We start from the raw sequence: 135,542 nt of genomic DNA, 5'->3' as shown, positions 1-135,542 counted from the left end.
TTGTTTTCTTCCTCGTTTTGCTTAGACAGCAAATGTTTTTGGTTGTGGTTCTGGTGATTATGGACCACAGGACCTGTTTAGGAATTATGCCCGAAGTGACATGGCATTAGTACTGTTCTTTGCAAGTAGATGGAGAGTTCAGGCTCATCTTTTCCCCCTGTTAATAGAAGAGGAACCATTCTGTGTTAAGGAGGGAGCTCCCAGCTGTCAGGATGGCCTGAAGAAGTAAGACTTCAGGACAACATTCTCTCCAACAAGAACGGTTTTGTTTTTATAAGAAGTATTTCATGTGTGAATGTGTGCATGCTATCTCCCTACAAAAATGTTGCTTTTTTTCCAGCTTTGTAGAAATTAATGAGCCTCTGCTTGCATGTAACACTGTTAATATAAGTCAAACCATGATACTTATTAATATTGACAATTTTTGGAAAAAAAAAAAAAATCCAAGCTATTTCCTGTGCATCATTGCTCTTTGAACAAAGAAGCAGATAAAACTTTGCATAGGTCATGGAATCACAGAATCTGCTGATTTGGAAGGGACCCATTAGGACCATCAAGTCCAACTCCTGATGCTGTGCAGGACACCCCAGGAGTCACACCATGGTCAAGGTAAACACACACCTCTATATAAAATACAAATAAATATTTTCTCTTTTTAATTCACTATATATTTATTTAATGTTAAAGTGGGTTTGTTTAGTGTTTGGGTTTTTTTCATTCCAGCTGATTCCAACTCTTATTTTGGTATGACTGCTTTCCACTGAAAAATGTGTATCATAAAAAGCTTTGATTTAAACACCCTTTCACTTATAAATCAGGATGACTAACATTTCAAATATTTATTTAAGTGTGAATTAAACCCCTGCTCTAAGGCTCTGATTTTTGTGAATACTGGTGAATGGCATCGGAATTTCTGCTCTCTGTCACTTGATTATTTCTGATCAGTTCTGAGAGAAGCTACCCAGGAAAAGCTGACAGAGGACAAAATAAAAGGAAAAACACCACAGTCTTGGATGGTTAAAAATAAAGCTGGGATCTGAAACTCTTAAAATACGTATTTTCCTACCTGCACTTCGAAGGTAGCCTTCCAGCTCCCTAGAAACCTGGGCCATCAGCAATATACAACATTGAGTAAAATCTGAAATGGTTGCTGTATTGTCCCTGTAATTTGGAACTTTGCTGTTTCTGAAAGTGCAAGTCACCATCTTGGGCACAAAATTCAGGTTGCACTAGAAACTTGTATGTTGAATAAATTTGAGTGTGACACTAAAAACAACTAATCAGGAAATAGTACAGGCTGAGATCTTCTTTTAAAGTCCAACTATAAGGAAGTCCTAGCTCTGTTAAAGAATAGGGAAAAATATTTTTCATAGTGGTGACATGTCTAATTGCTAATGCTCTTGTCATCCATGGTACAGCCTTTGTTAGAAAGAACATTAATAATTCAACAGTGCTGGCAGTTGGACAAGACACATTTCTTCATTGCAAGTCCCTCATAATCCCTTTCTCCCCGTGTCTTCCCAAACATCTCAGTATAAATTTACTAGGAAGGGTGAATCAAAGTTGCTGAACTCCATAAAACAGTTTCCAAGCCCAGGAGCATTTGTCCTCTGCTATCTTGGAGAGGTAGGAGCTCACATAGGGGAGAACAAAGCCTCTCTGACTGTGGCATCTGAAGTAAAGCCTGCAGACATGACTACAAGGTTGATAGCCTAAAAGGAAAATGCTTTTCCATTTTCACAAGTTTATCAGGCAATTCTACCACTTTCCATGCTGACTCTCATTGTAGACTAATGTGTCCATTTACCCCAGTCTCGAAAAAGTCACAAATCCTCTTGTTGAAGGTGGAAGGTCTGTGCTTGAATCTAGGTGAGTTTAATGGGGAGTCAGAGGTCTTAGCAAGCCAGTACACACACCTTTTCTTTCTTTGTAATACAAAGTAGCTGGCTGCATTTAAGTGTTAGGAGTTCAAGCCCCCAGATTTTGACACGTGGACCAAAACAAGAAATACTGCGTTTCTTATGGCTACTCTGCATATTGAGACCACTACATCAAGCAAGAACATACCTGCAAGCCTACATTAAAATCACATTAACAATGCACTGAAAAAGAAAGCTGGGGAGTTCAGAGACAAGGCAGTCGCTAATCCCCTCTCCATCTGTAGGATTCTCAGCTGTCACAAATCAGGAATCCAGGCACAGCAGTGCTGCCCAAACGCCACTGTTAGAGGCTGACAGCAGAGCATCTGTAAGCACAGGCAGTGTGGAGCAATTTACTTTTTAAAAAACCATTTGAACATTTTGCACTTGCTCAGATAGTGCTGAACTTCAGTTCATCTATGAAAATAAAAATCCTGAACTATTTTACACGAGCAACTGATATTTTTATACTGATAAATGCTGCAGTCCTGTAACTCAGTGCAGATAACCTCCACCCTGAAAGAGCTTACAGCCTAAACAGACAAAATGAATAAAAGGTAAGAAATGCATTGTTATTCTTCCCATTTTAGAGAAGGGGAAACCAAAGCACTGAAAGGTTAAGTGGCTTGTCTCTGGTCACACAGGGAGCCCATGGCAGGGCTGTGAATTAAATGCCTCCTCTTGTAAGAACGGCACTGTCTCCTTAGGAAATATGAATAGTAGAAAGGAGAGAAGCTGCCTAGCACAAATTTACTGGATGGTACTTGAATAACGTGGCAGGTAGGACTGGAGCTGAAATAATGAACTGATGGCTGTGAGTGGACAAAAATGTATTATAACAGTGAAGAATGTAAGAAACTTGGTAATTCCTTCTCCCTCTCTAAAAGCCTTTTCCTTATGGCAACAAAATGCATCCACCCTTCCACTTGTATTCTTCACACAAAGGGCAGCATAACTGTGGATACCTCATTCCCACCCCAATTACCAAAACTTGCCTCCTCAGCAGGGTCAGGACTGCGGTCCACTGGTGAAGAAGAAGAATCTAAGATCATTTTAATCTCTTCCTTATGGGGTTCATTATGATTTTTTTTTTCCAATTTGTTATAGTATTTTATTTTCCCTTCCCCTATTGTCATAGGCAGTTCAAATTGTGATCCTGATGGTCTTCCCATCACTCAAGTATAAATTCACAGCTTAACATTGAGGGTCATACTTGGTAGGTTTTGGTTTTGTTATTTCAGAGTTTTTAAGCAAGGGTAGAAGGCGTAATTTCAACAATTGTCAAAGCTACTTGAGCTGCACAAAAAAGGTGTCTGACTAATAATTAGCTAAACCTTGATAATAGGTAGTCTGATTAGCTAGTGCAAAATAACCATAACCAGCCAAGAATCTTCCAAAGCATCTAATTGATCTTAAGGCCATTTAAACTTTAGCAGCTATTCTAACTCCATGTAAAAACCTTCACCTACAGCATTTCATTTTAACAATGCATAATATAAGAAACAAATAGTATAAGAAACTGTACCTTTGAAGTTTGTAGACTAGCCTTATTCTTATGCAAACCAAGCATTTTCCAATGAATGTTTCAAAGATGCAGCCTTGAACTTTTTCATTATTTATAAGGCATTTTTTCCTTTCCCTTTATTTCTGTAGGTCATATGTTTTAGAATGTGTGTATACTTCTAATATAATGTTTTTTTCAAGAAATTTTCACAAAGTACATTCTATTTAATGCAGACAGGTCTGTGTCTCTCCAGATTACTCAACTAAAATGCCTAGAAGGATATCAGCTTTCTAACAACTATTTCATTGTTGAGATCCCTTTCCCTTTCCCTTTCCCTTTCCCTTTCCCTTTCCCTTTCCCTTTCCCTTTCCCTTTCCCTTTCCCCTTCCTCTTCCCCTTCCCCTTCCCTTCCTTTCCTTCTCTTCTCTTTTCCTTTCCTTCTCTTTTCCTTTCCTTCTCTTTTCCTTTCCTTCTCTTTTCTTCCCTAGAAATGACAAAGGGCAGGAACTTCAACTCTTGCTAGTGATTTATGGACATATTTTAAAGATATAATTTTGAGGAGTCCTGTGTTTGTGTAGAAAAAAAAAACCAAAAACAGAGCACATATCTTTATTAGGAAAGAAATTTGAAAGTTTGGGTATGTAGTCTTTTATTAATCATCTCTTTTGGACACATGTAAACAGCAGTTCTCAATCACTTCCTAGAGAGAAATGTGCAATTTCCTTCTATATTTATAGTTGTGAAAATGTTTGTTTGCCTGCACATTTTTTGGCAGGCTCTTGTTCATGCTAAGAGAAAGAAACAAGAGGAAGAAAAGAGCCCAACAGAAGCTAGTATTTATTCAGAAAAGTGGATGAACCAGGATAGCTTGAAAAACAAGCTTTTCCTTATGAATATAATGCTAAGAAATGAGGAGCTGGGTAATTCATTGATTTATCTTTTTGCCTGCTCTAACTAAACTAAGAAAATGATTCAATAGAAAATCAGATATGAAATAGCTCTTCCACTTCTAGTGGTGTGAAAAGAAGGGAAAAATGGATATAGCAGGTCTCTTTCAAGAAGCAATCTACATGTCAAAAGAAGCGTTATTCAAATTGTTTGATGAACAAACATCAACTTAAACTCCTGGATCTCTCTGAAGAAAAGCTTGGTGACCCAAGCTTTTCCTCATCTCCTGGGAGGGAACTTGAACTCAGGATGCATTTCTCTGCTCTGCCATGTACTGGCTGCCTGTTCTTTATTGTACCACTTGTCATGCAGAGAAGCACGATCACTCTGAGATGGGGAAATGTTATTGTGCTTCTTGGTAAAAGATCAGCCCAAACATTTCTCTAGCTTCTCTGTAAACTACTCTTTGCTCCTTAAATGTTCTGGATTCCATTGCTTGTTTTCAACTCCCTGCAGGAAATTGTTTTTCAAGACTGTGTGGGATTGTCCCACTGAAGGACAATGGGATTGCACTGGTGCTCTTGGTGTTATAATTGGAAATAGCTATTTCTCATTGCACTTCATCTACCACTTCTTTCAGCGAAACAAAAATCCTCCTAATATTTACTTATTGATATCTTCCATTTTTTAAATTGTGTGTGAATCACACAAAACCTGCCTCTCTGTACAAACAACTTTTCAGTACCATTTCTCCGTGTTTTTTTGAATGCTCACCGTGATTTATTTTGTTTGTTTGATCCTGGGCCACAAGGTGTGTTTTGAAAACTGGCCCGTGGGAAATGCTTCCTGTGTTTGATATAATTGACTGTGGCTGGCACAGTCTGTGTCTTTAAATTGGATGACCTCTTCAAGTCCATGTCTGAGCAAAAGAATCAGCCCTGTTTTTATCTGTGTGCCTAACAAGAGCACACTGCTTTTTGCTCCAGTTTTGTTTCTGGCTGTCCACTTCTGAAAAACATTTGAAGAGTTTAAAGAATGCCACACTGTTGCACGCTGCAGATGAGGTTTATTGGCATGTCCTTTGTGGTGACCTGTGATCACAAGGCTGAACTCGCTGTTGTTTCAAATGCTTATGAGCATCTCTACCTGAGTGAGGAAGGTTGGTTTTATGAGGTGTTTGTGTGATATGCTTGGTAGAGAGAGGCTGCAAGAGAGATTCTTTTTCCCCCTTCCTCTTCTTTTTTCCCCTACTCTCTACACATTTCCTGCTGGTCGGAATTTGCATTTGAGATGTGCATGTTCAGATTTCTGCTCTGAACTGGGTGGGGAAAAACGGTTTAGATCTTGGATCTAAACTCTGCAGTGAGCCCTGGTCACAGGTCATCTTGGACATGACATGTTCCTTTACAAATTACTTCAATGTTTTTCACTAGAAGCTGTTTTGTTAGAAACTAGCAGCTCAAAGCAAAGGTAAGAAACTCTTCTTCCACATCCCATGCAGCTCTGCTCTGTAACGGTTCTTGGAAATGGTAATGAAAAGAATGACCTGACAGCTCATGATGTACAAGGCAGGAAGCAAAATAATGCAAGGGCTCTAAGATGACTGTCCCATTTAAGATTTGTATGTTTTGCTCTTCAGTAGTGGTTCCTGACACTGAAACAATCATAGCATTTTTGTTAATATTCAAGGAAATTATTTTCCTGTCTTAATTAATCTTATGCTTTTAACTATCTCCATCAGATAGGTAGTTTATCCAAGTGAAACAAAATTAAATAGAGCATTTGTGTTGTTTGTTTTTTTTCCCTTGATTTTGCTGCTTGGAATCTAGCCTAAAGAGAGGAAATAATTTAACCTTCTTCCAGTAATGTACAGGGCCTTATGTAAAATAATGCATGTGACTTTATTTTAGCTACTTTCTACTTCTTGCTTTACACAGCTGACAGAATAAATCTCGGGCTCCATGTACAGATGTAGCTCTAGCTGGCTCTGACAATGCAAGCAGATCTACTCAGAATGCTCTTTCCAGTTGTTGGGGATGTCACTGACCTTCTGGCCCTGACAATCTGGTTAAGATTGTCCCATTCTTTTCCCATCCAAAACATTTGCAACTCAGGATGTAAAATTTGAATCATCATTCTAATATATTTAAAATATGGATGCATATTTTAAATTTGGGGGGTTGTTGTTATATTTTACCAATTAGGACCTTTTTTCCAGTCAAATTGGTGAATTTAACATAACTTTGATTGTTTAATAATTGCTCTCATGACTTAAACCTCACCCAAGAGGTTTTGTTTTACTCCCAAGTGTAATGCTGCTGAGATCCTGTGCAGTAGTCCGTTTTTCCATCTTTGAGACTGATCAGAAAACACAGGACTCTTTACAGTCTGGGTCTCTAGAAAATGGGTTTTTATAGCACTGGGAAACTTTATGCACGTCAGTCTTACCTGTTTGGATAACCCTTTTTTCATTCAAGTGGGATTGTACTATGTGGAACTTAATTTCTGATGTAATGATTATCAGCACACTGACTCAGGTATTTGTCTCGCCTCAGGACACTCTCATCATTATTTGAAGGGATAATATGTAGGGTTCTCCCAGTTATGTAATTTTTCTATTAGATTTAGGCTTGCCTTTTTAATCTCTTTTCCACAGCAACCTCATCTTTTTATAAACAAACAATATTGTCAGAGACTCAGGAAATAATACCTTAATGCCTTTGTGAAATACTCTTGGATGATGGCAGAAATGATACAAGGAAGACATCAAATTGCCAGTATTTGATAAGAAGGAACTAAGTATATGAAAATAAGTCCTAGTCCTATGTCCTTATTATCCAACAGTACCTGGCACTCTGCCTGCTTCCTGAGGGACACAAGAGGCAGCAACAGCTAAAGGAGATAGATCAGGGTTTGGGGATTTCCTTCTTAAGGATATTGTATAAATTTGAGATGAGAGATAAATACAGTGCTTCTACCTTCAAGCTGACTTTAACTGTGATTTTAATGCAGGTAAAAATGGATAGAAATTATGAAATTCAGCTGCAACTGGATTTGGGAAATTGTAGATTTGCTGTATCTCTATGCAGAAAAGTGGAAGGTCATTTTCAGTTCAGATTCCCTTCTACAACTTGCCATCTTGTTCTGTAAGTATTTGTGATTTATGGGTTAAATTCTCTATTTTCAGAGAAATTGTCACTTAAATATTCAAATAATTAAGTACTGTATGGTTCTATGCAAGGTGACCCTCCTCTTCAAATGCCAAATTTTTTTCTCACTTTTTTTTTTTTTTAAACATGTCTAATTTGATGGTCAGATGATGGTCGAAAGGTAAGATCTCAAAACTTTTCTCTCATTTCACCTATCTGAGCAAAGTTTCCTGCAAATTTATTCCATGCAAAAAGTGACAAAAATAACTTTCCCAATTTATCTTTCCTTCCCTCGCAGGATTCTCTCTTCAGTGCCGTGGATACTGATGTTTCTGGTTTGTTCTGTGCTCTTTTTTGGTCATTTGGCTTGGACATTTTGAACCCATTCTTGATGCCTTCATCAATATTTCATCCTCACTTTTCTTTTGTTTATCCCTTCCCACTCTAAACAACTGCTGGTGTCCCATTTGCCTCAGCCTTGGGCATGTCAACTGTGTTTCCATTCCAGATTTTCTAAAATTTTCCTTCAATACCTGGTAATCTACTTTTCCAAATTATTTCCAAGCCTTTAAATCTTATTTCCAGACAAAGCTCCGTTCCCAGACCTGTTAATTGCCTCTGATGCTGTCATCCATACTTGTCCTTAGGTTTGTACTTTCCCTGGCTTTCTTGCCTCTGTCCTCAATAGATTGTCCTCTGACTCTTTCAATGTATAAACAGAATTATTCTCTGCATCTTTCCTCCTGACACTATAATATTTTACAGAAATTATAAGGAAGAACTTCTAGACCCAAAAACTTATGCAAGAATAAACTTAGTATGTTCACAGGATGCAGAGGTGTAAGTGGATTCGTTTTCTGTAAGGCCTGTAAGTATTTGTAATACATTATTTAAAAATAGTAATGTGTGGAAAACTGAAGAACTACAGTAAAAGACTTTCCCTGATTGTAATAAAGGGTACAACTGCCTAGGGAACGTTAGAGGCATATACATGGTAAATTACATCCACATTGATTTAAATTGCTTTTAGAATTAGTCTGTAACCACAGAGTACTCCCACTGTGCCACGTGTTGTAAAGCTAAACCGAAGAGGAATACTTTAGAATGACTAAGCAGAACATTAGAAGAAAATAAAATAGTTCATTAAAAAGAAGAAAAGGCAGTAGTTTTCTTTTCAGAGAAGATTCCCAGATTGTCAACAACCTGCAGATGGTTTTACTTGTGCCAAATGAGTATGGGTGACTGGCTGCTGGCTGGCGGTGTTGTGTTTCTCGCCTGCTCTCTCAGCCTCACCTAAGGCTAGCAGAAGAAGGCCTTGGTGCTCCCCACCTCGAGGTGACCATTCCATTGCAGTCCTTTGTAGCAGCTGAGGGATGAGCCACGGGAATGAAGGAACTGAAATGGTGGGTCTCTGAGCAGTAAGGGAAAAAACTAACAAGAGGTCTAATCCTGCTACCCCCTTCCTGCTTTCATCAGCTGCTTCTCAAAGCTTGTTTTCCTTCTCTCCCCCCTGCTGTTTGATCCTAGGTGATATTTTCTGCAAACATTTAGTTCCTTTTTCTCTCATCTAATTAGTAGCATGTTTCTCTCAAGCTCACTTTTATTTCCACCTTTGGCACCTGCACTCAGGAAAGCTCAGTAGGAATGGAAAAGCCCCTGCCTGCTGTCCTCAACCTCGCCTGGCAGTCAGGCTCCCAGTCTGCTCACTTTGACTAGAGAGGCTTCTGGACAACATCTCAGTCTCACAGTTTCTCCTCCTTTAGCTCTTCTGAAAAAAAATTCCATACAAGATTTTATATCCAGCTCATTCAGGCTCTCATCTCTCTCAGCTACAGCAACATCCCTCATTCTGGCCTTAACAAATAGTGTTCTGTTCCACTTGTAGCTGTGGTGGATAGTACTGAAAAGATCAGTTTCTTTCATTATCCTTTTCTGGCATCTTTCCTTTTCCTGTGCTGCATCAAAAATAACTGCTTTTGCCTTCCAGGTCCTTTACAGTCCAACCCCATCATAGCTGTTACCACTCATTCACTGTCAGGATGCTGCCTCTTGCCTTTGATCAACCTATTACAGCAGCCTCCATTGCCTGCTTGTTAAATTTTTAAACAGCCACTTGTGTATGTACTCCTGAGCTGCCTGTCATGCTTGGAGGAGCTTCTCCATCCAGAAACTTAAACTAAACAGACACTTTCCCTCCTACAGTTTCTAAACTGTAAGTTCAAAGCCCTAAATGTTGTTGTCCCTTGCCTACTCTCCGCAGCATAAATAGCCAGAGCCCTGAAATGCCTGAACTCCCAGTGGTGGGCATTTAACACACAAACCCTGGAGGGATGGCACAGTGCCCCTGGGGCACATGGGGTTGGGGCCATTCCCTTTTGCATTCCCTGATGCAGCAAGAATGGTGCTGTGGGAAATTTAGAAAACGACAGGAAGAAGTTGATTGTCTTCTGATGCAACAACCATTTTAAAGCAGGTGTTCAGGCTTAATGAGTAAAGGAATCGCTTCAACAGACCTTTGTGGAGTAATGAAAGCCATGCTTTCCTGTCTTTCACCAAAAAACTAGAGATGTGTTGCCTGCCTCTTTTCCCTTCTGTAATATCACTGCTAATTGACTTTTGCATTTGAGGCACTGAAAAGAAAACCTGAATGTGGCCTAATGTCATAACATCTGATAGACAGGGCAGAGGCAGCTCCTCACTGTACCTTTAAAACAAATACAACAGAAAAAGGAGAGAGCGGCTTGCCAAAGGTATTTTTTCCTTAAAATTTTTCTATTTAAAATTTAAAAATTTCCATAGATAAACACTTCTGGCAAAAAAAGTGTTCAGACCTGCACTCAGTCTCAGTTTGAAGTATTTATCCATTATGAAGTAAAATAAACTGAAATGCTTATTAATGTAATATCAAATTCTAAATGAATATTTATGTTTTGTTCTGTTTGTTAAGTACAAAGAGACATTGTCTTCAGCCAGTAAGACAAGTTTTTCACAAACTTGTGAAAAAAACTGAAAAACTGTAGCTAAGCTTGAACCTTTTCCTTTTGAGAGTTGTGAAGGAAAATTACATTTTCAAAATGGTTTAAGAAAGCTTCATCAGTTGAAAGGCAAGAGGAAGAGATGCTTTCAGTGCAGCAGAAACATGGAAGACTGAGAGTGGTGCACAGCTGATCCAAGTCAAGGAGGTAAAGCTGTCAACCACTGTCCACAAAAGGTAAAAAAACCCAGTAAATATTTCTGTTGTGGTTTGGAAAGAACCAGTGTGATATTGTCACATCTGACAGTGGTAAGGTCTACTTTCTCCTCAATCAATAAACAGGGAGATCATTAATGACAACTGTCAGAGCTAATGGGTTTTTCCAATTTACAGGGCCAGAAACATGCACCTGAGTATTTAAAGGGGGGCTTCCTGGGAATCTCTCTGAACCATGATGCTGGTCATAAAGAAACCAGAAAATAATAAAGTTGTTCCAGAGTGCTAAAGCAAATTCAGTGCACAGATAATTTATGGGAGTGAATGCATGGCCTTGGACTTGAAACTCAACCAGTAAAGATAAGTATGATAAATATATATTCCCTCTTGTGCCATGTTACAGACTGTTCAGCTGGGGGAGAATGTCAATATAAAGAAGAGACCATCATCATTTGCCTGTTCATTCTGTTTGAGCTTTCTCTTTGCCACTGCTATTCATTATTTCTGGTAATAGGGCAACAAGCACCCCATGGCAGCTCTTTCCATGTCCCGGCCATGGGATGTAGGATTGGTGTCCCCAGCTGTGTGCTCAGAAAGCAGCCAGAGCTGAGCTGGCTGAGTGCCTTGTTGTGTGGGTTTCCGTGGGATGTGCAAGACTTGAGAAATCACTGAAAACTCACAGTTTACTAAGTTTGGTAAACTCAGCCAGAGTATAAAAATAATCACAAATGCAGCCATTTCACATGATCGGAAAAGAAATCTCACTCTCAAACACACTTCCCACTAATGTGCTCTTCTGAGCTAAAACTGCTTTCAAAACAATCACTGACTTCGCCCTGAAGGGGTGAAATGAAGCTTAGGTCACTTGGATGCAGATCCTGGGTCAAGATTACTGCTGCCCTCAGGAGCTACAGTCCTAATATGCTTCAGAGCTGCTTGTGCTTGACCTCGAAGCACTCAAATAATGTGTGGGCTTCTGTAATCATACATGTTTTTCACAACTGATAAACAGCAGGCTGAGTGTGCGCAGGAAAGACACAGATATACTGCTGACAAAAGACCTTGTCCCAGTCCAGGGTTTGGATATTGAGTCCTTTCACTAATGCCCTGGAGTGTCTTCTGACACTCTGCTTCAGTTTTCTTGAGCATAGCACCCAATTAGGCCATTGGGATAATTAGGTGCTAATGTTTTGTAAAATGCCTTTACTACAAATTAGATTTTTATGATATGACTACTCAGTACTCTGCATTTGATTCGTGATATGTTACTAATAGTAATAGGAATTTAAACCTTTATTCTCAGAGCTGAGGTCTGGGCACCACAGCCTAAGCACATGAACTGATGTTTAACCCCAGGAAAGAAAGAAAGAGAAAAGCAAGTCTTGCAATCTATGTATAAAGCCAATAAAGAGGCTTTTTTTTAATGTCTTGACATTGTCAGTGCATCATCTATAAAGAAAATAGGACTATTTTTATATCAGTAAAGCCTACAGCATGTGTCAGTAATGGATCAAATATGAAAAGTAATTTTTAATAAGTGTGAATCAAAGAGGGATTAGAAAAGCTCAGGGGATTTGGAGATGAGACTTGAGTTCAGGGAATTCCACAGCTCAGGGGCATAACAGGTGAATGCTCTGCTACTCATGGATGAGAGACCTGGCAAGGGGGCTGATGAATTTGAGATTTATTATTAGAAAGTAAGGACTGAGGGTATGTATCAATGGAGACCAATTTTGATAGCTGTGAAAGGGATGATTCAGACGGGTAATGAAAAACTCTGAACAAAATTTTAAAGTCAATTCATTGACTGATAGGAAGCAGGTATAAATCTGCCATAGCTGAAGTAATGCAATTGGATTTATTGCCATAAGCAAACATATGGGATGCAGCATACTGAACAACGGGGTCATTTGTGAATATTGTTCCGTACAGTGTGTGCCTATTACTGTAATCTAAAAGCCATAAAAATGGGGTTTAAAACAGGGCAAGAGAGAGCAGCAGTAATACCTGCCTTACACCTGCAGAGTGGAAACCTGTCACCCAAGTGACTGCTTCTGAGAAAAGCTTTTAAGAAGTTAACAGTAAATGAACTGAGGAGCCAAAGAAAGATACTAAGTCGAAAGTTTTGGAGGATTCATTAGATGTACACAACTGCCACCAGATGGGAAAACAGAATATGACAAACAGTACTCAACGAAAGACAGGAAGGGGGAGGGTGAATTTGGGGATTTGATTTCAGAAAGCAGTGTCTTATGTACCCATCACAGGAAATACCTTCTACCTCCTTTGTGTGTGGAAATGAGCATGCCTTTTTTCCTCTTCCCTCTATTCCCCTCCCTCCCTTACTTTTCCTTTCAGTGATTGACAGCCCACAGTTTGAAGAGAAGCTTAGAGAAAAATTCATACCTTTTTTTTTTTTCATAAATTATAAGCTGAGTAATCTTGAGAAAGAGAATTTTCTCAGAGTTGAGACCTACAAAGAATTTGGATATGGATCCTCCACAAAAGATTATTTTACACTGTAGTAGGTAAGAATCACATCACCGGGGTCAACACTGAAACTGTGTATTGTTTAGAAATATTGCTGAGAGCTATTGCTCTGTGAGCAATCACTCAGATAACGTTTATTTAAAGCTCTAATTTACAATGTTGTAAGTTCTTGTGAATTTTCTTACCATTATTGTTGGCTTCATTTTTTATGTATTCCATGACTTAGAGAAATAGACATTAAATGATAATTTTTCTGTCTCCGGAGGGAATCCAACACTGGAGAGTTACAGCTACCTGCTATTATTGCTGCCTCTTTTTTGAAATCCTTTCTGTGAGAGATTTGTGATCAAGGTGTTCAGCATTTCAAAGTAATGCAATATTTATTTCTGTGACTAACTCATCTATGTTGTAGAGAGAATCTAATATGCTTTATCCGTGAAGCCTCACGCATCAGAATATTCCAATATTTTATTATCAACTCTTCAAGGATTTTTAGTATTACAGTTTGGTGAACCTGGTATTTCATGAAATCATAATCTAGTGTTGCAATGCAGTCTGTGCTTGTTCTGGAGCAGCATTTGAATGGAGTTGGACTGGTGCAAACTCACCCTACCAAGCTCTGTGTGACTGCAATTCTACTGCTTTGGCATCCTAGAGATATGGTTTGGAATCTCTTGATATACATGGCCTAAACTAGAGCTAGCAAGGAAGGAAGGTCCTGAACTGATGATCTGTCTGGTTACGGAAAGTATAATTCCTGGGGTGAGTTTCTTAGTTTGTATAAATTAGCATGCTGTGGTTAATAACTTGAGTAAAGGCAGCATGTGCTTTTCTAACTCCTACTCAAGGTAAGTAATGATGCCACCATAAATGTTCTGGCTGACATTTAATTTCCATTACCATGCCATTTTGCTGCCCTGTTATGACCCACTCAAGATGGAAAAAAACATTGATATCTTTGCCAGTCATTTTAGATTTCTTGATGGCTTTGTAACTGTTAAGCAGAAGCTTTTTACATTGCAAAGGTAAAATGAGCTATTGCATAAGATCAGAGTATCTTTCTGTTTATAGGAGAAAGTATGTTTCTGTTTATAGGAGAAAGAGAAAGCATTGCTAAGAAGCAGGTGAGGCAGCCTCTAAGATCTCTGAATAGTACTTGAGAGGTTTTTTTTTTTAATATATAAAATACCCATTAATAAGCAGATCTATAAACACATTTAGATGCTTAAATCTTACTGATAACATAAAAAGCTGGAAGTCTACACATCTTTGAGAAACACATTTAACTACCTGCTTACTACTTCCACAACATCAGGCAAACCAAGCAGTCTATAGCAATATTTTGATTTCTTCAGTCATTTTTGTTGACATGCACATGACAGGAAAAACCAATTAATTATCTCTTAATAATTGTCAAGATGTTGATTTTGATTAATTTCCATTCTGGTTTTTCAAGTTTCCTAATTTTTCCAAATAGATATGGTTATTTAGATTGCTTAGATAATTTATCTCTCCAAAGACACTATTGTACTGCTCAACCACTGTTTTATGGAGGTATATTTTCCTGAAAATTGGGCAACTTGCACTCAGTCTACTTCTTGTCACTGTATGTGTGTGACTTATCTTGGCTAAAGCTTAGGATCCTTTCAGGAAAGCTTTGAGGAGCTGTGACCCACTTTGGGGAGATATGGAGCTCATTAGGCTGTTGCTATTAAAGTTCATATTTTGACTCCTGATTATTTGTGGAACTCCAACAGGTGGTGTGAATGAGCAACTTTTCTTCTTTCTTGGAAACATAAAGTGAAAGAGCCAATGAACATGGAAAAAACCTGCAGACTGGTGAATGTCTGGGAGAAGGTGAGTAAAAATTGATTTCTTGACATCTTGTTTGGTTTGACAACGTGGGAACTTAGAATTAAGTCAATAGATATGTGGTTCCAAACAAAGAGAGCAAGACCACAGTTATAACCCAATCTCCAAACAGAGAATCATAAAATGACCTGAGTTGGAAAGCACTTAATGACCAACTCATTCCAACTCCCATGCCATGGGTAGGGAAAATTTTCACTAGGCCAGGTGGCTCAGAGCCTCATCTAACTGTCCTTGAACACTTCCAGGGATGGAGCATTCATGACTTCTCAGAGCAACCTGTGCCAGTGCCTTGCAGTAAAGAATTTCATTCTAATATCTAATTTATGCCTACTTTCTCTTAGTTTGACTCCATTCCCCCTTGTCCTGTCACTACAGGCCCTTGTAGAAAGTCCCTGTCTATCTTTCTTGTAGCCTCACTTCAGGTACTGTAGGGCCCCAATTAAGTCACCCTTCAGCCCCCTGTTTTCCTGGCTGAATAATCCCAATTCCATGCCCACATTTTGGGTAGGTATTACTGGGCAATTGCTTTGGTTTTGTATTCTATGGATACCTTCCCTTGGCCTATCTGCGACAGAATGTTCAAGTTCAAGGGCTTAGATTAGGTTTGACTAAGTATGAATGAAATATGATGCTTTACTTGTAATTGGTAGATGACTCTCCCAACCTGTTTCCCCAGACATGTTACACCTGTAACCTGTGCCAACATTTCTACTCCTTCAATCACAAGGCAGCACATGCCTCACCCGATGGCTGTTACATCTCATCAGAGCAGATCAGCATCCAGACACAGGAAACATCACTCCAGAACTCTAGTGTGCTGCAGAGAAAAGAACCCAGCATCCCAGGCCATGGTGGGAACGCCTTGAGCACAAGTTGCTTGCATGTAGGTTGCATATTTTCCTAAAACACAGGGTTTTACATGAAAGGGGAGGGTGCAGATGGGCAGCCTGTTGAGGAAAGGGGATGAACTGCCTGCCCTGCCTTAGGGATCAGGGTGTGCCTGCCGTGGGTCAGCAATGGAAGGGGTAGCTGCAAGAGCCAGTGCTGCCCACATCTCACAGGGCCACGCTCCCACCCCAGCCTCCCATGAGAGCAGCTCTGCAGGGCTATTTATAACTCTCTCCAATCACTTTTTTTCTTTTCTTTCTCCTTTCTTTCTCTTCTCTCTCCCCGCCAAGAGAGAGCAAGCAGTGCCACCCTGTGAGGAGCTGTGTGAGCACCCCTCCACACACACCTGAGTGTGTGACATTATTTTGGCACCGTGCAGGTGCCTGATGATGCAATATTTCTTGCAGCACAGGCTGCCCCGATTGCTGGGGCTGTAGCACACTGAGCTGGCACCACCAGGAACTGCACACACAGCTCCAGCCTTGGTGTTTGCAGCCACCTGGGTCTTGCTGTTGCAAACACGGCACGATCAATCATTAATTAGTTATGCTATGAATTCATAGTTCGTGTGGCTTAGCAGTGAAGGTCAAATGCAAAAATTTGTTAAAGTGGCCCCAGTGAAAGGGCGCGATCAATTGTTGTCACATTTTAATTAGCATTCTTGTAGATGGTTCTTTCCCTTTTTTTCTCAGCCTCCCGCCCCAGCATTCATGTTAGACTAGAACATCTGCTTAACAGTGTTAGTTATGACCTTCAAAAAGAAGTGAGAGCATATATTTATGGTTTTTTTTCCTTTCTTTTTAAGATATACTATTACAAAAATTATTGTAATAAACATTTGAACTTTTCAGGAGGTCCTTTTAATAGCATGAACCTTACAGCTATTAGGGTAATAATAGGCAGCAGTTTTCTGAAAAAAAATAAAAGTCAACCAAAAAGTTACTTTTTGGATAATCATTTAAAAAAACCTAAGTTAAGAAAAACATTGATTTAGATTCTTTTCTTTTAACATGATAATTATGTTAAGAAGTAGACTCTGTAAGCATATACAGAACAAGAGTTGAAGGAAGTTATCAGCTACATTTCTGGGTTGTAGTTCCTAGTTTGAGACAATAAGATGCTTTACCCAGATCTTACCACCAAGATTTCAAATTTTTATCTGACCTCATGGCTATGTTTAAACAACAGAGTTTCAGAAACATTGAATGAACCTTTGCATTCCGTATATATATATAATGTTAGCTCACTAGTAAAGATACCTGTCCCACTTGACAGATTCATTATTCTATCTATTCTTCCAAGGCCTCTTTTGTTTATCTAAGGAGACCATCATGATTCTTGGAATGGTCATTTCTTCAAATAAACGAAATATCAGGGGAGCACCTACAAGCAGAAATGTAGCTGTGCATTGCACCTATTTCTTTTGCTGTGTTACTTGAGTGATATTTAGAGTGGGCTACATCTTTCCAATTAGCATAGAGTAGGAAGGATTTTCTCAAACAAGACATTGCTTGTGTGGTGACAAAAAGCTGGCCAACTATCTAAGTAAGGCACTGTTATAATTAAAGTGGAAAAGTAAATCAATTTTATGAAACATCGAAGGTTTGAAGCCTATTTCATTTTGCAATAAAATGAATGTGAGACTAGGTTTTCACAGAGGAAGAAAGACTTCAAAGAGTCTGGTACTGAGTATTTAAAGCATGGAGTGAGGATGGCTGAACTAGATTCTATGCTTTGTCTCATTTGGAGCAGAGAGGTTTTATTAATTTTTGCCCATTTTGATTCAAGCAATTGTTATTTTGGATCTGAGAGATCCTTTCCACAACCCATCTTTTCCTAGCTGTCTATCCAAGACTTCTGTGTGTGAGAATTCACCCTAGCAAATATTTAATTGACATTTATTCATTTTCACAAAACATTTAGCTTCAGCCAAATTGCATTTTTCCTACCAGGAAAGAAAAAAAAGGGTTGTAATTATTCTGTACATAGTCATAGGGAAGAGTATGCAAGATCACAATGGTAAATCAGAGAGTCTGAGTTACAATTCTTCTTATTTTCTTGCATAGAATAATAGAAAACCTCATTTCTTTTAGGAAGACGTGGCACTTGTCCAGACACCAGAAGTGGTCTATGTCTCTGCATATAGCGGTCACAAAAAATGATCAATATTGAATGTTCAATGGAAGCAGATTGCATGCACAGCATAATTAGGTTGCTTAGGTGACCAGCCCTTGGAAAAACCAGTTTCCAATATGCAGCGAATTGATTTGCTCATTCTCACCTTCTCCACATTATACATGTCACTTATATATTGCACCAACATTCTTGCGCATTTTCTTCTGCCAGGGTAAGTTTTGTCCATGAAATATCCCAAGGTGAGATTCCATTGAGGAAAAAATTTAGGGCAGTGCAGAGCCCTTTAAAAAATAACTGACACTGGAATTTTGACATTCTAGTTGGTTGGCACAATTGACAATTTGTTCAAGAGATTTGTGATTCTTGGTTCATTTGGTGATTTTAAATTTTTGTTTCCATCTCCTAACCCCTCACTCCTTTCTGGGCAGGACACTCTTTATCTCCACTCTAAATGTGGATCTCACTATAGTTATTCCAGCTGTACATGGGATATTACCAGGATGTCTTTTGTCAGAACTGAAAAGAGGGGTCATTAATGAGCGAATTAGGTTAACTAAACCGTAAGGGAACATTTGCAAGCTGGGATTGCTCAGCTGGCTCAGTGGTGGAAAACAAACCTGCTAGAGCAGCAGGTTTTCTGCCAGATGACTGTGCTGACCTGCATCCCTGGAGAAAACCCACACACGAGGCAAGGCACAGGAGCAGTGAGGAGCAGGAGGAGGAGGGAGGCAGTGTGGGACTGCCTGACCTTCAGAGGATGCTGCTGGGCACACGGGAGATGTGTCTCAAGGCAGCAAGCAGGAGAGAAAGGCGAGCTGGGACTGCAGCTCTGAACCTCGTGTCAAGGCATCACAGGCAGCCTGCGAGCTCACCCTGCCCTGCAGCATCCAAGGTACCTCAGGGGGTTTAGCTCTCTCCTGGTTGTTGCTTGCAGCATCTCCTCTCCTGTCTTCTCTGTGTCAGACCTTAAATTCTCAATGTTCATTTCTTTTTCTGTCTCCTTTTCTGGAAGAAACTGAGAGTGGTTTCTCTTTTCTGTGCAGAAGTCAGGAGCAAAGTGAAAAGATTTACACTTTCCTGCCATTTAAACTTTAGCTGTTCTGAATAACATATGCATACTTGCTTGTTTCTGCAAAAATTACCTCAGGTGGCCAACTATCAATAATGCTTTCTCCATGAAAAGTGGTGTCACCCAGGGCTCCACACTGGGACCAGTGTTATTTAAAATCTTCATTAATGACCTAGATGGAGGGATCAAGAGCAACCTCATTAATTTGTTGTTGACACACCTGAAGGACAGGATGCCATGCAGAGGGACCTGGACAAGCTCAGCAAGTGGCCCTTGGGAATCTCATGAGGTTTAACAGACCAAGCCCAAGGGGCTGCACCTGGGTTGGGGCAACCCCCAGGACTAACCCAGGCTGGGGATGAACAGATCCAGAGCAGCCCTGGCAGAAGGACTTGGGGCTGCTGGTGGGTGAGAGCCTGGACATGAGCTGTCAGTGTGCTCTTGCAGCCCAGAAAGCCAAACCTGTCCAAAGCCCTGTGGGCAGCAGGGCAGGGAGGAGATTCTGCCCCTCTGCCCTGCTCTGCTGAGACCCCACCTGCAGTGCTGCATCAGCTCTGGGCTCCCAGCACAGCAAGGACAGGGAGCTGCTGGAGCCAGGCCAGAGGAGGAACCTAGGTGATCAGAGGGATGGAGCAGCTCTGCTGGGAGGAAAGGCTGGAAGAATTAGAATTGTTCAGCCTGCAAAAAAGAAAGCTTTGGGGTGACCTAATGGTGCCTGAAGGGAGCCCACAAGAAAGGTGGAGAGAGATAATTTGCAGGAATGGGTAGCAACAGGACAAGGGGAATGGCTTCAAAGAGAAAGAGAGTAGGTTTAGGTTAGATATTAGGAAGAAATTCTTTACTGTGAGGCTGGTGAGGCACTGGCACAGGTTTCCCAGAGAAGCTGTGGGTGTCCCATCCCTGGAAGTGCTCAAGGCCAGGCTGGATGGGACTCTGAGCAACTTGGGATAGTGGAAGGTGTCCCTGACCATAGCAGGAACTAGACCTTAAGGTCCCTTCTAATCCAGACCATTCTATGGTTCTGTGATTTTCCCTACATAAGCTTTTATAGGCTTGTGAAATATATGTAATTAATCTTGAGTTTTAAGATGCACTTAAAACCGCGTGAATTAACACAAGTTTTACTTCCATAATTAAGTTGTAGCCCATGGTCTGTTCTCATCCCAGCCAAGGTGTAAGCTCCAACAGGGATGTTATGCAAGATCTTGTTTTTTATCTAAACCATTTATTTAAGGAACTACAGTTATCATATTAACTTAAGTATCAGAGTAAACTCTAAGTCACAAAGATTTTTCATATATAAGGATGTAAGTACAACCTCTGAATGTTGATTTCTCTTGAGCAGTTCCCATAGAGTAATTTTGGTTTTGTTCACTGTGCATATGATTCATTTTTGTTTCTCTTCAGGTAGTTTCAGTTATTTGACTGCAGACTTCTGCAAAATGTTTTTATTTCAAGTATAATGACTCCATCCAAGCATAGACTACTGCTCCAGGTTTATTTCCTTGTCAAGATTTTGAGTAACCTTTCATTCCATCTTATGTCAACTCATTCCAGTAGCATTTTGCAGATTTCTCTCTTTAGATTTCATCTCTATTTTCCTTTTCCTCTTCTAAAAGCCCTGATGTTTAATAGCCAGGGTTATCATTTTATGTCCAATTGTTTTCATTCTATTTCTTATGAGGCTACTTTCTTTTATTAATTAATTCCTTAATAATTTATCAACATTAATTGAGATATCAAAGCACTCTTTTTCTCAGATCTTGATTTCTAATACCATTACTGTTTGACCTCAGCTTATGTTTTCATAAACTCTCTAATTCAACAGGACCTTGACTGAATTTCAGATTTGTTGAAAAATTCTCACAAGTTTCCTACGCACTTTTCTTCCTCTTCTGGAGTTCTCAGATGAAATTCTTCACTTTCTAAAATAATTCTTTTAGAGAGCTATGTTTTCAATTTTTTATGGACTAAACTGGTAATTGGTTTTCACTTCTTTGATCCATGTATAGACTGATAAACAACTTTTGAGCATCTGAAAGGTTATGTTAGGAGAAAAAAGTTTTCTTTAGTGTATCTCTACCTGATTTCATAAGTAGACAAAGCTCCTACATGAATTTCTCCCAGTTGCCTACTGCACTTCCTAGATTGCCCAGATCCATATTCCCTTCCCTCCTCATCTTTCTCTTTTGTTCTGTTTTTAGATTTGTTCTTCTGGTCCTTTCTTGCACCAGATGTACCCTTCAGGGCCTGTAGGGACAGAGGGTCACCACTGACAGCTGCTGTGTGCCTGGTAATACAGGAAGATAGATAACCATGATGGGGCCCCAAACCAGCAGGCAGACCTGTGTAGACCTCTTTTTTTTTTCTTATTTTTTTTCTTTTTTTTTTCTTTTTTTTCTGTGTGAGCTTCCCAAGGAAGATGAAAAAGATTTTTATGTTAAAGAAAATTCATGGGGTTTTACATGATAAACTGGTTGGTTTGACTTTTTAAAGAGAGAAAACCAGACAATCCAGGCTAGGCAGGAAAGGAGGGTAAAGGCTTTATATCCAACTTTTTCCCCAACCTCAGTGTCCTTGTGGAAAGGTCTGTGTTTCCAGGCTGGATTTTAGCCAATTTTTAATTGTAGCAAACCCTACACAGCTCCCTCTAGGACATCATTTAACAGCAGCGTTTTTGCATCATGTTCTCCCAATATTTTCTAAATTTCAACACCATTCTCCTTGTCCCTGCATTTGCTCCCTTCTTTCAGCCCTTGCAGGAGGCTCAGTGGTTTCTTTCCACCAGGAAGACCACAGGAATCAGCTGTTCTTTTTGTCTCAAAATAGCAGCACACACAAATTTAGAACGGGCAAAACAAAGAGGCAATTATTGCAATACTTAACACACAGATGACCAAAAAGTTGTGAAAGGTGCAGAAGCTTGTCTCTGTCGTGTTGCTAAAATCCATCAGTGAGAGCAGCAGCCTTCTCCAAACAGCCTTCCCAGTCTCCCAAGGCCAATTATCTGTACAGTCGAGTTAACCATGATATACTGGCAGTTTTCATAGGAGTTGAAAATACGGATTTGTTCGGCAACTGTGCGGTTTGATTGCCGAGGTAAAGAAAAACCTTTCCTGTCTATTTCCTTCCTCATTTTCTGCTATTGGAAAAATAGAAGCAGTGCGCTGTAAAAAAAAAAAAAAAAAGGCAAAAAACTTAAATCTAAAAAAAATCTAAACCTATTCTCTTTCAGTTTGAATCGCTTGTTCTATCACTACATGCCCCTGTAAAAAGTATGCTTCCCTAAATTAACTGAGTCCTTACTGCTTCTGTTTTGTGTCTTTTGAAAATGGGATGAGAATTCTGTGACCCTTTGGTATTTTAGGGATCTTTACTCAGGTGTGTTTGTTGTTTATATTACAGCAATTTTCCCCCTATTCTTTCTCATTTTGGATTTGTTTCAGTGGGTTTTATGGGTGATTTTGGTTTTGTTTTTTTTTTCTTGTTTATCTTTTGTTTTAACTAAAATTTTACTGATAGAGAAGATAAGAAGAAAACTCTTCAACTAGGAATTTGTGGCTATTGTTAAATATTAACATTGCTGCTAATTTACAGGGGATTTATTTTATGGACCTCATGTTTTTCTTCAGTGACAAAGAGGATAGAAGTTCCTGAAAGATGAGAAAATAGAAAGCAGTATAAAATGAAGCTGGCATTGGGAGAAAATTTCTCTTGTGCTCTGTGGGTAACTGCTGCATTTTTGTTTTCTCAGGTACAGGTGCTTTTAAACAGCTGTATTCTGATGATGTTTCGATAAATATTTTAAATACATAAATCCAGTGAAGATTTCTGAAAACAAAATGCAAACAAATAACAAAAATTCTTTGGATTTGTTCTGCATAGACTGATTTGTGTCCTTAAATGTGGTGATCAACATCTGTGGTGGAGAATCTGAACCTTACTTCCCACACTGCCCCAGGGGGTTTCTGCTGCAAAACTGATTAAATTTACAGAGATAAGACACTTGTAAATAGTCAATAGAAACTGTTCCTGCCGAGGCAGGAAAGGTCATGGAGAACAGTCTTTTGTATGTAAGATACTTAGGAGGTGTTTTTAATGGAGTTTAAATTAACCAGTTGCAATGAATCCTGCATGTGCCAGAGAGGTCACTTTAAAACAGTGTGCCAGCTGGATTATTGGAGCCAAGCAGAGCAGCAATTCAGGGGGTCTTGCCTGACCTTCCTGAAGGTGTCATTGCAAGGATCTTTGATCCTCTCTTCCCTGCAAGCACTAATTTATGCCAAGATCTCAAAAATAAATTAGTTTTTTTTTAATAAAGGCTCTGCCTTTTCATGTCTGTATCACAGGTTTCAGGTATACTGCCATAATCTGAGAACAAGCCTGGGCAAATTCTCCAAAGAATATGGGGGCAAGCTAGGCATTTAACAATGGATATTTAAATTTCAGGAGGATATGGAATTGGTAACAGAAATTGATTTTCCAAATATGGGAGCCGTGAATCATTTTGCACTTTCCAGAATTCATGCAACCAGGTGAGAGCTGGTCAGCCTGTGAACACCCGGTTCTGACTGCAGGTACTCCCCTCTGCCTCCAGGCTGAATAGCTGCTTACAGTGTGATTCTGCAAACCAGCTCAGGTAAATACAAACCATGTGAAGTAAACTTGTGAGAGAGCTCAATGAAAAGTTAAAATAACTCACTCAGAGGAGTAATGTTTGAAACTGGAGCTGATAATTTACATGCTTTTTGGCATTTATTTGAAATTGTTCTTACAAATTTCTTCTTTTCTTTAAAATAATTGCACTTTCTGGAGCATGCTATAATTTGTCACTTGTTGGCATTATTTTCCATTGGGAAAAATGCCTTCTGCTTCATGTATGGCATAGAAAACACTGTGCTTGCTGCCTGACACTGTAACACACACAGTAAACAATTTAAAAATGTCCCATTGTCTGAATGTTTCTTCTCTTCTCTGAACAGAGGTATTTTTAAAACTAAATATTGGTTTTCTTCTTTTCACTTTAAACCTCCCTGGAAACGACCTCTTCTCTCCTGCCAGGACCTCTGCTCATAAATGGTGGCTCAGTTTCACAGTTAAGTAAAAGTCTCCCATTAATCCCTGAAGGACCTGAGCTGATGAGCTCCTCAGGGACCTGGGGCCAGAGCAGGAAGCACTGCTCTAACGAGCTCCCTTTGAGAGAAATGCTGTCTGAAATAAATGAGAGAACCTGCAAAATGGCCTTAAATTTATATTTCCATCAAAAATTCTAAAAAAACACACTGGTGTTCCAGATTTAGCTTCATTTTGGTCATCCAATAATAAAATTTTTGTCATTCAACAATTCAGTTCAATTCAATCCCAAATCATTTGGGATACTGCTGTAGGAAACCAAAAGAGTAGAAAGCCATAAACACCTCCTAATAAATCCTATGGAATCCTGATTTTAGTCCAAAAAAAATTTCTAATGTTTTCTCCATTGAGAAGATGTCATTGTGGGAAGAGGTCCAGAAGCACCAGGACTCAGCTTGAATGTATTCTCATCCTAAAAAAAAAAATTCATTGTGTGCTTCTTCCCCCTCTACTTCCTGGTGAAGATGTAAGGATATTGTTAAAAAAAACCCACCAGAGATGGAGCTTGTGATGTAGGACTAAGGCATTTTATACTATAGCTGCTGCAGGACCAGCATTAGAAGCCACATATATTTGTATGAATACTTTTTTCCTCACCTCAACAGGTAAATCAGAGCTGCATATCCAAGACTTCATGGGGAAGGACACATGAAGGAGTTCAAATCTTAGGCACGTATATTCCACAAGTGTTGAATTTATTAAGCATGTTTTTTTTGCTGCTTTTCTTTAATATGAAGAAAGAGTGCAAGTATTATTGTCTAAAATGAGACTTTGAAAGGGTAAACGTGCTTTCTTGCAAGGTTGGATGTATATGTGTTTGCTTGTAAATGGGCTGAGAATATCTGCCATTATATCCCCTTTTCCTGAGTTTTGTCAGTCGTGCTGTGAAACATGTCAGTAACAAAAGTGGTTTCTTTGGAAATAAAGAACTATAGATTTTTTTTCCCATTTTCACAACACTAGGTGTATAGTTTCACATAGATTAAAAGTAATTTCCCCAGATGTTTCTTGTAAAATGAAATGATAGAATTATTGCACAAAATATTTCCTTCCAGAAAGGTTGGAAAAAAAGCAAAAAATTTAATTTACAGTAATTCTTGCGTACATCCATCAGCTATATTTATGCTTGACTGAATTAAAAAATCAACCCAAACGTTTCCAAAATAGACTGTTCAGTATGGTAATTGGCTCTTGCCATAACAAGGTGCAATATTTTTTAAAAAACTTTAAGACATTACAGGGATTTGAGTGCATTACCACAGCACAGTAATGCAGATATCATTGTTAAGTTTGTGAGCTCAAAAAAAGGGTAACATCTAAAGATTAACTGAGATCAATAGGGAGTCTTATGGACAAAACCCAGAGATGTGTCACTTGTATTCTTTTTTTATGATTGCCAGGGAATGCTTGAAGTGACTTTAACAAATATAACTCTTTAGAAGCAATTTCTCCTGGAAAATGCAAACTTTTTTTTGTGTGTTGACTGAAGTAATAGCATTTTAGCTCTGGTTATGAGCTGGAATGTATTTAGACTGCAGTAATTTATGTTTCTGAGTGTTCTAACTTTCAGAGCCCTGAGTATATTGCTAAGCTACATTGTTCAGTGCTTTCACCTTTCCTGAGAGTGGAAACCAGCATATCTCAAACCCTGAAGAGCCTGAAAGTCCTATGGCACGAAGATGTGAGATGTCATGGCTCCAAACTCACAGAATTAGAGACTGGTTGAGGTTGGATGTAACCTCTGAAGATCATCTGGTCCAACCCATCCTGCTCAAGCAGTACTACCTAGAACCAGACGCCCAGCACTGAGTCCGGACAGCTTTTCAGTTCCTTGCTCACTGTCTGTGGATAAAGGGTTGGAAAACTGTGAGGAGAGAAATAATTTTGTTCCTACATGTAAAGGCCTCTTAGAAAATTGACAAATAGGACTTTCTGTGACTGCGGTAAGTGACACCAAGAGAGCATGAAGCTGGCAGTCACATGTGCTCTATGTCTGTTAAAAAGCAAACATAATTGCATAAGATGTTAAATAATCAGATTCACGGGTTGTGGTGGGAAAGTGTGTGAGTGCCTAGTGAGAAAACGAGTGGCAAAAATGGATAAGTTTAACAAAAGCATCTTTTAAGTCTAATGAAGTTAACGGCAGTTTTGATGATAACATGTCCTGAGTCTAACAGAAACAGTAGAATGAAGTAGAATCCCCTTCAAAAATCCCTCTTTATTATTTTGGATGACTCTACCAGCAGCACCATCAGGGACATCTCCATATTTAGGCAGAGCCAGGACATTTTCTGGAACAGATTAGGTTCAGAGGTGCCTGGGTAGAGCTGATGCATCTGCGTGTGACTAGTGGAGTTGTTCTGCCAGGGAAAGTCATTGGAAGAAAAGCAGGAAGATTCAGGTTGAGAGGGAAATTCTGGAGATCACCTGTTCAAACCCTTGCTAACTGTCCCCTATGTGATCTGTTTCCTACAGCCACCATGTTTTACCTGTCAGTTGTCCCTTTGCCAGTGAGACTGATTTAAGAAGCTGTCAGGCTGGAACATGGCCACACTGGGGACCCAAAGGTGCCACGGGGAATAAGGTGCAAAACAGTAAAACTCTTGGAAAAATGCATTTGTTTTTGCCTATGTGTAACAGATCTTTTCTGTCCTAAGCAGAATGAAAAGAAAACTCTAAAGCAATGACTGTTGCCAACTACTGAACTGTCTGCAAGGACGTAACATTCTGTAAGTAAAAATCATTTAACTTTTCACATTTTCAATAGCTAAATAGTGATGTGATCCACTTTGTAGGTGTCTGCTTTGCTTGTTTGTTTTTTAAGCAGTGCTTTCTTATTTTTGGCGAAACGCTTTCCTGTATCAAAGTAATTACTTTTATCCTGTCGTTGGTATACAGTAGCTGTGTCTGGTGGGTTCATTGGGTTTTATCAAATCCTGAAATGTATGCTATCTGTGTAAAATGCCTGGATTTAAGAGGTCCGATGCCAGTGGGTAGCACACTTGGGGATAATGGCAAAAGAATGGTCCTGAAGAACTTAGTTTGACCCAGATTAAAAGGTGCCTCACTGAATTGAAGGATGCTGCACACCTAGATGGCAGACAGCTGTGAGATAGATAAAAGTGTGAAGGCAGAACATGGTTCTAAAGAAACATATGTGAGTTCTGGCAGGTCTGCTCTAAAATTTGTCTAGCATCACCTTATTTCTAAATTTAAAATTCATCAGACTTCAGTTCATATTTTTGATATATCTTGAGTGTGTCTAAAAAGTAGATGGTTAAAAAACTATATTGGAAATAATGGGCAAAACAAGTATTAAATAATTTTTTAAAGTAGAATGATAGTTGGAAATTTGTGTTGTAGTTGCAGTGAAGGGCTGAGGGGTGGATTTTGTGTAATTTGTCTTTTTGTCTTGTGTTGGGATATTATCTGTGGATTTGATATAGGGAACTTTTTTTGCTCTTTTCTTTCTGTTTAGCTTAGGTGTTCTATTGGTTTTTTTGTTATTGTAAGTGAAAATTATATGTTGAATGTGGATTTTAATGATTATTCTTATATAGGAATAATATGAAGTAATTTTGCACTACTTTTTGGTAACTCCATGAATGCTCTCTTTTAATGGTCTCCAATTTATGAAGAGGTGCATGAGATATGTGTTTTATTACAATCATCCCTTGAATAATCAGATGATAGTCCTTAGTAGAAGTGAAATACCAGGCTAGATGTACTGTTCTTGTGTTTGCTATGCCAAAATCATATGTTTCCATGGCAACAGAGTTAATCTATACTGTTTCAATTGGATGAACCCTGATAAATTTTGCTACCTAAAGTAATCTCAACTGTAGCCCAGTGACACTAGATTGCATAAAATAAATTGTCTGAGTCTAGTCTTTGTCACTATTTAACCAAGATGCATTAAAGAATTCAAGGTAGCTCAGCAGTCCTTATTCAGTACTGCAATGTGGAGAGCAAAGCTGCCTCCTCTAAATCATATTTTCTTAGCTGCTGAAGGAGCTAAGTCATACCAAACTGACTTTCTACCTTTTGTCTGACTCCCTGCTGTGAACGTGTTTCGAGGTTTTGAAATTCAGCTTCTCTAAACATTAAAATTTTAGTTGAGCCTCTTTGCCACACAGTCTGGAGGAATTTCATCTACAAAGACATCCTCCCAACATTTCTAAGCTTGGCCCCCACACCATGGGTCAATGAGCCCCTTAGGAAAAAGGATCTTGCATCCAACTCCCATAGATACCCAGATCCAGCCCAACCCTCTCTGGTGTGCCAGCAATGCAGATGCACTGCAGTTTCACCTTTGGAAGTACGTGGTTTTGAACCAAATTAAGACACTCATAGATTGTTATGTGTAAAAGAAAAAATAGAGAAAAAGAAGAAGAGCTCCTTCTTAGTGCAAGGAAATGTAGAGCTCATTTAGGGGATGACAGTGTATTACGTCTGCTTTTTCTGTTCTTTGGCCTTAGGCTGTGGCTGCTTAAGGAGTCAGGGATTCATTCCCTGTGGCATTTCCCTGGCAGCGGAAGCCTTTTTTTCCTGTGAAGTTTCCTTCTTCAGATGAACTTGCAATTAGTAAAGACATCTCTGCTCCTGTAGTTTTTTCCAGACCTGCTCTTGGCCTTCTTCCTCCAAACATGACTTAAAAGGGAGCTAACAGATCTTTCAAGTTTCTTTCTCAAGTGACCCTGGAAGACTGTCATCAGTTTATTGCAGTTTCCTTGTAGGTGTTTTTTTTTACTTCACTTTCCCTTTAATTCTTCAGAACTGGAAGTGTAAATCAGAAATCATGGCTGGTTTTGTTCATAGCTTGTGCTGCTTGGTCGAGGTGTCATGAAAATTCAGGGGTAAGCATCAGATTTCTTTTTCATTTCTCCTGGATTCTAGTTCACCATGAAGGAAAAGACCAGGAGACAGGGAAAATAACCTGATTTCCAAAATGAAGTTCCTACTGAACTGTAAATGCTGTCAAAGCCCTAACCAAACTTCAGAGCTGTTATATGAAGAAGAGGCCTTGAAATAGACAATATTCCCAGATACAAGCAATGAAAATACTCCTTAGACCTTATTTTCAACCTGCAGTTCGAGCAGCATACTCCAGATGGCACACAATGATGAGAAAATTATACCTGTGCTGCTTTGAGAGAAGGAGTATGCAAACAGCAGGAGCTTGTTAACACAAAGCCCCTGGAAGCCCTTCAGGACTGACAGTCATCTGTACATTCAGAAAACACGCCAAACTTTCCACTTTTTAATAGATAGTGTCTCAGGGAAAAAAGAAAAAAATCCGGTGCTAATCTCAATTATAATGCAGGATACACAAATGTTTGAAGAATTGTCATCCTTTATATGCTAATAGTTATTGAATGGCAGATGTTTTCCAAGCAGAGAGATGATTAATTTGGCCTTTTGTTGCAAAGAAATAAGATATATGAATTTTTAAGGGAGATTATTACTTGAACATAATTAGAAGGGATATACCAGCAACATCTTATATTAAAGACATGTTGCACTACTTTTTTCTCATTCTGGGCAAAACTTTTCCTTGTGATTAGTCCTAATTATAATGAGTACTGCAAACTGAAAAGGGCAACCATATCTGAAGAGTCATGTGCTTGGATTTCAAGAATAATTCTATGAGACATGAATACATGCCTGTATTTGCACCACAAGAGAGGAGAAAATTCTGACTGCATCTTAGCAACTGATCAGACCCCATATTGCATAAAAATTTTACAGACTAAACTTTCAGAAGCTGATGAGGCTTTTGAATTGTGGGAAAAACCCTGTATTTCCAGTGAAATGATAAACTGTACAGGATGTGGGTGCTGGTTCTGACTTTGTTCTGAATGAGGATTGAGTTTCTGAATATTTACAGAAAGAACACGAAAATGATTTCTGGCGCTCCTGGTGCTAATGCAGTTTCTAACAAAAATCCAGCCATGTTACAGAAACCCTTCAAAGGGCTTGCAAACTGGCCTTCTCATTTTGCTGCCCAAAAGGCTCCCTTGAGACCTCATGAAAACAGCTTTCCTGAAGCCCTGGTCCCATCTTAGGGTAGGCAAAAGGTGAAGCAGTTATCTAAAAGCAACAAAAAATGGCACTAGTAGAGCAGCTTTTCTCTACAACAATCCTCTGAAGCACATTTTAAATAGTTTATTCTGTAGCCTAGGTGGCTTTAGATAAATGCCACAGCAATGCCCTTTGTAAATGCACAAATCTAGGTAAGTACTGTATTGTGTGAGGGGGCAAGGTTTACTTTTTGTAGTTCCACACATTGATTCTGATGAACATTTCATGCAAAAGGAGTTTCTGTAGTAGAACATTTCAGAATTCATGAATAGTAATTGAGCCCTTTAGTTCTGCACTAAACTTAAATCCATTATTCTCCATTTAAAGCAGACACATCATGTTGCTCTACAGAACACTGCTCTGTCAATTCAGTGCTTTTTTCAGTGAGCTGGGCTAGAATATTAAGCACTCTTTGCTCTCAGTATTCTTGCTGTGCTTGGCACATTTGGATTCCATTTGAAATAGGCAAATAGCAATTCTGTTGTTCACAATGAATAGCCTATATGTGTATGTGCACCTTGCCTTTGAAAGGGGGAGCACATATTATTTGCCACATCTTGATTCTCTGGCAACTGAGTTGCTTCATTTCCTCTCTCTCTCGCTCTCTCTGCACATAAGCAGCGACATGTAAAATGTAATAAAAGCCCCTGACACTTTTCTCTCCTCTCTACCAAACAAACCAGTCTCTTTTGGCATTCAGATTGTGCTTTTCTGTTTTCCTGTCATGGACAAAGTAAAGAAATGCATGCAAAAACAAAGAATTAAGTGAGAAAAATTAAAGTTTCTAACAGTCCCCTCCCATGCTGAACATTTTTCAATCATTTTTTAGCATGTAGCTATTACTGTGCCTATGTTGTAGTGTGCTGATGCAGCCATATGCCTGGTCCTACCCTGCTACTCGAGATAGATACAATTCAACCTCTCCCCATATAATTTTTTTAGTTGCTGAAGCTCTATGAATGCACAGCTTAAACTCTGCTAGCATGTCCCAATAAGTTTGTGCACTGGAAGGATTTTATGTTCTTCTTAAGCAATAAATCATGTGGTTTTGCTTAAATGAATTATTGTGTTTGAGAACGGTGTGGTAAGCAGAATTTTATAAAAGCATGCCAAAATTTAAAGTTTGCAGCTCCCCAATTTTTTGCCTATTAGCTTCAGTTCTATTACATTTAGATCTATGTTCATAGGGTTTGCCTGCATAAACGCTGGGGGGGAGGAGGAATTAAATAGAGCATCTGAAGAGAAAGTGTCTGTTCTATTTTGCTTAGCACATCTCCTATTCTGGTTCCTACAACTAGGAGAAATCATACAAGGAATTCTCTCCTTTCTATTCTTAGTTTTAGAGTAACCTTAAACCTAAGAGATTCTAAGGAAAAATTATGATGTTTCTGCAGCAAGATGCACAAAGCATGATGTTTCTCTATTTTTTCCTACCAGCCAAGTCCAAATACCATTACAAGGGATAGTTCTCTCTTTCTGAGCCAGTTTGAATGTGGAGCTGGGGTATAAAACCACTGCTTCTGCCTGCATTGGCTGATGGTGTTTTGATCTGTGCATCAAGGAGATGTTAGGGTAAACGTGAACAGCAAAAGAGCTGAAGCTGCCAACATTGCTATGATGGTTTATAATTAAGGTTGTTTTAAAAGGTTGATTGAAAAGCCCCTGTGAAACAATCCCTAGGGAGAGATCACAGCCAGTCAGGGGCTCTTCAGCACAACACACATGAATTCACCTATCCTGCCACCCATTTGTACCTCTCCTGCCACCCAGTGATGATGGCACTGAATAATCTGCATGTTCTACCTGCTGTGATAACACCTTTGCAAAGTCCTCAGCTTCCAGACAGGGAAAAGCAGCTTGAGAAGACTTACAAATGTATTCCAGTCTTCCTAGCTCAGGAGGTGTCCATGAAGTGCTTTAAGATTACCAATTGCAACTGTCTTGTTTGAACTGAAAGATGTGTGAGGAATGGAGATGCTAGATTCGAAAATTGTTTAAAATGCAAATCATTGTCTTGCCTCACAATCAATTTTTCAAGAAAATAAGAAGGTAACACTTTGGAACTTAAAGACTGTAATTTAAATTTAATATTAATGCTTGGATTGTGAAGCTAATTGACCCAGGGCCTCATGTAGTGGAAAAAAGTAGATGCTCAACAAGAAAAGCCAGGGGTTTTTGTTTGGTTGGTTTGGTTTTTGGGGTTTTTTTGTCAGAAAATGGACACATTCTGCTATGGGCTGAGTTTTGTTCCTTGTAGAGGTCAAACCTGTGTCTGCTTGAAAAATTCATGATCTAGAAAAGGTAATTTTTAATGAATATTTATGAAAGATGTCCTTTCTTATCAGAGCTGTGCAAGTTTTCAGAAGCTTGCCACTAAGTCTGGCTCCTGATTTTTAGCAAATAACTTGCGAGTTCCATCAGAGAAAATATTCAGGTTACATTTTTGTCTAGCTCTTTCTAGTTTTTTCTGGGCTGTATCCTTTTTGCATAGAAAGACATCACTGGGGAGCATATCATATGCAAGTTGGATTTTTTTTCTGTAGAAGACTAGTAGTTAGAGAAAGTTAATGTTTTAAATTAATCCTACTTAAATGTTAATCACTTTTAAAAAATCATCACAAAAATAAACATAAGCTGATGACAGGGAAAAAGGGATTTGGAGCCAGAGATTCTCCCAGGTGCAGGGACCTGCTGAGGCCATGTGGATGGGCTGAAGCTTTGTCATCACCAATTTCCAGACTAAGTTTTGTATTCCATGGGCAACATTGCCTTTAAATAAGTCCATGGTAAATATTTCAAGAAAAAAATATTGCTCCTATGTTTTGATAGAGTCATAAAGGGCAATGAAAGTACTGGATTCTGATTTCCTCTCACAGTTTTACAATTTACAATTATTGTGTGGAATTTTCCCCACTTCCCTCTCTCTTTTCTACACCTTTTGTGTGTTGAAAAGGCTTTACATTTTTATGTTATTTTATTTCACTTACTTGAGAGGTTTAGCCAGTATTCCCTATCCTGCTCACATAAAAACCTTATTTTATTGTGTATCACAATGTCATTCTTTCTATTATTTTAAATCCTGCCTTTTAAAACATACAATCTGATCACAGCAATGCACCTTTTGTATAATGCCACATTGGTGGATGCCTCTGCACCTTGTGACCATCCTGAGACCAATGTCAGAGAGGCAGAATTTTGGGGTACAGTCAGCTAAGAAAGACGGATAATTCCAATGCAGCCTGAATTTCTGCTCTGCCTGCTTAAGGGCTTCCTTTTACTTCTGGCCCTCTGGGCTAGCTCCCTCTGGAATTTCTTTTAGAGTTAATCTCAAGTGGATGGGAATTATTCATAACTTCATTTAATATAGGAGAACAAATCTTAGCTGGTAGAGGTAGTATATTGTCTTGCAGTTCTTTTTAATGCTCTAGCTGGTAAATACAGATTTTGTAGACAATATCAAAAGTAGTATTAACTTTCAGTGGAATCTGGTATGGTTCTGGTGAAGAGCAATCACCTCATGGTAAAGTAATGAATTCCTTCAGTTCTTTTTAAATATTTTAGCTTCAATTATGTGTATAAGATCGTTTTTACCTGAAGAAAAAAAAAGAAAAAAAAAGGAAGCATCTCTTAATAAGAGAAATGCAATATCATGTGACTGTGCAAAATCATACTTGAGCGTATTTGACATTTTATGGGGGATAAGGAAAAAAAAAAAGAAAACAACCCACAACCAACCTCCAAAGGAGTAACAACCACAGGTAAATTTTCATAAATATCTAAAACAAGTAATTTCAATAACCTGCAGGATACTAAAGAATCCACAAGTTCCGATGTGCTACTGAAGTTAAATAATAAAATGTTTTCTAAAACTGGTTTTTGTTATAATAGCTTGACTTATACCTAATAAGTAGAAAAGAAAGTCTTGAAGAACATCTGGTTTTGTAAAATAGGGAAGGCAGGTAGTCATATGATTGTTTTAACTATCTGTCCTTGTTTTAGATAACTATTTCTAATGGATTTATTGAAAAGTGTGATAGAGTCTGATGTAAATCTTATCATTATACCCCAAAAATCACTTTTAATTACCAGAAAATATTAAAGGCTTAAATCTATAGAATTAAGCAACTCTGTTGCACAGAGTTCAACATGTCTGACACTGCCATTTCCCACCCCCTCCTCTGATTATGTATTTTCCCTCTCACATCAATGAATTAGTTGCAAAGAGTAGTTCTGTGACCATCTTAGTGATGGTTTTTCCCTTCACTTTTCATTCATAATTTATCTCTGGGAAGATCAAGTAGGAGTGGTGGTTAACCTGACTGCCAGCTTCCAAAACAGATTGATTTGATGAGGAAGATCATGCAGCACTTATTGTTGGGTTGTGTGGTTCTTTTCCTCAAGAAGTTTACAGTAGGGCTTCTGTTCCTGAATAGTGGGAAATGCTCTCAAAATACAGAATAAAGCATCTTTTAGGAATAACAATAAGCACATAATGAGACATGCAAGTGGCTGCCAGCCTTTTTCTACCTCTTGTTCAGTCCTACATCTCCATACAGTCTGTTTCTGCTTTGTTCGTTCTTGTGCTGTTTGGAGCAATTTTTTTGCATGGAAAATAAATAGTAATATACTGACAACTCATAATGATACCTTATTTTTTCTCATTAGTGGATGCAGTCAAGCCTCATCTTTAATTGATAGCTTAACTGATTAGTCCTGCTTAAAAGTCACTCCTGCCAGGTTGAAATATATGTACTAAGCAGTCTCTTGCTTCAACACCAGCTACTGTCCTCTTTCACTGCCCTGCTGCACTGATTTCTTCACATTTTGGTTGCTAACCTTATTTTGGCTGGACTGTGGATACCATTCAAAAGGCTGACTGAAATTAATCTTCTTAGGTCAAACACTTGTAAGAGGTTGGTAATTTCCAGCTGGAAAGAATTCACAGTAAAGAATTTCTTCCTAATATCTAATCTAAATCTACTCTCTTTTAGTTTAAAGCCATTCCCCCTTGTCCTATCATGACAGACCCTGCTAAAAAGTTTGTCCCCATCTTTCCTGTACGCCTGCTTTAGGTACTGGAATAATCTATAAAGTCTCCCTGGATACTTGTAACTCTTCTTCTGAAACAGAAGCTCCTTTAAAAAATCCTATTAGGAGAAGCTTTTATACTCATTTTGGCCTCATCCTTAAATTTCTATCTGGATTTTAACTTACATATATCAGTGGTCCAGCTCTGCTCCTGGTACAGTCAAATAAATAAGCATTTGCTTAATGGCTTCACTGAAGTAGGGTTTAAGATTTGCTACATTTGTTTTAAAATGAGATCTTACAAAAGAAGAAGTGATTAACCAGCCTCTGGAAATTAGTAGCCACATTTATAAAATCATGGTCTGTATTTCCTTGGACAAAAATGGTAATGAAGGTCTAGCCTGACCTCAAGTGGCACTTAGTGTTTCAGGGGCTTTTTTGTTTTGTTTTGTTTTTCTTTTCCTCCTTTCTGTATTTTTTTGGAAAGGATAAACAGACCAAGTCCAAGTCCCAAACCCCCATTCATGTCATTCATGTCACTGAAATCCTAAACACTGTGAAAGAAAAGCATCCATACACCCACAACAAGAGAGCTACCACAGCTTTTCTGCCTCAAGGGCATTTGCTTCTGGTTCCTGGACAGTGAAATTCCTTTTTCTGCCCCAAAAACTGGCAGCATAGCTTCAAGGCTTGGAGCCTGAGTGGACACTGGAGCCCCTCATCCCTCCCCTGTTGGGAGGGAGCTCTGCAGCTCAGAATCCACCTCAGTGTGAATTTATCCCTCAATTTGGTGTCACAGCTTGGTTTTGATGCACCTTCTCCTCAGGGAGCTGCTGGGCAAGGTATTTATAAACCCCTACTGAGAGTCCCTCCAAATAAACACAGAAAAGTTGCTTCGTCCATATGCAGTAGCTCCTTACTGACTGAAAGTATCACAGTAAAAAGACTGATGATAGAAATTCAGTCTCCCTACCTGAAAATAGAAGAGGAAATTTTTACAAACCCCTTACTGTCAGGAGAAAGCTAACTACTGTACAGTGTAGCAAAATGTAATCAGGTTGTGAATAACCTGTAATTCACATACTTTACAAAGGGTTTTAAAATAGCTTTCTGGGGTTGAAGTAATTTTACCCCTATTATTATACTTACAAATAAAATACCTTTTTAGATTTTTTTTTTTAATTTAAGGAATGGCGTTTCTAAGATCACAGCGGGCTGCAAAAGATGACTCCAATTTATGCAATAATTGAATAATCTCCTTAATATACTCTCAGTTGGGTACTCAGACACATTTGAAAGCCACTGCAAAATTTTATACTCCTCTGTAGCCAAGACTACTCTTTTGTGCTTCACAAGCAACAGGAATTAAGTATTAAAGTAGTCGAGGCAGGGCACAGAACAGAAAGGTAGAAAAGAATCCCCTATCCTGTATGCTGGGCAGATTATAAACTTCTAAAATTATTCCATAGTGCCACCCAATCAGAGTGGGGTTTTATTTTTTTTCTTTTTAACAAGCCAATAACTCATGTAGCACAGCTGGATTGCTTCGGGAGCCCTGCTCCTCTGACAAACTGCAGCTGACACTTTATCTTAGGGCAGAAATCTATGTGTGATGGGACAGAAAGCTTAGTCACACTCTCTCTCAGTCTTCCTTTTCTCAGTCGTTGTGAGGATTCCCTCAGTTGTCAGTTTTGTTTTCAGCCTCCTGCTTTTTTAATTGATTTTGTGCTTTGTGACCTACTGAACTCAAAGTCATATCTTTTAGCATTGTGAGCTTGGGAGGTTTTGTGCAGTTAATTGGTACTCATCAGTACAAGCCAAAATAGCAGTCACTGATGTCTGGGCTCAGAGACACTTGCTGGGAAGGAACTTAGAATTCATACAAGAACTCATGAAATTCAACCTGGAATTTGTATCCTTTCTTCCATCTGAATATTTTCTCCTTTGTTTTGTTTCATTTTTTCCCTGGCTAAAGCGAAAATTCAAAGCAAATTGTTGTGAAACTCCACTGTTTCTGTGGTATAAGATCCCAGAATTAAAATTCTTAGCAGAATGAAGTGGCACATAATAGAATCATGGAATTGCTTAGTTTAGAAAAGTCCAACCTTTAATTGCAGAGAACCCCTTCAAGCTTCTCCCATTGATTAAAAAACGTTATTTTCCATTTAAGTGAAATAATTGGTCATCTTTTCATCTTCAGAGAAGTTACTCAGAAGAATAGAGGGACTAAGTGGTAGATCAACTTCACTACAAAGTTGGTCTGATTTCTGTGACAATTACAAACTAATGAGTTGACCTTGGAACTGCATTGACTCTGTGCTTGCCACTCAGAATAGCACCACTGAATGGTTTGTCTTAGCAGCTGGAAATTGTGGAAAATTTCTCTCTGATACTACTCAGAGAAGCACTGAGATTTGCATAGTTGGAGCTCAACTCCATAAAATTCAAGGATTGTGGAAAGAGACTAAGAGCTGTTGTGAAGTGAGAACAATTTTGGGTAAGCAGTATTGTATTTAGAAGTATTTGCATGGTAGAGGTTAAATTGGTGGGATATAACAACTTTAAATTGCATATGGGATTTAGAAGGGAATTTAACAGTCATGATTAAAATGTGCTTGTTTGGGTTTTCTTTAACACTTAATTTAATTTTCTTCTGTGTATATTCAGGTCTGCTGTGTTTTTTGTCATAATAAAAAACATTTCCAATTGTCTGATAAGCTGCTCTTTTTTAAAACACAACAATCCAGCTTTGAAAGCCATTAAAATTCAGTGGATGCCTTTACCTTAGGCCACACAAAGGGATCAACCAAAAGTCTGCAACTTTTGCCTGCGAGAAATACTTTTGAAAGTTCGCCTCTGCAGCTCCTGTTTTGTGGAGCAACAGTGACAACCAGCGGCCACTCACCTCAAGGTGGCCAAGTTATTCCTTGTAGCTGTCCTGCTGATAACCAGCCTCTCACACTCATTCTTTTCCAGCATGAATGATTTTATCATCCAAAAGTAAAGGGCAGAGCTAATATATTTCCTTTTACTTGTCCTAACTCTGGGAATGAGTTTAAAGGAGTGTTTCTCTCCTCGAGAATAGCTGTGTTCTCACAATTCAGTACAGAGCTGCCACATTCAGACCCAACAGGTCCCTGCTGACCCTTGTTGTCCACATTTCTGTAGTGTACCTACACATGCATGGCCATTAAAGGTTTCCTTGCCTTACTGGTGGTGTATGACACAGATAAAATCAAATTAACTGTGCAAAGCAAATCCTGCTTTAGTTCTCCTGAAGAGAAAGGGAAAAGGTTTGAGGATAAAGGTCACCCTTTGCTACTGATTGGCAGTTAATATACATAATACATGGCACTTGAAAAAAAAGAATTGAAGAATAGCTTGTGTTATCTGCATCTCTGTTTATGATTTCTTCCTTAAAACAAAAAATTTTCCTGGTGGAAATGCTTTAGAAGCTCTGGTAAAAATAATCTTATCCACAGCTTTTAGCAAAGATATTTGTTTCACTTATGCTCTGAACTTTGAGCGATCTGTGCTTTGGGATCAGTGGGAATATTTTTGTGGAGAGGTGCCCTTAAACTTCAGGAAGGGCAAAGGAGTTTGGGTGTCAGTCCAAAGGAGTTTGGTTTACATTGTTTAAAGTTCCATGCCTTACATTTCACTGCTTAACACATGGTAAGTAGTTTGCATGGACTGGGAATAGCCCTCTAAGTGTCCAATGACATTTCTCCTCCTTGGCAAAGATTTTTCCCCCCACTATACTGAAGAGTGGGGAATAAAAAGGTGGCAGAAGGGTGAAGGAAAAATAAAGGGGGAAAAAGGAACCTCCAAACCTTCATTTCCTCTTCTCTGGCACAGTTTCATGAATGCTTATGGCAAATTTGCTTCTGTAATCATAACTTGAACCCATCTGGGGATGAGATTGGCTGCTAGCTTAGTATTTCCACTTAACATATTCATGATTAGCATGCACAGAAGGAGTAGAATTAGGATGAATGTTTTTGGAACAGTACAGATAAATCCTCATAAATGTAGTACAACAGCTCTGGAAATGCACAGTACTGAAATGTAATGAAGCTGAACTCTGTAGAGAGTTTGGTATTCTCAGTACCATGCCTCTCCTAATGAACTCATTTAGATTAGAAAATGGATTTAATATTTTATTGGAATTAACCTGAGCCAGTAAAGAGGATTACAATTTCTTTCCATAAATATGGTGATATTACAGGGTGAGGTAGCATGTTACATGAATATTAAGCATTTTATGAGCATTGTCATGAAGCCAGAAAGAGTATAAGGTAATTAGGTTTTAATATAGTGATACTGTTCTTACAGTAATTAAATTTGAAAAGTGATAAAAGTGTGTTTGAAAATTATTTCAATCCATGTTTTGTTGCATCTTAATACCTTTAAAATATTTAAAATTAAAATTATATTTCCCCCAAATAATCAATTTCAGTAGTTTGATTTTAAACATGGAAAACGAAAAATACCACCTATCTTTAAAACAGGGAAGACACATTCCAGGAAATAAGTGAAAAGTTTATTCCATTTTCTCTAGAACAGTATCTGCTGGTGGGAGAAAATATACAGAAATCAGGAAAAAATCTTGACGTAAATGCAGTATTTTCCTTTGTTTTTCAAAGCCTTGCAAAGTTCTGTTCAGTGTTGTTCCTGTCTCTTAGACCATCTTTTAGAGTCACAAACTTGTTCTTAATTGCAGTCTACGTTCTCCTACGTTTGGAAGGTTATTTACTAAAAGAAAGGACTAAGTCACTGTCATCTTAGTTGTCTTTACAGACATGATATTAAAAAAAAAAAACAACAAAAACCAACAAAATGCAGAAAGGAAGTACTGCAAAAGCTTGGTAAAGTTGTTTGAGCATTATTCTAAATAATTTAGTGTGTTTTAAAAAGAAATTTAGGATCTGAAGTTGCCTTTTAATATAGATTTTCTGTAAAAATATACTCCTGCCTATTTGACCAACTACTAATTTTACCAGCTGAAACTTAGTGCTTGTTGTGCTGGACAACAGGGAAGTTGTCCTGGCCTTAGGGAATTACAGGAAAAATGCAGCTAAGTTGGAGAATCCAGAATGGGTCCAAATGGATGTATGCACTGACATCTTGAGAGAATTTCCCCCCACTATCAAAGCTTTGAAACATCAACAACATAAAACCTATCACAGTCATCAGAATGTTGCTTGTGCTGAAAAAAATGATCTTAAATTTAAAGTGTTGGGGTGGGAACATGGAAAGAGAACAACCTTAACAAGTAGGAGCTTTTTGTGGATGGACAGAGTGAAGCTGGGGTAGCTAAATATGAAAATATACCATGTCATGACTGTGGTAACTTGCATGAAATTAAGTAAAAGTTGAATAGATGTATTTAATGTGACTATTTTTTCTCAGTTAGTCCCAAAATGAAAATTATGTAACAGCACAGAATCTGCTACCAGATTACATATGCTGCTGCAGGCCAGGGTTTTAAATTTAATTCTGAAGGATAGTCCAATAATTGAGAATTTGTTGCATTGTGATCTGAATTGAGCAATGGAATAAAAATTGAGAATTTAATTAAATAAAAAGAAAGCAGAAATTATTAGCTATGAAATGTCATAGGTTTGGAATGATCTATTGAGTCTGAAAAATGCTTCCAAAATATTTACTTCTTTCAGGAAAGACAAATAATGGGAACTGCTTTATTCTTTGTTGCTCTTGGTCTTGTTGTACCTAGAAATTTTTTACTACCCTTACACTTATACATCACATCAGGATGTGATCAGGAGTTATAACATGGTTTATTGAAGAAAATGGGGTTATGATGGGAGGAAAATAGGTTTCAATGTTTTGACGAGTATTTTCAAAAGGCTTTGCATGTTTGTACTGCTCAAAGCCTTAATACACTCAGCATCTTTTCATTTTTCTTAGTGCCACATGTATCAGGGAAATCTGGGAGCAGTTGAATATTGTAAATACTTCCCTCGTGGCCAGCTCTCAACAGATCTTAATTTACAAAATGTTGGACTCTAAAAATTTTACCTGGTGTGTAATTGGGAGGTGATAAATCCTGTCTCAGATTTCCACTAGTTCTGAATAAATATGTTCGTATTCATGGACTGGGGAGTCAATGTTATCAATCCTACAAAAACAAAGCAATACATAAAAAGAAAACAAGAAAACAAACAGGTAAGAAGACCCTAAATCTATTTTTTTAAGTTGTTTTGGTTTTATTCTACATTCTGGTGGTGGTAGTGGTTGTTATTACTGTCATTCTCTTGGTTCCCTGGCTCAGGAATTATTTCTGTGCATCACTTATTTTGGGTATTGCTGCCATATTTATGAAGAGAAGTTACAGAATCACTTATCTACATAATATTAGTCTGCTTGACCAGCAATTAACAGTGGCACCAGCCTTGTGCATTATTCTGAGTGCTTCCAGCCCCAGCACATCTGCAGAGATTCTGCCTTTCTCTCCTGAGTCACCAGCATGACCTCTTTTTCTTCTCCAAGCAGACACTGGGGGTAGTGAAAAAGAAAAGAGAATGGAGCAAGAGGGATGGGAACTACTGAAAAAAACCTGCTAGGTACTTTCCTCTCTTCTCTCCTCAGCCTTCTTTAAATAATTTCATTTCATTTCATTCCTGAGCCAGTTCTGGCAGCAAATTTTCCCTGAAGAGGTGGGAAAGCAGCAGCAACAGCCTGTCTGGTGTGATTTGCCTCAAAGCAGACCTGAAATTCCCTAGAAGGCCCTCAAGGCAGGACTGAAATTCCCTAGAAGGCTAAAATGCTGCATATCATTGGAAGAGTGGCTTCTCCCTGGAAGAAAATCTCAAGAGGTGGCACTTCATTTATTGAATTTTGACCTTGCTGTGCTTACAGTGCAGTCCTGGGTGAAGTTCTGCTTTGGGCTTGAGCAGTAAGCGAGTGGGTTCCAATGACAAATGGTAAAACTCAAATTTTAGTAGCAACGTCTTAATAACACAACATTGAGTTGTAATTGCCTTTTTGTTATAAATACATTTTCTTCCTTGGGCTCTTATCTCTGTTCGCACTCAATTTTTTTCATTTTCATAATTAATTAAAATGGCAATGTACTATAACCAGTGATTGAATTATATGATATTACTTGCCTAAGGCGATCAAAATTAATCAAAATAAGGAGTGAGAGTTTTGCTATTTTTAATACAGCTGATTTGATTCCTGGGGTTTTGATCAAATTAAATGAAGGATCAAATTAACCAGTGATTAAATTGAGTAAAAGGCACTTTGTATGCCTGAAATATATTTTAATTTAATTAATTTCAAGACACAAAATATTAACTGGTGTTTTAAAAATTCATTTGTATTTTACTGTTTAATTTTCTAGAAAGTATTTCCTTTTCAAGGTTAGAATCTTTTGCAGGAGAAAAACCACACTTTTAAAATTATTTCCTTCTTAGTCCTTTCATTTTCCCCTGTACTTTTTATGCTTGTAGAGAATCCTTTGCACACATAAATTACTATAGGGGAGCTTGTGAACTCAACCTACCAAGAACTGACGTGCCAAAGGCCAGTTCAGAAGAAATCTGAGCCTCCTCACAGCAGAACCTGCCAACCTGAGCAGATGACTTTTACCACAAAAGACCTCAAGGAGTTAACATTTAACCCACACATTTGCAGAAGTGTTACCATATTGTCATACAGAATTTCTTTTGCCTTCTGTTAGAACCAAGTTCACATCATTATTTAGTGGGTTGAGGCCACCATTTACTGCATGCTGCTGGTGCAAAACAGTTGAAAAATGAGATTTCTGTTATGGTACAGAAGTTGTCTGCATAAGAACAAAATCACCCACAATTTTTTTTTTTTTTTTCCTGTTTGCATGGTAAAAGAAAAGCTTGAGACTGGACTTGTACAGGGAGTTTGCACAGACTGATGGAAAGTGGCTGACCTGCTTGGGGCACAATTGCAGGATGCTGAGACTGCAGGTAATTTTACTAAAGACAGTTTTTACTTAACATTTAACGTTCATCAGAATCAGAGAATAGCATGGCAAAAGGCAAGATGAAGATCAGGGTCCAATTTTGTGAGTTAGAGCATTAGGCAAGCATTGCCTTGTACCAAAATGCTTCTCTTCCACCCTTCACTATTAACAGAAGTGAAATAAAGCTATGAATGTGTAAACATAACAAAGACTGATTAAAAATACTCAATGTTGTGTATCAAGGCTGAGTGCATTTGTGCATTCGAGGCACTTGGAAATTTCAAGCAGAAGGTATTGGTTGTAAGTGGAGTCTAATCTCATTATTCTTTAAGTCCTGGAAAAGGCATACTTAAAGGATTAGATCTATTAAGTGTGATCAGCATGGTCAGCCTGTGGCAGCTAGTTTTGATTAATGCACTTATTCTCTCAAAAGGAAAAAAATTGTTTTAGTGGGAGGAGAGAGAAATTGAAAAATGGACACTTAGAGTAGTATGAAAGAACTATCATATTCTAAGTAGCATTTAATAGTAACTTGTGGTGTCATTTTGAAATAACCTTTACCAGAAGGCTAACAACTGGCACAAGCTGGATCCTAACTTGAACCTGCAGTTTTCAAACCTTACATACAGGATCCCTTACAGACTCTAAATTAATTTCCTGTCACATGTTTTATGTTTGATAATGAGTGCTTAATTCAGTGCGAAAAAGATTTTGAGTTTCATGTCCTGGACTTGTTATCAATTTGGAATTAGAGTTTGGACCTGCATTTCAATAACTTTTTCTATTCACTTACCTGCAAAAATGAATATAATTCTAGTTATTTACTTTCTATTGTGGTTGTATGACTAATGTATTTTAAGATCCTTGAAAAAATGCTGTCATGGAGCAAAGTGTTTTTATGGACTTTGCACTATGCATTTTAAAACTGCAACTACAATATTGGGGGAATTGTTTTATAAGTGAAATTGTTTTATGAGTGTTATCAGAAATGTTTTGAGAAAAGCTTGGAACTGCAGGTAGAATTTGGTGCAAAAGGTCAGTTATAGAACTGTATTTCTATTGCATCCTTGAGAGATATTTTATTTTTTGTACCAGTTTTAACCTTGAATAACAGTGCTATGGCATCTGTGAGTTCCTGAACATTGTTTATTATTTTCTCAAATCTTGCTGATTTATAGAAGTAGTTCTTCAATCAGTAACGTACTTTTCTTTGAACTTCTTTCTCCCTTCTTCCTACTTCCCACTTCATTTTAAGAACTTTAGTTGTCTGAAAAGATGTAAACAGTACACCAACCCTTCTTAAAATTCCACTACCTACCTGTTATTCTCTCTTTTTTTCTCTGATGGATATAATCAAAATTCTTATTCTTCCTCTTTGGTGTTATGTACTTTACATGACATCTAGAGGCCAAAATTGATGTGAGCTGTAATTAATCTTTCTGTGAGGCTTTATAGACCCGTTGGTAAACCAGAGATGGGAATCACACTGTCTGCATACTAAAGTTGTTGGACATCCCAAAACAAATCTGCATTCAGAAACTGTATTTCATGCTGTCATTTTCCAGCAGATGTAAAAGATCTGTTGAGGGGGAAGAAAAAAATAATAAAAAATAGGTTGTGTGTAAAGCAAAGACTGCATTTGTTTTATATGCAGTCCCCTGTGCAATTAGTTCATATACAAGTTGTACAATAATCTAATTAGAGCCTCTGACATTTGCTGTGACAACCAGAAGCCTTTAGGTAATCAATAATGTTAATATAAAGTGGCTGATTAAATACACCTTAATTTCCATCTGTATTCTCAAGATGATATGCAAATCCACCTTGCCTGTTTAATTTCAAAATCCTATCTTCTGGTTCTTTGCTTTGACTATATCTACTTCATCCATCAAAAGATCAAAAGACCAAATTTTGCTATATAAAATGTACTCTTGTTAACTTCATATGCATTTTGTGAGCTGCTTCAAAACACCTCATTCAATAAGCTTGAGTGTAATTAAGTTATTGTTATGTATTTGCAAGTATATTACTGAAGAGAGCAAGCAGAAAATAGCTTTTCTTTTAATAGGTTGAGTTTGCATAGCTTAAAAATGGATTACAATTTTAATTTTTTTTTCTGCTTTCTTATCAGGGAAAGGTAAAGATTCATTTTGTGATGATGCATGCAGGAAAATATTTCCCCCTATTGAAGAGACGCATCTTTTTCTGCAAATTGTTGTGCTTATTAGACCTGCTTTATCATTTTAGGCTATATATTTTAACTTTTTCACCCTCAGGTTTACCATTATCTATATCCTGGTTAAAAACATGTCTCTCAGAATGCAGCCCATTGATTAGCAATTAGCTAAGCTTGTTTCGAGTCATAAACACTTGAGACCTTGAACTGATGCTTACACTGAACCTTCCCAACTAGTTTATCCTTCCTCCTATAGCCTTGGAATTCATTTTGGATTACCAACACTTGGCTACAGTGTATGAGAGATCATTATCAACAGTAGTAATTAGCTTCTGTGTAACATTTTGGCTAAAAAATAAAATTACATTGCTTTAGAACTCTTTAAAATTAGATCATGGTGATGTCTTCATTTAGCACTTCTACTCAGTCCTCTCTGAATAATTTTAATGTTTTAAAGTGTAGACCTAACACAGCACAATACTAAAACTCATTTAAAAGTACCTGAGGAAATTACATACCTAAATTGTTGTGGGTGTCACAATTTCCCCCCCAAGTGACACAAATGTCTTTGTGAATTGGGTTTGCAAGGCCAGATTTTGGTAGCATGGGAAATAAAGTGGTCAGTCAGGGTCAACCTGCTACACTTTGAAATGGCTAAATTTTGACTTCTATATTTCAAATAGAAATAATTTACTCTGCAAAAAAACCCCAGATCAACAGCTAAAATATATGCATAACAAACACATATTCCCAAACACATATTCCTGACAAGTTCCTCTACAGATTCCTGTCCTGTAAACTAAAACCAAAACCTGCCAAAAAAGCAAAACAAAAAACCCTCTTTTCAATTCCTATTGTGCAAATTAAATCACAGTCTTTTCTTCAGTGTATTCAAATACTTTAAGTAAAGTGTTGGAATAAGAAAAGATAAAGGTGACTTAAGATAACATAAGAAAGGATGTTGAAGGCTTTATTGGAAATGCCAGAATATGTTTATTCATAGATTTCTCAGGAATAGTATATATAAGTCTGTGTATTATGCTCAGAAATATTTGCAAAAACAGTTTTGAATTCCTGAAGTTTTAGCATATGTTAGGATGCAAGATGATTAGCATCTCCCAATTATCATTTTTTTCTTTTAAGTGTTCTAGAATTAATTTGATTTGTTGCCACCTTCCAGTTTCCTCAAAATATTTTTTTCACGGTAGGTCTACGCATGAATGCTAACATTGCTTTGTATGAAGTTTAGATATTTTTTTAGTCTATAACAATTATTCCAGGAGAATTATCACCTCCTTTTGATTGACTCATTACCTCTGATGTCACAATTACCTACCAGTATTTAGCCTTGTTGTTGTTAAGTAAAATTAACTATATAATATATACTAATATTATATAGTATATATTATATATATACTATATAGTATATATTATATACTAACTATATAATATATACTAATAAGATATACTAAACTTTTATTTTTCTTGAACAGAAGATTATATACAGAAATTCCACAGCTATTAAAAATAAACTTCAAGAATGCATAACGTTTTCTTTTTGGAGGTCATTAGCTTGAAAAAGACCGACATATGCTAAATGGACCAACACTTTTCTTACAGGAGTGAAATTTTAATTAACTTTACGTCAGACTAATTAAATACCTTGTAATCTCATAGAAAAATTAATCGTTCTCAGAGTAATTTCAGGGATAATGCACTACATTCATCACTTACAACAAAAGCTTTCACAAGATGGCACTTGGTCAGTACCAGTAGTGCAACAAATGGGATTTCCCCTGAGACTTCTCCAGGCTGAGCTGTCCCACAGCCTGATTTCCTCAGAGGACAGATTCTTCACTCCCTTGCCTTTCTTTGTGGTCCTTCCCTGGGCTCTCCCACTGTGTCCATCTCTCTCTCGAGCTGTTGAGCTCAGCCATGGACACAGCACTCCAGGTGTGACCTGCCCAGTGCTGCACAGAGGGCCAGCATCACCTGGCATGGCTGCAAACAGCACAAGGCTTTGAGAAATTCAGGGTGGTTTATCTTTTTTCAGCAGCATAAAATATCCTGCCTGGCCTCCAGCTCTCAGCTAGAGGACAGCAGGTCCCACTTGGGTTGAAATTCAAATCTGCCAGCCTTGTGTGGCTGTCTGGGATGTCTGCATGGTAATGAATATTATGTTTAAAAAACTGAATCTTATCCTCACTGTTTGGTTTCATGGTGGTTTTCTTCCATTTTATCCTTAGATTTTTAATTTACTACAAAAAAAAATTAAAAAAAATTTATATCATTATTTGCTCCTGACAGGTGCTACTTGTTTACTTGTAATTTTTCACATGTTGTGTATTTAGTTTGGAATTTTTTTCCTGGAATTCATCCTGGAATTTTTTTCTTTCTAAAAGAATGTCTCTATACTTTCCATTTCTTGTCTTTTAGGACCTCATCTGTCATCAAAATATCAGGTATTCTGAATAGCAGCTAACCAGAAAATAATCTGATACTGATACAATAATGTAGTAATCCAAATTATATCAGAAGTGAATAATTTGCTGTAAATAAATTGTTATCTCCTCTTCTTTACTACATTTGCTTCATTTTGCTATAAAATGCTTTACTACATTGAATCCAGCATTGGCACTGTGGCTGTAAGCATGTGGCCCTAACTGCCGGACTTTGGGTACATCTTTCCTTGCAAAGGGCATTATTTTTCTGTAGAATAAAGATCTGTGCTACTATCCACCAGGCACCCTGGGTGATATTAAAATAATTGTAGAATGTAACACAATTTTATATTTATACATACAGTTATCCCAAATCCTGTTAGCAGCATGTTTTTCCTGCATATGCCATTCCACAACTATAGCAAAACACTAATTCATTACTAGGGCAGCAATATTTTTGTGCTGTTTTGAGGTTGCAGACTACAAGCAGTTCGAATCCAAGTAATGACCTACCAGTAGGATCTCTGTCATTTATGCTTTAAATGTATTTTTAGTGAATAGACCTTTAAGAAATCAATGAAAGCTTTGAAATGGTCATTTTTCAAGTGGCTAATCTCTTCTTCAGCTTTTCCATTGTATCAGATATCAGGATCATTTAAGACTGAGGCACAAACTACTTTTCTCTCCCAGAACAAAAATCTTTCATTTCTTTTTTTTTATCTCAAGTTTCAGCTCCAGCTACTAGATTTGGGCAGCCTTTTGAATTTACATACAAAATACTTTCCAGATGACTTTGAATTACAAAGACAAGGAAAAGGAAGTTAGATTTACAGGAAATTAGTTTTAGAGATGATATTTATTAGTGCCTATATCTTGTAGCTTTCAAGTACACAAAACTTCCACCAACTTCAATTATAGCCTTATTTTTTCCATCACATATGTACTGCAATGCATGTGATGTGGCATAAATTAGTGCTATAAATTCACCTATTACTTTATTTTCATAACAGCAGTAATAAAAGGTCTTGCCATAATGATTTTAACAATCCATGAGTTGCCAGATTCCATGTAAGGTATCAGGTATTTAAATTTAAATAATCCTCAGAAAATACAGTTTGAAAAGTGGCAGTTTAAAAAAGTAGAGTGTATCTTCAGTTCACACATTGCAAATATTTCAGCTGTCTTGTTGTCATTAATCAGAGTAAAATGTTTCAAAAACTAATCAATTTATGAAGTCACTCCAGGAGTACATACTTGTACATTTCCTTCTTTTTATTATTTTTAAACAGGGATTTATTAAAAGGAGTGATTGACAAGGGTAATGACATAAAGAAAATATTTTTAGAAGGGTATTTGATTGGATTTTTTAATATTTATACTATCTGTTATCATATTTTCACCAATTTTTGCAAGATTTTCTACTATGCTTTAATCTAGTTTTCAGGAAGTATTTTAAAAATTAGGAGACCACTCATTGGATTTGATGCTTAAATATTTCAAACTGCAAATTTTTCTTTTGAGTTGGTTTATAAACTTGATTTTGGGATCGAAATTAGAATTTATTTTCAATGCATCTATTACCAATTCATCAGTCAAGTTTGGACGACCTTTTGTTTCACAGCAAAAGTCGCTGAAGTGCTGCTTGCAGCTTGCTGTGTATGTTTGTGTATGACTAAAACCAATTTCAAATGTTGGGGTTTTTGTTCCTAAAAAACAAAGCCATACAGGCTTTCCCAAATGAAGGCATCTAATATGTTACTTTTATGTTATAGCAATATCTAGTAATATAGTAATACCTCTCTTTTGGTATAGAAGTAACTGAATTGTAGGGAAATTAATCTTACTAGTAAACTCTTATCAATTTTGCTGATTGCAGCCCTTCTTCACCTCTCAGAAGAGTGAGAGAGGAACAACCAATGCAACTGAAGACTTTTCCTGATCTTTCCAAATTCTGTGCCACTGGAGAGCTATGCATTGCTCAATCAACCAGGGGCACAGCCAGAGGGTGCAGACCACAGGATTCTGCTGGGTGTGAGCAGACTGACAAGCAGAGCTGCTTTAGGCTCCAGAAAAACAGTGCAAAATTCCTGAGGAGTCTCTGGGCACTCTGGAAGATTTGCAGCTCCTGGGGAGACTTTAAGTGCTCCTCAGGCACCAGTGAAGCATCAAGGCAGCTGTATGTCTGACCTCCCAGCTTCTGGAGCCCCCATCAGCACTGTGGGATTCCTGCCTCAGGGCTGTCCAGAAGCAGGGTGCAGCTTCCTCCAGCAGCCACCTCCTGACAATTTGTGAAAGACTGATGAAGGCACAGCACAGCTAAGACAAAGAATTTTCATGTATCTCTTCATCCCCAAAGGTTTGCATTGGTAAGTTAACATTCCCACAGGCCAAAGGTGAGGTAGTCCTGCCACAAACCCAGCAATCAGACTGATTCCCAGAGGGATGTGATAATTTTTTGTCCCAAAGGAAAAGAAAGTCCCAGATGATAGACATCAGTCCATTGCAGGTATCCTTCTGTCATATCTGCAGCAGTCTTGTGTCTGTGACTTTACAGTCCGTGGTGGTCAATAATATCCACAGGTGATGTTGTGAGGAGGGACAGATTGAAGTCAGCACCCGGTGTTTTGCTCTGCAGCAGATTTCATGTCAATGTGGACACAATTCTGGTTGCCAAAACCAGCTTTCTGTGCCAAGGAAAGCAAGTTTATAATACCCTGAATACAATAAATGTAGGCTGGATTCAGGGTGAGTAAATTTGGTAATCTATGGAACCTAAAAATTGATGTAAGTCCATTTACATACGCAAGACATAACTGTCAGCACCCTTTTTAGGGGGAATAACACACTTTGCATTTATTCATATTGGCTTCCTAGTTAGAAATGTACTTTCAGGCAAAGTATCTTTCAAGGTGAAAAATAACTATAACAGCAAACTTATCACATTATTAGATCTTCCATAGATGTTTTGGTCCTGTGCACCGTAAAAAACAAAAGAAGTTGAAACCTCTTTGAAGAACCTCGAAAAGACCAAAGGTATTACAGAAAAAAAAAAAATTCTACAGATAAAAGTGAAGCATTGCAATGCCTTGTTTCCACAGAGCTGGTACGTGCAAATATTGAATCAGAGGCTGAGCCAATTAAAGGCACAAAGTCCTTGCACTGTAGAAGTGAAGAGCTGCAAACTGGGAAGCTGAAATAAGAGATGTCAAACCAATATTTAGATGCGTGAACAAACACATGCAACAGTCTGAATAGGTAAATAATTTACCTGGAAAATTTAGAGATGAGACACATTCATGACAATATCCTTGTCTATTGATACTGCCAAAGTGAAAATGCATATATATTTAGTTTAATGTCTTTCCTTTACACTAAGAAGGGGAAAGGAAGAAGACTGACTTTCATCTGGTAAGTACTGATCCAAAGTGGTCTATAGAGATGCTGCATCTTTAGACTTATTGTCTTAATATTATTATTGATTTAAACAATTGAAGTGCCGTTAATGTGGATAATGAATAATAATGAATAATTAGTAGCAGGTGAGAGCAGCAGGTGATCTGGCAGGTGGCTTTAGAAGTCCCAGATGTCAGGCAGTGACAGTTAATGCTGAGATTCAGCTGCAGGTAAGGAAGGGAATTCCCAGCACAGTACGTGAGCTACAGCATCCAGATGGACACCAGAGTTAGAATTTTGTTTTGTGAGCCAGATGCATGGTTTCATGGAAAAAAGGCTAGAAGTTATTTAAAAGATGAGTAAGAATTGAGAAAGTATCTCAGTTTATTTGAAGATCCACCTTAAGGTAGATTCTTACCTCAGCTAATCCCAGAGTCTTCTGTTTATTTCAAAGCAAGTTATATTTTGTACACTGTGAGGACTCAGAGGTTTGAGAAGAGGCACATGAGCTTGTCTGCTTATCAGAGTTTGCCAAACTGGGAAGAAAGAAATCCTGTGCACCACAAGTAAGGACAAGAGGTTTTTCCAGTTCAGGATTTCTTTCCATGGTCTTTGCTTTCTTGAAAGACTTTCAAGAGGGTTCACATTGTCTGTGAATTTGGTGTGGAAAAAATCAAAGCAGCTCCACTGGTACTGCTCAGTAAAAATCACAAAATGCAACCAGGGCAAAACAAAGTGATTTTGACTAAGTTTTGTGTTGAAAGATGATGTTGGAAGATGTGATGCACTGTTTTTTGTGAAGGACCTTGCAGGGCAGGACTTCAGACATCTGAAAACCTCTGTGTTTGTGCAGTTATAGTCAAAGAAAGATAGACACAAACTTTACATTTTCTTTCATAAGTGGAAAAAAAATCCAAGACTCCTGATATCTGGACACATAGAGCAATTGTGTGGGCAAAAGTGAGCTTTAATTTGAAGTGATTGTTTTAAGGCAGAATTTCAGAATATGATGGAGTTGCTTAAACATTATTTCTCATATATATAGACCATAAATACTATGTTAGGCGGATACCTTCTAAAAAGTACCTCCTTTATGCCTAAGCACACTTTTGTTCAAAAGAAGACTGAAAAAACTGGATGTAAGAAAATATGACTTGATAATTTGGTGTAGTTAATAATATACCTGAAAATAGTAAATGGCAGTTGCACCATCACAAATGAAGTTATCTTGAAAGCTTCACTGCCTGGGTCTACTTAAAGTAATAGAAAATATTTGAATTATGGCAATAGTTGTTAATTTATAGAGTATCTTCTGTTTCATTACATAAAATAAAGGATACTAATATTCTTCTCTTCATGTAGACCGTTTGTAATGCACATTAGATCACAAACTTTTAACTCATCTAAGACTATATCAAAGCACTTTTATTCTATTTTTATTTTTGTTTATTTATAGTTCTGTAGCAAATCATCCACAGTATTTTATTTATTTATTCCTTCCCTCAAATAGTCCTTGCTTCAGTATCTTTCATTTAAAAATTAAGTAAAAATTTACTGGGCCATGTCTGGGAGATGCTTGTGTCTATTAATTTCATTAGCTTTTCCCTGATGAATTTTGTAGACTTCACTTCTTCCACTGAGATGGTCTTACTTGGATCAATTAAGTCCTGCCATTTCCTAGGTGGAAAATCAAATTAAATGCAAGCCAGGAAAATAGAATGGTTCAACTATGGCACTCTGCTGTGAGATTGGAGTGAGCTTGTGAGGAGAGCACTCATCCTTTGAAGTTGTTACTATCCAGTTTTGCTTTCCTCTTTTGTCTGCATAATCTGATGTCCAAAATACTGACAGTTCTTGATGCTTTAACAGTGTTGCTCTGTGAGTAGAGCTGACTTGTTGATTATACTGGGGAAAAGCCTGGTTGTGCTTTCCTCCTCCCAGAAAGGAGTACCTGGACTATTTTTTTGAATGCTGCTGGGAAAGGCAGTCTGTCTCTTGGCAGTGACCCAGGACAGTACTTAGTGCAAAATTAATTCTTGTTTTGTTATCTTGTCCTTGATAGACCCAACCCAACAGTGGAACCCTTGGCTCACTCCACTGGTTTGCACATAGAACCCCGAAAACAATTTCTGTGCATTCTCAAACCAAACTCTCCATTTGTATATTCACAGAGAAATCACCTGAATACAATCCCATCTTATGTATATAAATTAATTTTAATTTTTTTTTTCTGATTTTGAGACTTTCCCCAATTAAATAAGTAGCTGTTAAATATTTAGGACATGTTCTGATATCATGCCACAGTGTATTTGAAAATCCATGTGAATAAATGCCTAACGAAGAGAGAGAAATACGCTTTACAGTATTTCCCTGCCTTTACTAACTACACCAAGTATTGTGCATTGGAAAATATGGCAAATCCCCCATAAAAAGTTTCTGACTCCAACAGAGGATTTCTCTTAGCCTCTTTTTGTGTACATAAATTAAGTTTGGAGCTGTGAGTGTGAGTAAAGCCTTAGGGCTTGTTGGACTCCAGCTGAGATGCCTAAGGCTCTGTGTCAAGGCACAGAGATTCTGAAATATTATCCACTGATTAGAAAGTAATGTTTTAATATGAGGCTTGGAGTTCAGCTGCTCTTTCATTCAGTTTGACATCCTCCTTGTTTGCCTTTCTGCCGTCATGTCAAGGATTTTGCTGAAGCTTTCCTCTCTTAGTAAAAATATATCTAGAAAATAAAAAAACCAAAAGCTTCACATTGTTTATAAATGCAGGGTTGCCATGAAGGGTGATGCAATTGGTGCCATTTGGATAATAGAATTCAGATATCAGTGTATATCACTGGATAAACACCACACACTCACATAAGGAAAATCCAATGCTCTCTCTTGATTTCTTTGCATTACCCATTTTTAGGGCATAAGATGAATAGTGCTTTTCTATGAGGAGAAATCTGTGAGTTCTCATTTATTAAGGCAATTCACCTGCAATGTGGAAATAGAGAACTGTTTGTTTGCTCATCTGTTTTCTACACCTTTTTAATATCCAGGTGTATATGACCTAAATGGGAGATGGAGCTGTTTTAACTTACATCACCAGCTAGAATATTGGACTTTTGGGAGTTTACTCAAAGTTAGGAGTTATTTATAGTTCAAAAACAGCTTCTGGGAAGCTGCTGTTCAAAACAAGAGAGAGGCACAGACACTGAACTAGAGCTTCTTCTGAAGGTACTGTATTGTCTCTGAGACTCTTTAGGGGTCTGTCCTAAATGTGTGAGCTTCAAAATTAGTTTGAAAAAATACCCAAATTAAACTCATGCCGTAGTGCTATTAAACTAATAATTTCATATCCAAATATCCTGTAGGGTTTTCTATTCTACACGCTAGAAGCAGTAATGTTCCGTGCTGCTGAAGAATATTTTCACTTAGCGGTGAATGGTTACTCAAAATTAAGCAGACAAGAAGACTGAATAATGCATAAGATCTGTGACACAAGCAGAAATATAATTCCTTTTTCCAGGACCCTACTCTAATGCTTTATCCATAAGATTATCTTTTGCTGTCAAGATCATTTATCTAAAAATGGAATAGCAGAACTAGAAAAGATAGAAGTGAAAGCAACAGAGTTATGGAATGGTTTCTGTATGCAGAATAATTTTATAGACAAGACACTTCAGAATGAAAGAGAGAGCACTGAAGGGGGAATATGATATAAGATTGTAAAATCAAGACTGAGATGAAGGAAATGAAGAATGTTTCTCATAAAAAAGGTGGGAGTGATTTTTAACTGGAACAAAGTAGATGCTTATTCACATAATGGGTAGATGAAGAGTGAATGACATTGCCACAGGATGTTGTGGCATTAGACTGGTTCTAAAATGATAGCAAACATTGAGGAAATAAAAAGCAAGCAAGAACTATTAAATATACCTATTTTAAGCACAAAGGCATTAATAAAGATTAAATGCTGATATTTAACATCTCATCAGTGTCCGAAAATCCATAAAACAGCAAACTGGAAGCTGAGAGTGAATCCAGGAGAATTTGAGTACCCTGTCCTTGAGTGCTTCTCCAGGCATCCTCTGCTCAAAGGCCATACTCAAAGTATGGGCTACTGGGCCAGGCATAGCTTTGGAACTCACTTTAACTAGGAATGATTATCTAGGGTGCTGCTGACCCATTAAACAAGGTATTCGAGTGAGAAAATTAAATGTTTATATCTAAATGTTTAGAATTAAGTATAGAATGCACATATAGCAGTTGTTATGTTGATAATCTTACTCTGAAAGATGTGACAAGGACATAAATGACAAGGATGTTAAGCTATTAGAGAGTGTCCAAAGGAGGGCCAAGAGGATGGGGAAGGGATCAGGAGGAGAAGCCTTATGAGGAGTGGCTGAGGTCACTTGGCCTGTTCAACCTGGAGGAGACTGAGGGGAGATCTCATGTGGTCTTCACCATCCTCATGAGGGGCAGAAGATGGGCAGCCACTGTTCTCTTCACTCTGGTGACAGTGACAGGCCTGAAGTTGTGTCCAGGGAGGTTTAGGTTGGATATCAGGAAGAGGTTCTTCCCCCAGAGGCTGCTTGGGCACTGAACAGCTCCTGAGGGAAGTTGTCACAGCACCAAACCTGACAGAGCTCAAGAAGCATTTGGACAATGCTCTCAGGCACAGGGTGTGACTCCTGTGGTGTCCTGTGCAGGGCCAGGAATTGCACTCGATGATACTTGAGGGTCCCTTCCAACTTGGGAAACTCTGTGATTCCATGACAACACTTATTTTTCATCTGTGTGACCTATAAAGTACATAACCACTTAGTTACTGCAACTATTATTCCAGGCTCATGCAGTGATACTTCATGGCTATATGAAGACCATTTGTGTGGATTGTTATTCAAATCTCTCTTGTCTAAAAATTATTTAATTTTTACTATTTTAAAGAAAAATAGCCATAGAATTGTAACAGCAGTTCTGACAGGGAGTATTTTTTTATTGTGTCATTCAGATATAGATTACGATGGAAAACTCTAGTGCTTTGTGACATTGATCATGTTTTTTGTTTTAGTTCTGAGAACTTTGTTGGAACTGTGTTTGTATTAATATTCTTTATATGACTCAAAGCTTGCAGTCTGGCAGGTTTTGCCTACCTTTCCTTTCCTGAAGCAGATTTTAAGGGAATAAAACTGCATATAAGCTGAACAAGATGTACCTTATTAGTGGCCCTAAAACAAATGGGATAACAATCTGTAAAATCCTAGCTATATACATGAAATAAAACAGGCCATAAAGAAGAATGTTTTTGAGCTGTAATATTGATATCTGTTGTAGGAATCCAGTTAGTCCTGTATCCTAACTTGGAGGATGGCCAGCATGGGCTGCTGAGGGACCAGAGCAAAACAAAGAGCAGGGACACTGATACATCCCAGAAGGGTCTCCCAGTCTCCACCATTTTGCTGCTCAGGGACTGTCTGACCCAGGGATGGCTGTAAGTAAATGTATAATTAATAATTCATTGTGGTCTTCCACTTTTCGTGAACTTGTTCTGTTTTCCCTTGGCGTTGTGTAGCTTTTTAGCAACCACCACGTTTTTTTTCCCTCTTGTCCCTTTCCTCACCATTCACCCCTTTCAAAAATAGGACTACTGTGCTCAACACGAAGTACAAAACAAAATGTGAAAATACACACTAAATCCTTTAAATATGACTAACTAGTGTTTATGTTGAAGAACACAGAACATTTCAGGACAACAGTGTTAAACTTTACTGTCAAAGTTTGTTTTCCATCGTGACTTTTCACATATATCTTCTGAAATTATTAATCTACTAAGCAGTGCTTACTTTTATATTATTTTTTTTATTGAGAAGGAACTTGTATGAAGGCATAGCATTGAAGAAATTTGTGCTTGGTGGCATTAGATATCTATCTATCTATCTATCTATCTATCTAATCTATCTAATCTATCTATCTATATCATCTTTTAAAATGTTCAAAAGTATAAGAACAAATCAAGAACAAACCAACCAGCCTTCTTGCCCCAAACATGTTTTTCTTCTGCCTCTGGGAAGTTGTGTGGTTGCATGTAAGAGATCCAAAACCAGAACCGGAAATGAAGTGCAATCTGTATCTCCTTCAGATGTAGTTTGTGAGGTTGTCGAGGTCCATCACTAAAATATCATTCAGCCCATCAAAACCTTTCTTTCCCAGAAACAGGACCTTTTGTAAAAAGCTTTTAGAGCTTAAATATTGCCAGCAGCTAAATGTTTTTATCTGAGGCTGAAAAAGAAAAGCAGGAGAAAGCTGAGTGAGAAAGTTTTGGGCAAAGCAGCCTCATTATCTGGTAGATTTAATTAAATGTTTTACTACAAATACTGTTTGCAATATTCTGGGACTATGAAATGCATGTTTGCTCAGAAATTTTGTAATAATTTTGCAATAATACTTCTATGTGCTTTTTGTGTGTAAAGGTTTTTACATATGCCCACACTGGATTTTGCTTGTTGGATTATTACTGGTGCTTCTTATGGTCAAATACAGTGGGCCAAATTCTAGCTTACTTTTTAAGGAAAAAAAAAAAAAATTGGCAAAGGACAGAACTTTAGGTAATATTGAACGCCTATATCTTCTATACACAAGCAATATTATGTCTAAAAATATTAGAATTCTAGGCTTTATATTGCAGAAAAATAGGTCATAATAAATAGTTGCACACTGGCATTTTGAATGGCAACCCATACCTGAGTTGAAAACAAGTTTTAGTTAAAAATATTGTTTTCAAGCCACAGTGACAGTGAGTGTCTTCTTTCTCCTTGTACATTCCAAAAATGAAGCTTAGCAAGTTGATTTGTTAGATAGATGAGAAGGCAGAATATTTCACTTCTACTGACATGATTTGTACCTCAGCATTGCAGATCTCCAAGATTTTATATAAATCTGAGTATGTATATGTATGAGAATAAAAAGTAGAAGAAAATGAAAGCAGGAAAGATAAATGTAGTTTGTCACCCCTGATTAGCATCATTTTTTTCCCTTGAATACAGCATGGAAAAAAACCCCTTTATTTGGGGCTTAGGAAATGAATGATTATCTAACTTTTTATAAAGGAAAGATTTTTAAACTCAAAAGTTTGGAAGCTTTGCTGTATCTCTCCCAAAAGAGTCCTACAGTTCTTCCAGTATTTAATCTCACATTTATAAAATAACTATGTAAAATTAAATTGTAATTTTATTTCCTTCTTACACCGAGTGCAAAAATTTGTGAAGGGACTTCACTTCTAAGACTGCTATCGTGTAAAATCTATTTTTGTCCTTCACTTCAAAATAATTTTCTTTCTTTGAATATTTCTTAATTATTTTTTTAATAGAGTTAACTTTAGAAAACAATGTAAAAGAAACTATAGGAAGTTTCTGAGTTGATTAACAATAGGAAAACCAATTGACTTTCAAATACTTAGATACTCCTCCATTTTTACTGGAGAAAAAGTAATATGGCCAAAGGCATTAGTCAGGATTAGAAGAAACATTCAGAAAGATTTAAAATGAAGCTCATTCAAAGTGGTTACGAGGAAAATGCTCCTTTATTTTAAAACATATCTTCTATAAAATAATCTTAGCAGGAGATACCATCAAATTCCTTGTAGGTAATTTTTTTACTATGGGCTAAAATGGTGAAAAATGTGTAATAGGGAAGAGTTGCTCAGTATCAGGACCCAGACTAAAGGTCTTACAGCCTAGGCACGATTCTACATAAAGTTCTTCAGAAAAATTACTTCCCCTGCTCTTTTTTGTCTAATCCGAAATAGGTGACACCAACACAGCAGCAGGGTGTGCCCTAAACTTTGTGGTTTTGCCACCTACCCAGGCAGGCATATTTTAGTTTCAGTTCCCTTCATTTTACTTCTTAGAGATTTGCTCAGGAGACACTGTTAATGTTGACGAAAAGCCTGGTGTCACTGAGCTCATGCTGATAAAGACAGAAGAGAGAAGGGCTGTTCTGAGGCTTGTTTGAAGATTAAATACATCTCACATCTAGACTGGGAGGTTTTGACTTTCAAACCATGAGAAGGTGCAGTGACTCAACGTGAATCAGAGATGAGGCACTCATAGCTGCCTTCCAGCATTAATGAGCATTAATCTAGGATGCTCTTACACAAACATTTGCCTATTTCCAATGAAAATTAAGTTCCTCAAACAATTGCAGTTATAGAAATAATATTTGGAGCAAGGGGGTATTAGAGTTATTCACCCTGTATGGACATCATGTCATTTTTACCTGTCAAAATCCAACTGGCATCCAAAGTGAAGAATTGATTCAATTTGTTTGAAAAGTTAGAAGTGTAAGAACTAGAGATTGCCATAAAACATCCAGTGAAAATCAGCGCTGGTGCAGTGCTGTTTTGTTTTCATCATCTGCCTTATTAAATTTGTGATATCTTTTGTCTCTATCTATGAATCAAAAACTGGAGATAAAGACTCCCAACTTTTGTTGCTGTGAGCTAGAAACAATATTCTCATTTGTATTGCTGGCTACAGATGATTCAGTGAATACCAAGCTTCAAGGGCAGGGTATCAGATCAAACACCAGCAACAAAACAAAATTCTCCTTTATTGACAACCAACTTTCACACAGAGTGCTAGGTGATACCAGAGTGATAATTCTGCACCCCAGATGCTGAAGGAAGGGGCTGGCACAGCCAGCCATTTCCACTGTGGACTCAGTCTGAAGACCACTCAGTTGATGCTGCCAGATACAGCCAGGTTTTGTGGATTGATATGAAATTCCTTGATATGAAATTCCTTGCTATTTCAAAGAATAAGCAATTTGAGCAGCAGTTCCCGCTGTTCCTAATTATCCTTCAAGTTTTCCCTGACAAGGGATTTTTTCAACACTTTTCTGTGTTGCTCAGCATTCTTCAGAGCGAACTAAGCCTTACACACAGCCTTATTTTTTCACTGTTTTTGTTGTGCCCAACAGAACTCTGTGTGACATTCCTCCATTCTACATGAATTCTGAGGTCACTGCTTGTTTGCTTCACATGAAAATGGTTTCTTAGAGTAACAAGGTATTTATGTATGTAATATTTCTCCTTTAGTTGTGTCTAACTATTTGTGACAACCCTGGAAGAAGTTGTCAAATTTCTTTGTTTACATTTGTTTATGGTGTTCAGATTACAGCCTCACCACCTTCCTTGCTGCTGTGACAAGTTCATTATTGGATCCCACCCAGACATCCCACACCTTCTCTGCAAACAAGGGAAAATCCCCTTGGCCATCCTCAGTGTTTGTGGAACTGACTTACAGAATTACAAACAGGTCCCAAGGTCTGTATAAATACATATATGTATTAAATATCAATTCCTGGAATGATCCAGAAAGGCATTTACATGTTCATTGTAAATCCTTTACAGTTAACACTGCTGAAGTATTGAAGTTTCTTTGTGGTTAGGTTTGTTTTCTCCAAGGATGCATCAGCTGGTAAAAGGACAAAGCTGAACGTGATGTGAAAATGATAAATGACTACTTCCAAATGGAGGGTACTTATTTGGAAGTATTTTATTATAGGATTGTGCTGTGTAATTTCAAATTATTATTGTTTTTAATACCTGAAATTTAAATTGCATTATTTCACAATTTTGTCAACCTAAATAATTATGAATACATTAAATGAAAGGATTAAAAACTTTTTTCTTTTATCTCCTTACTACGTATTATTGGAATATTCTGGTGTTTTAAAGAACTTTTAATCAAGTACCTTAAAGTTTCTGTTTCACACCTTTATTTCAACATTTCATTTTTTTTTCAAAGGTGTTTTTCTATAGGAGGTACAATAAATGTGGGGGGACAAAGCAAATCTTAGGTCCCATATCAAAACACCATTTTTTATGATCTATTCCTGCTCAGCACATCACTTTTCTACAGAGTTCCTGCAGGGTTTTGCAATATTCACCTGTGCAAGAAACAACACACTGTAATTTTTCTTCTTTAATTTCCCTGTAGGTCCCCTCCAACCCTGTAGGTCTCTTTTTTGCAGGGATAATCAGTTTTCAGTGGCCTCTCCTGCGGTGCTTTTAATGAAGATGTTGAGTCCCTTGAATAAGGAGATTGGCACATAAACAAAATGTGTACAGTCCACGTTGTACCTAAACCAACAATGGCACTACAGTCTAACAGGTGACACGATGTAGTGTTTGAAGCATGGTAGATAATAAAAAGAAATATGGAAAAGCTGTCAAAATTAGGAATAACTGCTGAGTTAGTTTGCACCAGTCTGAGGCCGAGAGTTGCTGTATGGAATAACATCCATTTGATAGGGTGTTCTGAGTGGTGGGCTTTGGAAAAGAATGAGAATTTCCATAGGAAAAAAGAGGATCTTCATCTCCAGGGGAAAAAAACCTCTTTGGAATACTTGTCTTGCAAATAGAAAACCCCCATGATATTCATAAATTTGTAAATCCTTATGTGAGAAGTCTTTCCTTCAGAACTGAGGGAGGACTTATAATTTATACTATTCGTGATAAGAATGTCAAAATAAGAAGCCTGACTTGGAGAACATTTATCTTAATTTTACCTGTCTAGAAATTTAACCAAGTGAAAATGAAATAGCTTCTGGTTTTCATAATCTCATTTATTTTATTACATGTTACAGCAGAGAAATATATCCTGTGATTAAAATTTTCAGAGAAAAGCTCATACTTGTAGGTAGGCACCTGCACAAGTTTTGCAAATGTTGAACTCCTGCTTCCATCTACCTTAGAGACATTGGTAAAATTATTTTTATTTTGTCATAAATTCACTCAATTTCTGTACAGAGCAACGAAACATTGAAAAATGAATAGGTGATACATGATGGATAAGAGAACAAAATATAACTGAGACCTGTCTGGAATATAGAATTTAGCCCACAACCATCTGGATTTTGCTTACAGCTGATTTTTAATACTTTTGTTAAATGAAAGATATTTAATGAGTTATCAATATGTAAGCAGGGATTGCAGAAGTGGGCCTTGTGATTAGGTAGAATGAGATTTATTTTGAAGGTTCTTAAAGAGAATATAAATTGCACAAAAACAAGTTTAAAAAAAATACTTCCTTTTACAAATTTTGTGGGTTTATTTGGTTGGTTGGTTGGTTGGTTGGGTTTAGGGTTTTGTTCTTCTGATTTTGTTTTTTTATTAAATCATCAGTGTTCACATCCTGATTTAAGTTTCTTCAGTATAAATCCTCATGAGATGTTGACTTAAACTAACATTCTAGTCTTTGCTATTGCTATTCCAACTCACTAAAATCTGTGGAATCACTCCAGATGGGAGCAGCTGCAATCAAATTCTTGTCCCTTATAATTTAGCTTAAGCAGAGAACAAAGCCTCTGTTTCCATGAGAAAGTCTTTAAAGTGTAACAAATATTGATATTTAGATATTAAGAAAAAAATTGTTTTATTTTTCTTTTTGAATTCTATTCCTTTCTTATTTGATATGGAATTCTACTGTCCAATATGTAGTTCTATGGAAAAAAAAGTCTGGTTTTGTTTTGCTATTTTTATCTCTTATCTAACTTGGACATAATTAATCTATTTAAGAAAAACCTTTTTGACTTACGTCTTGATTTTGATTTTAGCTTGATAGCTGGAGAATTTGGATCTTTAAACAGTCTTTGAAATTATCATACATTTGATAATATTAGTTGCATCTTTTATTTTGTAATATCAGGAATTAGCATATATTAACATTGCTCTTCCTAATTATTAACTTTTAATGTATGAGAAGCAGTTCCTTATTAAAGTACTAAAAAAATTAGGTAAAAACTGTCTCAAACTGTTGAACAAACTTGAATTGAATAATTTATGAGACCCAAAAAACTAATTTTTGGTTTTTGTATTGCATAATGTTTCTCTACTCTTAGGTGTAACACCGCAAGGCAAAATGCCTCCACCGGTCAAAGCAAGAATTAAATAAATTAATAACGCAAACTATTTATGTGAAAGAGAAGATTATTAATAAATGGCTAATTCCTGAAAGGAATTCATCTTTCAGCACTCACTGAGATACATGAGTTTATTAAGGTAAGAAATACTGTGGGTCAGCACCATTAAGAATCAGCTGTTACTGAAGTAAGAAAAGGTAATGAGTCCTGAAGGCAGAAAACTTAATTTGTTTGTAACAAAGAAAGAACAGTTTAGTGGTCAAATTTCCTGGCTGGGGAAGAAGCTTGAACTTGATTTTGGCAGGAGTGAGAGTTTGTAAGGGCTTACAGTGTGTTTGGAGTTTAAGGTTATTAATTCAGTTAATGTGACCAAAGTCAGTGCCTCATGGATATTCTCCACAGCTCTGAGAGCAGAAAGAGGAGAAATGCTTGTGACTGTGTCTGTAGAAATGCCTGCAGCAGTGCCAGCAGTGTGTCCAGAGACACTGCTCTGCCCTTTGCTAAAAAACCTCCTTGTTCAGAGAAGCTGAAGTCTCCAGAGACCTTCTTGAAGTATTTTAACTTTTTCTTCTCTAACTGATTAATGAGAACTAAAATCTTTCAAGATTCAAACCTGGTTAGGTCTGCATATTTGGGGAGAGAGTGGTGGAGCTACCACAAGGTGCATCTCTGAGTTCAGATGGATTATGCTTCTAGGTGTCACTTCAGCTTTCTGGTGAAAGGTTTATACAAGCACATTTGTGAGATGATAGTCTCAAAAATTTAGTCGTAAATGTTTTTTTGAAGACTCCATATCTAGCAGGCAGTCAAACCTATTACATATCAGGTTCCCCTGTTGAGAAATACAGAATTATCTTGAAAGATGTGAAGAAAGCCTCAAGAGATGTTGCTGTGCCAGAACAAATTACATCTTGAAGAAATCTAAAATAAACACTTGAGTTTTTAGTCAACAAACCTGTAAGAAGAGCTTGTGTCAACACAATTTTCTGAAATTAGACTACAACCACAAGATTGTTTTTGTAAGGCGGGTGACAAAAATTCAAGCTTTCCAGTGAGTCCAAAGGTTAATCTACCATGCTGTGACTCTGTAAAGCCAGCCAAAAAAAAAAAAAAAAGTCAAATATTTTTGAGTGCACACCCCCCAAAATTTCTCTTTTTATTTTTCCTTGAAAAATAAAAACTTTTTAAAGCATTTTATGTAAAAAATAACAGAAGAAAGTATTTCATCCCACACAAAAAAGAAACAAACAATTACTTCCTAAAATTATACACTGAGTTTCAAAACTTGCCTATTTCAATCTACCATCTCCAACTTTTCACATCACAGACAATAGTACTGTCAGTGGAAGGTTAATTTGAAATTTGTATTTTTCAAGCTCATTTTAAAGCAACCTTAAGTTATTTTGTTAATCTGTTGTGATTCTTCAAAATTCAAATATCCTAGGCTTGCAGGCTCTCCGTTTTTCATTAATCTCATACTACCAATAGGACATCAGAGTAAATAACATGTTATTTCCATTTCATTAATACATATTCTGTGAATCCATCATTTGCTGCTATTCAGCTCTATAAAATGCTATAGGTATAATTTCATCCACTATCCATTTTCTAGTTCATTTACTTAGACACACACACACTCCATATCTTTTAGAAAGAAACCTAAACATGCTTTTTATCATTTTGGCTAAGCATCACTAGTCCAAATTATTGTTTCCATTGTTTCACAAATACTTACTTGTTGCCATTATTATGTTTCTCTAGTCACCTTCCTTAACTTGCAAACTTCTCCAGTAATAGATATTTCAGGTATTTTTATTACATGCCATCTCTGTTTGAATCATCTGTACAATATGTTCTTCATCTACTTTTTTCATTCAAAATCAGGAATGCAGCTGTAGGCCAGAGTCATCAGAGACTGTACAGACTGCAGAAAATATTATCTTTTTATGGTAGTCAGTTGCCTGTTATTCACAGAAGATTTACTGCAGTAAAAGAGAAAGCTCTTCAGGATAACCTTTAAAGTGCTGTTTCCACAAAGGATGACTTGAATTCTTACTAAGGCAGTCTAAGTGCTCCAGCAGTGGGAAAAACAAGAAGGGAGGTTTTGAATCATGGGCCTTTATGGCCATGACACATTACCTTCCAGATATCACCATTCACACTTCAATCTGTCAAATGGCACCGTGGGGAATACAGGCTAATGCAGTCATCTCCTGCTAAGGACATAATGTCAACGATTTTATCCTGTCATGCACTCAAAAGAGAAATATGGTTAAAGATAACCTCTGGACACCTACCATGGAGGTGGATTATGAAAGGCGAGCAGTGAAACACCGTGTGAGATTTCTATTGAATGTGTTCCTTCCTGCTAAAATCGCTTGAGGCTGGATGGATTTGTTACCTCAATGGAGTTAAATGGGAGTTAAAACAATGTACAGACAAGGTCATCTTGTTTGAACTGCAGGAATGCCTGGACCTGCAAAATGGGTGTGAGGTCTGCAGTTAAATCTTCTTGGTAGTTTTGAGCATCAGCCCCAGGAATCATCAGCCCCTATTGTATGAAAAGCATTTTTGCAATTGAAGTTGTTTCAAGAGTTTTGCTGCTGCTCTTTGCTGCTGCTATTGTTGGGTTAACATCTACTGCATTTTACTCTGGAAAGAGAAACCCAGCTAAACTACTTCAGTAGAAGTTAATGGAGACACTGGGTTGCACTTTCTGTTCTGCTCCAGGTGCTTTTTAATAGTTAAACAAACTGCTAACAGGTCTTTTTTTTGGAGGGTTGCTTGGTTTTCGGGTGGACTTTGGTGTTGAACCATGAAGGAATCCATTCACAGTTGAAGAAAATTTAGTCTCTAAATATTGTTTTTTTCCAGCAGTCAAGAATCCATGTTGTGTTGCTCTGTGGATGACTAATAAAGGGATATAGCAACTCTAAGTTTGTCTTCTAAGAAAATCAGGCCCATGGAGTTTGGCATATCTGTGTTTCCATCCCCTCAGTAACATTTTCATCTTATGTTCAGTTCCAGCAGAGGACACAGGCAAAATATAGATTTATCCAAGGCTTTTGAAAATAAATTGTTGGGCAGCAAAATACACAGTATCAATTTTGAAATGTGAAAAATAATAGCAGATTGTTATTGCAGTATGAGACACACTTCCCTAGGGGAAAAAGCATTTCTCAAATGTACCAAGAGCTTTGTAAGCTCTTCCCATGGGTTTGCCCATCAAGGCTGGAACTCACGAGACCTGAAAACAATGGAAGCAGATTTCCTTAGCTGGGATGTTTGACAACTACTTCTTTGCCTCCAGATTTCCTGTGGGAATCAGGTCAATCGACTGGTGACAAGCTAATTAATGTGAGATACTTGCCTGTTTTATCTTCATGATTTTTCTTTCAATTCCCCAGTGGAGGCATTTACATCATGAGGAACCCAGCCCTGCAGGAGAGCCCATTGCAAGCCAGAGGCTTTCACTGTGAACATCTTCCTTTTTGAAAATGATAGTAAAAAATTTGGAAAAATACTGCACTTCAAACCCTCATCCACTTCTGCTGGTAGATGCATAACTTCTCTGACCTTCTGCAGGTAATAATTTCCCTTGAAAGCTTCTTTCTTCATAGAGAGCTGGCTTCTCTTCTTTCCAAAGGGGAGGGACTGCTTTCATAAGTTTCCAGCAGGATGACAGAGAAATACATGAAAACAGCCTGTAGCCTTGCTCTGTAAATTACAGAACTTCCTTATGCCTTGCTTCTCTTTACAAATACAAGCTTTTGCAAAAATTTTGTTGAGTTTCTATCAGAGTGTCATTTCATTTTATTAAAAACACACAAACATACCCCTCAAAAAACCCCAAATCCCTGTTTAGGGGTTTTGTTTTGTTTCAAGAACTAGATAGATTTCAGATAATGCACTTCAATGGCAGAGTTTTGTGAGTGAATTGTGAGACCCTTTGACTAGAGAGACCCCACTGTGAATACCTGACAAGAAGCTGACTGCAGACAACTGGCTAACCACTTTACCAGGGCAGTATGAAGAAAATTAATTTAGCTTAGTAGCAAACCATATATTTCTGGTGTAAGAGTAATACAACAAAATGGACTTTGTTTCTTTGAAGCTATTTCCTTCAATGTATCTTTAAAGGATATATTATTAGGCTGTCCTAATGCAAAATGATCAGCTGAAACTAATCTCACTAATGAGGTTCATTTGTTCTTTGACAAAGCAATAAATACTCTTCTCAGGAAAAAACTTAACTAATAGTTGAGCCACAGCCTTATAATTAATTTTTTCTCTGGTGGTAGCAAGCATAGAAACAAACAGTAAATTTTTCATTTGTTCATCTCTTCAGAGCAACTGTTTAGCACAGATATGCTTGATTAATGGATTTAATTTGTTCCCTTCTCCTCAAGTCAGTTTTCATATTACACTGGTTATCAGAGGATGGGACAATAATGTGGGTACTCTCATTGTTCTGTATTCCATCAGTGTCAAGGCTGCCTTCTAGCTCCAGGTCTGCATCTTTAACCTCTACAGTCCTACTGAATCTTTCATCAATCTGTGTTACAGTCACCTTGGGAAGGCAAAGCAGAAGCACTCAGTCAGCACTTACAGGTAGTAAAGTGTGTCATTATTTCTTACAAAATGCTGGCAGCAGTGCACCTTTCATTTCCCACAGAAATATGATTTGTGAGATGAGCAACCCTATGGTTAAGGGAGGAAAATGTAAATTAATCATCTGCTTAGTACTCGTATGTTTTATTTATATTTATGTCCGTGTGTAAATGTATAAATTATATGGGTTTTTCAACCTCATGGGGTTTATATATATATATACACACTATATTTTGCTGGTTTTAAATCTGATTCCTATTAGATACTTAAAATTTGTATGCCTGGTTCAAGCAACATCATAAAAAATCAGACAGACTTCAAAAACTTCCATTTCACAATGTTAGTTCCCTCCCAGCAGAACAGATAGAATCAGAGAGACTTGCTAAGGTTATTCCAGGTTTCAGGCTAGAAGAGGGCTGCATAATTACAAGGTGCCATGTTCCTTCAGTTTCCATTATACTCAAATGGAGTTTAACCAAGTTTACTGGGAAATATATTACTTCTGTAAATGGCGTATTACATGCTTATGTAATAAATCAAATTTAAAAGATCATTAAGAGCTACTGAAATAAAAACCTGTTTTAGAGTGCCGCTGTGGGCATGCATCATATACATTCTTCGAGGATGATGGCATGCAAGAGGGAAAAATAATTGTGGGGAATTTGTAACTCACATTCAGATTTAGTGATTCAGCAAACTATATCAATGAGTTATGTATTTTCTAAGATGTCAGACACGTTTCAGTACTGGACAGCAGTGTAGGTACTTACATGTGTTCTGATTTCAGGAGTGTAGAAATGCTGTTTGTGACTGCCTAGGCCAAAGAACTTTTACAATATGAGTAGACAGCAATCACAGGGTGACAAAAAAAGATGAGGATGACTTGCCCAAAGTCCCAGAGCAAGTTGGTGTGACAGCCAGGTGAGAGCCTCAGATCTGCATCCTGCTCAGGTGGCACTCACTGCCCGTGTTGTTTCTACTTAAGGGCCTTCTGTCCATGTTAGTTCTGACATACTCAGTTTCAGAGAACTGAGAGATACCATGATGCTCACTGGACATTTTAACACTTCTCATAGCAGGAGGAAAACTATACGTTTTGCAGAGTTTACCTTAGAAAAACAATATATACTAAAGCCTTAATCTCTCAATGACAATAATGATCTGACAAATTGTGAAATACTGGTGCAGGTTTTTCTCATTCATTAGGATCACACCCTTTGTTTTCTTTATTTCACAATGTGAGCATCAATTTATATATTTACAAATTTCACTTTTCTTTTACCTGACCCCACTAGAAAGTGAAATTGTGAAATGAAAGTTAAAATCTCCATGATTCATGTTAGACACTTTCTTAATTTGGTAATTTCATTATGATCGTGGCATCTATAGGCAAACGTAAATGAAAAAAAAAAATAATAGGTTGTTATTTATTTAAAAATGAGATATTTTAGGAACAATTTTGAAACTAATATTGACCAGGGTGATAGTTTTGAAAACTGTCACTCTAGTTGTGGTTATTTTGTGGTTTTGTTTTTTTAATGTAGTAGATTTCCTTGTGTTTGTTCCATAAGGAATTTTTCCCCCTCACTCAGTTAAAGACAATTTGGTTTCCCAAGGCAAGTTCTGGATGGTGACATAAAAATATTTGGTTCTCCTGATTTTGAAAATATCTAAACCAAATGAGTTTTGGTCATATTTAATCAGGATTTTTTCTTTCCCTCTGAATATGTTTGAAACTCAAAAGGAAACAAGTAGTCATATTTTATCTATGTGATATTATTTTGCTCAGTACAATGTACATTTATAATTTCTATTTAAAGCCTATTTAGAGTCTATTTAAAATTTCTGTACAATTAGTTTTTACTTTAGAAAGAACATAACATACAACTAATCAAGACTAGCATTTTGTCTATGATGTAAATTCCTATTTGTGTAAGTTTTCTGGGAAAAATCAAATCTGGGAAAATATTTTAATAGTTGTATCTTGAAATTATAGAAATATTATAGCTAAAAGCCTTTTAATAGAAAAGGTTTTTAACTGCCTGGGTTAATTGACTTTTACTACCTTTTATCAGTTCTTGCTTTCCAGGTTAGCTTTATAATTAATGTAGTTGACATACGAGAATTGAAACAAAATTGTGAAAATCAACACAAAATAGCTAAAAGCAGATGGCTTTTGTAAAAAGAAATTAATAGACCTGTCAAGAAGACTATGTAGTTTTAAAGATCCCATCCCCTGCCTATTGATAATAGCTGCTTTATGTTACAGACCAGAAAAGAGAAGCAATCAAATACAGAAAGGCAAAAAAACCCCCAGACTTCTAATTATGTGTGGCTGGTGATGCTGCCTCACTAGCACTTTGTAAAGTAAGAGCCCTTTGCTCATTCCTTGAATTTCCTGAGTTGATCTCTGCCTCAGGCTGAAGCCTTCCAAGCTTACCTGAGCCAAAGGAGCTCAGGGCTTTCCAAGAACAAAGCACAGTTACCTTGCACAGAGCCAGACACGGGAACCAAGGTGGGTTAGGGAGACTGAAACAAGGACATGTTTTATATGTTTCTGTTTAACTCACTTGAGTCTTTCTACAAATGCTCCATAACTCTTTGCAGTTTGTAAATATTCAATGAATTGTAGATGTTTCTTTTATTCCAATAGAATTTCAACATTTTGGAGGCCAAGCTACTGCTGTGTTAATGAATTCAGTGGATATTTGAAAGCAAATTTTTACCTGCTTCCTATTTTGATAGGAAAAAACCCACCTGCGTCCTGAAAAGTCTGATGTGGACATAGCAAATCCCTGAACCTTTTCTCAGTATGTGATCTGAAAAATGCGTTGAAAAGGCCAACTAAATCCCAAAAAATTTTGCACAAATAAAGTCAACCCTCATTGTATAGTTTTAAATACAAACACTGCACAAGTAAATTACTATTAAGTACTTGTACTCTTGTCAAATGAGACTAATGTATGGGTTTTGGCTGGGATAGAGTTAGTTTACTCCACTTTCTTTATTCTAATTTCCTTGCGTGTTGAACTGGTCTTGTCTCAGTCCTTGTGTTTTGTCACTTTCACCCTCCCAGTCCTCTTTGCCCATCTCATTGTGGGGGGAGTAAGTGGATGTGTGGTGTTCAGCTGCCTACCAGGCTTAAACTATTAAAAAATACAAAAAAAAAATCATGTTGAGTACTATACAGTAATTGGGGACGTACAATAAAAATACATACTCTTCTGAGTAGATGCCTTTAGGTCTGTAGGTAAAAACAGAGAATAATACAGCAATTAAACGGTAATTCACTTCTATTTCTATCTGTACAATAAATAAGGTTGCCTTGAAACCACAGTTCTGCAAGTTGCAAGCTAAGGAATGCTTTATAAAATTATCTCAGCGATGTTTTTTTCCGGCGTAGCTCTGTGTGTACATGTGCCCCTGAGCACATAACAAAGTATCTATTCCAGCTCTGTCATTAACATGAGAGCTAACAAGCCTGCAGATGACTTAGTGAAAGGTCAGGTGCTTCATTAAACCCACTTGTCAGCCACTGGAGGTTTTCCAGCCGTGGTGAGCTGTGACAAAAACAACCAAATTTACATTATACTCTGCACAATTAACTCCAGGAAATTAGAGGCGATTTAGGAGAATAACTGAGGAACTAGCCAAGATGAATTATACACATCTGTACTAAACCAAAGTGCCTCAATGCCCTGGCAATTAAATTACTGTTGTCTGTATAGAAGGGACCATTATGTCGAGCAGTTGGAGCCTGCAGTCCTTAGTCAAAAAACAGGACATGATTTTTTTCTCAGAAGAGACAATGGGAATCAGAAAACTTCCTGCCACAATCAGTAGCATATTTCAAATCACTTGAGCAATTCTCACTTGGGAGGACTGAATGGTGCATTTTGATGCAATCTATGCCTACTGTGTGTCCCATATAACCAATAACCCTAATGGTGAAACAAATACTGCATTTCTTCTATTTTCTTTTTAAATACTCTGGTCTGGGATTTTGACAGAGGAGGTCACAGTCCTGAAGGCAATAACTCCCTTTTAATGCCCTGTTGCAAAATCCAAGAAGAAAAAGAATGAAGTAGATATTGCTAATTTGAAGAAGGCATGGTAGAATTCAGTTTTGGTGGAGGGCCAGTTATTATGCTTGCCCTTGGAAGAGGCAAGGCAATTTACTGAATGCTTGTCTTACAATTTTTCCCTGTTTTTAAAAATATAATTAACCATTTTCCTGCCTCAGGAAGTACTGTGAATTTTACTTGAAGGGAAGTGCAATTTTTCAACCTAGGTTTTGCTATGACTTACTTGTAGTACTACAAATACACATAAAAATCAAACCCAGAATGAAGACCTGGAAACAAATGAAATGAAATATATATATATATACATACATATATATAGATAGATACCAAACATGGGAAATTTGTGTAGTTTTGGGGTGTAATAATGTATTTTTTAATAATTTCATTTTCTGAAAACTGGTGCAAATGACATATGAAGTAAACCAACCTCAAATTTCCGGAACATTTTTACAATTCTCTTCTGTACTAGAATTTTCCTTGTGGGAAAAAAAATGTTATCATTTCTTTACTTCTCCAGATACCAAAACCACAGTTTTCTGACTTTAGTATTATGTGACAGCAAAGGAGGTTTAGAGGTTGTAAGCTGTGATACTGATGGTGGAATATTCACTATGAAATATAGATAGATATAGTTTTGGGAGGTTTTTTTAACAAGATATCTTTATTCTCTGAATAGCTCATAATGCAAGATATAACAAAAATGCCTTGGTTTATTTGGTTTGTTTGGAATTTATTACATAAATGTATATCATGAATGTTGAATTCTCTATCATTTGCTGTTTCTGCTGTGGTTTTGCTGCTGTTTAACCCTTGCACACCTGACAAGTTCCAGCAGAAAAAAAAAATCAAACCTGTCAGCTGCCTTGTCCAGAATATGTTCCATAAATGAAGTTTGGCTTCTTGTTATCTTCTAAATGGAGTTTCTGGTAAGGATAGATTTCTATAAAATCCTAAATAATGTTTCCTGTAATGTATATGAACAGACCATTTCCCTGAGACCAGCAGAATACTTGCAGTGGCTGGGATCCCCTTAAACTAGAATTTTTGAGAAGGAGATTGTTTGAACAATTTTTTCCTCCATTTTGTTCCAGAAGTTTCTGATTATTTAAAGAAAATGGAGTTAAGCATTTCAGGAGACCCTGAGAAGCAAGAGAGTGAACAAAACAAAGTCTCCAAAAAATTTAAAGTATTTAAGATTCCCAAACATATTAAAACTCAGGTCCCTGCCATTTTTTATTATGTCCTATTTAGTGTGCAAATACAAGTATGCAATCACAGTCTGGGCTCTCATCTTCAAATTTCTGTGAAATTCCATCTGGAAAACTTTCTTTATTATGCTTTTGGTAGTGTTTGTGTTTGTGTTTAAACAAGAGGAGTAAATCCAGTGCCATTTGAACTAATGTTTTCACAATGTATTTTTGAGGATAACAAAGGACTTGAGGACCTGCAAGCCCTGAGATATTTTTTTCCTTGAGCATTTACATGTCAATGCCATTCTGATAAAAGCTGCAAAGAAAAATCTTTTCCAGACAGACTTTTGTTTGGGTTATTTTCCTTGTAACAGATAATAGCTAATGTACAGCTTTACAGCGAGGTGGGAGAGATCTTGTCAAGGATTGCAATGGAACCATGACTGTGCTCAAAACATATTTTCCAGCAACTGCAGTCCCTCTCATGAATGGGGACAGTGACATAAAGTGTGATATGAGGCAGATTAGCTGCCTCTTGGTGTCTTCTGCCAGCACATTATGTTCATGTCATGTTCTTGAATTTCATTTACAGATAAGCCCTGTGAGTAATTGTAGCACCAAACTTAAAATTGTAATCTACTTTTGATGTATGGAAACACAGGGAATTAGATTAAGAGAATCTTTCAAATGACATTGCATGTTTATTTAGCTTTTGAGTACATGTTTTTTTACAAACACAGCCTTTTCTCTACTGCTTCTCTTAAAACGTTTTCAGTCTCCAACAGATAATAGTTGAAGGCAAGAGGAATAAATTGGTCACCAACAAGCTCTTGCGTGAGTGGATTTTTCCTTAATGCAGGAATTCCTAATGATCTTACAATGCTGGGTGGTATTAATGTATAACACATAATGTTATACATTATCCTAATGTCTGAATGCCATTAATATTCCACCTTAAGCACCAGTAATTACTATTAAAATGATACTTAACCTAAAAGCAGCAACCGAGTCAATTCCACCACCCCATCCTTCTCCCACCCATCTCTGTCAAATGTAAGAAGTGATTAGAAAATGGATTATATTATTTCCTAGTTGTTCTTTAAAAAAGCCTTTCAAAACTCTGGTAAAATACAACAAGCAGACCATTCCATCTGAATGTAGTGCAGCTCATCTTTCTGCTTAAGGAATAATTTCCAGATTAAAAAAAAAAAGAAACTCAATTTGCACAGGGATTTCATAAACCAGGGTGACATCATTCTACGTTCCTGAGAAAATTTTAGGACGTCTTCAGTTAACTGATGTGCAAGGAAATCTGCCTAAAAATACTGATCTTGGGTATTAATAAAAATCATCTGCTGATCAGCCTGGCTGCTCTGAAGGACTAGATGTCATTTGAAACTGGAAATAGGAGTTTGTTGAAAAAAATCTTAAATTTTTTGTTTGTTTGTGATGGGATTTTTTTATTGTTGTTGCTTGTTTGGGGTTTTTTAGCAAATTTCATTTTTAAATATTAAGATTTGCCAGAGATTTAAAGTTCTCTTCCTCAATTCACACTAAAAAGAGTCTATCTAGATGACATATCCTTCTGTTATACCTTATAAATAATTCTTCTCTGCATTCATATTTTTTCAGAGTTATGAAAGATAACCATCTCACTTTACACCTGAAGTTACTGGTTTCCTCAGTCACAGCAACATTAAAAAACCCATAAGGGTCGTGATGGGGAATTGCTCACTTAATGATGTTAAGCGCTGAAATTTTACATCATTATAAAGAAGTGTTAGGGCAGAGTTGTTTTGAAAGCAGCTGCTTCCTTTTCTGATGTATTTGCTTTGCTTTGGGAATTAAAAGTTATGTTTGCATGTAAGTTGTGGAAAAATGAATCACTGCATAGATCCCTCCTTGCAGACAGCAAATGGGTATTGCAGAGGCGTTTTATTGCATTATTGCTACTCTGTGCCATGTCTACCATTTCACAAATATCATTAAACTGAAGATCAGTCACAATCTGGGTAAGATTTAGCATAAAGAGGAGTTAACATGTGTGTATTTTCCTTGCTCCAGCAGCAGACTGGCCCCTCTGGAATGTGTATTTACAAACAAATCCACTTTGCTGGCATCATCGCGGCAGCCTGTCAGCCCTGAGTTCACTTCTTGGCTGCTTTCAAACTGCTTCTCTGGAAAATTATTTCAGTGAGGTGGACTTGCAGTAGTTACCTGTTTTTTGGTATCTCTTGTGACTGACACTGGTTTTTAGTTGTCACAGGGAATGAGTTGGATACCTACAATTCCTACAGAGGTCAGCAGAAGAGAGAGACAGTGAGAACACACTTTATTTACTTTGACACTGGTGCTTGGGCAGCACTCTGATACATAAGACCTAAATTACCAGGTAAGCCTGAAACAAGAGGAACTTTAGTTTGGAAGGCCTCTGAAAGTGTCCTTCTAGGGCTTTTTAGGCTAAATGCATATTGTCCTGGGGGCTTAATATCAGCACTTCACACCTGTAAATTCTGAGGGTTCTTACTCTGGGACTTCTTTCAATTCAGCTTGAGGTGCTCAGGGATTTTGTGTAAAGTCACTTTAAAGAATCTATTTTCTGCAAGGCAACTTTCAAGGGGCTGTAGTTGACAGAATTTCCTCTCTTTGAACCCAAAGACACACATATATATAAACTTATCATTAATGTCCCTGCATACCTTCAAATTTTTAAGTACACTTCAGGTTTTCTGTTGCAAAACACCTTTCCTGGCATGTTTTGTTTCCCAGGCCCTGCCACTCTGTCCTCTCTAGGTCCTCAGTCTTGAGCATCCCAACATAAGATCTGTGAGCCTCATATCAGACAAGACAAAATACTGAACAATGATGTGGAAAAATAATAATACATCCTGCTTAAAAAGTACATTTTTCCTTTACATCCATCTTATAGTGCAAAACTAGTATTCCCCCAGTTCCAGATTCTGCTAAGCATGACATGACCTCATTTGCTCCTTTGATTAAAAAAGTGCATTCATTACTGCATGTTTTGTAAATCACAGGTAATTTATCCTTGAATGAATGGTAAGAAATACCTTTCATTATATATTTATTTGAAGATAATGAAAATTGCTTGAGAATTTTTCCATATAGACACTTAAATATTTTGGGGTTGATATCTCTCTGATTTAAAGCTTGCAGAACACTGGGTAAACTTCTGATATAAAGGTAATTTTGAGAACACTTTTAGTGGTTTTCAAGATCCCCTTCCAAAAATAAGACATATCCCAAGAGTTGCTTCTACAGTAGCAATAGAAAGCCAAAGGTAGGAAATTCTTTGCATTCCTTTGTGTGAGTTCCATTCTTTAACAGGTGTTTGCTCCATACTTCTTCTGTGGTTGTGAACTATAAAATAAAAAGAACACTACTGGGTAAATGTTGCAGAAAATCATGTTATACTGCCAAACTCCTACCATTAGGCTTAAGAAAGAAATTAATTCCAGTAATGTTTGTTTAATTTCTCAGTTGAAACACAAACACTGGGAAATCACTGCCACATGCATATTTACCCTCCTGCAGTATCAGGAGAATCCTTTAATGGGATTTATCAAGCTGGGTCGCTGTTCCGCAACTGATTTTTTCCTTTGCTTTAACAATATATTTCTCCAATAAACCTTGTCAGGAATTTTAATTAAAGCAAATAACATGGACCATTGGCTAACAGATCTTGAATCATTAGTAAATTATCTAACTTTAATGTTGTTTGTAGGCACTTAGGAAACAGTGAAAATATCTTTACAAGGTGGAACATCCCAGAAACAGAGTTTGGACTCAATGTGTGCATGGTGCAAATAATAGCTATAAAATTGAAAAAAAAATTTACTTTCAGAAATATATTTTAAAGCCCAAATAAACCAACTAAAGTGTTATTTCTCTTATTAAACACTACATTAAAAGGACTTAAGGAAACAACTCCCCTAGGCAGAAGTAATATCAGACAGCATGTCTATAGGAAGGTTTACTCAGTAAAAAGAACTCATAAATTTCTGACAGAAAAGAAATTATTATGGGAAGAGAAAAACAAGAGACTACATCCTTACAAACATTTTTGCTCAAAAAGCTATATCCCTTACACTTGTTCTGTACAGCTATATCCATCCATAAGGAACATTCTGTATTGTAAATTCAATAAGTGGCCTGAAGCCACAATACTCAACATTATTTTTGTAATAATGATAACACTTTGACAATTAAACGCTAGATTAAATATCTATTTAAACCAATTGTTAAAAAAATATCTGCTTGTTTCCCTTCTTTGGAGAAAGGGAAAGGATTAAAGGACCATTGGTCATTATAAGTATGTTCAGGACAAATAATCTCACCTCACCTTGCAGTTATTGTTGTGGGAGCCATAAATTTTTCTCTTTTCACTCTTTTAAGGGCTGATGCATTACCCATGAAAGTCAGTGGAAGGTTATCAGGACTTACAGGAATAATTTACCAGAGCTAAACATCTGCTTTGTCTTCAGAGATATGTAAGCAATCTGTCATGTTTGATTTTTGTAATATGTTACGTACTACTAAGTGTACATTAATAAGAATTACGTGAGCATAGATTTTTTTATTTTTAAAATAATGTATTTTGTTAAACTCTGATGTAATAATTTGACCTGCAATTTGTTGGATCATATGAAGAAAGGGTCATTTGTGTTGTTTTGGAATTATTGCATGAAAAGAATGCCATAAAGTATTATTTGATGATGAAACATAGGAGGAGTGCAATATATGCCCTTAAGGTTTCTTTGAAAGCTACCACAGTTGTTACTATAAATTTTTAATTATTTTTTCAATGTTTTCTGATTAAAAATTACTTCCTTCACACCTCTTTAATAAGTAAGGGTTTGTTGATAAGTAAATAAAAAAAAAATCTGCATTGTGAATCCTGAGTAATGCAGTGATTTCATTACTTCACAGCACCCAAAATACTTTAAGAATGAGAAATTTGCAGGTTCATATATGCCATGTAAGTTACTGAGAAGAAAAAAGAGGTAAGACCATTTATAAATCTAATCACATTTAAAGAATGAATCTTTGTAATTTCAACTTTTTAGAGGTAAAGATGCATACAAACAGACTTTAGCCTACTATTGCAGACTTTTAGCAGAAATTACATATAATTGTGCTTCAGGAAATGCTCATTCTGTGACTAACGAAATGGTCCAGATTTCCCTCTATAATATTCCAGTCCATCTGGTAGGAAAGTTGCTGTCTCTTATTAAAATGAATGGGATTTTCAGAATGAGTTATTTGATAGCACATCAAGCCTTTCATAACTCTTTTTCTGGTGGCCTCTTCTACCAAAATGCTACTTGAAGTATAAGGCTGGAAGACGAGTAAATTCTTAATATTAAATTTCTGAAATATACCATATATTTGGTGTTTCTTTCAATGTTAGGCTCAAAAATACTGTAAGCTTTTGGGGTTTTTTTGTCTTTTAATAAATTTAGTTGTGGCTGTATACAAGACATGAGATATATGCAACTCTTTCTGTAAAGAAGAAACAAGAAGAATATAATTGTATATTATCATCATCTGTGTAAAGAGACACTCAATTTTTTTTCATTTTCTGTCAGCCAAAATGGAAGAATAGCTGAATGAAACAACCTAGCAGGTGATGTAGAAATCTGTTATTTTAGTTGAGTACATGTTGGTTCTCCAAAAAAAAAAAAAGTGAGACAAATCAAACAAAAATTCCCCACTAAACTAAATTTCTTGTGTCTCTTTAGGGGAGAAAAATGCATCAATAATTGATGTGAGGAACCTCAGTCTCTCAAGTTATTCTAATCCTGCTTTTCCCAATTGTAGTAGGTAGGGACCAGAAATGTTGTTATACAAATAAATTAGATAAAAGGTAAGTTGGATAAAAAAATGTCTGTTTTAACATAACTTGAAAATTTTAAGCCAAATTTCTCATAGATTAAGTATATACAAGGCTCTGGTTCTTCTCTTTCTCACCTGCTTCAGAGTTAAAGAAAGCAATGAAAAGAATCACTTTTTTTTCTATAGGCTCTACAGATTTTTCAAGCTACATTTAGAAGAATATTTTCCTATTGGAAACTGAGCTTCTGCCTTAAAAAAAGCAAAAATTCTATTCTGGCCTGTTGGGACTGTATCTCCTGCACAAGGATTTTTGTAGAGAAATGTAAAATTTTTCCTCATTTTTTTTCAGCAGATGTTAATATCTACAGTCTGGGAATACCATTGGTACTGATCACCTCTGAACTGGTAGGTTCAAAATCCTTTTAAACTTTAATTCGCAGAAAAAGTTTGCAAAGCAGAGAAAAGGAGTACATAACCTCACTTTGAACCAGTGTTATACAGCAGTTATTTAATTAAGGTATTGCATTAGAAAACCATATCCAGTTTGAAACTTAGCTGTGAATTTGGACAGACAGACTGCAAGTATGAAATTTAGCAGTACAAGGAGACTGTAGGCTGAGAACATCATGTAGAAAGAAGAGGTTGATTTGCCTCAGTTTTGGGATCTCTGATGTATATTTAAAGAAATTGACTATTAGAAGACAGACAACTAGAATCCTCTAAAAGAAATGAGGTCCCATTATGGCTTTTCCTACAGAGTGTGGAAAATTAAGGCATCCAGATTTAATAATTACATGTGAAGGTTTGTGTCAGTGTCCTTGCTCTGATGAAAAGCCAGATGACATGGGTAGGTGAGACCCTTTGAGAAGAAATATAGGCATGAAGAAGTTATACAGGAACTTCAAAATAAAGACAGACATTTGAAAATGGAAATCTGTGAACAATTCAATAATTTCAAAAATTATTCACAAATCTTAAGTACTGTTATAATTCCTTCAAAAGATGTCCTCATATTGCCTCCCAAACCTGTCAAGAAAAAAGCTCAATGCTGGAACAGGGATGTCTGTGGATTCAGTGCATGCTCTCTGCTATTATGAGTTTTTCCTTTTTATGTACCAGAATATTCCAGTTTGATTTTAAGATGTCCTAGAGTGATTCCTCTAGGGACAACTATAATAGTCTGGTATTTCAGCTGATAGCTGCTATTTGGATGTAATAAGCTTGAAGTTACAAAAGGATCATAATACATGAATTAAAGAAACATTCTGATTACCTATAATTTCCATATATGTTATCTAAACAGAGCAAATAAATGCATCCATTCCTTTTGAATAAAAAATTCTGGTTTAGAAAAGGATGACGAGTCTTGTAAATCTATATTTAGGGAATGCATTTGTACCAACATACAGCTGGTTATTGAAAATTACTTAAGTAACAAGTTTCAAAATTGATATTTGTGAGCATGTTTTTTTTAGATGTTCAAAGGATTTTGTGTGTCTTTCTATTCAGAGATATTGCCTAAGTATTTGAACTTCAGTTGGAAAATTGTAAGAAAAAAATATTGTTTAAAAATAATAGCAATAATACGGACAGTTTTCAAAGCATGGAACAAAGGAAATGCTTGCAGATGAAAATTACTTTAACACGTGTGAGTAGAGAAACTCCTCTAGTTTATGGAAGTACAATTGAATGAGGTTTACCCTACCCAGTTAAATAAAAAAGAAAAGAAGTTACAGCAGACAAAGCCTATCATTACAATTCACTAAAAGGTTGTGTGCAGTGTCATCAGTTTGCTAGTATAGAAACCCTTCATTTTTGGTCTCTGAAAGACCAAAATACATACATTTTTTACATGTGTGAAACTGTCCTTTAGCCGTGGAGCAGCTTTCCCCCAGCTGTGCAAAGTGCAGATGCAGGCTCTCCCCTCTTCCACAAAAAGATAAGATATTATAGAAGACAGCAACCTTTTATGGTTAATTTACATACTCCATGTTTTTTTTAAATATTTCCTTACAAAGCAATATTATGTGAATATTTCTATAATTTTCAAGGATAACAATAACATAAAATTAAGCTAAAGAAGGTGCATGATTTGGCTTTGACCAGGAAAGCATAAATTCACCAAATACCAGTGGTCTCCTTGAATATACCATATTGATACATACTTTACATTTCTGTGACACTCTTACACAGCACTATAACAGCTCTGTGCATGTGTATTATTTGTGAATATAAAATAAAAAACATTTAGAGGGGGATTTCTACATGTGAATACACATATTTGTTTTATTAATGGCTATATTGTGATGTATAGTAGATATCTGTCTTCTATTTTTATAATAAGTGCACTTTCAGCTTCTAAATCTTAAATTAAACTGCTGTGGACTAATAAAAAAAGAAATAAAGTCTACTGAAATAAATTGCCTCTGAAATAGATTTAAACTTTACAAGAATTATCAGCCACTTACATCTAGTGGGGAAGGCAAAATATGAAGGAACTATTAAATTCATATCTCAGCGATTCCAAAACACTATTTCTGTATCTGTGGTACATGAGATTGCAGCACTCTGGGATGTCTGTAAAACCAAGGAAGCTGTCATGATAACTAAGGGAATTAGCAAACAGATTGAGGGCTAGATTGCTTACCAGGGGGGCTAAAGGGTTCACAGTTACTCACACATCCAGTCCTCTTGTAAGTGAATGCTCCTTGTTGGAACTGAGGATGGCAGAAACTGTTCTTCAAGAAATATAACAGCTAAACTCAGCATTTCCCAAGTCTGGTTATGTTTGAAAGTCCATAGGAAAGTAGGAAGGGAAGGGAGGAAATGAAGAAAATTGTGTAGATAATCTCTGAGTAGGCTGAGTCAACCTTGAAGTGGAAATCAAGACAAAATAATGACCAAAACAAAATGGAAAAACCCAACAATATTTTGCTTACCTATTAACAAGTAACAGGTTTATTTGGAAAAAAGACTTTCCAAAAGAAATATAGAATTTTTTTTTTTGTGGGAAATCTACCAAATATAAGAATGACCTTTTAGAATAGAATTACCGAGTTCCTGAAGGACTAGAAAACAAGAACATAAGATTTTAAGCATGGGATTTTCAATGAATGAGGATTGAGCTGTTAGAATGCAGCCACAGGATTGGGGTCAGTGGCTTTCTACCCAGGGAGAGGCTGGTGATCCCTCAAGGCTCTTTCTTGGGATCTTAGAGCAGATTTCCAGTAACTAATGGGGGCTTATGAAGAAAGGAGAGTGACTTTTTACATGGCATGTAGTAGGACAAGGGAGAATGGTTTTAAACTAAAAGAGAAGGCATTTAGATTAGATATTAGGAAGAAATTATTTCCTGTGTGGGTGGTGAGGACCTTTCCAACCTAAGCCATGTTATGTTTATTTCAGTACTCACGGGTTTTGTTTGCCTGTATTTTCTCAGAATAACCTGAGCTACAAATGCAATTTTCAAGAAAAAAAATAGTAGCATCTCCTAACTCAATGGATTTTGTTTTGCCTGTTTTGCCTGAAATGTGCTATGGTGCAATGAGCTAGCAAAAATGAGGCTCAGAAACAGAGCCTTGCTGCCATTACCAAGTTTTTAACAGGTGAAAGAATCACAAAGCAGTCATCCGCTTTGCAGTAGTGATTATTATTTCTGAGGAAAAAACCCACAGCTCTCTTTTTGATTCTAGTGTCTGTTATCTGTTGTATGTTCCTTTCATATAAAGACAATAAAAGAAAAATTCAAACCTCTTTTGAAATCCACACAGTGGAAAGGCAGCAGCATTCCTATTTTTAGTCACAGTTAACAAGGAGAATATAAAATCCTCCAGTAAATTGTGCATGGCAAATAGCATTTGCAAGTGCACTTCCTATCTTTCCTTTATTATCTTTGCTGGAAGTGCAAGTGTTGCAAATACAGAGTCACCACAATTAATTCATCAGTGTTAAATGATATAAATATCTAAGCCTTTATAAATATTATAGGAATAGTTATATAATAATATATGTTATTTTAATATTATTTTTAGTATTATCAATATTTATAAATAATTTATAATATTGTAAATATATAAACTAAATATTTTTATCTTTTAGAGTGTGAAACTTTATTAATTCACTTTCCTGCCTCCTTTTTTTACATCACTGTTTTTATGAATGAGGAACTTTGGTTGGCAAAGAGGCAATTAGTAATTGGCAAAGGCTGCCCCCTGAGATGCTGGAGAACATGGGCATTTACTCAAATATCTGTGTCAGGAATACTCAGAGGTAACACTCTGAGGCTGCTCCCATTTCAGAAAGTCTAATCATGACCTGATGTGTTTATGTATTGGATCTGCTGATCATTAAACTCCAATGACATCTCCTTGTTCAACTATCATTGTGTCTACACTAAAAATATGAACAGCTGTGTTCCTAGGTTGCATTGCCATCAAGGTGCACATTTTGTTTTTCTTGGAAACAGAAAGGCCTAAAAGGTGAAGGTCTAGTGTAACTGGACTTTGAACTCCTACTCAGATTCAAGAGAGATGAGCTTTGTAAGGACTTCAGCTAGTCTTATAAAAATAAAAACCTTTCTCAATTTGCAGTGGAACCAAAAAATTATATTAAAAAAAAAAGGGCTAATCTCACTTGTTGGTTTTTTCCAGGCTGAGCAGTTAAAGCAGGTAATTCAGGCTGCTTAAAAATTCATTTACATATAATTACCTTGAGCAACTGTGTTCTCAGAGGTACAAGGTTGCTATCTGGCATATGTGAAATGAAATTCAAATCCCTGATCTGTCTAACTTATCATATACCGAAAGACTATGCTCTAAATTTAAACACTTGCAACAGAATTGAGTTTGTAGGCAGCACCTGGGGGTCATTTTGTCAATCCCCCTCCACAGAACATGGCCAAGTTCAAACTTAGATCCACCACTGAAGTCAGAGAAATGGTCCAAGCCTTGTCCAGCTGAGTTGTGAAAACCTTCAGGGGTGGAGAACCCACAGATCCTCTGGTCAGCCTGATCTACGATCTCCCTGTCCCCCTGGCCATGAATAACCAACATAAAGCCTTTCCAGAAGCAGCAGTAATTATAGAATAGAGCACTTTATAGTACATTTGAAAACAAAACAAAGCAAAGCCCAAACAACACAACAAATTAAACAAGGAAAACGCCAGCCCAGGCTTCTTTGCTTAAGACCTGGAAAAAAATATTTTTTTCAGAAAAGATACAAGGCCATTCATTTTCATGGAATTTTTAAGTAGGCCACCTCTTGTCTATCCCCCCTGAACAGTGCTATCCAGATCCAGACTATTTGGGATTCAAAAGGATATTTAAAAATAATATATCATTTGTCTGGGCTTTTTCAAACTCCAAAATCAATTGAACTGAATCTTTGGTGTATTCTGTACACATTAGCTCAGAAAAGCATATGCAGTAGAAAGCTTAGTATGCAAGTGGATTATGAATAAATTTCAAGCAAACAGCCTTGTTTACTTAGGTTTTTAATCACAAGATTATTAATGAGAAATCCTGTATGTGCTCACCATTTTTCTCATGGACAAAGAATAGAACCACACTGTTTACATTTATTAGAAAACATGTAACCTAAAGAAATGCCCTTCACTCACTAGTTTCAGAGTAAATTGAGAGTAAAGGCTGCTGTGAACCAAAAGTATGAAGTATTGACCCAGCCCTGCATATATGGAAGATATGACTAAGTGAATGTAAGATAAGTAATAATGGTGATCATGTTGTCAAATTAAAGTTTTAAAACACTTCCTTTTCCATATTGGCTCTATTACCAGTTATATACCATCAGGGCCAAAGAAAGCAGGTCTGCTCCTTTATTTTCCTTCCCTGTGACTCCATGGGTTATGCTCCACCTGTGGGTAATTTATCTGTATTGCCCATTTAGCAAGGAAAATGGACAAAATCAAACAAACTGTGACACGTGACATGTAACACATATATTCTATGCAGTGCAGTCTCCACACTATATTTTAAGCTGACAGCTCATGTAGAAATTTTGTTGCTTGTCTATGATGACTATAAATCCTGTGAATTGAAATAGATTGGAATTAGTGTTTTCCAATTGTTTTCACCACAAGCTGGACAATGTCACTGATGCAAAACCATCCAGCTGTAACATGGATAAATATCTATATTACACTGCATATGTGTGTGTTTATTAGTACTGAAGGTAGAAGAAAAATGAGAACAGAGGGCATTGGTCAACACCTAAATTATATTTTAAGAAATCTGTTCTATTTTCTTTCATCCCATTCTTTTCACTTTTTCTGTCAAAACCCTTAATGTTTCTTTTCAAGGAGACACAGAATAAGACAAATGCTCAAACTATGTGGATGAAAGAACTTGTTTCACAGGCAACAAGAGCCCAGGAGCTCCTCTTGAATTTTCTCTTTCATTCCTACACCTGTGAGTCTGTTTGTAAACACAGCTGTATGTCAAAACTGGAACCCTCTTCAGTCTATTCCTCAGGTTGGAGGCATTTAGCAAATTGTTTATAACTGTCCAGCTATCAGGAGCTTTCTAGCCATTATGATCCCTAATGCTTGTCATGGTTTGGGATTTACCTTCAGAGTTTTATGGAAGAAAAGGTGGAGTCATGTGAAAGACATGTCCTTGTACATAATTTTTAATGCTCCTTCCCTTCCCTTCCCTTCCCTTCCCTTCCCTTCCCTTCCCTTCCCTTCCCTTCCCTTCCCTTCCCTTCCCTTCCCTTCCCTTCCCTTCCCTTCCCTTCCCTTCCTTCCCTTCCCTTCCTTCCCTTCCCTTCCTTCCCTTCCCTTCCCTTCCCTTCCCTTCCCTTCCTTCCTTCCCTTCCCTTCCTTCCCTTCCTTCCTTCCTTCCCTTCCTTCCCTTCCTTCCCTTCCCTTCCCTTCCCTTCCCTTCCCCTTTCCCTTTCCCTTTCCCTTTCCCTTTCCCTTTCCCTTTCCCTTTCCCTTCCCTTTTCCATTCCTTTTCCTTTCCTTTTCCTTTCTTTCTCTTTTCTCCCCTTCCCTTTTTTCCCTTTTTCCTCTTTTTTTCTTTTTTCCCTTTTTGTGTATCTTTTCCTGTCTATTTCTGTGTATGTATTTTTTTTCTTCCTTTAACAAACAGGCATTAAATGCTGTTATATATACAATGGGGAAAACTCACACAGGTCACTAAAAACACTTTCACTGTCACTTATATTTGCACTGTGGGAGCCCCAGGCAGACAAAATGAACCAATTTGCCTTGTGACAGAGAGGAGTACCAACGTATTTGTCTTCTGGACCTGTCCCTGGGCTTTCCTCGTCATCAGACCCATCCTTAAAAATGTTCAGTATATTTTATGGGCTGAGGCTTCATAAAACTTATTTTGGTACAATAGCACAAAGCTGAATATGAAGAATTCTAGAATTAGGTTTTTGTAAGTTATTGGATAGAATACATCAGAAGTGGTCTAACATTACAGTTGTTGTACTGATGCTCTAAGGATATGTTTAAAGAAAAGGGGCATTCATATTAAGTGCAATTAAAATATAGTTAAATTAGATAGAAGTAATGTGTTCTATCAGATCAAAGTGCAATGATGGGAAACAAACAAACAACCAAACCAGAACATATATTTTCAAAGTCAGTTGGGAACGCACAGACTTGCATGCATTTAGCTCAAGCGTCACTTACATTTTTTTTACAAAATATCAGTTAAAAAAGAAAATTAGCTGTTCATGTCTCAGAGTGTTCCATGCAAGGTGAAGGAGAGACAGGGTCCTGTGTAACTTTTAACCTGAATTCACTAACACCATGTGTCTAACTCTTTCACCATGCCTTTCCGAGAGCACCTGCTGGAATTTACTGTAGCATAGTATAGATTACAAATTTCCATATATCAAACCCATAGGTTAATGCCAGAGGCTGATAAATTTAATTTTCTGCAATTTTATTTCACTCTAAGGATAATATTTGATTCTGCAAGGGAGGAGAGCTCTACTTAGCCCACACAGTGCTCCTTTGGGGTGGTTCCAGATGAAGTGAACTATGAATTTCCCCTACAATGACTGCCAGCAGGGTCTGCCAAGGCTCTTTCCTCTGTAAAATGTGTGTTTCTTGCACCATTTGTAAGCATTAGCTGTACATATGTTGATTTATTAGCAAGATGTTATTCTAGACCAAGAACCAGGGTCTTAAATTAAGCTGACCTGACCTTATGGGAAATTGGAGGGAAACCATAATTTCCACCATCCTGTAAATAGGTACTTATAAGCATGCTTAAAAACATATTACATAAAAAACCATAAAAAATTATATTTTAGTAAAATTTCAAAGGAATACTTTTTTTTTTTTCTCTCATTTCTTGATTAAAATAGATTATTGAAATGTTAATGTAGTAAAGAGCTACGTTTTTATTAAACCTAATGCTACAGTCACTTGGCCAATTCAGGAACTAAATTAATCTTTTGATAAAAATTCAAACATACAAATTGAGTTAGTGCTAAGATATGTCTGAATCCTGTAAAAAGCCTATGTGAGCTTTACACAATCCACAGAAAATACAAGGGTCAATTTAAGAAGAACTTCTGTTGCTAGGAGACAAGAACTGCAAGAAACCCTAATAATGTTTCCTTATTTTAAATAGTAAATGGGTTAAGAAATAGTAACCATGGATTACCAAGAAATAAACCCAGGTGAGGCAGTGGGTGTATTTGTGTGAATGCATGGAAAATTCAATCCAAACATAAAACATTTGGATCAACCTCTCTTTTATACTCACAGCAAATGCATATATAAGTAAATAAAGGGTAGATAGTAGATCCACACCATGTACAGAATCTATATTTTGGTTTACATTATACCTGGCATTAACACTGCAAAAATATTATGGAAACACAAGTGCCTCTGATACACTAAGTTGACTACAATTTCATATAAAATATAATTAAAAACGAGAAGAAAACTAATGTGATATTATCTATTATGAACATGGAAATTTAGAACTGAATTTTAACTACCAAAATTAGAAATTTGTAAAAAAGGTTAATTATCTTCACAGTATTTAACATTTCACAGGAAATCAGAAAGACAACTGGAAGGAGAAAACAATAGGTTATGCTAAATCACCTCTGAAAAATGTTATTTTTTCATGTTTTGATACTGTTTTGCTCCCATTTTGCTTCCTTTAAACCCATCCAAAGCTCTTCCAAAAAGCATTAGATTTTTAATACAAGTTCTTCTCAAGCCCTTTTATTTCCCACTGTCTCTAAAACTTGTCTCTGCTTTAGAACTGTATCTCAGATTAACTTCAGTAATTCATCTTTTCAAACCTGCCTTCTCAATACTAGGTCTTAGCTCTCATTCTTACATTTTTCTTCTAACACTTGGGTTTGCTGCTTTGGTTTCCAAGGGGCAAAGAGAGAAAATTTACCTAAATGAAACACTGGCAAACTATGGGTCCAAAATCTGAACCCTTTGATTCTGTCTATGGAAAACATTTAACCATGAATGGAAGAAAAAACATTATTTAAAAGACCTTATTTTTTAATGTGGCTCTCTGCTGACAGATATTGGTGCATTTTTTTCCCAATAAATAATTAATTTATGGGACTAAAGGAGTTACACAATAGCCTGAATATATGGCATGATCCTATCTCTGTGATTCCAGGTGGAAATTTTTTCATCTTTTGGCATCTGCTATTTCATTTATTTTTCAAAAATTATCAAGAGTGGTATCAGTTACATGCTATATCATACAGCTCCAGCTGTAGAAAATGGAGTTCTCAGTCCCAGAACTGATTCAGGTAAAAAAGTTTGGGATTAAATTTTTGGATCAAAATACTTGATTTGAGAAGACTTGAACTTGGAGAAGACTTGAATTTGGCTCTTTCGCTTCCCTGAAGAGTATTTTATCAATCAGGTTTGTACTGTAAGAGTATCCAGCATACCCTGGAGCATTTTGACGAGGAGGGGTGGGGAGGATATATTTGGTGAAATTGAGGGAATTTCTCACTTGCATCACGGTTTGAGAAACCTCCAAATATTTCCCAGGATCCAGAGCCTAAAGAAGGAGAGGTGAGGATGTGGTGAGAGGAGATGAAAGGCCACAGGGAGTCACTCACTTGTGCTTTTTCTGTTGCAATCTGGGCGCAGTGCAAGGTGTCTCTTGCTGTGCTAAATTTAAACTCACCTTGGCCTTTAAAGGGGAAGTCCTCTTCCACTCCAACAAGCTGAACAAAAGGATTGTTGCCTTTTCCCTTTGTTTAAAACTCCATTTTACTTTTAAAAGGGAGGACTTGGTAAATGGTTGCCCCACAAATGCAAACTATACAACCTTTGTAAATTATTCCTCTTTGAATTCTGAGATTCTCTTTCCACCTTTATTGTAGATACACAGACTCATCATGGCCCAGGTAGGATCACTTCCCCTTAGGCAAACTCTACTACAGAGGCTGTGGATATTTCTCACTTCTCTGATCTTGCCACTGATTCCTGCAATGATGGCTTTTATTAATATTTATGTCCTGTCCAGTGAGACAACTTGTTTTTTTAAGAAAGATGGTCTGTGGTGAATAATCATCATTCATCGGTGCAGTAATTCCCACCCCTGGTCTCTGAAGTTCAAGAGGAAAATTGAAGGTTGAGCAGCAGAGGTGGTGTTAGCCTGAGGGAGTTTATTGACTTAAAAGATATAGACAGTTCCCATTTAAAGAGGAACTTATTCCTGTGAAATCTAAATTTACTAATATATCTGATGTCAGACCACAGGTATTTGGTCAGTTTGCGCTAATAGCCTTCTTCTGACAACCTCATGTGAATCCCCAGTGAGAAAAACATAGGCTGTAAGTGTAAAACCAGCAAAGCTCCAAAGCAATTGATTAATACTTTGCACGAGAGTTTATTTTGTTTTGGTCTTACCTATTCAAATAAGCATCATTTCCCCTGCTGACTGCTGCACCTGGTATTAGTCCTGCATTGTTAAGTGTGAGAACGGCTCTCAGTGATGTCCATACCATGTAATTTAGTAGTAAATTTAAAAAGAAACAAAGAGTTTTATTTTTTAATTAGCTGAGAGTGAAGAGAACAGTATTTCCTGACTCGGTCATGTGTGTTGTGTTTATAGTATATGATTTACAATGCTATTTACACTGAAAGAAAACAAGCAGAAGGATTTGACTGAAAACTGGCATTTTGAGAAATCGTCTGTTTGTAAATGTTGGTGACACAATGCACTATCTTCTTCCTGTGGACTGTGATATTGTCACAGGAGTTAAAACCTCTAGAAATCTGGTCATGAGTATGACGCCAAAAAATAAGACAATTTGCCTATCAGACTTTCTAAATCCATTGTGTGAACAAGTTTAGTCTATATAATTTTTAAAATGCAATTCCTTCTGATTAATGCAACTGGTGGGTATGTGAGGCTTTGTATGAAAAATGAATTTAAAGGAAAATGAGTTAAGGAAGATAATTCAAATGCTGGTTTATACACTGTCAGAAGGTTTGATGAAACTGAAACACAATTCAAACTGAAAAAAAGATCCATCGTGCAAAACATTTAACTAGCTGTCAAATTTGCTGCTGTGAAAGTTTATTACAGAAGCTTAGGGAGGTTCTCATGAAGAGAACTTTTGCATGGATATGGAAAACAAAAATGCTAGAAATGATTGAAAGAGGGTAATTTCAACTGCCTGAGAAGATAATGAATATATAAAAACCAGGAAGAAATATTCACCTTCAATTTTGGTCCGCTACACTATTTTTTGCAACATTTTATTAAAAAAAAAATCAACTATAAGCTAATATTACCACCTGAATAATTTAAGTACCTTTTTAAACAATTTTATTTAGCTAAATCAGTTTCTTCACAGCAAAATTATGTACACAGCAAGAACGAAAATTGCACCTAAATTATCAATTTGAATCCTTAAAATTACTGTATTTCTGTAGAAGTGGCTAAAAATAATGTCTTTTGCTTTACAGCAAATTGAGTACTTGGAATAAGGCATTAATTTTTCTAGGTAAGTGTATATTTAAGTAAGATTCAAAATGGAATTGAAAAGGTTTTTAATATTTTGAAGTTATATCTTGAATCTGTCAGACTGTTTTATGATTTTTCTGTCTCCCTTTTCCCAGAAAAAAACAAAAGACAGTGGCAATAATTTTATGAGGCTCTAGGAAAATTTGAACATCTTTTCCTCCTGCAGTCCCAAGGACATGAATGACTAAAACCTTATTTGAATATGAAGCTGGGTTCTAACCTGCACTCTGGTTTGCTGCAGCAGGAGAGCAAAGCCCTGATCTGAATTGTCTGTCTGTTCAAAGGTTAAAACTGTGAATACCTACATATTTTTTATTGTTTATCAAAATTTTGGTTTGGCCTTTCCCACAGAATGATAAAGGGAACATCTCCGTAGTTCTAGAATAAATAGAGATCGTGGATTTTCAGACAGCACAGTTCAGCTGACACAGTGAGCAGAGCTGGAAGTCTTGCAGCACCAGCTTTGGTACACATGGCTTGATGGAAGCACTGGCTTGGACTTTAGCTCTCAGTTTTGAGTAATTCCCATATATTTACAGAATGCCTGGGAAAAGTGACTGAATAACCTTTTTGGGTTGGGGGTGTTTTGTGAAACATTCAGGTTTTTGTTCTTTTGAACTACAGTTAAGTTACTGAAAAAGGTCCTTAGTCAAAGATTGAAGACAGTGGAAAAATGGTTATCAAAAATGCAAGAAGTCAGATTTGATTGCAATTATGATATTCTGCAGGCAAGCTGGCCTAGAATTTAAGACCACTATACATAGCACAGGTAAGGTTCTCTCTGCTGAAATTCCTGTCTGACTTTGCCCAAGGACTTCTTTTTACATCTGCAAGGTTTGCAAAAAACCCTAATTTAAAAAAACCCAAACCCTATGCATACACAATGTCAGTAATGGAATAGGAAGCCATACAGATCCAATTTTAATGAAACCTCTTTCCTTCTGAACATACAGATCATGTTTGTAAAACATATTCACCATTCTGCTTTCAAAGGCTATTCCATAAACAGAGAAATGTGTACTTTATTAGAGTGTCCTTGACTGTAATCCTAAAGCTAAGTAGATAAACTATTTTTTCCTTTTTCCTTTTTCTCTGTTTTTTTTTCAAATTTGCACTTTATTTGCTGAAACCAATTGAATATTCTATTACGGCAAATGTAGTTCAATTTTTATACTTTTAATAAGAAGAGGCAATTTTTCATTTGTATTAAATGGATTTTTCTGTTTAGATTCTTGTAGGAAGCAGATCCCATGCTAATGCAGTATTTTGCTAAAGTAACCACATAAAGTTGAGTTTAAACTAAAAGAGTATTCTAAATAAACCCCTAGCAGCTCTGGAATTTTCATTTCCATACACTTGGGTGCCAAGTGAAGCCTTGGGGTAACATCACTGGCAAAGGCATTATTAGTTTGAAGTCTTTTCTGATATAGGAGTCTGGGAAAGAGAATGGACAATGTTTTCATGACCATTAAAAGCAAAACCCTTCTGAGATTGCAGGGTTCAGAAAAAGAACTCACAGGCCTCCCTTAAGCTCAAGGGCACATCTATGTAGCTGATCAATGCAGATCTGTTTGGCACACAAACTTTGCTAAGGATATTTGGGCAAGCATATTAATAAAATTACCTGGAATGAATGTATTGTGGTTAAACTCTACATGCACTCTGAAATAATCTACTTTTCCTTCTGAATGTCATCCTGAATAAGTGCCAAACGTTATCAATGTTTAAAATAAGGCATTTTCTACAATCTCCTCTTGTAAGTCTCTAACAGGGAATGGAGAAGAGTGTTCAATGCTGCCTTTTCAGTCATTTTTTACTTTGACTAATGACTGCCCATCCGATCTGAGAAAAACAGATGTAACTTGTGTTATATGTTGCAGACTTTACTGCTTTATTGTGATAACTTTGAAAACTTAACTAAAAAGGGCCATTTCTGTAGGGCAGAGATACTACAAGGTGAAATCAATCTTGCTGCTGATGAAAGGAATTGCATGCCACACAGTTTGCTCTTTAATTTAGAGTGTTAAGGCTTCCTTGCCATCAGACATAATTGATTTGAGAGTTGGTTCACTAAAGACCAGCAATGTGCTATGTAAAATTTGTGGTGTATTCTGTGCTGGCAGCTCACCCTGCTTCCAGGCTAAAGAAATTGCTTAGAATTGCTTTAATTCATAAAGGTGTTCTAGGCAAAGTCATTGTGAGAAGAAGCACAGCAGAAATAAAATAGTCACTATTTTTCCATGAAATGCTTGAAATGAGGATTCAGTCTGCACAGAAGATTTCATGCTTCCAACTATCCTTCAAACCAGTGGCAAATTGTCTCATAGAGTAGCTCCTGAAGCTACAAAGAAGAGCTAGACAATCATCAAATAAAGCAACAAATTTCTCTCTGGCTTCTCCCCTCAATCCAGGTGACTGGGACACTCACCATGCAGTAAGTTGTTTAAATTTAAATTATTCCCTGCCTGTAAAATAAGTTGCCACATTTTCTTTCTCACATCCCAGTAGGCTAGATGGAAAAAACATTCCAGTGCTTGGGAATCTAAAATGGTGAAGGAGTTCTTCAGTTCAAAGGACATACTAACTCCTACTTTTTGCTAATGAAAAGTTGCCTGTCATGTATCTGTACCAAAAGAAATGGAAACAGGCCCTGAAGACCTCTGCTTTAATTCCATCTGCAGTGTCACTCTCTATCCATTGCCATCAAAAATTCCAAGAACACACATATTCTATGACTTCTCAGTAACCCAAGTATAAACCATTTATATGCTTCCCTATGCTCATGGAGCTCCTGGGATGTATTTGACCCATCAAACCCAGCTGGATATATTTTTACCCAAGAATAAATAATCTGAGTGAAAATAATTGAAATCTAGTATAATATCTTCTGACTGTATGCCCATCAGCTGAACCATGCTGTTTGGAGACCTCAGGTGTCTCTGCAGGAAAAAAAAACCCTTTATCATTTTTATAGAGAGGTTTTTCATTAGGTAATTATCTGTTGAGTATAAGCTGAGTCTATCAACATTGGCCAACACTATGAAGACAATAAATTATCAGTAAAACAACTGCTCCTGATTAGTCTGCAATAAATGTGCATTTAGGGAAGAAGACAGAACAGTGACTACATCCAGTGCAGCAGGTCAGACCTATGCATGAGCTTAATGAAAGATAGTGAAGCATGTCATGTCTGAATGGAGACTTCAAATAAATAATTTACCTACTTGTCCATTCTGTCTCATTAAATCTTCCTTCTTGTCTTTCCCTTGTGACAATTTTATTACTTCCACAATTTATTGTTTTTATCTGTCAGTCCTGGCTGGCTTTCATTATTTTGACTGTTCAGCTGAAGCAAATGCATTGTGGTTTTTATTCTTTGACAATCAGCTGACAACCATGAGGTTACTGGTGCAACCATCAGGTTTTTTAGCTCCTGCTTGCTCTAAGCAAGGTAAATTAACAGTATATTTAAGATAAAACTGTAGCTTTTTTTTTTTTTTTTAAATCAGTTGAAGGTAGGAAGCTGCAGTTGAAAAATTAATGGCTGTCTGATAAGAACTGTGCTTTGTTCAGTTGGGGTCGTTTTGGCATATTGAGCTCTTGGAGGTCTGCTATAGCCATAATGCACTGAACCTCAGCAGGAAATATTTCACAACTCCCAGAGTAGTGTAAAGTGTAAAGTGACTCTATTTCCCTTTTTCCTTCTCATATGCACAGATATCCACATGCACACGTACTCCAGTTAGAACCAGAAACTGGGAAAATGCTCTTTGAATTAACTGAATCAGTGTTTACTTTTCTAATACTTTTTATCATGGACTGATGTGCTGAAACCTAATTTAGTCATTACTCTCTGGTTATCAGAAGCCAACCAAGATTTTTATTTATGTAGTTTGTTAATTAACAACAAATTATTATTTGAATGCCATGTTTTTTTTAAGGAATCTCATTTGGGTATATTTCTTGTCTCCATTACTTCAGGAGAGCATTAACTTTAAGGTAAATGTATTGCATATTATACCAGGCTCAAACGCTTTGTTTTAAACTCTAATCTTCTCATTGCTAACATGAAAAAAATTCAGCTTTGGACACCACGACCTTTTTTTCCAACCCTCCCTACCATCCCCCCCCGCCACCCCCAATGTTTCTGAAACCAGTGGGTTCAGTTCAGTAAGAAACTTTAAATGCAATCAATATTAAAAGGGCTACAATTACACAGATCCATTTAACCACCCTTGTTTTCATTCTATTACAGATCCTTTATCAGTGACACCTCTCTTCCCTACCCAAGAAAAGAATCACTGAGAGGTAGTAATTTTCTAAATTTATGATAGATTATTTTTTAAATCCAAGTCTATTTCTTGTTTTGTGGCTGATAAAGCAATTGTATTTGTTTAATTGAGAAGATATGGCAAGGGGACAGGCAAGAGCAGCAGGGAATGGGATCTGCTTGCACGACTCCTGTTGTGACTCAGTGATCATTTCAGATCACCCAACACTAATGTTAATTCAGGCAAGGGTGGAACATAGGTGTAAAAACCTAAATCCTAAATCACCACTGGAAAAGACATTAAGGAAAAAAGACAGAGAAATTTTTTATAATAAAAAGCATAATTATGTTTTCCGTTCTTCTGCATGATTTGAATATGCCTTGATCCTGGGCTTTACTTATTAACACTATACCTCCTTTCACAAATTGTTCTGTATCTCAAGGCCTGGAACTCCAAAATATTTCCACAGTGAACATCTTAACTACATTGCTTCCAGTTGATTTTGTTGGGAAAATAATAGAATCACTAGGCCATGACTTTTTAAATAAGCCTTACATCAGGTATCAATTAATTTGCTTTTTTTCCCGCTTGCGAGGCAATCATTCCTTTGTAGGCAATTTCAGCAGAAAGACTGACCTCTGCAGCTCTCCACTGTAGCATGAACAAGATCATGGAAATTACCTGGATGAAAAGTACCACTTAAAAAAGGCCTCTGTATTGGGAAACAAGAGATTTTATCTCAGCATGTAAGACCAGAGAGAGTTTTGAGCTTCTTTGGGAAGAGCCAAAAGATTTAATGGGAAAAATGGAGACTTTTTCCAAATAATCGTTCAATGAAACCTTTAAGTTCCAGGATGGATGTGGTTGTGTCTGCAGCTTCCTTGAAATTGACTTCCAATATGTATGAAATCAAAACAATTATCACATTAAGTTCTTGAGATGTTTTCCTTCCACGTTGTGTGAGTGCTGGTGCCAGGTAGGTGACACAGAACAAACCCTAGGGATTCTCCTTCCCTGCTATTCCCAACATCCAGCACCTTTAGGGAGCTCTGAGGAGAAAATTTCTTCCTCAGTGTATCCTATGTCTTGCTGCTGAAGATTTTTTTTGCAGTTGTTAACACACATTTTTCAGTGATGCCCACCTTTTCCCCTGTCATGTGTGTCACTATGAGTCTCACACTACCTCACACTATTCAGTTAACTGTGGTCCGTGTTTTACCTTTGTTTTATTTAAAGGCAGGAATTTTCTAACAAAGTCTATGGCAAGTGTTAAAATGTTCTGAATGTGTAAAGGTATTCAGCTTCATAGTGGTTAAGAATAGAAAAGAACAAAGGATGACCTGGACTATTTTTCTCTTATTCTTGTATGCTTAGGCCATTCAACATCATCTTTATGAAATCCAATAGAATAAGTTTTATTAAATCATACATTTCAGGAAGGTCCTGTCTGATTATGACACTATTGAAAGATGAAGGCTCTAGACCTTTCAGTTGTTAGTCACTAGCACTGCTATTTATTTAAGTTCATATTTTATGAATTATATATGTTAAAAAGCTCATTAATATCCACCAATTTTGTCTCTGTGTGTATGTGTGCAGACACTTACACAATAATGTTACATTCCTTTTTCTCAGAAATTACACAGACTGAGGCCTTTCAGTCACCCACTAAACAGGCTTTATTCCCCAAGCCCTGACTTGTCCTTATGGTTATTACTCAATAGTCACTATTTATGAGGATCAAAGAGTGGTGTGTAGTGTTACATCATCTGTCTTACTGATGCCACAGACTGAGGTAAAATTATTCCTCCATCCCTCTCATTCCTTGGTTTTTCTGTCCATCCATCTCTGCCCCTTTGAGCAGCCTGACTCCACTGGGGACTCGTGTTAGTTACTGCCTCCCCTACAGCCCTTAAATCCTTTCCAGAGTAATTGCTTCCCAGGACAGCATCCATCTCCATATGAAGCTACAGCTCATACACCTGTCATATCCTCTCAATTATTTCCAATTTACCTTTGTTACAGACAGCTTTTGCTGGTTATTAATCTTATTCGTCCACATCACCAAAGGAAGAAAAAGATATCAGATCCACAAAGCTCAACTCAAAATGTGGAGTGGGAATGGAAGTTTGTTTGATTTCTTCATTCAAAAGCTTTTTGCATGATCTGTCAGTCAATTCATAAATCTTTAACATGGCCTTTAATGCTGTTTTAATCCCTTTGGTACTGCTAAATGGAGCATCAAGTGACATTGAGATTATGGGTTTTTCCCATGCTGGCTTCCACAGAATTGGAAATATTTCTAAACTTCATCTAGATAAGTCATATGGTTCACAGGGGCCTCAGAATCAAGTGAAAAGAGAAGGGGTTAAACAAAGAGAAAGAAAAGATTAACTGAGAAGAAGAAGTGGAGGGACAGAAAAGAATAATTCTTCATGTTAACTTTGAACCAACAAAGTTTTTTGTTTACAACATAACAAAAAATCTTCTCAAAACCATGCCTGGAATTTATCAGACTTTTTAAATATCAATGTTGTCTTCTATAGTCACAAAATCATCCTTCTTCCTTTGAATAACATTAAAGACATTGTTCCAGTTTTTAGAAATTTCTCTTAATATTTCCAAGAGGTGTGCCTTGCACAGTACATTTACATCTTTGGAGTTTTTTTTTTTTTTTTAATATCAGCAGATTAAAATGTTTGTAAATACAAAATCAAATTTTTTCCTTACACATTTAGCATTCACTTAGGTTTATAATGAGCTGGAAAATATTAAATCATTATGAGTGGTTAAAAGTGCAGAAAAGGTATAGTATTTAAATTCCTGTTTTTCTGGTGTCTTTATTTATTTTTTTTTTATTTCTATCTAGTTATGTTTCCATATAATATACAATTGTGAGAATAACTCTCATCCTTAAGTCCTCCTCACTCTGCCAGTGGTGTATTTTCTGTGCTTTTGACTTTCCTCAGCTTAGTTAGATACTTCATAGGCAAAAATCAATATAAATAAAATGCGAGGTCCTGCTTTCTTACCTTTTTCTTTTTTTCCTGTTACTTTTTATTTCTGAGCTCTGCTGTGGAATGAAGATGGAATTTTAGGCTTGGCTATCATATTTTTCTTCGAATTGAGGCTTAATGGATATCTATTTTGGTCCTTTTAAAGAACTCCTAATTTTCAGTCTCATTTTTCCTAGTTATTCATTCCTACACTAGTCTCAGTAGCATCTCAAGAGTTCTGAAGAGGGAAAATACATATTTCTTTGGGTAAATCCCTATCAGAACTTGCTTTAAAATGTCTTTGTCTCTGGAATCATCACTTTGCGCTGGTAACCTCTAAACTGAAACCACAGAAGTTAGCGTTTCTTCGTCAGTATTTAACAACCGAGAATAAAATCCTTGGTATTTTAAATGGAAATTTAATTTGTGCACAAACTAAAACAGATCTCTGTTTTCTTGGATTAAATTCAGTTTCTTTTTGGCTGTGTACTGAATTTGGAAGATGGAAAACTGTTTGTTATTCTTTTTTTTTACTTTGAGACCTGCACATGGTTTCAATTTAGCAGCAATTTCATATGAAATAAAATGTTCTTTAAAGCCTATTAATATTTCTAATCACTAACCTCAGAAAAACTCAGAAGCCCTAAACACCTGAAGGTCTGGAGGCACTAAGCAGATTTAAAATTGTCATTGATTGGCAGTCCCTGAAAGTCAATTGCACTGCCTTTGTGATAACTAAAATCTTTTTTAGCTTTCATTCACTTTACATGTTCTGCTAGCCAGGACAAAAAAAAAAAAAAAAAAAAAAAAAAAAAGTAAAAAAAGGTTTATTCCAAAAGTGTCTTTAAATAAAACGAAGATAAAACTCAGAAAAAATTTCAACAGAGCATTTTCATGTCAAATTATGGACTTTGTTTTGCAATAGTTTTCTACTGAGTTCTTTTGTTTTTAAGGGAGTAAAACCGCACAGTTTTTATACGGTTGAAATACAGAATACAGGAGAATTTCTGAAAATTATTGAGTGATTCTGAAATAACTCACTGGCAGAAACCCTGTGAAACTCTGAGTCACCACAGGAATCAGGTGAATGCATAAATGGGCAGGGACTGGGAGGAAGAAGAAATCATATTCTCCTTCCTGAAACAGAGGAGCTGGGTATGAGTTAAGGTTTATGTGGATTAGAGTCAAACAGTGATGGTCTTAATATTATTTATTCTTGATTGATTTCAAAAGTCCACAGATCTCATCACCTTTTTATTGGTAAATTGATAAATAATAGACCAACAATTGACAAAGACAGAAACATATAACTCTAAAACAACAATGAAAGGATTTCTGGAGGTCACCTCATTCTAGATCCCACTCAGGGCAGAGCTGGCTTTGAATTTAGAAGCAAATCTCGAGTGATATCAGATTTCTCAGTCATACACAATTAAGCACTGAATTTTTCCCAGCATGGAGGTTCCATAACCATTCTGGCTGACCTGCCTGGGAGAAAAACATTTTTAAGGAAAAGAGTCATGTTTATTGGGGTCATGCTCCACTGACACTTTCTAAAGCTCAGCACCAGAGAGGATGTGAGGGGAGAAGCTGTGTCTTCCTCATTTCATATTCTGGAGACAAATATTTTAATCTGTGTCCTCCTCAGATGGACTATCCTAGAAAATTATGTTCCTGCAGTGGTTTGGAAATCCTGAATAAAACCTGGTCTGCTTTCAGCATATGGGAATGATATGGACTTCCTACATTTTCCAAACACATCTCCATCTGTAGCAAAAATTCCACACTTGACTTCCAGACACTGAATCCCTGTCTTACTGTCCTGGATTAAGGACAGAAAAAGAAATCTTTGAGGGTGAGATTCATCTCGCCTTTCTCCAAAGGCACTCAAAAAGAATGGACCAATTAGGTTTTTTATTTTTTATTCATGGGTTCAATGGATAGAAATTCCAATGAGGGAGCCATTTCATCTGCCTTTTTATTCAGAACTAAAAAAGGAGCCCTAGTGATTAGATTAAATGGAATGGGTAATTTTTAGATGAACTTTCTCATAGAGATTAAGGGTTAGAAACATGATGGTATTCAAACTTTCAGGTCCTTTTTTTAGGCAACTCTCTCACATTGATTTTATCAGCCACCAACTGCCTGAGTAATTTCTGAGATTTGGATCCAATTACAGTGTAAAGATCATATGTGAAGTCTGTGGATGGTCTTACTGAATTAAATCTTTCAAGAAACATTGCATCCTCTCTTGGATAATATCAGTAATATTTTCCATGTCTACTTCATTACTGAGATATAATGATGGGAGGATACATTTAGAGCTTGCACTTCATGAGAACATTTATGAATAAATTTTGAAGATGTGAATGATACATGTTAAAACTTTAAGTTGTGTAAATTATTGTATTTTCTATTTTATTATTGATGGGGATGTTCCTATCCCTCTTTCAGTTACATTAAGAGAAAATATTAACAAATTAATTAAAAGTAATAGGTGGATGCAAAAAGCATGAGCTATTATGTGTTGCTTTAGTTATTAACTCAGGAAAGCACTTAGACACATTTAGTTAACTTGCCACACTTTTAGTCAGGTTTGATCATGTTCTTTTAAATCCATTTTACCAAATTAACACACTAATAAAAATACTGCATGCGTTTTTTCCACACGTCCTGCCTAATTTTAAAATTATTTATTTTGAATATTAATTTAAAGCCACCTATTGTGACTAGAATAAAATCATCTACATCAATTATCAAATCACAATGAGCTTCAAAGGCAATCTTGCTTTAGGAAGTGCTCTCCCCTTCTGCTTCTTCCCATTGTATTTTAGAAAAGCTGAAGAAGGTCCTTAAATGTATGTGATTATGTCAATGCAAAAATGTAAAAAATTCATTATTGAATTTACATCTTTACAAGAACAATTTTTTTCTACAGACTAAGTAGTATTTTGACTCGATTAAAAAAAAAGTATTATTTCTTAAACATACTAATATAAAATGTGATAAAAGGATAATACACTCTAAACTCAGCAGAGACACATGACATACTACATCTATGCTATTAAAATAACCAAATTTAATTCATAACAATAGTTGCTATTTAATAGTGATAAACTTGGCACTCTCTTTGCCTTTCTCAATATCATGCAAATGAAGCTTTGTAAAAAGCAACCATCCAGATTTGGTGATTTTTCTCTTCTAAGGCATCCAGGAACATTTTGTGTTTGGAAGCTATTTGGTTTTTCAGTGCTTTTGTACAAGGAAATTTGTGGCTCATGATAGAAATACATTTATTGCTTATGTTGCAGTGGCAGATGAAGTGAACACTTTTCTTCCTACTAAGTGATGCTGATTTTTGAGACTTGAAGAAAACAATGCCTGGAGATGCTCAGATTATTTCCATTCTTTTGACTCAGGTCTCCCCAAATGACACTGCACAAGACTTTCGTCCTTTATCCTTTTATTCCTTGTGAAATCAGCTTCCTTGGCCAATTGGCCTTCAAATGGGAAGTAAAATGCTGTAGTGACAAAGATCAGAGGAGGCCTCTGAGGAGGGATGAATGAAGCAGTGAATAACACCTTGAATGCTGAAGAAAAGCAAAAATGCCCAAGGACCTCCAGGTATAACATTTCCAGGGCCTGAAAGATAACAAAAAGTTCTAGAATTCGTTTGAAAGTTTGCTGACTCAGATGTTAACTTAGTTTTTGAACAGCTCAGGAAGAGTGACTTCAATGTAGATGAGCAGACAAAAATCAAGCCCCTCTGTTTACTTTCAATCTGAAAATAAATCTCTCTGATTTTATTCTCTGTGAAATTTAAATTCCACCTTTCACCACACTAATGAGATTGCCATATGCACGTTTTATTAATCACAAAAGCTTATTTAATTTGTGTGGCTTTATTTACTTTCTGAATTAATGGTATGGTGGATATCTAAAGAGTACATAGCTGATATTATCATCTCTATTATTGCTTAATTCTTACAGTGCCACAGAACCTCAAAACCAGCCTCCAGAAACAAATGCTGTCTCTGGTGCTGAGCTCATTGATACACACAACAGGGAAGAAGGAAAGCAGAATTCTGTACTCTGAGACAAAACTTTTTGCTTTGTGCTTTGATGTCCCCAGTCCTGAGGTAAGAATTGCAAATTCAGATTCTGGGCTTGCACAGGAAGAGGTAGAGGAATCAGCAGAAAGGTACTTCTGATTTGGGAGTGTTCTGTTCATACTCTACGTCCATGGGTATACTGAGCTGTTGTCTCTTAAATAGCCTCAGTAAGTTGTTAGTAAGAGCTAAGTCATGTTGTCCAGTTAGAGCCTTCTCTGTGGAACACAGATTCAAATTATTCTCTTTTTAGCTGAGAGTATTTTAGTATCAGGTAGTTTTAAATGAGAAGCATTTAATCTTAGTTTACAGCATGATTTCTATAACAGAAGTATAGGAAACACATTTTTCAGAAAACTTTTAGAATATTCTGTTTGTGATTATATGTTTATGATTATGATTAGCCAAATGGTTTAATACATAGTGGCTCAAAAAAAAAAAAGGAAAAAATTGCTTTTCACAGGAATACAATGGGGAATTTAGAGAAATACTATATATAAGCCCAGTAACTGAAAACTGGATTGTCTGCCTAGTTAATTACTGCTGAACTTTAGTAAAATAAATATTAGACCTGTAAGGGACATCCTACTCTAATAAAGGGCAAATATCTTGTAGGAGCATTTCAAGCTGTTTCTTGTTCAGCTGCTTTAGTCAATATGGGAAGACAGAAGTCTTGGAAATCCTACTCAACCCAACAAAGTTTCTATAACTTTATAATTAGGGTTGTTGGGCTTTTTTCTCCTTTTATTAATACGTAAAAAAAAAAAAAAAAATTAAAAAAACCCCCAGAACTAGCCTCTTGCCATAAACTCATATGGCAAGAGGCTAAAAGGTATCTCATAAAATCATCAAACTTTGAATAATACGTTATTTAGAATAGAACAGGTTTTGCATCCTAGAAAACCCCTAGAAATCTGCTTAGTTTTGATTAAAATTCTTAAATACTATTAAGTTCAATTAACTAATTGGATTAAACTTGATTAAATACAGCTCCCTTTGGCTTCACTGTATTTTGAGTCAGCTTCTGAGCAAGTTGCAAGACTAATCTAAATTATAGTAACTCACGGCATGAAATCCTGGCTCTGCTGAAATCAGTGGTAAAACTCCCATGGACGACATTCAGGTCAGAATATTATTGAAATTGGCTCTTCAAAGCAGTGCTCAGCTCAAAGGCTTCTTTGCAGCAGTAACCTAAGCCCTGACATCACCTGGGGGTTCAAACTGCTTGAATGAGTTTTAATTTTTGTCCCTGCTGCTCAAATAACAATGTAAGGACTAAGCAGGGCTGAGGAGGTGTCCTGTGGAAAGAAAGCCATAAGTCTAAAGATTTTTGGGTTTTGTGCTTGGATCCAGATTTCTGTGTACTGTTTGATTTCTCTAAATGCTTTCTTTGCTGTCCTGAGCTTTACAAAGTCCAGGCGGTTTGTCAAAAGTCAAAACTGTAATGTCAACAAACCAGCAGCCTTTTAACCTCATTATTTGCCTCTCATTGTTGTGATATTTAACATGTCAGCCTGGATTTTGCACTAGCTTTAGCATTTATCAGGAGATGACTGGATTCAAAGACATAAATAATTCTCTTTGGCCAAGTGCAAGGCAACTTTTCTCATGGCTGTTGTGTTGTTCTGGATTTGTAGCTATCACAGTGTTGATAAAACACCAATATTTTGGCTATTTTTAAAAAGGTTTGCACAACATTAGAGTTTCTCAGTTGAGATTTGTCTGTGTCCAAAGTCAGAAAGTTCCATTTCACTTCTGTGGTTTGTGTTCTAGAGCTTTTGTGGGTTTTGGATTTTCGTTTGTTTGGGTTTTGGTTTTTGTTTGGGGTTTTTCAGGGGGTTTTTTTGGGTTGTGTGGGGTTCTTTGTTTTTGAGTGTTTCTTTGTTGTGTGGGTTTTTTTGTGACTGTTTGTTTGCTTGTTTGTTTCAAAATGGACTAAAATTAATATTATTTTGATATAATTAATTATTTTTTCTCAGAAAATTGGTTTCTGAGAATTCCTCTTAGGAAATTAAAAGCATAGGTATCTGGAATACAAATAAATATCTTCACCTATAGGAAAGCTAGTTAGACAACACCTGTTGAACATGTTATGAATTGTATTTCTGAATTTCATTTAAAAACACATTTAGAAACCTCTCGGGTTCTCTTACATTGTTCAACAGCTGTATATTTGGCTGAATAATGTATTGCAGGTGTTAATTTAATAGTATATATCCAGGTCTGACAGCCATCAGCAATGCATGTTGAACAACCAATAAAGGCTGCAGCTGATGGTGCTACTGGGTTGGAATTCCCAACATTGAGAAATGGGCAGCTGGGTGTGTTAGATTGAAGGAATTAACAGAAATTTAATAATCAGGTCAGTAGACCCCCAGATTTATTAGTGCTGCTGCTCATGGGACTCTTTGATATGAGAAAAGTGCATATTGGTCTAAAAGCTGCATTGAGATGAGGTAGTCAAAGAACAGATATTTGTGGCTGTTAGACAGAAAAAAATCTACAATTAAAAACTAGACGTGTAACTAGTCATTTGAAAAAGTCTTGTGGTTTCTTTCTATCTACATAATTTAATGTTAGCCACTCATTTTGAAAATGGTTTGGCTTCTATTGCTTTCTTCTTGTACATCAAACTGGTGTAAATTTTCAGATATTTAAACAGTTTTTAATAGTCTCAAACCAAAACACTTTATTTTTCATTTTCTCATAATTTTCTTAATTCAACATAAAACTTATAAGTTATTTTTATTGCCAACAGACCACATATTTGACAAACCTATTATTCAACCCCCAAACTGTTAAGTCCAGAACTGAATTCCACTGTCAAGCCCTTCTAGCATTATGAGGATTTACCTTTTTTCAAATGTTCTAATTCATACCATGTTGAACAATTACACAACCTTAAAGACAAGGACTAATAACCCTTTTTTCCTTGTCTGTTTTTCAGATGTTTCTGCAGAAGACTCATGTGTGTCTCTTAAGTCCTCCTTGCCAGATGTCTAATTTTCATGTCTGGTTTCTTTAGAAATTGGTATTGTTTAAAGCCTATACAGCTAAAAACGGATTATTCTAATAAAGGGGACCTGATGTGCTGGGGAAATTATCTGTACCCTCAGAAGTTGATTTGAACCTTGGACAGGCACTGCTGATTCCTGTACAAATGAAATGGAATTTTCCAGTTTGTTAGTGGCCAAGCAAACCAATTCTGTGTTGCTTCCTCATTTGAAACACTTCTCGAAGTTGCTTCTGTTGAAGGAAAGAATTCAGAATCCTGATTGATTCTGGGCATATCTGTGCTGCAGATTTGCACTGCTGCAGAAGTGCTGCCTTTGCTGTATTAAATTCCCACTTTGATAATTAGATCTAGGTGTTGTGTACCTGAGTAACAAGACTCCCTGCTGTGGCTTATTCAACATTTTTCCCTTCCAGCCAAATAATTAGTTTGCAAATTTACCGTTTTACAAGCATAATATCATGTAAATTGAATCTTTTTCGGTGGGACTTGATTTATTTTCTCATGATAGATTGAGGGGGGAAAGCCATCCAACACATAGTGCAAATCTGACCTCTTAGTGACTTCCTTTTGGCTACAAACAGAAGATTTTATCTCATCTTCTCAGACCTAGTTTAATGGCTTCTATTTGTGACTAAATGTTAATCTTAGGTTAAGCTCCTCGGGGAGCTTGATCTTGTGTGGAAAGCCTCTGAAGATGATCTTATTTAAGTGGAACCACAGAAAGTGTGTAGTAATTACCAGGAAATACTTCACAATTGCTGCACTGGGGTCTGCATGATATTAACCCTCTGCTGTGAGTGGAAAGTTGTCTGTGGAAAAGAGGTGTTACTGGAGAAAAAAAACATCTGTGATACAGAGAAGACTCTAAGGATGAGGGAAGATTTCCTGAGCTTCTTAAGAATCTCCCAAAGAGGCATTCACCTCTTCCTAAAAATTCTGCAAAACAATCAAATGTTTGAATTTCTTTCCTCTACTCACCTCTCTTGAGCACTTTAATAATTTAAGGAAAAATCTCAGTGGAACTGGTGATTTAGACTCTTGGGAATTGGAGGTTGTTTTTTCCTCTTGTAGTTATGAAATGTGATTTGTGCACAGCAGGTTCTGAAATTGTTTTCTAAAATTAAGTAGAATTATTATATTGCTTCAACTCATTCTCAGCTTAATCTGAAACTAGTAAATTCCAGCAGCCTTTATACCCTTCCAAGTGTGCCCCAAAAAGGACAAGACTCTTAAATTTAAAAATCAATAGCTTCAGTGCTTCCCAGACACAAACATGTAAAAGCTATCCATTCTGACAAGTGTTTGGATTTTAGTCTGATAAATTGCATTTCAGCAAGAATGGGGAAAAAAAAATCCAGTGCTTTTATTCTTCTACAGAGCAACACAACAATAAAAAAATTTCATGTCTCACTTATTTCATCTTTTCTGGCTAAAATGTCAAAATTGCATGCCAGAGTATGGAAGCATCTCAGAGTATTTGTTCTCCTTGTGAAGTGTTCATATACAAATCTCAGTGATTTCTGGAAAGCAGTTTTGAATTACAGGGGGTTTTAAGTTAACTTATTCCATTGTTTTTGCTTCTTTGTATCCTTTTATTAACATCTAAAACCACTTAGTATAGTTTATAAATTAGAAGCAGGGCAAATTGTGGTAGAATAGCAAAGTACCAGTGATGTTGGCCAGATACAGAGACCACTGCAGGTGCCACTGTAGGTCAGCAGGTGAATTTTAAGCATTAATCCTCCCATAATGTGTACATGGCAACCAGGGCAGCATTTAAAGGTCATTCAATATCTGTCTTGAAAAGCGAATTGGAGAGTTAACCACTTCTGTCTCAGTGAATTCAAATAACACCAGCCCTGGGCACAAAAGGTAGAAATAACAGCCCTAACTGGGTCTCATTTGCAAGGAGCTGGGCAATTGCACTCTTGGTATCATTTGTTTGACTCCACTGAAATTCAAACTGTGCCTGGCACAATGCTGGCACTACAGTAACTGCAGGATGGACTCCACAGGTATTTTTCCTAGCCATTTTTCCTAGCCATTGCTGATACCATATGAATAGTAATGATGATTCTAAGTAAAAATCTCAATTAGTGAACTATGTAGTGCCTTTCTGGTGATATGTGCAGTGTATCAGAGCATGGCAGAGCAAGCAAGAAGTTTTGTGTACATAAATTTGTCTTATTTACCTTCACACATTAATGCTACCTATCAAGCTGCTGCAGAGGCCAAAGAAACAGCAAACGAAGAAATTGTGTAATCCTGTGTACAGTTTAAAAAGGAAACAAAAATACAGCAAGAGCCACAACCAAAAAATTGTCCCCTTTGGAACCAAAGAGAAGAAGGAACAAGACAGGAGTTCTTAAGTTGTAGTTAACAGAATTGTATGGAAGTGATAAACTGGTATGTACCACTGAATGATAGTTTTATTCCTATGATTTATGGTCCTGGGAAGATTTAAGAAATTAAGAAATCTAATTACTAAGGAATTAAGACTTCTAGTTGTTTGCTTGTGGGCATTTTTTTGTTTGCTTTCTTTTTCTTTTTTCTCCAGACATGAATAAAGTCAGGAGTTAGGGAAACCAGGAGGGGCATATTTCTGGTAGAATATTTTAAGAACTTGCTCCTTAAAGTAATTTTGTTACTGAAGAGCAAGAAAATAATTTTGTAATACTCACCTGAAACTTGGTTTCTTTAGGTTGGTGGATGCAATGTGAGATTCTGCTCCCATTAGTTTCAATAATTTTGAAGCTTTCATGTTTGAGACTTTCACCACAGTCTGCGCTGAGATTTAGATGTGATGGAAATGAAAGCCATGTATAGACACTGTGCACAAGTGTTGGAGCTTCACTCAAACAGAGCTATATTTGAACTCCAGTTAAAAAATGTTGAAATACAGACAGTATGATCTTGCAGGGGAGGTATGACCATAAAGAAACCCTAAACTCTTCCCTGACTAGAGGATTATGCAATAGGGAAAGACCTTTGGATATTTACTTCAGAAAATGTCTATTTCAAAGTCAAAGTGTATGGCTAATGTTATATTTTTTAATGTAGTTGGCTATGAAAAAATCTCCCAGATCTTAAATCTCACTTATTAAATTTTTTGCAATTTGTTCGGGCCTGAATACCAAAGGAATAAGCATAATTTGATTTAAATCTCTGTTTGGAGATTAATATTTGAGACTGGGAATTCTTTGTTTAATTTGCAAACAAATGTACAGTTTTAGTTTAACATTTGAAATGTCATGATCTCATGGCTTTCTAATAAGGTCAGGAGTTGATTAAACTTGTATGATCCTTAAGAAATTAGAAAACTGATCACAGTCCAACAACCAAAAAAGAGATCTTTTTCCAACTGGGAATTTGGGCTTTTCATTTCTAAGAACCCTTAATATTAAACCTTCATTGTATAAACATAAGCTATTTTCCATGTCAATCTGAACATTTGTCTTGCTAATGACTTAAATGACATCCTAATTAGAGTTGAATAATCCACTGAGGTAAAAGCAGACTTGAACTTATGACTTCTTTTCTAATCAAAACTCTTTACATTTTGGTCTTATAAAATACTGGCTTTCCCTCTGTTACCCTGCCTGTAAAAGGAAGCAAAAAACCTACAAGAAAATGTTATGTTCATCACTTACTTTTTCTGATTTGGGGTTTATTCACAGGTGATATGAACATCTCAGAGATGTTCCTCAAGTTGATCTCTGCAATGCTAAGGTACTGAGCAATTTTTCTGATTCTCCAAAATATACTTTCAGCTCTCCTCTCTTAAATTATTTTGAAAACCCCATATAGGAGAGAATTTGCCTGAAAACACAAGGGGAAAAAAAGTTCTGAACAGAATATTTTCTCATTATATACTGTCAGCAAAATCCTTGCAAGAGAAAGGATCATACAAGGGTATGATCCAAAGAAGGTTACCTGTCATACCATAAGGTGTTTAATACAACTTCAGAAATTAAGTGAGGTTATTGTATTTCAAAACTGAACTTAAATTTCTGCCTTCCTTCAGTGGGTAAGTAGCCAGAAGAAAAAAACTCAGCAGAATAATTAGTTACAACTTTGCTACCAGATCAGTTACCATGTTCTAGACTATGTGGCTTATGAAGTTGACCTGAAATCAAGAATTTATCAACAGCCAGGCTTTATTGTGAATCAGTACCAGAGTCCAGTTTCCAGTCTTTCCTTCAGGAAGATCACGTGGCTTGGATTAGAAACTACCATTGCACCAAGTACAATTTTATTATATAACATCAATAATTTTTCTAGACATAATTGCCATCATATATTAAATTTATAGAAGTCAATAAAACAAGTATGTCTTTTTGGAAGTGCAAAGGTGTATTATAAATTCATGCATCCGTGATGCACAGATCACCTGGCAGCACTGCAATTCCTGTGCAACCACTATTTTTGATTTTGGATTTTGCTTCTCTCCATTCAAACACCTTCTCAAAATATGCTGATTTTGCAGGTCAAATCCTGCTCTTTGCTGCAAGATTCCTAAATTGGAGCCATCAAAACAGGAAAAGCAGTTGTCCTACTGCAGTCCCACTCTTCAGCTGAAAACTAAACAGACCTACTCTTATTCACCTAAGTACCATGGACTTGCTAAGGACTATTGCAACATTTTGTCACATCCATTATACAGAAATAATTTCATCTGATAATGTAATCTCCAGAATGGAGAACTGCAGCTCTCTAATAGCACACAGAAACATTACAAAACAGTTTTTGCACAGGAAATGAAAAGCAAAGTCTTACTCAGATAAAAGTGCGGGGAAAATACAGATAGGCAGAAGAAAATTATCAGTCCTGATTGAATTTGGCAAGGACAGGGAGGATAAGCCTAGCCTTGTGAAGAGTGCCATGGGATCTTTAATGATCACTCACCAAGGGGACTGAGTGGGCTGTATCACCCAATTAGTGTACAGATAGGCTCATTAATGGAAGATTACAGCAATCAAACATGCTTCTCTTTAATTTTACTAGCAGATCTGCTCTCCCAACATGAATTCCTGGGCCCACAAATCAAAAAAGTTTTACTGGGAGGGGGTGTGGGGGGGGAGAAGTATTCTTTTTCTTATCTTTTGTAGATTAAATTTTTTGAATGTTAATTCTGTGCCTCTGGCAGCAGTGCAAGAGGAAGGACACTTTTTTTGGAGTTTATCACTCAATAGTGACTGCCTTCCCATAGAGCCAAAAAGAAAAAAAAAATCAATCTCTGCTCAAAATGCCCCTGAAGACAGAAGAATGCATTGTGTGCCTTGCTGGTTAATATGTCTATCTGATGGAAAAAAAAAATCAATACATTTTTCTTAAAAAGGGTTACTGCAAGAGGAGAAAGTAGTTTATCTCTTTCTGATTGATGAAACTGCATCAAAGTCAGTTATCCACCATTAAGTTCCATATTTATCCTCGTCACCCTTCAGACTGCTGGAGTTCAGTGTTCACCCAGTACTTCCACTATAATATTAAGTCAAAGTTGAGAGCATTTGGAAAACTCAGGGAACTGGAAAGTTTTATTAAAATAAATCTTTCAAAGGGAAGCATGGTAGATTTAAATAGATATAAAAAATTAAACAAAAAAATCAAAGGGTTCTGTGGGCCAGAAAAGAAGTCAGAACTATGGCAGGCTGAGGTTATTGTATTTCTCAGGAGATTATATATTCATGATTTTTTCTGACAGCCTGTAGTCCCAGGGTTGCCATTCTTTTGAATCTAAAATTCACTGTTGCTCCAGAGAGACTTGGTGTCCTCCATTCCTTTTTTACTTGAGTAAACTATTTGGAATTTAAAAACTGAAGGTTAAAAAAGAATTGCTTATACTACCAGACTGCCATTGCTTCAGCTTTAGGCTTCCTGCTCAAATATGCTGTCAGACTTGGTATACCATATTTATTGTGGAAAATATAAATATAGAAGCGTTGGCAACTATTGGTGAGACACAGGAACTGGCTGCCCAGAGAGAGTGTGGATGCTCTATCCCTGGAAATGTTCAAGCACAGGTTGGATGGGGCTTTGAGCAATGGGATCTAATGAAAGGTGTCCCTGCCTGTGGCAGGGAGTTGGAACAAGATGATCTTTAATGTCCCTTCCAAGAAAAACCATTCCATGATTCCTGGAATGTATGACAGATAGTTATATTCCCTCTTCAAGAAAATGAAAGTGACTTATGCCCTCCAGCTTAACCTGAATTTCAAGTAAGGTAAGGGAATTACTACCCATCCTTGTTGACCACCAGCAGTATTCCCAGAGTCATGGAATCCTTAAGGTGCTTTTATTTCCCCTGTTCAGCCCCACGTCTAGAAAAGGAATGGATGTACAAAAAGGTTGCACTACGTCCAAATTCATCTTTTAAGTGTTGCTATTATCTACAATCAACCAATTTGCCAGGGAAACACAAGAACAGAACATGGTCTGTGAGAATTTGGTTTATACAATTTCAGACATTACATAATTCCCTTTACAGTTTTACATGGTGAAGTTTCTACCCAACCATGACTTTAGCAAAATCACTAAAGAGATTGAATGGCAGAGCTGTGCAGAGGAGTTTCCTTCCTCCCTACTCTCTAGTCTACTGTGAGTTTTGTGGTCCAAATATCTTTTTCCACAAAATAGAAATAAAAAGGGAAGAGGCTAAACAGGGAGATACACTGTGTTTGGCAAAGGATAATGCACCATTTGCTTGTCAGCTGGGAAATAGTGCTGAGTTTTTAAAAGTTGATCCAAGCCATTTAAAATCAGTAGAAACACCCCCAATCATTTTCACATGCTTTGCATCAGTGGTCTGTAAGTTATAATTTTTTCCATAGGGTTAACTTACTTACAACCAGACCTAGACAAAATGCATTTGCCTCCATCTCTATAAAGAGAAATCTGTGACTGGAAAATTTCCTGGAACTGTCAGCTTTCTTCCCTCTTTGGTGTTTCTTTGAGAGTTCAATTGCATTCCCCTTCACCCAGAAGATTTTGCCCTAATTCTTTTCTTGCTTTAGTGCTTCTGACATCATCTACCCAGAAAATCTATAGTTTAAGTAGGACCAATATTATTTTAAAAACCACTTCACATTGGTTAGGATTGCTAATACCCAGTTTAGTGTTTCTTGATACCTCAGACCTGCAGATCAACCTTTGAATGAGCAAACTGAAGGCTTTTCTGAAGTAGTGTAAATTGCCCAAATTCAGGGGCAGCAAATTGTTAAAGACTTACTCCCACTTATTTTTTTCTTTTTGTTATCTGTTGCACAGCAAAAGATCAGAAATTATATATTTTCTCCCTAGTCTGGGGGTTTAACTTTTTTCTTTTTCCCTCTGGCATCCAGCCTAATCCTTCTAATTCTTCAGTCAGACACAGAAAATGCCGTAATTCACTGTTTTCTTTCCTTCATGCTGTGTAGCTTTGGTATTGTTGAGTGAAATTACATTGTAGAGTAATGTGGGATAGAGCATTATACCAGAAAGTGCTTTTTAAAAATAAGTCTTTGCATGGTACAAAGTAGTTCTACACGGCAAACAGCTCGTGGTAATGATGATGATAGGAATCAAAAACATAAAGGAGGAGGAGAGAAAAACAAGGTAAGCAAAAATTAGCTCACAGAGTTGAAAGCCTGCCTAGTCTGGTATGAGCCACCCAAATGTAAAATTACAACAGAAATTATCGTAGTGAATATAGTTTCTTAATTAGCAAAAGACACATTAATTGTCATGATGTATCTGTTTATCTCTCAACAAAATAGGTAAAACATAAATTCTATTCATTTTTCTCATCTTAACTGATTTTTTTTGATTGCATGAATAATCCATCTCCTAATTAATTTTAGTTATGTTAATAAATAGCTATTAGACTAGAGTGAAGCTATTTGTTAGCCACAGCAGATACTTTATTTAGAGGTTCTAATAACCCTAAGAATTCTCATTATTATCAATCTGAATAGACACAGGTCTGCAGAGAGACAAATGCAGCTTCTACAAAACCTTAAAGCCTGTATTTAGAGTTTACAAGCAACAGCCTGAGATGATGTAGATCCACAGCCCTCCAGTGAAGCCAACACCTCTGCCCAGACAGCTGAAAATTTCTTTTGTGATTAAGAAAGGGTAACTTCTCACTGCACTCCAGTAAAACTGTCCAGTAGAAGAGGAGGGTAAAATTATTAGAAAACTGTTTTCAGAGGGACTGAAACTCTGGCAGCAAGACCCAGGCTCTTGAAAAATGGGGTTCCAAGAATGAATGTTGTTCTCTGCTGCTGTTTATTTTTTATTTAGCCAATACTGTCCTTCCTAGAATTTGCTTCACATCTCCTTGTATTCAGTAGGGTCACAGTTTGAGTCCTTCACTCGTCCTACTCAAAATATCTTATAAAATGATTGAGAGATGCGGAAGCAGATTCTTTTATCAAATGGCCAGAGGACATATAAAGCAGTGGATTTCAGTCTTTACTCCAGTTAGTTTCAGGTTTTTTCCCCTTTTCTGCCCCATATATTTAAGAAACTGTTTTTTAAAAAAAGACTCTCACTTTGCTGAATGAATCAGGAAGAGGTGATTTTGGGAGATGATGACTCATGCTAAGGAAAGCCATCAGACAAAGCTTTTGCCAGTGATAGGCAATGATTCCAACACCTCCTCCACAACACCGTCAGAAAATTAGTGTAGGGAAGCTCACACTGCACAGCTTAAGACATAGGATAGGTGTGAGACAGAATGCATTTTATCTTAAAGTGGGACGAGTGGAGATGTTCAGTAGGAGGGAGGAAAGGTCAAGATATCTGAGATGGAAACCTTGATTGAAGCATGCAATGTGTAGGGAGTAGATGAGAGAGGAGAAGGGTAGGGGGTGGGTGAGAGGAGATAAGAAGTAATCTTCATGCAGTAAAATAAATGCACACAAAAATCAGAGGTTGTCTTGTATTCAGGGCCATTCTATTTTTAGGGACTGCTGTATTTAATAGAAGATGCAATTTGAGGTATAAATTCCCATTCATCCTTTTGAAATCTTCCTCTCTGTAGATATTGAATTCCTCTCACAATAACTGCCAGGCTTCTGTTTCTGCACAGGGAATTTGTATGAGAGCTTCATCTGTCAGCTGATATATTTGGGGATAGGATAAGGTCAGAGCAGGAAGAGAAAAGGTGGATTTCATCTACTGAATAAGAAATGCAAACAAAGATTTAGAATTACTTCAGAAGTTACTGCAGGCACATTTGGTAATGTGTATACATGCAAAGTAAATATTGCATTTTTATTAGAGTGAGAAATTTCAGTGTTGTTGCAGTAGCAACTATTTCCAGTGGTGATCAAAGGAATAAAACACTTACCTCAAAATCTGAATGATTTTTTTAATTTCTCAGAGATGCAGTCTCACCAGTGAAATTCTCTTAGTTTAAAAAGCAGAGGCACAGAGTAGGAAATTGCATTTCCTGCACAGATATTCACAGATCTATTGCATTGCTGATTCACACATGTTCCTTTCCCACCTCCCCATTTCCTTGCTTCCCACCTTCCTCCCCTTATCTATATGTTTTGACTCTGCTATGATTAGGACATCAGTTTAATATAATATATGCTTGCATAATCTCCAGCACATTAGCATCCTGCTCTAAATAAGGCCTCTAATCTTCATTCTCAATAATTCCACGTGACAAAAACCCTGCAGGTGTCAGGCTGTGAAGGTGGCAGGGGGGGAGGGAGGGGAGGGGTGTGTGTGTCACAGATCACAGCACAGCAACTCTTTGCTGCAAATGCCTCTCTGCCAGGATCAATGATGTACCTGCCCAGCCTCCTGTGACTCTTCAGCAGCTGATGAATGTACCCTGGGCCTCCCCCCAGCACCTTATAATTGATCTGGAGCAAACGTGCACAAAGATATCCCACTGCTTAACGAACTGCAGCCCTGCTGGTTAGTACAAGTATCACTGTGCTAACCTTCCTTCTTGCCTGATTTTAATCTTCTGGCTCCATCACACAGTTAATTGCTTCTCATTTATCCATATTAGTGGAAGATCATATGAAATCCATGTAAATTAGGCTGTGAGAGACTCATTTACTACGTTTACAGAAAAATTGCTGAGAGATTTTTGTCACTAGGAGAGCTTCTTAGCTAGTGGACTGGTTCTGATCAAGACCTGCTTGTGGCTGGTGGCTGGAAAGCTGTGCAGAGGTAAAGGACCTGGGGGTGCTGGTGACAGCAGCTGGACATGAGCCAGCAGTGCCCAGGTCACCGAGAAGGCAATGGGTCAAAAATGGTGTGGCAGCAGGACCAGGGCAGGGATTGTCCCCCTGTGCTGGGCACTGGTGAGGCCACAGCTCAGATCCTGTGTCCAGTTTTGGGCTCCTCACTTCAATAAAGACATTGAGGTGCTGAAGTGTGTCCAGAGAAGGGAATAGAGCTGGGGAAGGGTCTGGAGCACAAGTCCGGTGAGAAGTGGTTGAGGGAGCTGGGAGCCTAGGGAAAAGGAGGTAGAAATCAAAAGGAGTTTGTAGCCAGGTGGGGTTGGTATCTCAAAGTGGCTAACAAACAGCATGATGAGAGGACCAAGTGGCACCAGGGGAAGCTTAGATTGGACATGAGGGGACATTTCTTGGCTGAAGAGCTGGTCAGGCATTAGAAAAGGCTGCTCAGGGAAGTGGTGAATCACTGTCCCTGAAAGTGTCCAGAGAGACACACAGATGTGGCGCTTGGGGAAATGGTGGTGGGGCTGGCAGAACTGAGTTAGTGATTGGACTAAGCTCCAAACTCTGTGATCCTGTGTGCTCCATGGTTCAGGTTCTGCTGCTGTGATGCAGGTGTGCTGAGAGCTGGTGGCTCTAGGAAAATTCCCCTAGGATATTTGAGGATATTGTCTGTTGCTTGCATTTACCTACTCTTTCCTCTTCAGAATGCCACTGTCTTGAAAAGAATTTTTTTTCAGAGACTGAATCTGTAATTCTTGCCTGGAAAACCCTTTGGAATACAAAAAGGACATTGTTCTCTGTGGTAGGTTTTATTTCTGAACCTCCTTCAACATTACATGTTAACTTCTGGTCCTGTGGGGACTTGAGTAGTAGCTGCAATTGCAAAAAAACCAGAAAACAAACCCAAACCTAGACAGAACATTTGGAGTAAATGCTTTTACTTTTTAAGCATGATACCAGACAGTTTGGTCTAAATTTACTAGTGTAAATTTGTAAATAAGGTCACAATTCAATATCCCTCTGTGTTTGAGCTTTGGAGGGAAAGTATCTTGGGTTTTGTTTGGTTTTGTTGTTTTGTTTTTAGGTGAGGGGTTCTGTTTCATTCATTTGGGTTTTTTTTCTTGAATACATCTGATACTCTGCTGCCCTTTGCCTTGTAATTCTCTTACACTGAGTGGCCTTGAAACTTTCTTGCTCTGAGTTTGTGCAGCCTACCATTGATGCATTAATCCTAGGGTTTGAAATAATTTATTTTTTCCCACTTTTACGATAAACAGATTAAATATTTATACACAGATAGTGAGGAATCAATACCTTTGATCTAAGATCTTCCTCTTTTTTTTTTTTAATGAGATGAACTTTGTATGTTATGAAGCCATTTTGTTTTTGCAAAGGAAGGGCAATGAAGTATTGCATAAAGGATTAGCATTTTACACCTGCTATGCAAAGCATAGTGACAAAGAATCAGCAGCCCTTTGTCTTGTGGTGTGTAGAACCATTCAGTGCCTATTTTATAGTTGTCTAAAAGTGCCCACTTACTTTCTGTTTTTCAGGACTGACTACTTCTGCCTCATTTCTGCATTTAGGAAGAGGAAGTCAAGCTATGAATTCCTCTCAAACAAGCCCAGTGATGTGTGTATTAAATAGAATATATAGTTATTTCTTACATTGTCTTGCTTTTGTGATCATGGTCTCTCTGAATGCTGACTGGGAACTGATAACTTGTAGGAAAATCTCATCTTGATGTATGAATACCATGGGATGTCAGCATCTCCTCCAAAGTGAGAATGTTTTGTGGAATGCTTTGGTCCAGAAGACTGTAAAAGCCAAATAAAGTGAACCCACCACAAGATCAATGTCTTGGAAACACTTTTATGCACCTTAGTTGCATGAAAATGCAGCTCTTTTTTGCTATTCTTCCTATTACTGTGTTTCAGTGGTATCAAATTGTCCAAATGACATGGGAATTATTTGCATATGGTCTTGGTTGTTTGAGGGGGAAAGGGAGACTTCAGCATGAAATCTAGATGAGATAATTACTGCATATTTGAAAATGTTAATACATAAATTCTTTCAGATCCAATGAATCACTCTGCAAACTGTTCCTTTTTGTGCTATTTTTGCTGAGGAAGCGTTGCCTGTCTAGAGTTTCTCTCTCTTTCTTCTTCTTTCAGTCAATATATGCTTTGTACTGACAAAGAAAGAGAGGACATAATGCACCTAACAAAAATCTGTACTGACTTATCATATTTTAAAGCATCCATGAAGCATAATGAAGATAGGAAGAGAGCCTGATCTGCAGTGACTTTGTATCAGATAGAGGCTGATCTCATACAGAGTGAATATCAGATTCTGTATGATCAGTGGTGGGGAAGAGTAGAAAGAAATTAAGGTAATCAAGAAAATAGTGATCTCTTACATGTACAAAACCCATTATGAGGACAATGCAAAAGGCTGGGAAAGTAGAAGGGAAGCAACCTAATGCTTTTGATCATTATTCCTATTTTAAATGCAGCATTTAACTATCTCAACACAGGATTTTTTATTTAAGTGTAAGATGAAGAGTTAAAGAAATTCTGCAGAATTCAGACCCAGCCAGACTTGATTATTGTGTGTATTTTGATGTATGTTTTAAAGCAGATATCCTCAGATTTTTGTGAACACATTAATTCTATTCTTCTTATGCCAGGTATAAGCTACTTTTTGGGCTGTGTCTCCCTCCAGAGGCATTTTTATGAGAATGTGTCCATTTTTTGATTTTATGAAGCTGAAGAAAAAATGGAAAATTATGCCTAGCTTACAGTGTAAGAGGTAATAGTTTATCCAGCACAATATTTTATTTTATTGAGCTCACTCTCAGACTGAAACAGGTGATTTTAGAGAACACAGCTACTGTCATGACACTTTGCTGGGACAGCAAATATCAATATCAATGATTCTGAATATCAGAAACATTGCAGCAATTTGCAGGTAGCAAAATTGAAGTTTAGCCATATGTTCTTAAAATCAAAGTCATAGTGGGGAGAAAGGTTGTCCTTTAATGCAAGTCCCTTCCAGTAAAGTACTGCAGTGATTCTCACCCTTGCTCTGCCAGACATATATTTCTGTGTACTGAATACAAACACAATCTACTACACAATTTTTAGGGTTTCTTATTCTTCTGAAGAACGGTAGAAACCTTACTAATCTGAAGGAAAGGGAAAAAGGAAGAAATGAGGGCATAGACACCAACACACAGCCTGGAGTTGCACAACTAACACTGATCTCATCCCTGGGGATTTTCAAGTACCTGTGAAAAATGCTTCCTCTAGCTCCCTGAAGCTCATTCCTTACTTTTTCACAACTTATTAAAAGACCATACTCTTAATTATTCCTGCCCTAGAAGAAAGAACCTATAGAGAACCCACTTTACTCAGTTTGCTTGTTCACTAGCAAATCCCCCCACATTTTGAGGAAGATATTTTCCTCTTAAATCTTAGTTTTCTCTGACTCTTTTTGTATGGTTTATTTTCTTTGTGTTTCTGTGACAAAATCATCTAAAATACTAAAACTAATTCTATGACTTTACTAACTCTAGATTGAGGAAGAAAAAACCCTACAAAACCCAACAAATCAAAACCAGCCAACAAAAAGAAAAACCCCAAAACACCACCAAATGCCTTTTGACTGAAGCACCAATCTTTGTCTCACCCAGTGTGATCAACTGGACTCCAAATCCCCTTCGAGGATTCTTTTCCTGTTCTCTGTCTGGGATAGGGCTTCACAAAAGAAATTTTCATTCTGGAAGTTCTTCATCTAATTTAAAGAAAGCTGAGACTCAGCATGGGATGTGCTTAATTGTGGGATCTAGAATCTGTGCATGAGCACACAGCACCTGGAGAAGTGCCTGAGTTCCCTCTGTAGCACAAACCCACAGTGTGTCACCTTGTGTAAATTGCATAATCTCTCTGTCTCTTCAGTTCTTGATTTTTAAATAGTCACAGCCTGGCAAAAGAGTATTAAGGGACATCCATTAGTTCTGAAAGACTTATTTCATTTCTGAATTGGGTGCATAGATGGCTACAGACTACTCTGGAGAAGGAAAAAAGGCTCTGTTCAACAAGATTCTGCCCACAACACACACCTCTGCTCCCAGAGCAATGGCAGCACACAACGGAAGAGATTGCAAAGAAAGGACTAGAATAGGTTATCCTGTTAGAGATAAACAGTCTAGAGAGCCCTGCAGATAAGTGGCATGGTTTCAAATAAGAAAGGAAGAAGATAAATGATGGTGGAGTCTGCCTAAGTGGTTCAGACACAAACAAACACTAATTTGGGTTTGAATATGTTGCTGTTTCCAGGCCCCATGATGAGTGTTTTCTGCCACTGAGAATTCATCCTGTCTAGTACTATTGCACATCCTGTCTGTTGTTAATGTACTTCAATTAACTCCTGGAAGTACAAAGAGGTACATCTGTTTTATATTTATTTGCATGTTCACTTTCTAAAATGTCCACCTCTGATTATGAATAACAAACAAAAAGCTGATGTTTTTGAATGAATCTCAGACTCAGCAATTTAGATATGTTAGTTCCCTGCATCAAATGGTCAGGAAATCATAGTTTTCAGCTGAAATTATGTGTAATAGCTTAGGGCAACATGCTCCTATGCACACACTGCTTGGGCATAGAAAGACTCACCAACTGCATTATGGGCATCTCTTGTTAAATATTTGCTGTCAGAGTCAGTGTCAGTAAACTGAAGTTTAAATGGATATCTTTATTTTTCCAAATATTTCTTTAGCTCCTGGCTTAGTGACCTCCTTTTTGTCTTGTTTTTGCTGTTCCTCACTCTCCTCTCTACAGCAATGAATCACTGCAGCAAACAGCTCATCACAGCTGTCACTCTCAGAATTTTTTGGAGTTGTAAAGTTTTGATGTCTCAGCAAATCAGACAGTATTTTCAATTTAGTACATGGCAGATTGCTTTTTAGAATGGAATGGAAGACTTGGTAATGGAATATGGAGCCTTTCAGCTACTTAAATCTATTTCAGTTTGATAGTGACAGAAAGTTCATTACCACCCATGTTGTGAATAAGTGGAGGTATTTGGGGAAAAGGTGGTCTCTTTGTTTTCCTCCCCACACCATACTCAGAAGTTCAAAGAGGTTCGCTAATTCAGTTCTTTTGAAATTGGCCATTACTTGGCTAATTTTAAAGTATGTTAACTAAAGATGATGTTATTTTCCACCCTTTCAATTCAGGGAGCATGTAAGTTTATGGGAACTGGGCAGTGTCAGTTCTGAGTTGGACCGAAGAAGCACAGGTAATCATAGAACCATAAACTGGTCTGGGTTTGAAGGGACTGAAAAGATCATCTTGTTCCAAACCCCCTGCTATGGCACAGACATATTTTGCCCTCACAGCAAAACAGTTCTTCCTAATATCTACTCTAAACCCACACTCCTTCAGTTTAAAACTATTCCCTCTTATTCTATCATTACATGCTCTTGGTAAAAAGTGGCAAAAAAAATTCTGGAGATTTGTATGTGGCTGATCCCATTTCTGCATTATTTACTCCTAATTTTGTATTTACTTATGCAAACATAAGAATGAGTAGTGGTAATATAAACTCTGCTATTAATGTTCAAAAATACCTCCTGTTGTTTTGCTGGATCCTCTTTTCTTACATTTTTACAAATGGTAATTCTCTTTTTGTAATAGTAGAAGTATTTATTTACTTAATAGACCCACATGTCTTTACAGAAGTCATTGGGGTTTCATGAAGTCAAGAATCTGTCTTTATGTACAGTGCATCATCAAAAATGGTTTTGTCATACACATTTTAAAAGACTGCATAAAAACATTTGCATAATAGAGTCATAATAGAGCAACTGCACTGTGATCCATCACGTCAGCTTTCAAACACTCTCTGCAGGGTTTATGCTCTTTATCCTACAAAAAGAGAAAATTAATTTAATGCACTGATCTTATCTCCCTACATGGTGCTAAAATGTACAATGTTCATGCTTTTTTTTCAAAGCTGTGAAATAGAAAGTATGTTTATACTTCTTAAATTTTATTAGTTTTCATCTTAGAAGTGTGCCATTTTGTACATCAGCTGAGAGACCATCTCTTCACATCTTAATTTTGTTCAGAACATGGGGAGCTTTATGGACTTGATTGATTTTCCTTGTGTTCACAGGAAGAATGAAAACCCTTAGAAAGGCAAATCACCACACATATTAGTATGTAGAGCAGGTTTCACTTGCTGCCCAAAGTCAAGATCTGCTGGTATAAGTTGCATCCCATTTCAAATTAAGGGACATCCAATTTCATGTCCATACTTACAGACTCTGAATGAAGCTTCAAAGAAAATTTTGCTGCGAAATCAGAAGGAAAAAAGCCTTGAGTGTAATTTTTTCCCTGCAACCACTGGAAAAATGAGAGACTAATTCTTGTGTCCCTCAGCCTTTGGCTTAATGATGGATATGTCTTTGGCTCTGCTTCCTAGCCTGAGTAATACAACCCTTTTTCTATTACTGTGTACTTTAAGATACACTCTGAGAAACAGCAGTGAGGAAAAGAGTTTAACCCCACCTTATCACAGATCTGAAAAATATCATCACTGAACTCTCCTGGGTGTTTACAAAAATTGCCTGTGTCCCTTAGAGGAAAAAAGCTTAATGAAGGAATCTTTAAATGTTATCTCTAAAAGTTGCTCCACAATTCAGGGAGATGTGGAGTCTGGGCAAAGGAGTAGTCAGTGCATCAGTGATGTCTAGTCCTGAAACAGATAGGAAGGAAAGTTGTTAACCAAGACCTGCAAAATATTTCCATTAGTTACTCCTCATTAGTCCTGTGACAGCCTTCTACTGTTGTACATTTGACATTCAGATTCTGTAGGTTTTGGATGATAGTCATCTGTTAATTGATAATTTAGCTCATCAGTTTTATAAATGTGGTTTATCCATAAGTGTAATTTAAAGATGTGATGAACCATATTAATTGAGTTTTAAATATCAGTGACAGTTGCAAGCCTGTCAATCAGAAACCTGAAATGTTTGAAATGTTTATAGATGCCCTGAACTTGGATTTTTTCAGTTGCATCTTCATGTAACTGAATTATATGTAATATCTAAGGGAGATAAAAGCATTTTGATCATTTAATCTGATGTCATGCATACCACAGCCCTTTAAATCCTGCTCTTGAAAACTCAGTGGCTCTTTTCCCTTCAGTCTTTTCCAGCCACTTCAGCCACTCCCCAGACATCTTCATCTCTGCTGGGTCCAAATTTCATGATCCATGAAGACTAAATGCACTGATTTTTCCTACAGGTATTTCATATCTTTTTTAATAAGTGCTTTGGTAAGGTTTTTTTTTTGTGTGTGTGTCTTTGGTTTTCCATTCAGTTAGAAACATTTCTGATCAACCACAAGAAAGGAGTAAAATCACCTGATTGAAGACCAGAAGCGTGAGATTTACAATATTATCATACAGTACAGATGGAAATACTATTAAATACTGAAGATACTACAGACAATGTGAGATAAAATTAGCTGCAGAGGATTCACAAGTCATGACCATGACCCTTCAATTTCAGTTTTTTAGGAAAACCCTAAGTATATTCTTAAAGATCTAATTTTTTTTCCAGCACACTCTCTCCTTGCCTTTACCATCTCATTCCAGCAGTGACTTGAAGCTAAGCTCTCAATCATTTTTCAGTTTTACTTCAAACTTGATGAATAGACTGGACTCTGCAGGATTCTTTCAGCTCCCTTCAGCATATATCTCTTTTTTTTTTTCCTTTTGCTTTAAGTTTAGACTTGATAAGTGGTTATATTACTGTTGTGGCCAAATTTCATGCATGCTTCTTTTGCTCTGAATCATGGTATTATGCCAAAGGCCTTGAAGAAACTGTAGCTATAGCAGAAAGATCTGTTTTGTTCAGGTTATTTGATAGGTAAGGTTGCACTATGTCATGCTGCAAAACATCACTTACATCTCTGCTTTCAGTATTATATTGATGAGTGTCCTGAATTGCATTGCTGTATTTTAAACACAGCTGAATGTCAGGCTAATTGCTATAAAAACTACTGTAAAAGTAGATGTACCACATTTGAAGCACTCTAAATCTTTGGAATATCTGCTCTTGCAGTTTGCTCAGTACTTCCCACTCTCGGAAAGAAGTGGTCTGAAATATTTAAGGCATGAAATAAAACCTACACAAACAAGAATTTATTCTCTCGTGGTAAAAACACTGGATAGAAACTCTGTGAGCTTTGTCCATTTCCCAAACAGATGTCCTAGTCCACATGAAGTAAATCTCCATATGTTTCTACTCTCTGTAGAGATTTCATTTTTGTTTTTTTTCCCCATCCATATCTATCAATCTCATCTCTATTGATTGCAAAGAGGAATCACTATTTTGATGTTTCTACTACCTGTGATGGAGGTAGTGGAAATGCCCCAGAACAGAGGTCTACATGAGCTGTCACTGGCACATTTCCAGTGGGGAAATGTCCAGCTATGAGAAGCAGATCCCCTGAAGTATAGTACAGCTATTTTCCAAAGTTTATTCCCATAAAAACTGTCTTGAATAGCCTCCTTCTAATAGAAATTACTTCCTCTGTAAGACTTTACAGCCAAACTGCATGACACAATATTTTGTGTTTTGTTTGGAAAGTAAGTGCCTTGGTTTTTCTTTCAAATGAGAGGATTATAAGAAAGATGACTCCCCAAACAATTATCTACTGATGCAAATGGAGAAATTGCTACAAAAGTGGACAACATCAGCAGCCACTTGTGAGAAGAAAAAAATGTTATTTCCCCTCCTTTTGCATTTTAAAATATTGATGCAGCAGCAGATGCCCAACAGCTTCAAAAGCACAAAATTCAAGCATTGAAATACTGTCTGAATGCTGTACTGGTTTGTCCCAGTCATCCAGCTATGACCAGGCTCCTGCAATTTTTCTTTCTTAAAGTAAATTTGCAAATAGGATCCAGGGAACTCCATCAGCTCTAAAATGCTATTTAGAACCACACACCAAGCACTGCGCCAAGGGTGAGAATGAGCTACCCCAGACTTGAAATGTCATTTTTCCTATTTTGTTTCCCTCCTGCTACAACAGAGACATGGATCACTGCTCTGTGTGTGATGGCCCCAGCATGCTCCCTGCCATGTAGCTAACATCATTCCCACCCTGGAAAATCACCGGAGCATGCAGGTGGCCTCTTATTGGTGCATTGCATGGCTTTGCTTATTGAGGCATCAGTCCTGCAAATATAGCTCATATTTATCCCTTTAACCATGGGTCTAGTCAGCCCCTCTGAAAATTAACAGACTGCACTGATGTGACAGTGAGCAGTGCATGTCACCCTCCTGAAGTGCACAGGAGGAGTGGCACATGAATATCAGTGCCACATGCCTTAGTGCTTGGCATTTACTGCAAATAAATGGAGAGAAGAAAAGGCCCTTTGAAAGAAAAAAAAGTAGGATGAAAAAAAATCCTTTGAGTCTTTTGCTTTTGCTTTTCAAGAGGTGTCATATTTTAATTGCATTTATTCTCAATTTAACTGGAAGAAGAGAAAGGCTTTAAAAACAATGGAAATTTTACAGCATCAGTCAGTTGACATCTCTGATTATTGTTAAATAAAAGGGAGGTAGGTCTGGCAATATTTTTTATTTTAAAATTGAAATATGCATACATAGAGAGAAAAATATTGGTCTATATATATGCACAATACATACCTGTCTAAACACATAAATTTGCAAATTTGGAGGTTTGTGATCTTTTGCTTGGTTTGTTTTAAGTCATTCTTTTGGAAAGGAGGCTCCAAGTACCAGATACTGGTTAGAAAAATAGTTAACATGGGTGAGCTTGGGTTGACAGTTTATGGCTCGTTTTATCTGTAGGAAATTGGTCTTAGAGTTAGATAGAAGAGTCCAAAAATGTGGGAGAAATTAAGCTAACATATAAACAGGATGGACAGCTGAGTTTAGTCCTCAGACTTATTCCTTGGCCCTTTCTTTTAAACACTGTATATTTACTCTAGGTGTCCAAGAGATTTGAATTTATATATGGCTGTGCTAACAACAATTTCTTTAAATATGTGTATTAATGCATTTGATTACTAAGGGAAAGTACAACATTTGCTGCTCAGAGTTGACTGAAAATTCATAAATAATCCCTCAGTTGCTATCCATCAATGCAAAAAAGGTGTATATCTGTACTAGCAGACATGCCTCTCTTTTAATCCCAGTTTGGGATTGAGGTTTGCTTACTCATCATCATCATCCTCAATCTTTATCCTACTGCCTAATTTCTCTGCAGATGATCCTGTGGTTTCCTTCCAGACAAACTCACTTCAGAGGTGCCTGTTGGGTGTGAGTGAGACCTGAACTCCTCACATTTCAGTGCATCCCAGCAGTCAAACTGATGCAGCCTGACATGAGCAGACACAAATGAGAAATCAGGTTTACAAGAAGGAATTTGTCTCATTATTTTGTCTGTTCAGTTTGCTGCTGATTACATTCAGTTACTTTTCTGGATATAACAGCTCAAAATTTATGTTCCAAAGCTCTAGCTGGGATGATAACTGGCAGTGTACTGAGGGCATATTCCATATATATAAACTGAATAATATCTAAATGTTTTGTCCTTGGATTTAAAACAAGCAATTTTCTGGTGTTCTCTCTCACTTTCTCTTTCTTTCCTTTTTTTTTTAATTCCCAAGGAACTTTGCCATCAGCTAACTAACCTAAGCAAATCAAAATAAGCCCTATATAGCTTTTCCTGCAACTACCAAGAATGACCTATTTCAATTACATTTTTTCCCATTTTAGAAGAGCTTCAGTATGCATTATGATAAATCATCATAAAATAATAATAAAAATATATGTATTTTAAAACACTTGGCTTATTGCTGTATTTCCTGGGCTTGAAACAGATGCTAAAATGAAGTCTGCTCAATGATGCATAAAGGTTGCTAGTGTGAATAATACCCTCAAGCAGTGACTTGTAATCCTACCAGGTATTTTCCAAAACAAGGAGGAAAACCATCCTTGTTCTCATCTCCCAGAAATCTGAAAGTTTAAATTGATTATTTGTTACCAGACCTTATGCTAAGAATACATCAGAAAATAAATATTTGCCAGTATTGCACAGGTCATTGTTTTTTGGAAATACAATGTAAATATATTTTAAATATATAAAAGTACAGTTCAGAGTAGTGATTATATAACTTGTATTTACCACAAGATAAAAACATATACAAGGCAGTAAATGTGGCACAGACAAGGGGCAGCAGCTTGTTATTCCATGGATAATATCCTTCTCTTTGCACCTTCTCAGCAAGTGAACCAAAGACTGTTTGGATTTTTAACTGTATTAGGTGAAAAAAATCTATTCTGCATTGAGACAAATATAAATGTTTTATTGTGTTTCCTGCGCAGGCAGAATCTCTTTGTTCTTTTCAAACTGGTAAGTTTTTGCATTGTCCAAGAGGATTTCTCCTGGTGTGTAGCAAACTGTCATACTGTGTGATTTCATCCCTCTTAAATCATGAGGCATCAGAGAAACAAATTTAGCTTTTGCTCTGAAAAAAGGCATCAGAGCAAAATACATAATGCATTTTGTGTGGTGTGATCATTCAGCTCTATGAGCTGTATAATTGTCCTTCCAGATTTAAGATTTCTCCCTTCAAAAACAAAGCAACCATTAATTTCTTTCCTTATTATTTTTATGAGCCTTCTTTCTCACTGTTAAATGAAAGTAAATAGAGTTCAGATATTTGAGTCTAAATCTTCAACTAGGAATAAACCTGCAAGAATATCTTGCCAATATCAGCCAGTTAATTTGATATTAGATCTGCTAATTTGACCATGGTTGACTATTTCTCTATTGATCAGTTCAGGAAAAATGTCAATAATGATTACTGCTATTGGCTAGAAGCACTTCAGGGTTCTTATGGTTGAAGAGTTAAAACAAACTTTGCTCCAGCTTTTGATTTGTAAGAAAGTAAAACTCAATAGCCAAAGAACATTGCATTTGAGGGGAAAGAAAAAAAAAGTCATTATTACTGACCAGCACTCCTCAGACACTCAAAAGAGATAGATTTTAACCATGTGTGTGTGTGCATGAAAAAGAAATAAAGAGATTTTTACCTTCCTTTTTGCCTCCTTCACTCCCCCCTCCTCAGAAAGGTCTTTGTTTTTCTTGGGGAAGAAAATATGTTATTATTAAGGGCAGGGAAAGGGAAGAATGTTGGGTTGGGTTGACCTGGCTGAATTCCCACAAAAGCCACTCTGTCACTCCCCAGCTGGACAGGAGAGAGAAAATGCAATGACAGACTCATGGGTGGGTCAGGGTAAGGGCAGGGTGAGATCACTCAGCAATTGCTGTCACCAGCAAAACAGACTCAGCTTGGGCAAAATAGTTTAATTGTCAATTAAATCAGAGTAGGGTAATGAGATATAAAACCAAATCATAAAACACCTTCTCCCCACCCTTCCCCTCTTCACAGGCTCTGCTTCACTCCTCTCCTCTCACTCCTCCTTCCCCAGAGATGAAGAGCATCTCTTTAAGATGTATTTCCTTTCCTGCCTAAAAACTCAAAGGTTTATTTTTCCTCATGCAAATTCAAGATAAGTGCCATTCCAGACTGTAACGATACTACTAGTGAGTATTTTGGAAAAAAATACCTTTGCTTTCCCTGCAAGCTCAAATCTCTGGTTGGCCTAGCCATGCACACAGCAAGAAGTCACAATATAGACTCTTGTCATTGTCCTTAGCATATAATCATGCATTTTGTCAAGCTTGATGTTGTGAGCTATGAAAAGGAACAGAAAAAGCAGGTGATGATGTTTGTGCACTTTTCATGAAATGTATAATACATATTTCATATGACTGATGTTTCACAGATGTCGGATAATGGTTTGATAATTTATTGTAGAGAAGTAGTTTGCATTTTCAGTAGCCAATAACTTTCCTATGTAAGTTTTCAAAGTGATACACCATGGGCATGGAATTATATGATACACAACTCTTTGGAAGCAAATTATTTTTAGTTCTAGTTTCAGTACTAGTAAACAGAAGTGGAAAGACAGCTTGAAAGTCAATGGTTTTGCTTTAGAGAGCAAATGAGCATTAGGCTGGGAAGGGTTTCAGACTCCAAACGAGTTGCCAAGATTGTTATTTTCATGCTCTTGAAAGTCAGATGTGATACTCTTTAAAGAATAGGATTTTACAGAGGTAAAGTAACACCTCAGCCAGAGGCAATACAAAAACGAGATGTTTAAAAAACTAAACTTTGAAGAATTAAGAATGGCTTTGCATATATTCAGCTTACCTGAAAAGCATGGTTTTTTGTGTCTTATATTAGTTTGCACATGACAGCTTTATAACCCAACCTCATGTCCTTTCTTTAAGTTCCCTTGATAGAAATTCACTAGGTTCGAGTGCCAGCAATTACATCCTGGTTTTGTGAAGCTGGATACACAAAACTCAGGGGAGGTGCCTAGCTCAGCCTGGGTTTTTAATTTTTTTAATTTTAGTAAAATCACTTTTTCATTATTTATTTATAAAAATCAATTTTCGGTAGTTTTAATTGCCAATAGAAGAGTGCAGCTTTCTTTTTTAACTGCAAAGATATTTCCTTGACAGTTCCTCCTGTCATGCAAAATAATGAGTTTCAGTGGTTTCCCCCACTAGAATTGGAAATAAATATTTGGAAAGTATGGGAAGTTTCTTACAAATTGGATGGGTTTGCTTGTTTGTGGGTTTTGTTTATTTTTTTTAAATGTGAGAAACTTGCAAATTATAACCACTGTATAAATACATTAGGAAAGCTATTCAGGACAGCTGGCAGTGAGCTATAAGTTGAGTATCCCAGCTCCTCATGGTGTTTGTGCCACTCCCACTTAACACCTGCATAGCTCTTAGTCCTTTTTCCTCCTGAGAAATAGATTTCCTCTAATTAAATTCCTCTCTTGCAGTGGGAGAGAAAAAAACAGCCTGTGCATTTTATACAAAAAACTAATGTCACAATATCCATGGTAATTTCTGGGCTCTTTATTTACCGCTGGCAGGCTAAACAGGGACTAAGAAATAATTCAAAATCAATTTAAGTAGGGACAATATAGTGTCAAGACACACAGAGAGACAATATGGTATGTGGTTGTTGAATTGCTATGAAAATAAATCCTAGAAAAGGGCATTATATCTGTATTTAATCATCTATTAAGATCTACTTCTACCTTTGTGGTGATTTTCAGATCTGATTCCATTCTGAAGCCATAAACATATGTTCTTAGAAGGGAAACAACATTGCAGAAAGCTTTTCATCTGCAGTCAAAGAAATAAATGAGAAACCCTTGAGAAGGTAGAATGGTTGGATACTTTCAGTGATACAAACACCATGTTGAAGAGAGATAAATATGTTGTGAGTTCATACGTTGTTTGTTTTTGATTAGAGATTAAACAGAGCCATTTTAGGAGTCTTCTGACAGTCTTGAATCTTTAAAATTTTGTGGGATTTTTTGTTTTGTTTGCTTGTTTTGAAAGGCAAGCACAAAATCAAACCTCACATTGAAAATTTCTACAATTATCACTAATCCATATCAAAAACTTCCCACTTTTGAAGAAAAGAGTTTATCTTTGGTTAACATTTTTAAGAACTGGAGTATTTATCATTGTTATGGTTTAACATGTAAACATGACTTGGAATACAGGAAGACCATTTGATACTTTTTTTTTTTCTTCAGATATTCTCTTCAGATTTTCAACTTGCTTCTAAGCTTAGATTCATAAGAAGAAAACAAAGGCTGATCCCACATGTTGCAAGAACCAACATATGCTGAGGGGTAGCACAGCTCCTCTAAAAGACTTTCCAAAATCTGGGTGTTTTTTGTTGCTAAAACATTTCTTGGCTTTCTTAAAACATTGGACTTGGATGCTCAAAGTGATAAAGGATGGGAGGTAATGGTGCACAGTTCTGTGTGTAGTGACCTTTCAGGCTGGAAGGAGAGGGAGCTTTTGATCCTATAAAATTCTTTGGTTGATCCCAATGGGACAGATCCCATTTTATGGTGGAGTCAGGTCTGCAGACACTAAAAGTAAAGATCTAAAAATGCTTAACAGAGGTTTTCATGGTGCAAACACTGAGCAGGAAGGATCTGAGTTGAGATGGCTTTAGAAAAACCCATAAAATTAGTTAATACAAATGTAATTATAAATCTAAAGCAGTTAAGCAAAAGGTCATCCTCATTAGAAACATGGGTGTTTATTTATGAACTACAATTCACATTTCTAATAACATATAGGACCCAGCAGATTTTTTTTCCTTACCTCTCTCTGTGTCTTATCTCATTCCTTTCCTTCAGTAAATTCCTCACCTTTTCTCTCCTTCCAGTGACTTTACATTGCACAGAAAATTAAAAATCCCTTGAATAGGAATCATGCACATGCCTCCAATCCTCCTCCTCTGTGGCTTTTCCATGTGTAAAGACCAAATTGTGACTATAGGGTTGTATTTTAACCCTGCTGCTTCTGCTGTCAAAACTTCATGAGTTTGCTGAATCTGATTTTCAATTCTTGCCACTAGTATGGCAGGGTTTATTAAAATAGCAGAAGATCCCTAAGTTCACACTTAATTGTATTTAATGTATTAGATTTTTATTTTTTCAACCAAATTTCATATTGCATGGAATTCTTTTGTAAGCTTATGATACATCAGTCTGCTAAGCGAGGATGTATTCCAAAAGATTCCTCCCAGCAAAAGACATTTTAAATTATTTCTGAAGTAATGAGGAAAACTGTTGGCAAACAAAACTGAAACCACGTAATTTCCCTACATGTTCTTAGAACTACTAGAAAGTCTCTCCTTTATGTGTAGTTTCACATATGAACACTTTTCCCTATTGAATTGCTCCCCATGCTGATGTGCACGAAGTAAAGATTATCATGAAACACGTATGGTGTTTGTCAGGAGCAGAAGGAGCTGGCAAAAGGTAAACTTGGGCTTGGTAAAGGATTTTAAATAGAATGGGTCAGTTTTAAATTTTTTCTGGTTGTGTTGCTGTGCAGTTCTCACTCAGACTAAACTGCACATAGCTTAGTGGGATCCAGTAAAGAGGAAAATTAAGGTCAGGAAGAAAGAGAGCAGCACATATGTAATTCACTCTCCAAAAACTGTCTTGTCTCCAAAACCCATATGGCTTGAGAAACCACTCCTGTAATTCTCTTCCATGCAAGTTACACTTTTCTTACCCCTTTTCTTTCTTTGATTGTTGTGGCAACAAATGTTTGACTTAAAGAAATCTGATTTCAAGTATCTTTCATAAAGAAATATTGGTAAAATTGGTAGTATTGGTAAAACCTTTTGCTTTATGTGGCCCAGTTTAAAACTGATTCTTTACCTCATTTTTAATTTGTATTTTTTTTTAACCTGTAAGTGTCATTTAGAGTATGGTTTCACAGTACAGCCCTCAGCACTTTGAACCACCCCTGGTGCTCTTTTGACTCTCAGATGAACTGAGCCAGGGAGGTAAGCAAGCCAACAATCAATTATACATGACAGAAATGAGAAGTGCACTCTGCACTGATTCTCTACATCATATCATTCAGGGAGAGCTCTGGAGAAATCGAAATGGCAGAAATACCAGGACAAAAATGGACTTTTTCAGTGACAATTAGCCATTAGATCATTTTAGCCTTGTTAGTTTTCTTCATTAGACTTGTGGTGAGAAGGGTGAAATGTTGTGTCCTGAGTTTGGGGAAACAAAAACCATAGTTTTTTACAAGCTACAGAATACAAAGAAATATTATCAAAATACAAAGAAGTATTAAAATATGCTTGAATAACAGTAGGCATTAATTCTAAAGTCAGGAGCAGACCAAACATTCTGTGAATACACCCACATGTTCATTAGTAAGAACATATGAAAACCAGCAATTGAGCCTCCATTACAAGTTTTCTTAAGAAATACTATCATTTAAAGTGATACACTGAGTACTTGCACCTTTCTGATAACAAAGTGTCTGTTTGCTGCACTGTATCGGTCTGAAACATCGTAATTTGTCAAAACACTGCATGATAGAAAAAACAATTACAGAATCATGGAGATTGTTTATCACCTTAAAAATTGTCTCTGTTTCATCTTATTTTTAACCTGACCATTTTGTATTATTGCAACAAGAATAGAAATTACTTTCTGAATATTCTGACAATCAATTATTTCTCTTTTCTGTTTTTCTAGTAATAACAAGTCAAAATATATCTAACCATAAATTGCTCCAGAAAACAGTATATAAAATATTTTGATAAAGCAAGCTGCAGAAAGGAGATATATATTCTAATAAACTGCTGAGATTATACTGGTGATCCAAAAGTGCGAGTGTTTTCCAAAATAATGAGTCTTGGATGCTATCACTTTGTTTCTACAGATATCTTTCACCTACACTCAGGTGTATTTCCTTTTTTAATTTGCAGTTTGTTATCTACTTCCTACATTCTTTCCTCCTTTCTCATCTTTAAAGTAAAAATATACATACAGAATAAAACATATGACCTGTAACATGGGAGCCAAATAGGATTATCTTTTCCTTTTTTTAGTCTTATAATGCTTTTTTCCCATTCTAATCAACATTAACCTTAAGTCACCTTTACCTTCAGGTTGATTATAGTGTGTCCAAGCTCACAGACTGAGTTTGATGGCTTCATTTGTATTTATCTGCCAGTTCCAAACAGACAAAATTCAGTCTTTGGTAAAGTAGTAGAGAAAATGATGGTTTTGAGCATCTTTATTGTAGAAGGTACTCCTCAGTTTCCCAAAGGATCAGAATAGGTGTATAACCAACTGGAAGAAAAGAGCCAATTGACAAAAATATTGAGATTTTTGTAAATTTCCCTCTCCTAATTATCTTAGTTAGCCTTGGTTTCAGCCATCTGTTTTATAGGATCCACAGGAAATTCTGACTTTTAGTAGTAGCCCTTTTTCCCTGATTTTTTTACACAACAATTATTCTGCTGTTTTGGGATAATGCTTTATTTCATTATATAATTAAACTTTCACATCTATTTAGCACTAAGATGTTCAAATTGGAAATGTTCCTTTTCAAAGTGCATGTGTTTTGGAAAAAAAGTAATTATTTCTATATTTATAAATAAGTTTTTTTTTAATGAAACCTAAATAGTTCTTTAAGAACACTAGCTAATTAGATAACCACTTATTAGCCAAAGTTTGGACTCAATGATCTTAGAGGGTTTTTTCCAACCTAAATGATTCTGTGATTCTGCAAGAGCCTGAAAATGAAAATTTGAAAAGGTTGAGGGTACTGCATGTGATATTTATATTGAATTAAATAGGTATGTTCATGTGAACTGTATATGAATTTTTTGTGCCCACATGAGAAGAGAGTTACTAAGCTGGGAATGACTTCTACATCATATGTGGTTTGACTCAGATTTTCAGAGCTGTTCTCTTTCTACTGCACCTATAGCAAAATCCCTCTCGTGTCTTTTCTCTGAAAGTGCACAGGAAGAGATGGTCATGTCCTAAGGACTGTAAATCCCAAGTGGATGTGGAAACTTGCTATATTCAATAAAATACAGATCATAACATTTTACCTGGGTCATTTCCTTCCCCCTGGAATCTTCCAGGTGAAATCCAAGATCTTCTCCAATGCCCTGAGAGAATGCCTGTAAAACACAGTCATTGGATTAACATATATCACATGCCATTAAGATAGGGTAAATTTAAATTTCTTACCAGAGGATCCTTCAAAAAAATTAAAATCACACTTTGTAACATTAACCCTGATTAGCACTGATGTGTTTTTGCATTGGTGAAGATAATTTGACAATATTCTTCCAAATTTGGGTCAGACTTCAGTCTCTGACAGTAACACATTGCTCTTTTCAATAGTGGCTCTGTAGGTTGGGTTGCCTTGTTCTGCTTTCCTCTCGAAGCTCATCTCTGCTTTATTTTACAAAATATATTTTAGGATGCCCTGGATTCCTTTGATGGGAGAGAGGAGGTCTTTCACAAACCCACATATCCTCTGTTCCAGAGCTGATGCCACTTCAGCCCTTTCACTGTGCCTCTTTCTGCTCCAGACCTGTCTTCCCATATTTCACTTTCTAATTATAAACAGGGACATTTCTGGGATGGAAAAGTCTTTGTTCTGCAAACCTGCTTGAAAAAGAACAACCAATCAGTCAGCAATTATGTGAAAAGTAAGAAAACATCATTGTGACTTTTTTACAAGGTTCTGCTCAAATTTTGCCAAGTCTGAACTTTACTATGGCAAAACTTCCATTGTCTGCAGAAACTATTATGTATTTTCCTTTTTTTATTATTTTATTATTCACTTCAGCAATTGATTTTGTGTTTACAACATCTCCAGTTACTGTTTGGATCTGATTCTCCTCTTCTTGTTGAAAGACAGGAATTTTAGGAAGGATGCTTTTGACTTCTGGTGGGGCAACTAAGAAGGCAATCAAAGTGAAATAGTTCAGCAAAATTTACTGTTTGTGGCAAACCAGTCTTTTTTTCAGTAAGACATCTTCTTCTGAAGTGTCTGTTATATCTATGTCTTCAGCAGAAAGCTTGAGCTGAAAATTGTCAAATTGTCTAAGTTGTACAGTTTCTAAAGAGCCAAACTCTACAGTATCTTACCCTTTTTAAAAAACTTTCAGCAGAAGTTTTGACAAGTGATTAAACTGATGCAGACTTCAGAACACTCAAAGCCTGAGACATAAAATAACTAAAACTGAAGGTTTGAAAAGAGTGATAAATTTCAATGTTTTTTTCACTTCCTAGTATAAAGTAGACATATCATAAAATACTTAAGTCCTGGCAGCTTTTCTCAGTGATGTTTGGAGTGGTATGGATAAAAGCCTGCTATTTAAAACACTTTGCTTGTAACATCAAAACAAACCCCAAAGTTTTTCCTGCTGAAGCTGTGCTGGTTTAATGTTACCTTTTTTCATGGGAACGGG

General features: G+C 36.8%; 3 long non-coding RNA genes across 7 annotated transcripts; all 3 read left to right on the top strand.

Moving 5' to 3' along the window:
* Positions 1-14,598: 14,598 nt before the first annotated feature.
* On the top strand, positions 14,599-47,999 carry LOC146445501 (uncharacterized). The gene is made up of 11 exons (XR_014855199.1): positions 14,599-14,997; positions 15,689-15,895; positions 21,859-22,204; positions 22,703-22,828; positions 23,626-23,744; positions 25,809-26,181; positions 26,899-26,967; positions 41,279-41,536; positions 42,230-42,294; positions 43,222-43,317; positions 47,926-47,999. It is a non-coding gene; the product is annotated as an uncharacterized LOC146445501 (long non-coding RNA).
* Positions 48,000-49,791: 1,792 nt separating this feature from the next.
* On the top strand, positions 49,792-63,369 carry LOC146445500 (uncharacterized). 3 transcript variants are annotated; one of them, XR_014852317.1, is made up of 6 exons: positions 49,792-50,296; positions 50,880-51,185; positions 56,657-56,805; positions 60,291-60,378; positions 60,484-60,636; positions 63,216-63,369. It is a non-coding gene; the product is annotated as an uncharacterized LOC146445500 (long non-coding RNA). The 3 variants fall into 3 exon arrangements; XR_014852327.1 differs by lacking the exon at positions 50,880-51,185; XR_014852361.1 differs by lacking the exon at positions 60,291-60,378.
* Positions 63,370-66,526: 3,157 nt separating this feature from the next.
* Positions 66,527-89,608, top strand: LOC146445499 (uncharacterized). Of its 3 annotated transcripts, XR_014855196.1 has the most exons (6): positions 66,527-66,821; positions 75,380-75,514; positions 77,539-77,633; positions 78,885-79,009; positions 85,295-85,403; positions 89,335-89,608. It is a non-coding gene; the product is annotated as an uncharacterized LOC146445499 (long non-coding RNA). The 3 variants fall into 3 exon arrangements; XR_014855198.1 differs by lacking the exon at positions 75,380-75,514; XR_014855197.1 differs by lacking the exons at positions 66,527-66,821; positions 75,380-75,514 and adding an exon at positions 68,638-68,768.
* Positions 89,609-135,542: the final 45,934 nt, after the last annotated feature.

This window comes from Lichenostomus cassidix, chromosome 1, assembly GCF_008360975.1.
Source record: "Lichenostomus cassidix isolate B80296 chromosome 1, HeHo_3.0, whole genome shotgun sequence".
NCBI classification, from domain to species: Eukaryota; Metazoa; Chordata; class Aves; order Passeriformes; family Meliphagidae; genus Lichenostomus; species Lichenostomus cassidix.
This window is presented reverse-complemented; position numbering and strand designations above follow the sequence as displayed.